Raw genomic sequence first — 140,594 nt, 5'->3', positions numbered from 1 at the left:
CTTTGAGGTCTCAGCCATGGCTGTTACCAAGCAGGCGCTATCGAGGGAGGTGTTGACGCAGTCACTTCCTCCAAGCCTCTTGTCCCCAGACTGGCTCTGTAGCTTGGGGACAGGCTGTTGTCCCCTGGGCAGGGCCGTGTGCCAGCCCAGGGTGAGCAGAGCCCCCTTTGCTTTGGCAGGGATGGTGGCAGTGACACTCCATCCTTGCTGTGATGCCAGCCTCGTCTCTGCTCTGCCCGGCTGGGGCTGCTCTGCTCCCAATCCCTTGGGAAGCTGCTCCATGGCCTGGATCAATAGCCATTACCTTGCCCATCCTCTCTGGAGCAGGGCCAGCAGCTCCATTACTGCAGCTGGCTGGGCTGAGAGGGAAGGTGGGGTGCAGGGATGGGCAAGCTCTGCTCACAGGGGTGCCATGGGTGGGCAGAGCTGGGCAGGGAGCAGAGCAGCAGCGAGGGGAAGCCTTGGGAATGCCGCAGGGATATAGGCTTTGACTGCTGGATTCCTGCTGGGGCAGCAGGGTCAGAGCTTGTGGGGTGTCCTGGGAGTCCTGGCTGTGCTGTGCTGGTCAGGGACATGCTGCCTCCCACCGGTGTGCTGGGACACAGCTGGTGTGGCCACGACAGGCCGTGTCCCCGCACAGGGAGCAGGATCAGTGGCTCTCTGTGCATGCTGAAGGCAGTGGGTGGCTCCTGGCTGTCACTGCTGCTGGGCTAGGACACTGTCTAGGGGACACTGGCAGTGCCCCACCGCTTCTGGAGGATGCAGATGGGAGCAGGCCATGCTCAGCCCATTCTTCCCCATCCCTCCTGCCCCTAACAGCAAATTCTGCCCCACAGCTGCAGCCAGCAAGCTGGAGATCTCCATGCCAGCCGTGGTGGAAGTGGAGATCGGGGGCACAGTCACTTCTACATCCCTGAAGACACTTCCTACACCTACATCGACTGGTTCAGGGTGAGTGCTGGCCTGGGAGAGCAGCTCTGGCTGGAGGGATGGGGTGGCAGCCAGCCCAGGGCTTCCTGCCGGGCTCCCCAGCCCAGCTCTGCAGGTGGACACAGCAACAAGCAGGTGAGGCTGAGCCTCATCACGGCCAGGGGGACAACACTGACTGCAAGGACCAGCTGTGGGGACAAGGCTGTGTCCATCAGCAAGGTGACAGTGCCAGGACCTTTGTGTGCCAGGCGTGGGCGAGAGCAGCCCCGAGCTCAGCGTCTGCAGTGAGTGCTGGGGCAGGAGGGCAGCACGGCTGGGCAGCTGCTCTGCAGGGCTGGCAGGGATCCCATCCTGTCCTTCCTAAAATCTGTGGGGTGGTTTCTGTTTCCAGGGGTCTCTGACACCCCTGAGGTTGAGATGTTTACCTCTAGCCCGGGGAGGGAGCTTGGCAGTGTTTCTCTCACTGCTCCTCTCCCTGCCAAGCCAGGAGGGAGGCAGAGGCTGTGTCCCCAGCAGTGAAAAGCTGCTTGCTTGTCCCCAGCAAGGCAGCTTCTTGCAGCCCAGACCCACCGGGCAAGGAAGCAGAGGGATGACTGGTGCCTTGCAGGAATTCCTGTTATCCACCCTCCTATGGCACATGGGGCAGAATTTCTGTGTTCCTACAGAAACTGCCCCAAAAGAGCATTTCTGTACTGAAATCTGAATCCTATAGGTGGCTGGGGAAGATTTTTTGGGAGAAGATGCCCTTTCCTAATACACAAGGGAAGATGGATGGGATCACAGTGGGCCAGGCATTAATTAATTAACAATTAAACTTTCTCTCTGTGTTGCGTTTAGATCAGAAGTCAACAGCAGAGAGCCAAGGGGTGATCACTGTGGCCATCATGGTGGAGGTTGTGCTGGGTGCTGTCATCTTCCTGCACAATAAAGGCAAGATTTCATAAATAAAGGCAGGAGAGAGCCCCTGCCTGGCTCTGCACATCTCACACCCCCTCCCCTCCCCTCAGGTGGGTGTCCCAGCTATCCCCCACCCCCCTGTGTGTGTCACTACCCCACCTGCAGCAGAGGACTGGCTTTGTGTTCATCCCTCACCTCTTGTTTTCCCTCTGTCTGTTTTGGCAGAACTGAAGAGCGAGAAATCCATCGCTCTGGAAACTTTCTGTGTGCCTGCTACCTTCAAACCCTTCCTGCTCTTGGATTTCCTCCTGCCAGCCCTGCTCCAGCCCCTCGGGTGTCACCTGGCCGTGTCTGAACCTCTCAGGTGCTGCCTGAGCAGCAAAGCTGGATCCATTCTCTGTTCTGGAGAAGCCACAGCAATATCAGGGAAAACGATCCCATTAATCCCTGCTCGTACAAGGACATGAAGCTTTTTCAGGTAATCTGTTCTGTACACGTGTGGGAAGGTTTGGATGTGTTTTTTTACCCTAAACTTGCTTAGAGAGTCTGGTAAAATTTGGTTTTTGGGGTTTCCCAGGCACTTCAGCTGTAGTGGAGTGCAGAAGGGTGGAAGGTGATAGAGAGGTGTCTGGGATAGGACACATTTATACCCCTGAGACAGCTAATAATACATTGCTAATTGCCAATATGAATAAATCTACTATTTATTCGAAGAAATAATCCTAGTTTTATGTTGCAATAGGTGATTATACTACTGGATCCTAAAAGGCAATATTGTAAATAGAATTTAATAGATCCCAACAGCAGAATTTATTGATGAGTGTATTAATAGCTAATACCAATACTGTAGATGCCAATGCTTACAGGAGATGATAATAAACACTAATAAAATGATAATAAACACGAATAAAAGAAAATAAAAGAATACTAATAATTAATTAAAATATTAATATTTTAAATATATTTATTTGATGAATTAATTACATTAATTTTAATTAGAAATAAAATATTAATTTTATTTTAAAATATTATTTAAATATTATTTAAAATATTTAATTTTATTAATTATATTTTTAACCCTAATAAAGCTAATGAAAATAAAGTACAAATTCAAAGCTGGGTGATGGAGTTTTCTCCCATAAACAGGAGGGTTTGTGTTACTCCTTGAAGCCTGGAGATTCGAGTCTGAGGTTATTTTTCTTACGTATTCTCTTTCTCTTTCTAGATCATTCCTTGTGCTGCCACTGCCTGTTAAAGGGATGGCACAGAGCAGAGTGAGCCTGCTCTGGGGGTGCAGAACCTGAGGACAAATCCCACCCAGGACTGTCTCAGTGGCTGCCAGCTCCATTCTCAGCAGCTTTTTTCCCATGGGATGCATCTGCTGGAGTGCAGAGAAAATAAAGATCCCCTGAAACTCCCCATTAAGTTGAATAATAAAACATTGGTTTATCCTATCAAGTAAAAAGACATCTTTTATCGTGGAAGAACTGGTTTGGAATTCTCCACAAAGTGGGGAAAGGAGGGACCTGGCTTCCCTTTGGCAGCTTAGAAAGGGAATTAATGTCAGAATTATTATCACACCTCCCCCAGCAGCAGCATTGGAATGAGATTTTATACACTGAACTCTTCATTATATTTTTCTGAGGTCACAGGGGTTACTTGAGGTCATTGGAGTATCTTAAAATTGATCCAGGGGTTACTTGAGGTCATTTCAGCCCCTGTTTGGGGTTACTTGAGGTCACAGGGGTAATTTGAGGTCATTTGAGGCCCTGATCGAGGTTACTTGAGGTCACAGGGGTCATTTGAGGTCACAGGGGTTACTTGAGGTCATTTGAGTCTTTAAAAATTGATTCAGGGGTTACTTGAGGTCATTTCAGCCCCTGTTTGGGGTTACTTGAGGTCATTTGAGACCCTGTTTGGGGTTACTTGAGGTCACAGGGGTCATTTGAGGTCATTTGAGACCCTGTTTGGGGTTACTTGAGGTCACAGGGGTCATTTGAGGTCATTTGAGACCCTGTTTGGGGTTACTTGAGGTCACAGGGGTCCTTTGAGGTCAACTGAGACCTTGTTCAGGTTTACTTGAGGTCATTGGAGTCTTTATTAATTGATCTGAAGGTTGCTTGAGGTGATTTGTGTCTCCATCCACTGCATGCAGGGTCAGCTGGGGACACAGGGGTTAATTCTTGTGAGCTGTGCCCAAAGAGGAAGGGACACTTCTGTGAAATGACTCAAACACTGCCAGCCCAGCCCAGGGGAGCCCAAGGCCCCAGGGTCACCCAGTGGTGTCACCCATCCTTTGTCCTCTCAGCACAGAGACAGGGACTGGTTCTTAGCTTTATTAATATCAATATTTATTTAATTGATTATTAATTTATTTTATTATTATTTTATTATTTTATTTTATTAGTGTTTATTATCATCTCCTGTAAGCATTGGCATCTACAGCATTGGTGTTAGCTATTAATACACTCATCAATAAATTCTGCTGTTGGGATTTATTAAGTTCTATTTACAGTATTTTCTTTTAGGATCCAGTAGTGTAATCACCTATTGCAACATAAAACTAGGATTATTTCTTCGAATAAATAATATATTTATTAGTATTGGTAATAATTAGTGTATTATTATCTGCCACAGGGGTATAGATGTGTCCTGTTGGAACCTCCATGGGATTATGGAATGCCCTTCACATCCTTCTCAACTCAACTTTGAACATGGACTTTATTTTCACACAGATTAAAAATAAAACCTTGCAAGTATCAGACCAAGAAAATCCCAACTCCTGGAACTGTTCACACCATCCCACAAAATATATCCAAGCCAAAGGTTTTGGTGGGACACCCCGTGTGTGTGGTGGTGTCCTTTGGGACAGGGCAGGCTGGGGACAGCACTGGGACACCCAGGGGTGAAGGACTGTGGCCAGCAGAGCTCCGAGGATGTGATTGATCCCTCTGGGATGAGGCAGGGGGTGGCTGGGATGGAAACTCAAGGCAGGTTCTTGCTCGTCTCCCCTCTCCACAGCCAGGCCAGAGGTGCCAGAGAGGAGAGAGGAGTTCGACCTGGGGCTGGCAATGGCTGAGCACAAAACCCCTGAGATGTCACCCACTGGATCTGTCCAATATTGATTTTAAATTGGTTGGGAGCAGAATCCCTAAAATAAACCCAGAGGGGAGAGGGGAGCCCTGCCCCTCACATCAGCACAGCTCCAAACCAGATCCAAATCCTAAAGGTTTTCAGTGAGAAGAGCAGCGTTGGCTCCCAAAATCATCCCAGGGAACAAGAAAACACATCCTGGCCTTCCCAGCTCCAGCATCTCCTCTTGTCCTCTCCTTGTTCCTTGACAGGAGAGACCATCCCCACCTGGCTCCAACCTCCTCTCAGGTGGGTGCAGAGTGAGAAATTCTCTAAATATCATCCCAGCTCTCCAGAAACTTCCCCCCAGGCTTCCAGAGCAGGCAGGGAGCCCCTGGTTTGCAGCCTGGAGCTGCACAGAGCCTGATGAACCAGCTCTCCCCAAGCCTGCACCTCAATATCAGCCAGCCAGCAAATCTTTAAGTTCTTTTCCAACCCAAACTGCTCTGGGATTCCTTTGCCAGCTGCATCAGTGGGATTTTCCCACGTTTCATCCCCAAAACAGGGGGGGCAGGAAGATCCAGCCCCAAAGCAGAGCCTGAGCCCAGCGAGGGGTGCAGCCCCGCATTGCAGATGCTGCTGCGGGCAAGGGCCAGCCCCAAATTCCCTGAAAGCTGCTGTCAACCCTCCCAGCAGGGCTCTAAATCCACCTGGACTTCCTCGGCTCCAGCTGCCTGAACAAGCTGGCAACAGCGGAAAGCGAGGCAAAGCCTCTCCTACTCGGGGAAAAAAAAAAAAAAGATCGGGAGAAGTGTCCATAAATCCTGAGCCAGTTACTGGTGGAGAGGACTCCCCTCCTCCTGCTCCACACTCTGCAGCACAAATTACAGCCCCAACTTCGCTGTTGTTCAGCGATGAACATCTGAAAAGGCTGTGACAGATGAGAGGAGGGATGATTTAACTGCCATAAATCCAGCCAGCTTAGAGGTGTTTTTACAACCAAACCCATCTTGAATCCCCTCTGTTATGAATACTTATCACTCCCAGACACCGCAACAATGGAAAGATTTTTAACAGCTTTAATAGAGAAGCGATAAAAGCCCCGGAGCCGGGCGAGCAGCCGTCCTTTGATCCCTCCCGAGGGAAGGGAGAGGGGCTGGAGCTGGAGCAGCCGCTGGGCTGAGCCGGGCTTTAATGGGTGGGTGGAATCACCCCAGAGCTGGATCAGCTTTCCTGAAGCTGGAACCAGCACCCGGCAGGGAAAGGGGACAGGCTGTGCCTGGGACATCCCGTACCTGCTCCAGGGGCTCCTCCCGCAGCTCCCACAGCACATACCCCACCTGCAGGGGCTTAAGGCAGAGCTGCTTCCAGCTGCACCAATGCAGCTGAATCCTGGGTGTGGTGACACCGCCTTTTAACCCGGTCATGGCTGAATTGGCTCAGTGACAGCCACACCACGAGAGGGACAGGGAAGCTGCTCCTTGGCACTTCCAGGAGCTCAGATCTCCTAGATCCAGGGTAATTGCTCATGGATCTCACTCCCTCCCAGGTTGGGATTAAGCAGCTCCAGATCTCATTCCCATTTCCCAAACTGTCCCTGCAGCCTCCCAGAACCATTCTAAGCACCCAGCCGGCAAAACCAGGAACAGGGAGGTGCTGCTGCAAAGGGCACCTGCAGCCAGGTGAATACCTCAGGAATAAACCCCTCCCTCCTTACACACACAAACTTATCACCACAGCCAGGTGATAAGGAATTCACCAGCTGGAGGGAACAAAATTGATCTCAGGCTCCTTGTTTTCCATAGCTGAGCAGCCCACATCCGGGGAAAGCACCAGGGAAAATATCCAAGCTTTGTGATGTGCTTCCCTCCTGCAGTGGGGGGTGATTAAATAAAAACAAGGAGCAGGGAAAGCTCCTTTCCAAGAGAAATGTGGCTACCGAGAGATGTTAGGCTACCAAGAGAGAAACCAGCCCTGCAGGACAAGGAACAGGCTCAGCTTGGCCACACAGAAACCTGAGGGGACGTGGACTCTGAATCCTGGCTGGAATATGACATTCCCAGCCTGTTAATCTAAGGGAACATCTCTTTTTTTAATAAGATAATACCGAGTAATTGATTTTTAAATACACTGAAATCAAATGTCCCCAGGCCAGAGCAGGATCCCAGCTCTGCTGTCAGCTCAGAGGCCACTGGCAGAGATGGAAAGCACAAGGGAAAAGAAAATAAAAATGAAATCTCCTTCATGTGCCTCTCTGGCTCCAGGGCAAATGAGAACATCTCTGTAAAAGGTGCAACAATTTTTCTCTATTAAAAAATAGATTATCAAAAGGGAGATGCTGGTGGAAGCACCAGGGACCACTGAGATCGAGCAGGCAGCGTGGAGAAAATCCATCTGCTTAAAACACACAACAACAATTGAGCAAAAAAAAATCATTTTTAAGATAATTTATTCCAATCTCTCTCTCTCTCACACCCCATCCTTCTCACAGTCCCGGTCGAGGAGGGTTTATGGCTATTTTTTATTAGATTTTAATTGTTTTTATAGAAAAATACACATGCAAATAATATATATACTTCAGCGCTGAACTTTTCATGTTGGAAAAAATAACAATAATAATAATAATAAAGAAATGAAGGAAGATTTGGGAAAGACCTGAGTGGAGACAGAGGGAAGGCCATGGGGATGGGATGCTCCAGGATGCTGAGCTGCTCGTGGTCCAGCACATTTTATCCAGCAGGAAGATGTTTATTGGGATGAGGGACCGACATCAGCCCCTCACCCCAGCAAAAATCCTTCTCCAGTAACTCTGCCCAGATTTGGAAATGGCCAAGGAAAAATTGGTGCTGGATTTGTCCTTCCTACAAGACCCAGCACGGATCCCATCCCCAGCAGCAAAGGAAGCCCAGCTTAGGTAAAAGCATCGTTTTGATGCTTGGAAATGACAGCAGAAGCCAAGAGCTACATGGAAAAAATATCCTTTTATGCTATTTCTTATGGGACACAGCTGGCAGCACAGGGAAAATGGATTGATTGAAACCTGGACTTGAGTTTCTGGATGATGCTTTTGGGGTGAGACTGTTGGGCCCTTGGCTGTGCAGGGCTGGGGGTTTCTGCCCTAGTGGGCTGCTCCTTGTAGAGGGGAGCAGCGATGTCCCCGTGTCCCCAGCGATGTCCCCACATCCCCAGTGATGTCCCCACATCCCCAGTGATGTCCCCACATCCCCAGCGATGTCCCCACGTCCCCAGCGATGTCCCCACATCCCCAGTGATGTCCCCACGTTCCCAGGGATGTCCCCACGTCCCCAGGGATGTCCCCACGTTCCCAGCGATGTCCCCACATCCCCAGCGATGTTCCCACGTCCCCAGCGATGTCCCCGTGCCCCCAGTGATGTTCCCACATCCCCAGCGATGTTCCCACGTCCCCAGCAATGTCCCCACGTTCCCAGGGATGTCCCCACGTTCCCAGCGATGTCCCCACGTTCCCAGGGATGTCCCCACGTCCCCAGGGATGTCCCCACGTTCCCAGCGATGTCCCCACGTTCCCAGGGATGTCCCCACGTCCCCAGCGATGTCCCCACGTTCCCAGCGATGTCCCCACGTTCCCAGGGATGTCCCCACGTTCCCAGCCTCTCTGCAAGCACCGTGCCAAGGTCCAAGGGATAAAACAGATCTGCTGCATGGTGGGAGCTGCCACCCCTGGAGCACAACAGGAGATGTCCTTTAGCCAGGGCTATTTCAGGTTTGATGGGTGAGCAGCTGGAGCGAAGAGCTGGCGAAGGAGAGGGCAGAGAGGAGCAGCCTGGGGAAGGAGGACAATTAATCTACTGCCACAGGACGCCAGGAGGCTTTGGGAAATGTCACAATCCAGCAGCATCCCGACACGGACAGGGCAGCAGGGAGAGGGATGAGGCTCTTTGTCATCTCCTCCCAAGCCAAGCAGAGCTCCTCTGCCTCCACTCCCGCCCAAGGCCATGGCTTTTTTCCTACTGATCCTGGCTGAAGCTATGGAGCAAACTGTTGTCTCTTTGCCCAGAGGTACAAACCCACACAGGCAGCACAGCAAAGCTTTCCCAAGGGAAGGGAGGCCAGCGAGGGCTTTGCCAGCCCCACCCTGCTCATGTCCCCAGCCAGTGGTGACACCTGGAGACACCACAGAACCTGAGTGGTGGCTGGGTGCAGCCCCAGCTCCTGGCTGTGGTCCCTGCCATCCCCTCCTGCACCCCTGGTGCAGCTCCAGCATCAGCGAGGGGATGCCAGCGGGGAAAGGCAGCCTTGGATACCTCTGGATTTACCACCAGAGACCTCACCAGCATTTCATGAGGGCCACAGCACCTGGAGACTGCAAAGCCACGCTCCTCCTGGTTTTCCCTTGTGTTTTGTTTTGCTTTTTAACCAACAAAATTCACTTTTGTGACTGGCTACTCAAAAAATCGAGGCGGGAGGGTCTGGCAAGGGTGGGGGCTGTTTGGCTCCTATGTCTACAGGCTGCTCTGGGGCAGCTCTAGAGTTTGGTGGACGATCATGCAGGTTTTGTTGCAGCTCGTGTGTGTGGTTTGGTTTGTAGGTAGCCCAGCTTCAGTCTCAGGTAGCCCCGGAGGTGGGATCCTCTCCCCTCCCCACCTGTCCGGCCGCTGTCTCTCTGCCGCCGCGTGCCGGCCAGGCGGCTACTCCGTGGCCATCTGCTCGATGTGGTCACTGAGCAGCTTGTATTGCTCTGGGAACGAGAGAGAAAAGGGCTCAGGGAGGCTGCTGAACCATCCCATCCACGCTCCATCCCTCCAGAACGCCAGAAAGGGGCTGCACATCCCCCGGGCTCTCCCCTACCTTCGTCCAAGTTGCCAATGGTCGCCTGCTTCTTCAGGAAGTCACTGCAGAGCTTCTTGTTGAGGCCAAACGCCAGCATGTTGTGGATGAAGGTGCTGAGGGAGGACAGAGATGCTCAGGGTGAGAGAATGGCCAGGCTGCCCCTTCTTCCCCCCACCGTCCTCTCCCTCTCTGCAGCTCCTTGTCCCGGGCACGGGGATGGTGCTCAGCTCAGTCCCTTTGGATATTCAACAGAAGGGGCAGGAACAGGTCCCAGGGAGAAGCATCGAAACCCTCTGTACCATAAGGGATGTCCCAGTGGGGGAACACCTGGGAGCTGTCCCCAGGGGGGTGGTCCCCGTGCCCTGCTCACCCCAGCTGCCCGAAGGTGATGTTCTCGTTGAAGCGCAGGCTGTCGTCGCGCTCCTCCTGCGTCATGTGGCACCACTTCTCCCTGCAAGGAACGAGCCAGTCTGGCACCACTCTGTCACCACTGTCACCTCAGGACCCCCTGTCCGCCTCCTCCCACCCTGGGCCACCTTGCTGGAGGAGAGGAAGGCAGGAGAGCCCCTGGGTGTGGTGCTGGCTGTTGGAGGAGCTCACAACAAGGATCCATCTGCAGAGCTCTTGCCCTGGAGCAAAGCAAGAGATGCTCCAGGAAAAACCTCATTCAACCTTGGCTTTGCCTGGAAAGGCCCGGATTAAGAGCTAAAAATAGCATCGATCCCTCCAGCACAGAGCTCACCTTCGGTGCCACCCTGGGCATGAGGAGGAAGCTGGGGATGGCCATTCCAGCAGGGCTCTGCTGACTCCCCCCAGCCTGGGAGGGGGACAGGGGGACACCAGGTGCCCGTCCCTCATCTGCAGCAAGGCTCCAACTCCCCAAATCCCGACCCCAAACATACCTCCCCCTCCCCACGGACCAAAATCCCAGCGGTGCCCTGAGGATGCCCCGGCTCCACTCCGGCTCCCTGCAACTGCAGCATCACCTTAAGGGATGGAGGGGTTTAAGCTCTGGGTGTTTGCTGGAAGCAGTGGCTGAGTCCCCACCCCGGGAATAAAGCCTGTGCCACAGGGGTGTCACCTGGGGTGGTGGCAGCAGGGCTCAGTGCATGCATGCCAGGGAAACTACAGCTCCACAGTGAAGCCAGCCCCTTCTCGAGAACCAGGTGAGGTTACAGCCAAGGATAAGAGGAGGAAAAGCGAGGAAAAACAGGGATAGGCAGAAGAAAAATGGAGGAGAAGGAAGAGGAGAACACCAGGAGAAGAACAGACACTCACAGCTCACCAGAATAGCAAGCAGGAGGGGGGAGCTGTGCCAGGTGGAAACGGGGATAGAGGGGGTTTCACCCTAAATTTGGTGAGGTTGGCTCAGCCTCAGTGGGGCTGGAACGGGAGGAGGATGGGTGCTGAGCCAGCCTGACCCCACACAGGGAACCAGCCTGACCCCACAGAACCAGCCTGACCCCACAGAACCAGCCTGACCCCACAGAACCAGCCTGACCCCACACAGGGAACCAGCCTGACCCCACAGAATCAGCCTGACCCCACAGAACCAGCCCCCACTCAACCACCCCAAGCCCAATGTGCAAAGCTGCTGAGCTGAGCCTCCAGCCACCAGCTCACTGTTTATAGGGCTCTGGAAATGTACACAATATGTTTCAGGGGATTTTTTTTTAAAGAAAAGAAGGTGTAATTTCTCTCAGATAAAGCTTAGGATAGCAAATAAAGCCCACAGCCAAATGTAGAGGCTGAAAGGAGAGGGGAAGAATTGAATTAAGGGGCTTTGAAATCTGGAAGCAAAACCTCACAGACCCCACTGGCACACTTACAGAAGAAGCATGTTTGTAACTCTTTTTCCTGCCTTTTTATGTTTTGGAGGGAGGAAGAAGGGAGAAAAAACATTATCAAAGTGCCCCAAAAAAAAACATTTGGCCATGTTTCTGGCTTATTACTGGAGAGTAACATGCCTGGGAAGGGAAAAAACCCACATGTGGCTCCACTCAAAGCCTTTGATCTTCACACTGGCCCAGCAGGACAGGCACAGGGGTGAGGAACCCCCTGGGCTGTATTTTGGGGTGTCCAGGGAAGCCTTGCTGTGCTTGGAAGTGCTGAGAATTCTGCATCAACCCCTTCCTCTTCCAGCAGCAGCAGCAGCAGCAGCAGCATTTCCCCTGTACAGCAAACCCCAGCAGTGATACCTACACCATCCCTTAGCCAGGACATCCCTCAGCCACACAGAAAATTTACTGTCAGCCTTCCAAAAATCCTCATCCCCTTGCTAATGCCATCACCTGGAGGGATTTGCTCCCAGATCCCACATTCCAAGAGAGCAGTGGCTGTTCCCCTGCCCCGATGCCATCCGTGGCCCCAAGGACACGCTCCCAATTGTGACATTCAGCCCCACATTTGCAATTTTAATTTTGTTAAGGGATGGCAGCAGCAAAGTGCATTAGAGATGGAAAAGGGCCAGCTTTTCCAGCTGGCAAAGGATCCCCAGCACCTCTAAGTGGCAGCAGAAGCCGGGAGCAAGCAGGAAGGACAGGAGAGGGGGATGCTTTCTACACAAAGAGACTCAGTTCATGTCCAAAACCTGCCCAGAGGGATGTTCTCAGCAAAACATCCCAGCTTGAAACCATTCAGGCTCCTTTTTAAAAACCACATGAAAGAGGAGCCAATCTAAACCCCTCAGGCCCTTTGGGAGGGTGATGCTCATGCTCAAACCTCCTGCAGCTGAAAGGAGAAAGGGCCTTGCAGAGCCCCCCAAAACACATCCCCCCCTCCCCAGGGCAGGATCTGGACCTGAAGTGAGCATCAGCCTGTGGACACTAAGGAAGGACAGGGACAGACACACCTCTTCTCCTCTTCCTCCCCAGTGTTCCCTCTGGAGCGGCGGCAGAAACGGGGCCGACAAAAGTGGTGCGAGAAAAGATCATGCAAGACAGAGGGATGGAGGGGAACGGAGAGAAGAAGAGATGGAAGAAGGTTGTTAGAGGCATAGAGAGAGGAAAGAGAGAGAAAAAGAGGAGTTTAGTTCTGATTCCTTCCCCACCCTCCCCTGCCCTCCCCACCCAGAGGAGGAAAAACCTCCCCAGGTCTCGCTGCAGCCCCAGGAGGACAAAGCCCGGCCACCCCAGAGATATCCTGGTCACCCCATCACAGAGGTGGCCTCAACCCCATCCCCACGGACCTTCTGGACATCTGCCATGGCCAGGGACCGACCTGGAATTCCAAACCCAGCCCCCACCAACCACGTCCTCCCTGCGGGGATTTCAATCCTCAGCCCAGCACGGAGCATCCCAGCTCACTGTAAGGATTCTGCATCCTCTGCTGAGGACTCGGGGGGCCACCACCACCTCCCAACCCCCCCGAGATGCTCAGGATACTCCAGGCTGCAGCTCCCAAAGCTCCTTTGTTAGTCAGGCTTGTTCCTGCAGCCCAGGCAGGCTCAGCCATCAGATTAATTGGGAAAGGCACTCGGAGCAGGGAGCAGCTGCCGGTGGCGTCTGTCCTTGTGAGGCATTTGCTGCTGCTAATTTGGGGCTTAATCAAAGCAAATGCAGTTATGGTTACATTGCTGCTCAATAGGCTCTTCCCGTGCTTGCTTGGGAGAAAAAAAGGATAGCAAGAAATGGGGAAAACAGGGATTGATCCGTGAGCCGAGCCTGGCACAGCATCCCAGGGTGTGAGCCAGGGCTGCTGCGGCTCAGCTGGGGATTTGGGGGGGACACAGAGCGGGGCTGGCTGCTCTAAAGGGCTGTCAGCGCTCCCAAAAGGAGTGGCTCGAATGCTCCGAGCCCGGCGGTTCCACCCCGAGAGCCCAGAGCCTCAGGGCACTGCACAGAGAGCCTCAGGGCCGGCTGGGAGTGGGAAACTGCTGTCAGGACAGGAGGGATGGCTGGAGCCCTCACACAGCTTCGGGGTGCAGCAAGAGATGGGCACAAACTTGGCCAGTGTCTCAGTCGTTTCTGCACCCCCCGACACGAGCAGCCCCTTCTCTGACAGGTTTAGCACCGTTTTTGGGGCTGGCAGTGCCACCATCCCCAGCTTCTCTCCTTGCTGGCTGCAGGTTGTCCCTCCTGGGGACAAGCTGGGACATCCCCTCCATTCACCACACCTCCCAGACCTGCTGGCACACTCAGCACCAGCAGCCTGAGCCCTGGCTGGGATTTCTGGGCACGTCTCTAGGGCTTAGCTCCTCCAAAAATGCTGCACAACAAGCAAGAAAAGCTTCCTGCTCTCCCAAACCCTGTCCAGGCTGCAGATCTCACCAGCCCACCCCACTGCCCAGTGCTCTCAGCAAGTTTCCAGTCGGGGATGGAAAGCAGAGCATTTCCCCAGGGTTGGACAAGCTCAGGGCTGTTGGGAGGAGCATCCTGGGGGGCTGGAGGGGACACAGAGCTTCCTGTTCCTGCAGGGACGTGTCCTACCTGGTGGTGGGGGACCTCTTCCTGCGCTCGCAGTGCACAGCGTCGAAGAAGGCGGCGTTCCAGAACCGGAGGTTGTGCCTGCAGGGAGGGAGGGAAATGCTGGAAATGGCTAATTGGGATTTTATAATTGGGACCCACAGGTTGCCCAGTGAAGCTGTGGCTGCCCCTGGATCCCTGGAAGTGTCCAAGGCCAGGTTGGACAGGGCTTGGAGCAGCCTGGGACAGCGGAAGGTCCATGACCTTCATCCCTGAATGGGATGAGCTTTAAGGTCCCTTCCAACCCAAACCATTCCAGGATTCCACAATCTCACCCAGCCTGTCCCCGAGTCCTCCCAAGGGTCAGGATGGGCCAAACAAACCTGGCAGATTTCTGGACCAGCCCTTTGGTGGCTGCAAACACACTCTCAGTAGCACAAGGGATGTGCCAAAGCCAAGGCCAGCTCTGTTAGGGATACTCGAGAACCCCTGGGGACAAGTGGCCAGCAGGACAAACCCCTCCCCAGGCAGGAGCCAGCTCTCCCCAGGGCTTTACCAGATTGGCTGCTGCTTGAGGTGCATGTACAGGTAGATCTTCTCCCCCTTCTTCTCCTCCTCTGGGCTCTGCAGGGACACTGTGGGGACACACAGTCACACGCCAGCGGCTGCTGGACTCCCGCCCTGCCACCCACGTGTGGATTTTGTGCCCCCTCCCGGTTTGGTGGCTGAGCAGCCGAGATGGTTTGCAAGCCAAACACATCCTCTACAAATCCACAGCAACGGGAAGAGGAGCTCTGAGAGCCCTTGGAGGGCAGGGATGTCCCAGGAGGATCCTGGAGGGACTGGACCACCGGTTTGGGAGCACACACTGGGGGAGACCGGTGCACTACCAAAGCTCAGAGGCAGTGTGTGCCTGAACCTTGTGACACTGAGGACAAGATCCTCGCAGGACGAGAGTTGTGATTGGAATTTCAAACCCAGCCCCGAGGAATTCCAGCATTTCCAGCCCTCTCTCCTTCCCCAGAGATGCCTTGGCCATGCCCATTTCACCAACTGGCTGCACTCACCCGTCTTCTTCAGCTTCTCCTTCGGTTTGTCTTCACCTTCGCTGTGGCACAGGAAATCAATGTCAGCTCCACAAATCCTGTTCCCACCACACCCCATGGCTCCCCTGGCAAAGGGAACCTCATTTGAAAGCCCCTCTGATCCCATGGCACCGTCCCCAGGGCCAGAAAGGTGACAAAGAGACAGTGACGTCCCTCCCCTCAGACCCAGCACAGAGAGGATGCAGAAGACCACGACCTTGAAACCCCATAACTCTGTGGCTGTGTCGGTTTTGAGACAAATTAGGAGGAATTAGGACAATTAGGACGAGGGAAACAGGACTTCCAGCCCGTGAGGTGACAGAGACTAAAGCGTGGCACCAGGCCAGAGATGACCTCTCACAGCCATGGCAGCCCCATGGTGGCCCTACAGCCCTGGCTTGCTCAGGGGATGGGTGCCTGCCCACCCCAGGGACTGGCACCCACTCGCTCTTTTTGCTGGCAGGACCCTTCAGTTTGGTCTCCAGGCCCCCAAAGAAGCCCTTGACGTTCTCTGTCTTGGCCGAGGTGTTTTTCAGCAGCCTCTCTGCGATGTCCTTTTTCTCGGCCAGCCAGGTGTTCGCTGACTTCAGGTACGAGTCGATGCTGCCCGTGGGCTTCTCCTTGGCCTCCAAGGGCAGGGCGTGAGGTTTCCCTGGGGAAAATGTGCCAGGAGCTCAGTGGGCCCACGACCCTGAGTGCTCCCAGCTCCTGGGGACCTGAATCCAGCTCCACCATGCACCACCAGGAGGTGGAAACACCCGAGATCCCATCCCGATTCCTGCAGGTTTTGATTTTTATCCTCCCCACTCCCATTTTGGATAGAAAGTCCAGCCCCCCGTGGAGGAGCAGCCACAGCACCAAACAACAAACCAAAAACAATAAACCAAGGTGCTTCTAGGGGCGTTCACATCCCACCCCCAGGGGCTGGGATCATCTGGGGGTCGTCACATACGAATATTCCTGGCTGGAAGCACGGACAAAGCAGCACCACCGCCCCAGCAAGGAGTTCTGCCAGGTTTGCATGGATTTTGGGCTCTTTCCCACCTGGGTCACCCCTCCCAGCACCTCTCCCATGCATGGGACACATTTCAAAGCAGCCCCCAGCACCAGCAGAGCCTCCACAGGGGTGCAGGTTCCCTTACCTATGTAGTAATAGGTGAAACACATGGTCATGAGGTTCTTGGCAGGGCTGAAATCGTCCATCTGGTGACACCTGGTGCAGAGTGGGGACTCAGTGAGGACACCCCGTGATGGGAACCCAACACAGCTCTGCCCTCAGGGCCTTTTGGGGGTTAGCACAAAGCCCCAGAGTGCCCCCAGGACTTACTCAAAGAGCACGAGGGCGAAGGACTGCATCAGGCGGTAGAAGGTCTGCTCTGAGACGCACTTGGAGTTGCAGCGCTGCAGGGACAGAGCCCAGGGCTCAGCACAGCCTGGAACAGCCTCAGCCCCCCAGGACCACCCACTATGGGCAGGGGAAAAAGAGCACTCATGGCTGGGTCTCCCCCTCAGAGGCAGCGTTGTGCCTGTCTGGGATTTTTTGTTGTTTTTTTTCGGAGAACAGGATGTGTCTGAGTGCTGCTGGGGTTTAATTTTAAATAAAATTACTGAAATCTCTCCCACGTTGCACCCAGGGTGTATTTAACTGCTCAAAATGTATTTATTCACTCCTGTATCTCCCTCTGCTGTGGTTCCTCACTTTCCTTGAGTTCCTGCCTTCCAAAAATATTTCTTTGGGATATAAATAAATCCCCCTGGCCTGAGGCTGTTCCAAGACCCATGCAGGATCCCTGCTGCCTCCCCACCACTCCCCTTACCTGGGCGCTCACATATCTGGCAAACCACTCCCTGCCCTTCCCGTTCTCGCTGCTGCAGAGCTCCCCAAACCTGGCCTTCTCCTCTTGGTCCAAATCCTCTCTGAAACGGGGAAAAATTAAAAAAATCATCATTAAAGCCAAGGATGTGACCTGCACCCCCCAGCATCCCTCTTGGCACCAGCATCCTGGTGCTGGATGAAGGCAGAGGAAGAGGAGGAGAGGAGCATCCATTTTGTCATCCCTTGCCTCACGCTGCTCTTTTCTTCCTCCCTGGCAGGAGGGAAACCAAAGGCAGAGGGAGAAGGGAAGAGCCAAGGACAGTGTGAGCAGAAACTGAGCTCCAGAGACAGGCACGGAGCCCCAGAGCAAAAACAAGCCCTGTTGCTGCTCCTCACGCTCCATTTGCTCCATCCAGCCCGACACGGAGCGGTGGAGTTACGGAGACCACGGGGCTGGGAGCACAGCCCGGGGCTGCCACGGGGTCCCTGGGCACGTGTGAGCCACTGGCATTTCCGTGAGCACCAGTGGGGAGAGGAGATGGGCACAGTGAGCCCCTGGCATGGGAATGGGGAGAGAGAAGAAAGGGAAGCCGGGGGTGGAAGATGAGCTGGGATGTGGCCAGGAAAGGCAAAAGCCACATTCCCGTCTGCACCGACGCCGTGGAAGGGAAGGACACAAACTGCTGTTCCCGGAGCGGGAAAGCAGCCAGATCCAATCCCATCCCGTGGGGTGTCCCTGGCACCGCCGGCCCTGCTCACTCACCCCCCCGTGAAGATCTTCTCCACGTAACTCCGCATGAATTCCCGGCGCTCGGCCGTGGCCTCGTCCTGCGCCGACTCCGTGCTCTGGCTGGAGGAGAAGGACTCGTTGGAGGAGGAGCGGCGGTAGCCACGCCAGTGCCGGGGAGAGTCCCCCATGTCATTCTCGCTGTCCGCAGACTCGGTGGCATCGCTCTCCTCCGCGTCCCCTGCGTCCCCCGGGTGGCTGCTGTCGCCGGGAGTGGCGGGAGGAGCGGGCTCAGGGGGGTCACGGGAGGGTGTTTCGCTGTCAAAGTCAATGAGGTTCCCCACGGGCACATCCACAGGGGCCTCCATGGCTCTCCCGGGGGCGTGGCGGTGTTGGGGACACTCGCTCCTCGTGCCTTTGGCCCTCACTGGGGCGTGGAGGCCATGGCTGGCAGGATGCTGGCTAAGGCAGGCAGGACCTCCTGGGGGGACACAGGCTACCACAGGACATCTGAAAGGCACAAGGAGGACAAAAGTGAGGACAGGACCCTGGGGAACCACCACCGTGGACCTTGGGCAAGGCCCAACGATGTCCCCAGGATGTCCCTCAGCAGCGGAGGGACAGACAGAGCTGGCTCCTCTCCACCAGCCACCTGAATCTGCAATCCCATGGGAATGCTCACGTGCTTTCGGCACCGCTCGAGAGGGTTTTCCATCCTTTAGCCCAGAAAAGGGACAGTGGGAGCCTCAGCTCCATATTGTCACATTTGGGATGTGACATCTCATGGCCTGATGGGCAAAACTGGGCTGGCAGGAGCCAGCAGCTGGCAAGACACTCCAGGGCAGCCCTGACATCCTTCTGTCCCTGCCCTCTCTCCGCTCACGGCTCTGTCTGACCCCGTTTGGGATCGTCTCCGGGGTGCAGCATCCTGGAGTTTAACACACATTGATTTAGCTGGGAACAGCAGAAACTGGAATGGGATGAGGAGCTCTGGACTGCAATTAAGGGGTTTTGGCATCCCCAGATTGCAAAGGTCCTGCAGAGGAGGTCCAGAGACATCAGGGATGGGGAGGGACTGGGATGCTCTGGCACATGCCCATCCTGGACAGCGCTGCAGCAAGAGGCAAAGAAAGGGCCACCCCTGTGCCAGGGGGTCACTGATGTTGTCAGTGAGGCTGTTTCTGCCCCAGGAGGTGGCAAATTACAGTGTTGGAAACCCAGCACACACTGCAGCATCCGGGCACAGGGCGGGACAGGAGCAGGGCCAGCAGTGCAGGTGACAGTAACAGTAACAAACCCAGGGCAGCACTGACACAGCCCCGCTGCCCCCCAGGGAACCCATCCCAGGACACAGGAAACCACCCCCAGAGCAAAAATCCCCCAAAGGAGCGATGTCCAGTTCATCAGACAAACAGGAGTTCAAACTGAAACCCAATCTGACGTGTTTCACCAAGCACAGCACAGTGAGAAAACAACCCCTGGGCTGCAGGAGCAGCCACTCTTCCAGCAGCATCCCCCTCCTCCTCCTCCTCCTGTCCTCCAGGGACCCTTTGGGGCACGGGACAGCAAGAGAAACACAACTCCTTGAGTGGCTGGGGAAAGCCCCTGTCCCCCAGCAACAGCAGGGACAGAAAAGTCACCTCAGGTGGCAGAACTCATGCAGCCACCTCTGCTGGCAGCCTGCTGTCCCAGCCTCCCTCACAGCCCCCCCAGGAGCTGCAGGGACACTGCTGAGTTCCAGCAGCTGTGGAGAGTTTGGCTCCTGGGAGAGGAGCAGCCCAAGGCTGCGGCACAGCAGGGACTGGCAGTGTTCCCATGGGGATCCAGCCAGCTGCAGCCTGGCTCCGTGTCCCTGGCAGTGTGAGCCATCCCAAACCACCCCTCCATCCCTCCCTCCATCCATCCATCCATCCATCCCTCATCCGTCATCCATCCATCATCCATCCATCCATCCATCCCTCCCTCCATCCATCCCTCATCCGTCATCCATCCATCATCCATCCATCCATCCATCATCCATCATCCATCCCTCCATCCATCCACCATCCATCCCTCCATCCATCCACCATCCATCCATCCATCCATCCATCATCCATCCATCCATCCACCATCCATCATCCATCCATCATCCATCATCCATCCATCCATCCATCATCCATCCATCCATCCATCCATCCATCCATCCATCCATCCATCCATCCATCATCCATCCATCCATCCATCCATCATCCATCCATCCATCCATCCATCATCCATCATCCATTCATCCATCATCCATTCATCCATCCATCCATCATCCATCCATCCATCCATCCATCCATCATCCATCCATCCATCCATCCATCATCCATCCATCCATCCGTCCATCCATCATCCATCCATCCATCATCCATTCATCATCCACCCATCATCCATCCATCCATCCATCCGTCCATCCATCCATCCATCCATCCATCCATCCATCATCCATCCATCATCCATCCATCCCTCCACCCCCTCTGCCCCCAGCCCTTCCCACTCCCACAGCAGCTGTAAAATCCCTTTTGGCACTGATGGACAGAAGGTTCCAGGGAGACCTGGAACTTTCCAGGGGCTCCAAGAGAGCTGGAGAGGGACTTTGGATAAAGGCATGGAGTGACAGGACACAGGGAATGGCTTCCCACTGCCAGAGGACAGGGCTGGATGGGATATCGGGAGGGAATTCTTCCCCATGAGGGTGGTGAGGCCCTGGCACAGATGCCCATGACCCTCTGGGAGAGAGGATTTGGGGTTCAGCCCAGGAGCCCCAGGGCTCACGGAGGGATGGAAAAGATTCAATCCCTCACTGACCAGCTCATGGTAAAGCCCTGTCCTTGAGTGAAGGCCACCAAAGGTGTTCCAAGGTGTTGGAAGCTGCTGGGGGTGCCCAGGCTTCCCAGGCACCACCAAAGGGGTTGGGTTCTCAGCACAGAGCCCAGGAGAGCTTCAACATCAAAACCAGCTGCAAAACCAGCCCTGTCCCCACTCCACAACCTGCTCATTGCTCTGGCAGAACAAATCCAGGGAAGGAATAGCCAAAATATCAAACCAGAACCTCAGGTCCCATAATTGGCACCATCCACTCATGGACATCAGCACAGCTGCACATCCCACCACTGCCCAGGGGGGTCCCGTTCCTGGCTGGGTCAAGTTTGAGAGTAAATGAGGGTTCTGGAATAAAAACGGACTTTTAGGCTGCTTGGGAGCCTTGATAGAACATCGTGAGCTTCAGCATCACCCTGAAACTCAGCGGTTCCTGGGCTGACTTTGACTATGAAGCTCAACCAGACAGGTGGAGACACCAGCCCAGGAATATCATCCGTGAATGTGCTGAAGCCACGCAAGGGAACATCACAGGAAATCCATGGCGCCCTGAGACTTTGGAAAATGCCTGTTTTTACTAAAAGGAAACTCTGGGGTAGATGTGAATGATTCACCTAAAGCTGCATATGTGTGCAAGCAGCTTTTATCCATGACCTGCCCTTGAATCCAGCATTCCTGGCTGGATCTCCCAGCATCCCTAATCCTGCACAGAGTTTCCCCTCGGGGCTTTGTCCAGGTGTGTCGGGTACTGAGGTCAGGTTTGTTGTGGGGCCTCAGCAATTCACAGCTGGGAATCCAATCCCAGTTTGCAATGGAAATCCCAGGATTTGTCCCACCTGTGTCCCAGCTCTCCAACCACAGTGCCCCAATGCTCCTGTCCCCAGAGCTGGGTGACAAACTGAGGTAGTTCCTGTTGTCATCTCGGGTGTGGGTGACATCCCACATGGCGGCAGCGCTCACACCCACACTCACTGCATCCCGCACGGAGCCGCTGCTCCAGCCTGGAGCTGTCAGGGATGACTAAAAACTGTAATTAAAGCAAAGAAACCTCTGGCTGTCTCCTCGCAGCCTCCGACACGGAGTGCAGGAGCCCTGAGAGCCCCTGGGAACCTCCGGCTCCGGGAGAGGGGAAAAGCCACAATCGATGTTCTTGCAGGACTCGGCAGCCCAGAGGGGACAACTCTGCTCCTTTGGACACAGCCACGGGCTCTGCAGAGAGCTCTGGCACCGCTCCCGTGCCAAGGGCTGCGGGTGCCGGGGGCTGCCTGCATCCTGCGGGGGCGTGGGATGCTGGCGTGGGCAGCGCCTGAGCCCGGCCAGGGCAGGGTTTGTGCCCTGTGCTGCAGCACCGGAGCTTTCAGCACATCCCACCTCTCTCTCGCAGCTGTGCCCGGGGACGGGCGCTGGGCAGCCTGCGGGGAAGGGTCAGAGGCAGCCCCGGAGCGGGGGACGCGCACAGGGAGGGACACGCTGGGAGGGACCGGCGAGGCGCTCAGTGCTGGCATTTCTCCACGCTGCGGCCTTCCGTGGAAATCCTCCCTCCAAACCAGGGGTTTGCAGTGCCCCGGCACGGGAATGGCAGCAGCTCCGGGTGCTGGCAGTGCCCGGGGACACCTCGCTGCCACCCCACCTGCACTGCATCCACGGCCCGGGCACGGAGCCAGCCCGGCCCGGCTCTGCAAGGGCACCCCGGGCACGGCTGAGCGCCTGCCAAGGAAAACTCCGCGTGCCGTGAGGGAACAGCGTGTTTCCTCCCGGGGAACTGGTCAGTCTTGTTCCCCCGTGTCCCTCCCCCGGCAGCAGGGTGACGGCTCCGGGGTGCGGAGCCATCGGGTCCCCAAACGGGCCCGAAATGCAGAGGTACCGCTCTTACCCCCCGTCCCAAGCACCCCACTGAATTCAAGCGCACAAACCTCCTTGTTTAAACACACCCTGGCGGTTTGGAGAGCAGAAATTCCTCCTCGCCCGTCCCCGCCGCAGATCCGCTCCGCTCCCGGTGCCGGGACACGCTCCCACTTTATCAGGGAGGCTCAAGCTGTGCCCTGGCCAAGGCGCAGCCGTGCTGCAGCACTGCCCACAGCTCTGCAACTTCGGAAAACAATTCCCTGCGTGCCAGGGGGACACCTGAGAGAGCTGCTCGGCTGGGCTGGCACAGGTGCGTGCCACAGCCAGCTCCCAGCTCATCCTGAGCCGGCACCGGGACCCCGGTCCCTGGTGAGGGAGGATTTTGGGTGTTCGATGTGTGTAGGTCTAGAGAATCTTCTCAGCATCATCTCCTCTCTCGGCTCCGGTGCTGGGGCGCTGCTGCCTTCCAGGTGGATCCTCCCCCTTCCCAAACCCGGTTTTAGCTCACACGGGGCACTGACAAAACCATCACTCAGCCCTTAAACCGGAGCCATTTCCAGGGAATCTGAAGCCCGGCGGGCTCCCGGCTTGCCCCGCTTCCCAGAGAGCCTTTTCCTTTCCCCCCCGCTGCCATCAGACACCAGATGGCAGCTCCCCATTCGCCTGGACTCGCGAGGAGAATTAAATGTCTCTTGAATAGACCTGAGCTGCGTAAGCCGGGCTTTTGTGCCGAGCAGCGGTTTCTCCTTTCACACTTCCCAGCGGCACAGCTCCCACACACCCCCCTCCGCCACGGCCCCATCCCCAGGGACCCCCAGAATGGGGGAATGGGGCTACTCATTCTGCAATTCCCGTTTTTACCCGGCAAAAATTCCTCCCGCGGGCCATACCAGGCTGTATTTTGGAAAAAAACACCCGCGGGGGGGGTTCCCTGCCCCCGACCACCCTCAGCCCCCATTCCCGAGGGAAATGCTGCTTGCAGCCCCTGCGGGCTGATGGAGCCTGGGGACCCCCCCACCCTTCCCGGGGAGCAGGGATGCATCCCCCTGGATGCTCCGAGCTCAGAGACAGCTGGAAAATAGCGGAGGTGTCACCTCCCGGCGTGAGAGGACGGATTAAAGCCCAGGCCTGTCCCCAGGCGCGCCATCCTCATCCTCCCTCCTCACCGCCTCCCTCGGCTTTTACCTGCAGCCGGGAGCCTCGCGGCAGGTTCGGCAGCCCGGGGCTGGCCGGGGAGAGAGCGATGGAGGCCGGGGAGCTCCCTCCGTGCCTCGGTCCCTCCCTCCGTGCGGAGCTCCGGAGCATCGCGGGCCCCACGCGCGGCTGCGCGCACAGCGCCGGCTCCCGGGAACGGGAAAAAGCGGAAAAAGCTCCTTGTGGCAGCCGGCCACGCTTTGCACGGCTCCCCAGAGCCTTTCCTGACCAGCAGAGCCAGCCTCGGCAGGGATTCCCTCACCCCATCCAAACAGCCCCCCGTGAGCCCCGGGTGTGATAACCGGGAAATATCCAAAATATCGACCTAAGTGATGCGGGGTCCCCATCAAAAGGGGGACAAGATGGTTTTAAGTCCGTGCACATGCAGATATCCAAAATATCCAGCAAAATAAGGTGAAGTCCCCATCAAAGAAGGATTCTCCAGCCTGAAACAGCCCATCCAAGCCCCCTGTGCACCCCGACATCATTGAAGCAAAATAAAGCAGGATTCACATCAAAGAGGAATTCTCCAGCCCAAATCAGCCTGGCACATGCAGATATCCCAAATATTAACTAAAACAAGGTGGGGTTCCCATCAAAAGGGGATTCTCCAGCCCAAAACTCCTTGTCCAAGCCCCTCTGCACCCTGATATCTGGAGTATTAAAGAAAATTAAATAGGATCCCCATCAAAGGGGGATTCTTCAGCCCATTTCCTCACCTTGAGCTGGTTTTTAGGCCTCCCCACCACTCAGCCCCCTGAGGATTGTGAATTATCTGCTCTGCTCTTCCCCAGGTGAGCCACTCCGGGGGGGAAAAAAAGTGTCAGGTGAGATCAGAGGGGGGAAAGCTCCAGTGGGGAGGAGGAACTGGGTGGGAGCAGCGACAGGACAAGGGCAAAGCTCGGGGGAATTGCTGCCCACTCAGAGGGCAGTGCTGGGATGTGGAGTGGAGAAAAACTCCAGATGGGGAACAGGGCAAGGCTGAGCCCCCTGGGGGGATGTTACATGGCTGGGGGGCAGTTTTGGGGTGTTCTCAACAGCCGGGGGGGTCTCTGACACAAAGAGAAGCAAAGGAGTTTGGAGAGGAGGCCACCAAACCCTCCAGCTCTGCCCTTGCCAGCCTGTGCCAGGGCACCTCAGCCCTCCCAAAGGGGCCCTGGCACTGCCTGCACTAACCCAGAGGGCTCTCGCTGAGGATTTGAGGGAGGAACAGCCCCTGCTGGAGAGAGGAGGCTGGAAACCCCCACAGCAGCACAGAATCCCGGGTCCTGCTTATCCTCCCTGCCCCAGCATCACCCCAACCCTGAGCAGAGCCCTGTTCTGTGCCTCAGAGCATCCCCAGGGACAGGGAGGCAGGAACTGCTGACCCAGCACCCCAGGGCCTGCAGTCCTGCTCTGATCCCCCAGAAGAGCAAACACCAGTAAGAACCACATCCTCCCCCTCTGGAGATGCCAAACTGTGTGATCCCAGGGAAATACCGCTGGGGTGGGAAATGCAGCATCCCTGGCACAGCCTGCCCACACCTGAGCGCTGATGCTCAAGGGCACCCCTGGAAAAGAGTCCAAAGCCTCAGCTGAGTGGTTTTCAGTGCTCTGGAGCCAGGCAGGACTGAGGGAGATGGGTGAGTCACTCCTGCCACTGAGCATCCTCATCAGGAGAGCTCAAACGATGCTAATTAGTGTGAAAGTGCTCATTGTCCCCTCTGTCCCCACACGGAGGGAACAAAGTGCCTGTGACACAGCGCTTGAGCTCAGCAGAAACCCAGGAGCATCCCTAATTTACTGTGTACCCAGGGTGATTATTATAATTAAGCCAGACTTCAGGAATTGCAAGTGACATGGAAGAAACAGCTCCCAGCTCCCCGGTTTTGACAAGACACCACGGGGAGGGTTTTGGTGCCTCCCCCTCACCGGTTCTCCTTGGCTGGGACTTCTCATGGCGGCCTGGTCTTTATCTGTTTGTGTTTATCCTGCTGTGGACCCAGGGTTTGGAGCATGGGAGGTGGAAAGCCTGGGAGCACACACCTTCCTGGCACCTGGAGATGTTCCAGGCCAGGGTGGACAGGATGAAGCAGCCTGGGGTAGTGGAAGGTGTTCCTGCCCATGCCAGGGGGTGGAACTGGATGAGCTTTAAAGTCCCTTCCGACCTAAACCTAAAATTCCATGGTTCTGTGAAGTTTTGTCCCCCCTCCACCTCAGCTGACAGTCCTGCCTGGGAATTCTTCACCTTGACAAGGAGAGGAGATGCCCCAGGCTGCTCTCCAGGAGCTGGGAGAGCATCCACCCCATGACTGCCATGGCTGGAAGCAGCCAAGGAGCAGAACCCAGGGTCAGGTTGGCTTATTTTACCCTCCAACACCCGTGGGAGACATCCAAGACTTCCCAAGCAGAAATGTCTGCATGGTGGTGCCCCCAAAAACACCCTCCTGGGACAGGGACCCCTCTCCCAGCTCCATCCTCAGCCCAGAACCACCTCCAGGGCACTCTGCTCCCTCCTTGCAGCGTTCCAGGGCTGCCCTGGCAGCGGGGCTGCAGCTGCAGAGCTGGCACAGGCAGAGCTGCCTGCGACCTGCTCGTCCCTCCCCGTGTTCCCATTCTGCACACAAAGGCTCCGGGGGTGGCTGTGGCTGTCACACACCACCAGTGCCCTATTTTCCCTTCTCCATCCCATCCAGCAGTGGAGCCAGGCTGACAGCTGCCAGGGGTGGGTGCCACCAGCAGCAGGAGGGAGGTGATGCCTTAAGTTTTAGCTTTCATATTTTTCATATTTTGATATTTTATTTTTTCATATTTTCATATTTTATTTTTCATATTTCATGTTTCACATTTTAATATTTTCATAGTTTATTTTTTAATATTTTTCTTTTTTATTTTTCATATTTTCATATTTTTCATACTTTTCATTTTTCATATTTTTCATCTTTTCATATTTTTCATCTTTTTCATTTTTCATATTTTCCATTTTTCATATTCTGCCCTGCCCAGATGTGTGGTTCAGAGCTTCATATTCAGTGTCAGTGAGCTCTCTTCACAGAGCAGCCAGACAAAACAATTCCTTTTCCAGCTTGGTACCAAGGACAATCGTTACAAGTTTCAGGCCCAAGAGCAGAAACAAGGCTGGGCAGAAGAGAGAGAACAGGATGGGACTGCAGAACCTGGAGCTGTAATTGGACAATTAACCCCAATATGCAGATGGACCAAAACTTATAAAAACGTGAGGCCTCATGAGCAGTTTTCCATTTCATGACCATTTTTAGGTCTATCCTGGGTGCAGGCCTGGCCAGGCTCTTGTAGTGCCCAAGGTGTGTCCTTTAGGGCCTTTCACTAAATCCCTGCTTTATCCTGAGCTCTGTGCAGCCTCTGCTCCAGCTCAGCCCTCTCCAGGCACCAGAGGTACACAGCAGGGTGAGTGCTGAGCCACCCCCTTCAACTCAGGGGAAGCAAATTTTGTGGAAGTTACTGAAATATTGGGTAATTTTTTGCTTCACACCCCTGAGCAGCAGGAACAGGCACAAGGGAGGAGCTGGCAGATCCAGGAAGGAGCCAGGGGTTTGGTGGCAGGAGGATCCCAGAACCACAGAACGTCCTGGGTTGGAAATGACCCACAGGGATCATCCAGTCCCCTGTCTGACCCTGCCCAGACACCCCAACAATCCCACCCTGTGCCTGGAGTGTCCTGGGAGCTCCTGCAGCTCTGGCAGCCTCGGGGCTGTGCCCATTCCCTGGGGGAAGAACCTTGCCCTGAGATCCACCCTCAGCCTGCCCCAGCTCCGTGTCATTTCAGGTGCTGTCCCTGGGCAGTGCCAGCACTGCCACTGCACTTCCCACAGGGATGTAAAATCCTGCTGGGGGGAAACGAGATGACAGCTGTGATAAAAACCCCAAAACCCAGGAGCTGTAACAGCACAGGGCCAGGCTGACCCCGTGCCCAGCTCCTCTGGGCAGGGACAGGAGCAACGAGAGGCTCCAACATCCCCGAGCCACTCGCACAAGGATGAATTCATCCACCCCCAGCAGGAAACCACCCAGAGGATACTCACCCTGAACCATCCCACGCACTCAAAGATTCTGTTCAGCCTCCCAGGACGAGGAAGATGCCGGGTTCCTGGTGCTGATCTGTGTTCCAGAGCCCCCTCCCAGCCCAGGAGCTCCTGGCTGCTCCCTGGGCCCTCAAGCCCAACAGCAGCACAACGCAACCGAGTGTTGCCACACCACGGATGGTTGTGACACAGCTGCTAAAAACCTAAATAAGCTGCTCTTCCAGACTGACCCTCTGCAAATCCCTCCTAATCCAATCTTGTTTATGGCATTAAGTTGGACCCTCCCATACTGAACGCCCCTGTTTGCTCAACACTTGGGAAAATCCTCGTCTTTTCTCGGTCCTGGTTGAAGCTCTGATGCAGAAGTCACCAGAGCTTCCTTCTCCTCGTGTGTGGAGGTGTTTGGGGACAGGGCTACACCTGCACTCCCAGCTCCACATCCCACTGGCACATCCCCACACCGCCACTCTGGCCATGGAAAACCTCCCTCAGTGACACTGCCAGGATTTCTCCTTTGCTGGGATTCATGTGGTTTAAAACACAGTTTTCTCCACCTTTTCCAAACACAGAGAAAATAAACCCTGCTCTGACCTCCAGCTTCCCCCATAAATCCCAGCTGGGATCCAGGTTAGGAGACAAACCCCAAACCACGTTAGTTTGGTGTGTTAATCCCACAGAAGATGCCAGAGCCACATTCCCCACCACAGCCCGGGGTTGGGAACGCTCTGCCCTCCCTGAGGCCATCTCACAGATGGATCCCACGTCAGGAGGACACAAAGCTGTGGGTTTGCCACAGGCTGCCACAGCCACACGCCTCTGGGATTCCTGCAGGGAGGGGAAAAGCCCTGCCCGTGTGTCCTGGGGGTCCTCTCGGTTTGCAAACATCTGCCACCACACGTGTGGCAGAGCAGCTCAGGCAGGCAGCAGGATGAAAGTGTTATCCTTACCCTCAGTCTCCCTGGAATCTGCAGGAAAGTCGTGCCATGGAAAAGGAAACCTGTTTTATCTTTCCTGAAAGGAAAGCCAAGCCTGTTTATAAAGGGAGACACAGGCTGGCACAGGCTGGAGCAGCAGGAACGGGGCTCCTTTCCCTCTGCTTCCCTTCCAGATAAGCCTGGATCTTGTTTGGATCCATCAAACTCAGCACAGGAGCATCCACAGGGATCTGTACCCACCAAGCAAGTCCCCATCCTGGGGAAGAGCTCCAGAGGGATTCAATCCAGCCCTTGGAGCATGGAAAAGCACAGCAGCAGAGCTGGAGCTGGCAGGAAGGAGGTTGGTTTTCCTCCCTCCCACCCATTCCAGGCAGTGGGAAGGACAAGGAGCAGCCGTGGGGCTGCTGGGAGGGCAAAAGTGACAGTTCCGTGTTCTGTTGTCACCGTGTCACGGGGCTGGGGTGTGGCAGGGACCTGACCAGCACATGGTGGCTCCTGGAGCAGCAGCAGGAGCCTTGGGACAGCAGAACAATGGGATTCACAGGGTAACACAGCCTCTGAGCACCCCACAGCTCCCCAGAAGCCTCCCCCAAACGAGCTCCAGCACAGCTCTGGTCTCCCAAGTCCCCTCTCCTGCCCCAGCTCAGTTGTCACAAGCCAGGGATGAGCATCACCTCCATTTTTCCTGGGAAGAGCGTGGTCCTCACACGGGGAGAGGAGCTGGTGGGAGCCCTGCAGCCCCCAGAGCATTCGGACACAAGCACAGGACGAGGGCAGGGGGTGCTCAGGACACACCGGTGGCCACAGCAGAGAAGGGAAGGTCACCAGAGAAGGGAATAGAGCCCAGGAATGGGGAGGTTAAGGCACGATCAGGGCAGAGGATCAATGCCCTTTTCCTGCTTTTATTCCCAAATCCTGATGAAGACTGGATCCCTGAGCAGGCCACCTCACCCAGCCTCTCCTGAGCATCCTGCTGAGGTGTCACCAGCAATCCCTGAGGATTCAGCATCCACCATCCTGGTCAGCAGCAAGGGACAGGGACAGGGACAGGAAGGATGAAAGAACCACTGCACTTCCAGACAGGGAATCGCTCCATCCCCAGGGAATCCCATCCCTAATTGGTTTGCACAAAGATCTTCCAAATTCATCAGCAAATAACCAAGAATAACAAGAGCGACTGAATTAACTCTGGGCATGGAAGGCAACTTCAGCTCACGGTGCTGCAGCTCCCTGTGATGGGATGTGCTCCTTCCTGTGGGATCAGATGGGATGGGATGGGGCAGGTTGGGATGCAATGGGATGAGAGGTCAGTACCTCTCACCCTTAAGTGACTGGTTTTTAACACACACCAAATCTACCCAAACCAAGCTCATTTGGAGCTGGGGGGTGGAACAAGAGGCTTTTTGAGGTCCCTTCTAACCCAAATCATTCAGTGATTCTCTGATTTTACCTTCCCAAGCCACTTTCCTGGCCAGGCTTTGGGCTCTCTGGAAGTGCTCTGTGTGTTGTTATTTCCCCTCCAGCCCCAGCAGTGACTCCTGGATCTCTGTTTGTGTGGAGCTGCACCACAGGCCGGGTAACAGCACAACAAGGAATTCACAAAAATCATCTTTGGGGGCAGCAATTGTCACTGCAGCCACCTGTCAGACCAAGAGCCAGGCAGGGAGGGGACAGTACAGGCCATGGATGTGTCACAGCAGTGCCACGGATGAGCCCCTGGGGGGGATCAGCAGAGATTCCACAATTTGGGATCTCGTGGGAGCCACACTTTGGTTGCTGCCCCCCTTTTCACCACCCAAAAAACCACCAAAAATTTCCAAACTACAGCAAATTCTCCACCTTCTGCCATTCCACAGGCCAGCTCCCGATATCCCCTCGCAGCAGCTCGGTGGGATCAGCACCCACCCACCCTCCAGCCCCATCCTGCTCCCAGGGAACCCCAAAATTACCTTCTGGCCCTGGCTGCTCCTTGCAGAGGGGATGTCCAGCCCCGGGCAGGCACAGCCTGGCGTGGCAGTGCCGCTTCCTGCAGCATTTCCAGCTGCCCAATGATTAATCCAGGCTCCGGGTGACAGAGTCAAAGCCAAACAAGGTGAGGCAGGGATGCAGCCGCTGCTTTTCCGTGTCCCCGGGTGCCGGTGGCGGCTCCGGCAGGACTGGACGGACCTGTCGGGGCTGCTGCCGGAGCCAGCAGGGCACGGCACACAGCAGAGGTGTGGCAGAGGCCAGCAGGGCTCTCCTGTCTCCTGTCACCGCCCCTCGGGCTGTCACCCACACCCTGTGCCCGGCCAAAGGGCTTGGGACGCGTTAGTGCCGGCCGGATCATCCCGAGTCCCAAAGAGGGATCCCAAATTTATTTCACCCCCCTGTGAGGCTGTGCCCGCCCAGGGAATGAACCCATCTGATCTGTCCTTGAGTCAGGCTGGGCCTGGAGGCTCTGAGCTGTGGCTGGGACCCTCAAATGCTGGAGGAGTAACCCCAGTAATCCCCCACCCCAAACCCAGAGCAGCCGGGATGCCCTGAGGCAGCTGCTCCCAGTCCCACTGCAGCACAAAGCGCCTGCAAGCAGCGCAGCCTGGGGCAGAAAACGGGAAAAAAGCAGGGAAAATGCAGCTTTACTTCTCCCTGACATTTAATAACCTTTATTGTCCTCTTAGCAGCAGTTTCCCATTATGAGAGCCGATCTTCCTCCAGGCCGGGGAATGCTTTGGGGCCTGGCAGCAGCCCCATCCCCTCACCCTGCACCAGGAACCCCAAAAGGTTCCACACCAGGAGACGCCGTGGGATGCAGGGATTGGGGCGGCCCTGGAATCCCTGCCACATCCTGCAGCTCCAGGATTCTCCCCACAGCATTCCCAGGCTGCTGGGGGAGTTCTTTCAGCACTGAGGTTGTACAAAAAATCCCAGGGACACAGCAGAGCGTCCGAGCCGGCGGATGAGGCACTCACCAGGCACGGGGGAGAGGCACTGACAACTCGCAGGAGGCAAAAGGAGGAATTAATGGTGCTGCAATTCCCACTGCCTCCATCGTTAGGGAAGGAAAACGCACCCCAGCAGCCTCACTCGAGCGCACAACGTAATTTGTTTTGGATTTAATGTCATCCTGCTTCCTGGAGATGGGCTGGAGCTGGGAAAAGCCTCTGCTTGTATCCACCATGCCCCAGGGAAGGTGGGAGCAAAGGAGGGGATGAGAGGAGTTTTATGGAGCTGGGAAAAGCTCAGCTGAACCTGGGCAGCGCTGCTGCTGCAAGAGGCTGTGACCACTGAGCTGAGACATCACCCCCAGGAGCTGCTGGCTAAAAACCACCTCAGATCAGCCTCACATGGAACAGCAATCTCCTGTGAGGGGTCTCAGCAAGGTTTCCTCCTGCCCACCAAATGCAGCACCGCCATGCCCTGCACGGGGCAGTGCTATCCCCTCACCCGAAATCAGGAGTTTGGGGGCAGGACAGCAGAGGGAGGGGGGAACCCCAGTTTTCTCTGGGGTTTAATCCTCTCTTGGAGCCCTGAGCTTTGCAGGAGGAGGTCAGGATTTTCCCCAGCCTGATGTGTTTCCTCCTCGGGGCCTCTTGTTCGTGCAGGAGGCTGGGAGCGTTTCCTCCTCCCGGAAAAGCTCCGGGTGGGCACTCACATCCCCGACTTCCCCAGCCTCCAAAACACCGCTGATTCAGGAATCAGATCCACCCCCCTGAAACCTGCAGAGCTCCCCTGCACCTCCTGCTTCTGGCTTTTAATCCAAGAGCGGGGCCCTGAGCCCTGCCAGGGCTGGGAATTCCAGCCAAATCCCCAGGTGCTGCTGGAAGAGAGAAACAATCAAATACAGACCTGGGGAGGGTCCCACCGCAGCAAAATCGCTGGGTTTTTCCTGCAGGGCTGGAACAAGGAAGAGATAAACCAGGTTTGCTCCAGGGCACGGGCAAACAACTGCTTATCACCACGTTGGCAGCCTCAAGGCTATTGCAGGGTGTCAGGAAAGGTATTATTCCTCTCCTCTCCCGGGAAAGGTTCTATTTTTGGCCCCTCCGTCACAGGGAGCTGCTGCCTGCACCCGCTGGGGGCTGGGAGAGCAGCCAGCCCTGCAGAGCCCCTTCCCCCCCCTGCCAAACTCACCGGGGAACACACGGAATTTGGGGGAAACAGAGGCAGTTTGGGTTCAAATTGCATAATCCACCCTGCCCTGGCTGGCAGAGAAAGCTGCAGGAGAAATTAGAGCTTCTTCCAGGGCCTGGAGGGGCTCCAGGAGAGCTGGAGAGGGACTGGGGACAAGGGATGGAGGGACAGGACACAGGGAATGGCTCCCACTGCCAGAGGGCAGGGATGGATGGGATATTGGGAAGGAATTGTTCCCTGTGAGGGTGGGCAGGGCCTGGCTGTGGCTGCCCCATCCCTGGAAGTGTCTCCTGGACAGGGCTTGGAGAAATCTGGGACAGTGGAAGGTTCCCTGCCCATGGCAGGGGCTGGAATGGGATGAGCTTTAAGGTTCCTCCCAACCCAAAGCCCAGCTGCAGAGGGGCAGAGCCAGACTTTCTGCTGGATTTTCCAATTTTTTAGGGGTCACTGGTCATTTCCAGCCACTGGCCTGACCCAGTGCTGGTGACAGCTCTGTGTGGTGGTGAGAGACCACCGGGTCCTTCTGCCAGAACATTTGTGACACTCCCTGCACCACAATTCCCTCGGCCAAAGAGGACAGATCCATCCAGTTCTCCCTCTGTCCCTGGCTCCATTTCCCAGCTCTCAGCAGCTCACCTCGCTGAGCTCCACCGCACCCCTGCCATGCCCAAACCCAAACAGTCAGCACATGGAAAAAACCCATTTTTGATGATTCCCTTCTGTCCAAGTGTGAGATCGGTAATTGAGGGTAAAATTCCATCCAGGGTCCTGAAAATAGCCCAATAAATGAGCTCAGCTCTTTGCCGGTTGACTCAGCTAATCCTTCAGCTGCCGCCAGACAGCTTTGATTGTATCTTCTCTCCTTGGGCTCCCTTTAATGCCAAGGCCGAGCCGTGGCAGCTGCAGCAGCTCTGTGCAATTCATAATCTGCCTTTATTCCTGGCTGCACCACTGAACAGAGGTCGGCTCCCGCTCCTGGCTTGATTTATGAATATGGATTTTGTTGGTTAAGCCATTAGGAGCGGTGATGGAGCAATTCCTCGTACATCCTGCACCGCGGAGCGCCTCATTTGCAGCCCGCTCCGCAGAACGCTCCCCCTGCAAGGCTCCTCATGCAGGGAAGATTATATTGAGGCTTTGTCTGTAATGCTGTAATTCCAGCTCGCCTCCCTGAGCCCTCTCCAATGGGAAACAACCCCGCCGCAGGGAGGGAAGCGCTGGGGAAAGGAGGGAGCTGATATCCCGCCCCAAAAGCTTGAAGGGAAGTGTTAAATCCTCTGCGAGCCCAGCGGGGACCTCAGGCTGCTGCTGCCTCCATCCATCCATCCCAAGGGATGCTCCAGCTGGAATAGCCGCGGTGGGGAGGGGGCTCATCCTTCTCTGCTCCCCTGGAGCAGCGCAGCCCCGCAGGGCAGAGTCACCACCGCTCCCGAATTTGGAACTTGATGACATTAAATCCAAAACAAATTACAAACGGAGCATCGCTCCCCTGGGAAGCCCAAAGCGCTTGGATCCCTGTCCCGAGGTCGCACTCCCATTCCCGGGTCAGCACGTCCCATTCCGCAGCGTGAGGAGGAAGAAACAGGCTGTGCCCGGAGGCCTGGCTGCGCAATTAGAGAAAACAAAGAGGGAGAAGGGAATTGTGTGCGGGGGCCTGGATACAGCTCCTGCTTCCTGGCTCCCAGCCCTGGCTTTTCCCATCGCTGCCGCTCGTTTTTGGAGAGGATGTTTCCCCTCCGGCTGCCCCCGTGTCAGGCACAGCCCAGCAATGGGACAATTTGGAACCTTCTCCCTAAAAAAACAGCACTGGTCGAGATGTGGTCAGGGATGAAACAAGAATTCCGTGTGGGAATCTTTGGGAATGGTCCAGAGCAAAGCCAAGTTTCCCCTTCACAACAAAAACGCTTGGAAAGGTGCACGAGTAATATCCAAGGCCTCTCTAAATTAAATTTCCATGTTATTTTTCCAAGAACTCCTAAATGGAGCGGATCCATCCAGCTCATCACTCACAGCTTCTCCCGGTTTGTTTTTAATTAGCAGGAACACACAACCGAGCCAGGCAGGAGCTCGGGGGATCAGGAAAACCACCCCGACAGGCTGGGAGCAGGGCTGGGATGAAGGCACCGGAGCAGGGAACTCGCTCAGAGGGCTCAGGGGTGATGGAAACCGGGATTGAGGGACAGAGACCACACGAGGCTCCGTGGGAAGAGCCGGGACTGCAGCTCTGGGGGGGCGGCGTGTCCCAGGGCAGGAATAATTTGGGTTCCCGGAGGAGAGGAGCGGGATGGTGACAGAAAGTCCCAGGGAGAAGCCAGCCATGAAGGAAAACACTTCCAAGAGAGAGGGGAATTTGGGGTAGTGGAGATGGGATGGAGGGAATTGGTTCGCTTGGGATCAGCTGGAGAGGGGTGGGAGGTGCCACAGTGGATTGGTGTGGGAGCAGGGAAGGGGGGGCCGAGTGCCACCGGTGCCCTCATGTCCCACCTGGGGGATGCTCCAAGTCCCGCAGGAACCGATTTCAGGGATCCAGGGGCCCCAGTTTCAGCGGGTGGCCCAGCCCAAGAGCCTCAGGGTGTGACATTTCACATGTCCGTGTGGCTGCCAGTCCCACGAGTGTCCATGTGGAGCCTGATCCCATGAGTGTCCGTGTCCCTATGGATCCTGGTCCCATGAGTGTCCGTGTCCCTATGGATCCTGGTCCCATGAGTGTCCGTGTCCCTATGGATCCTGATCCCATGAGTGTCCGTGTCCCCATGGATCCTGATCCCATAAATGTCAGTGGCCATTTGATCCTGATCTCACGAGTGTCCGTGTGAATTCGTGTTTGACACGTGGTCATATCCATGTGGATCCCAATCCCACGAGTGTCCGTGTCCATATCCATATCCATATCCATATCCATATCCATATCCATATCCATATCCATATCCATATCCACGTGGATCCCGATCCCACGAGTGTCCGTGTCCGGTCTCCAGGCGCCCCCTGGCGGACACGGCGCGGCCCAGCCTGGCCCGGCAGCGGCTGCTCGGGGAGAATCCCACGGGATTTAATCCCACGGGACGGAATCCCACGGAATTTAATCCCACGGGATTTAATCCCACGGGATTTAATCCCACGGGGGCTCTGAAGGGACGAGGTGACATTAAACCAGGAGCCGAGCCCATCACGCTCTGTTAAGGACAGCCGGATCACGGCAGTGGGCAAAGAAAGGAGTGACAGCTCCACTACAGAACAGCTCAGGAGGCTTTAATTAGCCGTTAATTAACCTTCCCCACTGGGAGGAGGAAGAAGGAAATTCCTGCTGGGAACTGGGATGAGTGGAACACACACCAGTTTGCTGCAGGGGCTGCACTGGGATGATGCAGAGAGGGGAGGGCAGAGCCCGACATTCCTCCTGTTTCGGTGCACCCCAAAGCCTTGGAAGCCTGGAAGAGCTCTTGGATCACAGAGCAGGGTGGGTAGAAAGGCAGAGGGAAGAGCCTGGAGCTGTCACAGCCCATCCTTTCCCCAGGGAAAGGCTCCAGCTGCTGCCAGGGCTTGGGCTCTCACTGGGAAGTGATTTCAGGATCGTGTTTGTGGCTTTAAGAATGGAGAACCACCTTCCTTCCTGTCTGCAGGCAAAAGCCTTGTGGGTTTCAGGGACAAGGCAGGTAGGAAGAGGCAGGAATGCTGTGCAGGAATGCTGGGGACTTTTTGGTGACATCCTGAGACATCCCTGAGAGCAGAGACCAAGACCCAGTGCAGACAAGGTTCCCAAACCAGTGTGGGATGTGCCTGTTCTGTCAGGGAATAATTCACCCCTGCACCGCCTCAGCTCCTGAGCCAACAGCTCTGGGAACAACCCTGTTCCACTGTGAGCAGCCCAGAACAGCTGTGACAGACCCACAGCAGATGGAAAATCAGTTTATCCATCACTGAGCTGGCAGGAGGAACCCACCTGGCCAGGAACATCTCTGCCAGGTCTCAGGGAGCTCCTCACTCCTTGGCCAGGGGTTGTAGCGAAGGAGCTCAGCCCTGCACAGATCCCACACCTCCAGCTTCCTTGGAAGGAGAGGGAGGCTCCCAGTCCAGCTCCTGGGAGGTGGCTGTGGCTGGGATTCAGCGGTGCTACCACTTGAGAAAGCACACTGTGCTCCTCCAAGGCCAAACACATGGCAGGAGTTACTAAACTTGTGTTTTACTCTTGCCTTGCTGAGGATTGAACACTCAGAGGGGCCTGCAGCAGCACAAAACCACGGCATGGGATGAGGGAAAGGCATTGGTGTTATAAAAAACACAGAAATTATATAAAAAAGGGGAAATGGAGGATGCCAGACATTCAGAGGATGGTGCTGGGAGCTGTAACAGAACACTCCAGCCTGGATTAACCACCAGCACTGAAGCAGAGCCATTTCCAGATTAGGAGTTCATGCCTGGATTGGAGGAGTTCAGTGCTCCACAGCCAGGGTTTTTCTCCAAAAGAAGAACTCACCAGCAGAACTGGGCTGCAGAACTGGAAGCACAACATTCCCTCCAGGAAAGGCAGGACAGGGAACACGGGGCTGGCACAGGACCTGCAGCAGGAGGAGGAAAAGCTCCTTGGTGGCAGCTGAGCCACAAATTCTCCCATTTCCACAGCATCACTTGGAAAAGCAGAGCTGGAGTGGGTGGGAATTTGAAGTGTAGGAAACACAGACAACTCTGAGTCTGATCCACAGAGAAGGGGGCTGACACCATCACGCTGCCTCCTCCTCCTCATGCTGGTTTGGTGCCAGCTGATCCCTTTCAGACCAAGTGGAAGGAAGAAAGGGGGAAAAAAATAATCTAGGATTACCTGAGGCTTCCTTTCAGAGAAAGCTGGGCCTGGGAAGGCAGGGAGGCTTTGTCAGGGCTCGGGGTGTCAGTTCTGCCATCCCAAATCTGCTGGGGGATGGAGCCAGGGAGCACGGGCAGCCCAGGGGAGATCAGGAGGAGAGAACAGAAAATGGGGATAAGGGAAGAATTGGGATTTCACAGCACGAGGTGTGGGATGTGAGTCTCACTTCTTCAGGAAACCAGAACTGCTCACCAAGTACCCAAAGAAGGGAAAATGATTTCTCAGCCACGGTGGAGGACAGGCAGCTGCACACCAGGAGGGTGGAAATGGCCCAACATTTTCCTTTGGGACAAGGTCAGGTGGGGGGAAAAAAAAACCAACAGAACTAAGTTCATAAAATTTTGCTTTTTATTATTTGAAATTGGAAAAGGCTCCTTGGGTAACAATGATCAGGTGTAAAAGTAACACAACAGGGCTTGCTCAGCTTTCCAAAACCTGGGGTGAAGTCGGCCAGGTGCTGATTTCATACATCCCATTCCTCTCAAAGCCACCAAGGAAAGGACAGGCAAACCCCCAGCCCTTGGGCAGGTGAGGTGGTTAAAGTACAACTTCTCATGTTCCACATGGATATTCGTGGTGGTGGATGTGCAATGGTTTCCTCCCACTGCGCTCTGTACAAAGCAGGGATTTATATTTCTCCTTCATTTTTAATACTTTTGTAGAGACTTATCCACACTCAGAACCTCCAGGCAATGCCCAGATTAATCTATCAGTGTCATGTTAAAGTGGTGAGTGCAAAATACACATGGGAACAGGGAAGGGGGAGTAATCAATGACAAAACAAAAGTGCAGATTGCTTTAATTAAGCTAATGAACACGGTCAAGCCAAGTGCTCTTTGCCTCCAAAGTTCCAAAGATTGCAATCCAAACAAAAACCAGAACCACACACTTGAATTCAGCACACAAAGCACCCAAAGGTCAGTGGCACTCACAGTTTGGTACCTCCCTCTCCTACCCCACATCCCAAATAATTCAGTGTCCCACTGGGAAGGGCAGCACGAGCCTTTGGCAGCTGAACACCACAGAGGATTATCGGCCACGAGAGCAGCCAGCTACAAGACAGAGTTAACACATTATCATTCCCTAAACTAGCAAGTTGAGCCTAAACAACCCATTTCCACACAACACCCAACACTCCCATCGAGTTCCACTAGGTTTGAATCAATAAAAAGCAAGAAAAAGTCATCCTTGTTGAAAAGTAAATTCTGAGCCAGCTGCGGTTTGGGCTTTTCCTGGGAGCTGACACCTCCAGGCATGTTTGCACAGAATTCCCTTTCTCCCCAGCACACATTTCCTAAGGAACTGCCCTCCCACTGCTGCTGTCCCATTCCAGGGCAGCACTGCTGTTCACTCCACAGCAGAGCTGACACCCAAATTTACAAACAATTCCATCCTTTTCCCGTCTCCTCAGTAAAATGCAGCCTGACACATGCCTGTGGAGGGCAGCCACCACGCCTGAGCACAGCACATTCACAGCTCTCAAATCAGGCCCAAGGCAAACAAACTGGAGCTTTGATGTTCCTGTTTTCCAGCTGGCCAAATCCATGTGTTTTGACAACACAGGATGGAGGAGCAGAACCCATCCCCAGCACATGAACCAGACACTTCTTGTCCCCGAGCCAGAATTCAGCTCCAGGTCTTGCAGTGGCCACTGGGGCTCTGCAACCTCCCTGCAAAGGCTTTGTTTAATCCAAAAGGCTCCTGCCAGGAGTATTCCTACCCCTGACAAGTTGTTTTCCATCCTCGCCAGCACTTTCCACCCATCTGGGATGAAGCAATCCAGCCAACTGTCCCCGAGATTTCCTGCAGAGCCAAAAGGACGAGGAGACGTCGGCAGCAGAGATTGATCACCATCTGCAGGGCCCCAGCACACATTATCCCTGTCAACAGCTCACACAAGGATCCCAAGGGGCTGGAAAGCTGGGATTTGGGAAAGGAGTGGGGAATGCAGTGTTGTGCAGGGGGTGGTACAGCCTGCACCGAAGTGTCCTGTCAGCACAGCCTCCCAGGAGGAAAGGCAGGACTGGGAAAGCAGGAGCATCCCCCTCGGCCAGGGGGGATCAGATCCAAACTGCCTGCTCCTAAATCTGTCTCTCCCCTCTCCCAAAGATTCCAGAGCTGGGAGTGTTAACTCCACGTTATCCTGCTTTGCTCTGGAAGCACTGACAGAGCCACACACAAAGGAACATCCAGCACAGGAGCATCCCCAGCATTCCCAAATCCATCTTCACAGCTTTCCTCACCCTCAGCCAAACCAGAGGGAATTTTCCTCTGAAATGCCACAAAAGCCTGCCAGGCTTGGAGCAGCACAAGGTGAGAAAAGGCATCAGAGGAGGATTATTAATACAAAACTTGCTATTTCCTTTGCTCCAGACAGAATGAAGCCAGGGGGTACCAGCAGTTCTGCCTTTAATCAGGAATTATCCTGACATTTTGAGGCCAGCCAGGTGAGTTATAAATAAAAAGATGCCACTACAGGGTCAAGGCAGAGCTGGGAAAATTCCCCCAAGGCATCAGCCTCCACTAAAATCATTCTCTCCAGCCAGCCAAGCAGGTCTGGCCTTCAGGAGATCCTTGGCACTGCCACGGGAAATTCAGAAGGGAAAAGAAGCCGGGAGAAAAGCGGATGCACAACCTGTGCCAACAGCAAACAGGTGACCCCTGGCCCAGGTGACAAAGGACAGAGACTACAGACAGGTCAGTACCTGAGAGAGTGACTCAAGCCTCAGGTACTTGCAGGACAATCAGTGCAGTCTGGATTTTAATCTCCATTTTAAAAAAATTAATCGTAATTTAAAAGCTAAAAGCCAAAATTATCAAGTCAGTTGTGTGAAAGTTTAGGATTATTTTTTTTTTTTTGGTAGGGATATTGAAGTGGGGAGAAATCTGCACTCAGAGCTGCAGGTCCAGCTGAAGAAGAGCTGGTTTTAGGGACAGGCAATGGGAACAGCTGCCCCAGGGGACATCTCCCACCCCTTTGGGCTGTTAGGGAGAACACACAGCAGAACTGCAGCAGCCTAACAGCAAATCCCAAGATAAACAAGCCACTGAAATATCAAATAAAGTCCTAATCATAGGCTCATTAAGGTTGGAAAAGACCTCTGAGATCGAGTCCAACCATTAACCCAGCACTGAACATCTTCAGCTGTCCCAGAAAGCTGCACCAAACTGGAAACCTCTGTCTGCAAACCAGGCACGAGCTGAGCACGAGGCTGAGATAGCCAAGCTCAGCTCCAGGTCACCTCTCTGCCCACTCACCAGGGCACAGAGAGCAGCCACTCCCTCTCTGCAGCCCTGGGAGATCCAAACTGGCAGGAAAACCTCTACAGCCTGCTCACACCCACCCTGCAACATTTTCCCAGCTTTTTCAGCAGGCCTGTAACAGCTCCTCACCCCTGACACTGAGGCAGGACTGCCACTCCTCACAGAGCTGCAGGAAACAAAGCAAAAAGTGCCCTAAATCACCTTGAAATTCCCAGAGGTTTGGAAAGCTCCATCCAGAGAGACAGGAATTAATCCTGTGAGTGACATGAGCTGCTGCTCGTTGTCTCTGCTGGAGCCTGGGTTCTCACACAGCTGAGGGAACACATGAGAGGCAGAAATGGCAAAAAGCCCTTGTGAGAGTGAGAATAAAAGCTGTTCACAGGCACTGGAACCAGGCAGGGACTGAAACTTCTCCCCAGAGGGAGCCTGAAACCTCCCAGCACAGGTACAGACACATTTACAGACCTAAAACTGCAGAGATGGAACGACAGGGTTTTGTTAGACACTGATCTGGGGAGAAGAGAAGGGACCTGGAGTTTGTCATCACAGCCAGAGGGCAGCTGCAACAAAGGCTTGTGTTAGTGCTGATGGTCTCCAGCACAATTCACAGCCTGGAGATGAGCACTGGCCAGGATTTTCCTGCACAGCACAGTCCAAAGGGAATCTGCTCCCTTGCCTTGCAGCACACAATTCCCAGTGGAGCTCAGATCTGCCACAAAATCATTCTGGGATGAAAGAAGTGCAACTGCAAAGGGAAAGAAGGGTTCTGTAAGGGGAGCAGCAGCAGCCACTGCTCCAGGAGTCAGAACAAGCCACACAATACAAGGACTCTGAAGGGCAGCCTGAACAGGAATGGCACCCCTGGGGCCACACAGGACCAGGGGGACATGTGGCACCTTGTGCTGCCCACCTGGAGCCTTCTGGGCTCATCTCACAGCTGGGTTTCTTTTGGCTCCTTCCTGTGCCCCTTCAGAGCCACTTGACAAGATCTGAGAAAACCTTTCAGGTACAAACCAGTCTGAACATAAGAGCTTTTGCAGTTTTACACCCATCTTCAGTCCCACACCCAGCTCCTGCAAGGAGAAAAAAAAAAATCATCTCTGGTCTCAGGGACAGCACATCCATCAAGTTCCACAGGACAATGCTGCACACGCTCATCTGCAGTGGGGATCCTGCCCTGGCTGAGGCAATTCTGCAGAGGAAACCACACACTCCAATTAGCAAGCCAAGGATGCAGGGATCGTACCAGCCTCTCCTGGCAACGCTGCACCCACAGAAAGGTTTCTGGAGAGGAGGATGTGCTTTGTCACTGCCTGTTCCTCTGACCAGAAGTCGGTTTTGTCCCAATACATTCTTTTTTTTCGCACTAAGGGAGGTCTGTTCCCTCCCCTGCAGGATCCCTTCAGCTCTCCAAAGCACAGACTGGGAAACAAGGACTGCTGGGAGGCAGCGTGGAGTGGCACAGAGGAAAGAGCAGTCACGGATGTCTGAACTGGGATGTGTGGACATTTGGGGTAAAAAGGCTTTATTCAAAGTGCATGCTTCTATCCAGAGGTACCGAGAGCGAGGGCTCCCCTCCGCAGCCCCGGCTGGGGAGCGCAGCAGCCTTTGCCACCCCTGTCCGTCACCAACCACTCATCAAGTAGCCAGGGACTGAATGTTCTTGAGCATCTCATCGAAGGCCTCCCGGGAAGGCGCTTGGGCGTTCTGGAAGGAGACCTTGATGCGGCTGTAGAGGCTGAAGGATTTGAGCTCCAGCCAGATGAAGCCGAAGCGGTCGTCGTCGAACAGGACGAACACCCCCGGTGTCCTCTCGGGGCTGGTGAAACCGTGGCCAGCGATGAGCCCTGTCCCATAAAAACTGCCAGGGGAAGAAGACAGAACAGGTGTGACAACAGCCAGGATCAGCCAGTATTTAGTTTAAAAATCAGCACAAAACTCTGATGAAGCCACTGTGACAGAACAGTGAGTTTTGCACTCGGTTTTTCTATTAAGACAAGGAACTGCCCCCGTTGCTATCTGCAGGTTCCTGCTCTGGGTTATCCTAATTAGCACCTGCACCCCAAATCTGGGTTTTTTGGTAGTTCAAACCCATCTGAGATTAACCTGTCCAACTCAAGGATCAGCACAGGCTCAATCCTCCCAGGAAAGCTAAGGTTTGTTGAGAGCATGAACCAGAGAGGCAAAACCTAAGGGAAGAGAAAGAAAAATCTAAAAAGCAAAAAAAATCTGCCAGGACCTGAGGAGGAATAAAGGTCATTCAAAGCTCTGAGCAAGCAGCAGGTGGAGCAGGGTTTTATCCAAATACAACTGAGCTGTGACAGCAGGAGCCTTCTGGGATTAACCAGCTCTGGGTAGGTTTTTCCATGAGCACAGATGTTTGGCTGAAGGTCACCTGCCTAAGCCTCAGCTTTTGGGCACTTTTTCCACACCTCATTTAGTGTGCTGCTTCACCAACTCCAGCTCCCACTCAGCACAGCTCTCTGCATACCTGCACCTCCTGCTTGGGGTGCTCAGCACCTGCCAGGGCTGCCACAGGGCACCAGAGGCCAGGGAAAGGTGGGAGAGAAGGAACATGAATGACACACATGGGAATGGGAAGCAGCTTCACCAGCTCTAAATATATGAGCTGGGCAGCTCTGAGACATAAAACACACAAAAAAAGAAAAAAAAAAAAGGAGGGGTGTGTGGAATTCAGGAGAGGTGCCAGCTTCTGAAGTAAATCTAGCAAGGAAGTGGGATGGCAGATGACAGCATGGTGAGAGAGGGAACAAACCAAAGTGTGGGAAATTGGGCAGCAGAGGCAGGAACCAGAGATTGTGGATTCCACATCCCTGGAAATGTTCATGGCCAGGCTGGACAGGGCTTGGAGCAACCCAGTCTCGTGGAAGATGTCCCTGCCCATTGCAGGGCTGGAACAAGATGGGATTTTAGGTCCCTTTCAACCCAAACTATTCTGGGATTCTGTGAGATCTGAGCCCAAGGGGCTGGGAGATCCACAGGCAGGTAAAGGACACACAAATACAGGACACACCTCAAAGACTCCCCTTTCCCTTTCAAGAATGCATCAGCCATAAAAGCACCGGTTACCAGATGCGGCAGGTCCGGGGATAATCCTCATTCCTCGATATCACTCCCATGGGCAGCACGAAGGGCTGGGAAGCTGGGGCCTTGTCCTGGGTCTTCCCCTCTGCCCCAGCTGCAGTCTCTTCCCCCTCAGCACCTTCTCCTCCCAGGGGACTGGCAGGCTGCTGGGAATGCTCCTCTTCCTCCTGCCGCTGCTCCCGCTCCTGCTCCTCCCGCCGGATCTGCTCCTGCACCTCCAGCACAATGCGAGAGAGCTCGCTGAAGTCTCGCAGGTTCTCGATGTCAGGCAGCTGCAGAGGATGGGCCAGGTCTATCTCCACAGTCTGCTGTCCAGCTGGGATGTTGGGATCTCCCTAGGGACAGGAAGGAACAGCACAGCTGCAGACACCAGGTGCTACAGAGCCATCACCTGGACTTCTTAATAGTTCACCCTATTCTATAATCACCAAGCTGGCAATAAAAAAAACCCTGCTTGGACCTTGTTTGCTGTTCTTTGACATCTCTGCTTTCCCCTTCCCAGAACCAGAGCTTTAAACCAAAAGCTCTACTTGCCAGGGTGAAAGAAAGTCAAAGCTGCAGCTGCATTTCCCCAGAATCCCTCCCTGCAGGGAGGACGGAGCTCCCCTGCCTGACTTCAGTGAAGAGCTGCCAACATTTGGTACCTGCTCCTCACACACACACAGGGGATCTCCAGAGACCTGCTACCAGCTGCTCACAGAAAGCAGCTGCAAGGGAGAGGAAAGGAAGGGGAATCCAGGAGAAACTTGAGGAGCAGGTTGTAGTTACACCAATCCGCACAGGGTTTGGGCTGCCAGCTCCCAGACAGAAATCTCTCCTGTGCATCCACAGCGTTTAGAAACAAAAGCCATAAATACCTTCACAAGAACCTGAGAGAAAGGAAAACACACTCACAGTGATCTTGGTGCCCTTGGCTTTGTTCCCATGAAAGCTCAGCATGACAATCTCCAGCCCGTGGCTCCCGTAGGTGCCTTTGAAGAGCCCTGGCTGGATGAGGTCGTTGGGGCTGCTGGGGGGGAGGTAGATGCGCCGGTACGTCAGGCAGTTACTGAGCGAGAGAAAAACGTCAGAGAAGTCAGGAAAAAACCCCTCCCCAGCAGCAATGTGTTTGCATTCTGCTCCTCCAGCAGCTTGGGGATGTCGTCAAGACAGGCAGGATCTGTGCTTTCAGCAAGCTGAGGATTTGCTCTAGAGCTCTGCAAGCATTTCCTCCTTCCCTCTGCTTCTCTCCCCAGCATCCTCATGAGCACACCAGGAGATTCCTGCAGCAAGGAAACTTCCTCAGCCCTTGAGATTCCCAGAGAACCTGAGAGTGAAGCATGTTTAAACATCTGCTACAGTGAGGTGGCTGCTAATAGAAGCTTGGAGAGATGGTTAAGACCCCCAGTTTCTCAGGGACTCTCTAATTCCTGCACTACAGAGCACACTAATATGGATAATAACCAGACACTCCTTGGGATCACAGGCATTTGCTCTGTCATCAAATTAAACAGAGTTAAATGACTCAAAAGCACCTCACTGTGCACAGTTCTTGTGTAGAACTTGGAATCCTATTCCAACTGCTGTCATTCCACCTCATCTCCCTGTACAGCTGGGAAGCACTGCAGAGACACAACATTCCTCTGGCTGTGAAAGCCCATGGAAAACCCCACCTCGGGGAAAAATGCTCCAGTGTGCTTGTGAAGATGCAGCAGCCCTTACTCATATTGGCTGGTGTAGATGAACTTCATCAGGATGAGCTCCTGCATGTGCTCGTGGAAAATGTCTTCCAGAGTCCGACCCCACTCCTCCCTCAGCCATGTCCGGAATTCCTGCAGCAGGAGGAGAAAAGGGGGAGGATGAGGTCATTTCAGTCATGTGTCCCAAGGTGATTTCACTGTGGGGCTCTGTGACAGCACATTTCACTGGCAGAGCCACAGGCAGGGCACATCCTCTGCCAAAGGCAGGGAAACGTGGCTGGATTTGGGAACAAGCACGTGTTGGCTTGGAAATGTGCTTAACAAATAGTGATTATGGTAACTGCCAGTGATCACACAATAAACAGGCTTCCCTTCAAATAAATCCCACGTAGGAGCATAAACCTCCTCAGAATAAAGGCATGAGCATGGCCTGTTACTGCAAAGTAGCTCATCTGCTCTTTCTCTCACAGTAACTCATTTGTGTGCCCACAAGCTGACTCCTGTGCCCTGTCCTGACACGTTCAACAGAAAAGAAAAAAGCTTTTGAAAAGCACGGAGGGTTTAGGAGGTTAAATCCTGCTGATTTAATACTGATGCATCTAAATCCAAAGGGTGCTTTGAAAGCATCTCCTGAAGTACCCCAACTGCAGCTCTGACAAGTTAATACCCTGCCATGAGCTGGTGTGATAACAGCTTACACTGAGATAGCAGCCTGCCAAGTGATATTCCAAACCTGCCTCCTTTATCTTCCCAAGCCAGATCCTCCAATTTCCATAATGCCACGCACACTTAACGTGGTGCTTTGAAAGTATTAAAGCATTTCTCATTTTCTCCAGCACCAGAAAACACTTAACTAAACCTTTCACCCAGCTGTTTCCCATTAGCAGAGAGACATTTCACAGCGTTCCTCAGAAGCAGCTGAAATAGCAGATTTGTCACGTGGAACCAGCTGGAAGCAAACAGCAGTACCTGGCACAGGTACTCATCCTGACATTTATACCTGCATTTAAACACAGGTATTTCAGTCAGGAATCTGCCTTGCTGGGTAGAGCTGACAGATTCTCCTGTTCTCAGACACAGGAGAAACAACCAAATGAAGCTTTTAATCCCTCGAGCAAGGCAAGCAGTGGGAAGGTGCCTCGCTGACCAGCAGGTATCCAAATGCAGCTGGTGCTCACTGTGTTTGAAAGATCTTAATTATACAGACAGCAATGGCACTGAGATCAGTGCCTGGAGTGTTGGTGATGTCCAAGATGTGCTGCTGACCCTCTCTGCAACCAAAACAGGAGGAAGGTGCTGGGGCTCAAAGAGCACCTCGACACAGAAAGCTGCCTAAACCAGGGAATCAGCCAAAAGCTCCCAGCCTGGGGGTTCACACCTGCCCAATCTCACAGAAATCAGAAGGGCACCTCCCACACCCCAAGAGCTGATCTCAGGAAGGGGAACACAAAGAGGATCAGTGCAGAGCACTCACCTCCTGCCTGCCCCCTGACATCCGGTGGTGATCTGTCTGGTTGCACTTGGTGGAGAACTCGTCCTTCTTCACAATCTGTAATTACCAGGGAGGAGAATTGAACAGGTTACACACCTGTTTAGAGATGCTTTGGATGGTGTAGCTAAGACTGCTCACAGTAAATGATTTACAAAACAAACATTACTGGATTTGCTGCAACAGAGAAATCATTCACTGCTACCGAGTGCAACAGCTACAGAACAGAGAAACAAAAGCAATAAAACCTCAATGCACTCTAATGAAAATAATCATTTTAAGCTACTTCTCTATTTCAGCTTCCTCCTTTAAAGAAAAACAACCTGTCAGGAAGCTTTTCAAAGCATCCAGTGGATGCTGCATCACCTTCTCGAGGGCCCACCATGGAGGGAGCTGCAGAACAGGTCTGTGTCAGCCTGGGCACACTCATCAGCTGCCCAAGGCAAGTTTACACATCCTTTCCCCAGCCTGTGCACATCCTGGTGCTCCCAAGCCCAAGAGAAAACAGCACAACAGCCTGGCTGTGGCATTGCCAGGGAACAAATTCAGAGCAGGGAACAGCCCACACAACTTGTCAGACACATAATGAGTGCAAAGCTGGTGCCCACACACACAGCAGGGTGGTGAAAGCCTTATCTCTGAAATAAAATCCTCCCAGCTTCCTGATGAATCCATTTCCAGTGCACACACAGTGCAGGGAGAGGCAGAGGAGCTCACCTGGATGTGGCCATTATGAGGTCCCTTGTGGCCATACATGCACTCCACCGTGGCACATTTCCTCTCCATGAGGTGGATCCTGAAGAGGGGTTTGAATCTCATGGGATCATCCACGTGAGGGTCATGAGGGGGCAGGTACATCCAGCCAATGATGAACAAACCATCCACCTGCAGAGGGACAGGACACAGAGCACACAGGATCAGCTTTGCAAAATTCCTTAGGAGGCTGCAGCAAACTCCGAGGCCTCTCGTGGCGCAGGGCAGGAGCTGCAGAACAGTTTGCTGCATTCCCAAACAGCTTTCCAGCCATTAGCCCAGACCATATGCACTCCCAGCACTCCCTGGATGAAGAGGGTTTCTTTACAAGGCTTTCTGAACCACTGGAAAAAGCTCAGGCCTTTATTGCCTGGAGTGCAGGATCCAGAGGGAAGGACCACACAGCAAGTCAGACTCTAATTGGTTTGAGAGCTCCTGCTGGCAGATATTCCAGCAGATGAATTCAGTCTCCCATGACTATCCCTGCTTTTTGGACGAGGAATTATTTGGCTTTATTACTCAGAGAACACAGGAAGCAACACTCTCCTCCACTGAGAGGCACAAGTGCCGGCCCCCTCCCTGCACACCTAACAGAATCCTTTCCCTCAGGGCCCGCAATTCCAGAGGCAGGATATTCTCCAAACACAGAGATCTGAGACCGAGGCAGCACCACAAAGTCTTTATAAGGTCACAGGGGAAGTATTGATAGTTGGATGCCCTCTTACACCGGTTCATGCAACAGAACCTTGCAAAACCCAAAGGCCTCATGATTTGTTCTGCTTCAACCTGGCGGTTGTTGAACCTTGGTGCAGAGAACAAGGGCTCCAGGCAAACTCCTGGCTCAGCTCTCAGCAGTTCAGAGTCAGATGTTGTTCATTAACTGCTCTGCCAGCAGCACCAGAGCTGCCAGGCTCCACAGATCTTGCACCAGTGTCACTCTACATCAGAGCTTTAGGGCTGCTGTTAAGGTTTGCCAATCACACAAGTGCAAAAGGTTCAGCTGCAGGCAAAGAAAATGAAGTAGATGAACAGATTCCTGTGCCAGCCACTGGAATATCAGTGTCAAACTCTAAATCAAGCCTTCCTCTCAAACATGGATCATGTTTTCTACCTGCTCCTGGGGCTGTTTGGCATGGAGCTGAAACATAAAAGAACTGCCTGGAGAAAGGTGGTGATGATGAGAAGAACCTCAGGACCATTCAGGCTGGAAAAGAGCTCCAAGACCATCGAGTCCAACCTGTGAGCAATCCCCAGCCACAGCAACGAGTGTCACATCCACTCCAGGGATGGGGATTCCAGCACCCCCCTGAGCAACCCACTCCTGTGTTTAACAACCTTTCCTGTGAAGAAATTCCCACCTAAGAGAAACCAAGAAAGAACCAAGGAACACCCTCTGGGTCCAAATCACTCACTTGAGGGCTGAGTGTTCAGACTTTTTAGTGCTCTGGGAATGGCTGCCAGGTGTGGAAAGTGTAGAAAACCACTTGGGAGCCCCTAGAAGCCCCGGGATGAGGCACTCACCACCACGTTCAGCAGTCCCCCGTAGGGCCCGATGTCCGGCTGCCACAATCCCAGGATGTGCCGGTAGCGGTGCAGCACTGGGAAACAGGGAGACACTCAAGTGAGCACATCCAGCCAAGAAATTGGGATTTTGGGAATGAAAACCCCGCTACCAGGCTGCACACAGCGCTGACCAATAGCACCCACAACTGCATTTACTCAGGAAAAATGACTGTGTCCAAGCTGAGCCTTCCCCCAAGCTCACACACATTTATATTCTTTATTCCTGGCCCTGTGGAAGGGCAGAACCACCTACCTCAGCAGGAATTCCCAAAAAACTGTTGCAACACAGTCCCATTAATGCAAATCACACGATATAACCAGAGCTAAAACAAATAAAAGCGTCTGCTGCCTCCAGTTACCAAAAATGCACTCGATGCTTCACACTGCAAAGCAACAGAAAATAGGGAAGGGCAGACATGTGGGAAGGAACAGGGAAATTTGAGTATTTTGAAAGCATTTCACTGCCTTGTGTAGACAAACTTGGCTCCAGAGTTAAGCATCCCTAGGAGCAGCCACTGGGAGCACGGGCAAAGCACATGGATCACTCCAGCTTGGGAATCTGGTGGTGTGGCCACATCAGTGACGGCCTTAAAAATTCTACAGCAGCAGCTACACCTCAGCAGGGCCCAAAAACTGCTCCCAAAACCCACTAAAAATCTGCTCTAGCAGTTAAGGCTTCCCTGTTTCTCGTTTCAGAGCCAGCAGTCCCTCCAATCCCACCTAAATAGAGGAATATTTTCAGTAAGCAGGAATAAAAAGGGTTTTTACAGAATGATCTTAAAGCTCCTGTTGTGAGGAAAGCTTAGAGATGGGACCTGCCTCCAGTCCTTAAACAGCCATTCCACTTGTCCATCTGATTTCCTTTTGTCCATCTGGTTTCCTCACAGGATCAGTAATCCTCCACAAGAAGGCATTACACAGTCTGGCATTTTGGGCAGGAACAGCAGCATGCACATCACTCCCATGAAGATGGCAAGAAGATATTTCACTGATATTTCACATGCCCATGGCCAACTCAGAAGGCCACAATAAATCACTTTAACCTCCAGGACTGGCTTGAATAATAGGGTTGGGTTTGCATTAATTTCAAAGAAGAACTGTGTTTCAGGCCAGCTGTTCCAGCAGCTCTGTTTCATTAATTACTTCAGACAGCAAGAACTACAGGAGTGGTTTTATTCCACCAAAGCAAGAACTTCCACAGAAGTTCAGGGTAACAGGGAGGGATGTCCAGAGCTGCTGCCAACGGCCTGGAGGAGCCTTTTCCCTTGGCTTTCAGACTGATGGCCTGGTTTCACCCAGTGCAGCACAAAACACTAAGGCAAGCAGGCCAACCCCATTCCCAGCTCAGTAATTACACATTAATTAACGGGATGAGCTGCTCCACCCACCACACTCTGCCCTCTACCCTGGCTGCCACAGAGCTTTTGTCATGTATTATTATTTTTTAGGACAGAAAACTAAGCTATCCAAGGGGGATGGGGATGTGCCTCCCAGCCCAGCTCCTGTTAGGAGCAATTTCAGGAAACAGAGCTGAGTTCTGGACACAGGAGGCCTAAAAAAAAAATAAAATAAATCTCATTCACTTCCAGAACTTACTGGGGAAAATGCTGGTGCTTGGCCAAAGGCCCAAACAAGTCTCAAAACGCAGCTCAATTTTCAAGCCTGGGCTGCTTCTGAGCTCCAGCAAAACAGCAGCTAATACTAATTGCAGGGAAAACCTGATGAATTCCAGCCCTGGCTCTTCCTGCTAGGAGACAGGATGGATCTGGCAGTTGCTTCCCTTCCTGCTTCTCGAAAGAAAACAGCACTTGGGTCTTTCTCCAAGGTTTTCCACTGCCTGTGCTCACTCCTGGAGAAGCCTCTTGCCTATCCAAACTTCTGAGTCCACATCCTGCCAAACAGAGCAAAACCACATCCACTGGATGCTCCAGGACAACCTTCATCCAGCCTGGATATTCCCCACAGTCCATAAGTAGCTCTGCACACCTTTCAGATGGGAAGAGGGTTTCAATCCAGCCAGGAATGGGCTTGGAAAAGCAGGGAATGCCAAGCTCCCACTGGCAAAAGGCTGTCCTGACCAGGAAAGTCTCAATCCACTGCAATTCTCCTGGATTCCTGGGATGCAGGAAGGTCTCTAAAAGCGAAATGAGCTGGAACAACGTGAGCAGTGCCCTGACCTGCACGTGGGAAGAGCTCAGAGTAATCCAGGTGAGCTTAAACCCCTGGGGAAAGTGATCTGAGCTCACCTGGCTGACACTGCATGAACAGGAATTAGGGAAGACTTCCATGGGCCATTAAACCACACGAGCTCAGAACCACAGAATCATTTTGGATGGAAAAGACCTCTAAGATCATCAAGTCCAACCATCCAAGTTTTTCCCTAAGTGAAACAACACAGCCCAAGAGAAAAGGGACACATCAGAAGTTTGGGGTTGCAGCTCAAGAAACAACTGAGGGAACAGCATTAAATGCCATTTAAGTTTGGAATAAACACCCAATCTCCAAAGGAATCCATCCTGCAGTTTGGATTTGCTTCTCCTTCCCATCCAGCCCCAGAACACAGACGGTGTTGACAGGCACCCCAGGTTGCCAAATCCAAAACTTTGTCCAAATTTCTGCTGTAGCCCTGCTGCTGGTGTGTCCTGACTCCCATTAAAGTCACCACCTCCCCTGCATGGCCCCTGCTCTGCTGCTTCTCTCAGCACAGGGAATTCTGCAGCATCCACTCATTAATGGGTGTGAAAAACTCCATTCCCAAGCAGCAGTGAGTTAGTAACTGGAGTCTGCCAAACTCTGCAGACCCAAAGGAGCATCAGAGACAGCTCAACACCCCCTCCAAATAAACACCAAATAGTCCTGGCTTCCTTAATTGATGTAAACTAATCAGTCCTTCCCCCTCATTTCCTGCTGAACACTAAACTCCAAGGGTTTAGCTACTCCTCCCTCAACACAACACAAGGAGGGAAAAAAAGGTTATCCAAAGTGAGGAAGGCAAATCACAACCTTTAAAACATTAGCAGAACGTTTCCTAGAGACAGAGATGGTGCTTAAAAAGATTCAGTGTGCAGGGAGGGAATTGTTATGGGAGCACTCAGCATTTTTCTCTGGAAAGGGCTGTGGATCTCTGTGGCTCACTTGAATCACGACAAAGCTCTCTTCCAGTCCAGAGTTGCTTTGGGGAGGCCTCACCAGGGTGAATCTGAATTCATTCCTCAATCAAAGGAGCAATTCCCCACGAGCAGACTGAGTGCTCCTGTTCTGTGCAAAGAGCTCCTCAAAGAAGCACCTCCAAAAAAAAGCCCCCGAAGCCTCAGTGCCCGCCCTGCTCGCGCTGTCACCCCGCAGGGTCCCAGCGCTCCTCTAACACGCACCAGCCACCACTGGTGACACCTCCCTGCTGTCCCCAGGTCACCCCCAGTGCTTTGCTCCAAGCCAGGGCACACTCCATGCAGCAGCGGCAGCGGGGTACGTACGGCAGGTGTAAACATCTCTGTACTCCATGTGCTCGTAGTCGGGCAGGATTTTCATAAAACGCCCCGACTTCACCCGTGGGTTTATACCTGAACAGACAGAGCAGGGTGAGTGCCAGCAAACTCTGCTCCACTGGGACCAGCAAACACCTCCACGGATCTGGAGCAACCACGCAGGGAAGTCCAGCTCTCTCCTGACTTTGCTTCCAGTTGTTTCTGTCACCCTCAGTCCCGCGTGAGCAGGGTTTGTTCCACATTCCCACAGACATTGTTTACAAATGGCACCCGGTGAATTCCAAGTGGAATCAAAGTCCTTCTTCCTCAAACTCTGCACTGCTGCCTCAAGAAGACCAAGTCACTCCATGGACAGCAGCCCAGGTCTGGGATTAGTTCTGCTTGCAGCCACTTGAGCTCAGTTCCTATTTTCCCACACCATTTCCCACAGAAGCACACTCAGTGAATGGAAAAGTCCACGCAGTAATCCCAAATTAACTCCTGCAGTAATCCCAAACTAACTCCTCTGCAACTACAGAGGTTTATGGGACAGGAGAGAAAATGGGGTGACACCACCAGGAAACTGCTCCTGGCACAGAGCAAAGTGCAGAATCTGAGCAGAGGAGCTGAGATGCTGAATCCTGAAAGCCAGGAACGGCTGGCAAACATTCCCACTTTGGAGAAACCACCACTGCTCGGGATTTCTGGGTGGATACAATCACTGACCTTACACAGAAGTGCAGGAAGACCATCACAGGGGTGGATCTCACACACCAAGTGTGACCCTTTGCTAATGGATGCCATGGATTTGAAAAGTACTCACAGACACTTATGTGTGAGACAGATTGATTGCAGGTTATAAATAAACTGATTAAACTCTGGAAACGGTGGGAATGTTTAGGAAAATATCCCACAGGCTTGCTCTCTCCTCAGCCTCCCTGCCCACAGCCACTGGGCTGGAGAGTCACCACTGTCCTGAGCCAGTAAGGCCATTTTTACCCACAACTCGTGCATAAAAAGCACTAAATATCACTTTAGGACCTCTGAACCATGGAAGTTATGTAGTGAAAAGGACTACAGGTCACAAAGAGATGTTGTCCCACCTAAAAATGGCAATGGAGAGCTGAGATCTGACCTAGTATGTGCTGTGTGGCTGTCACCACAGCAGTGCCACACAAAGATATGGGATTAAATGGGAATTAAGGGAGGCCTCGAGGGTTAATGGGACTTCTCTGGGGACATCTGTGTGCTGGCTCAGCAGCACTCAGCCCTCCCAGCCAGGAAAATGAGGCAGTTCCATCCCTAGTGCAGAGTATCATAGGGAAGGAGAGACAGTAGGGGATGAAGTCATTTTCCTGTGGATGCTCAGCAGGTCTGTTAAAGATGGGATTAAACCCCTTCTATCTGTTCTTCTTCCCAGCTTTAAGATCAATACTTGAAGTCATTGCTACTTCAAGGTTCTGAAGGGTCCCACACACACAGACATTCCCAAAACACACCGACACCTCCAGCCAGGCTCTCTTCCCTCAGGGAATGCTCATCCCTTTCCCACTCTCCTACAGCCATTTCCTTTCACTGTGATTAAAGCTTAGAAAAAATATCTGTTAATTCCTCAGTGAGATCTGAAAATAGCAAAACAGGATGAAAATCCCTCAATACACTTCATTAAAAAATGAAATTCCGTGCTCTTTTCCCACCAAAGGACTGGGAGGCACAGAAATCCCAGCTCTTGGTATTAAATAAAACTCCAAACGTGCCAGCTTCCCAATGGAACCCCTGCAAGTCAGTCTGAACAACTTCTGCCATGGAAGTTTAATAAATATTCAACATTTCTGTGCTCTCAAAATTGGTATTAAGCAAGATTTGGATTGGTTTTATCACTTACGTTTGGCGTAAACGTCTCGACAGGACACTCCTGTGATCTCCAACTTCCTCAGGTTTTCACACACCCCATATTCTGCAACAACACAGGAAAAAAGGGTCAACCCTGGCACAAAAAGGTTTGGAGCCAAAGTCTTGACATCAGCTACTGAGATCTGATTTGTGTTTTCTTGAAGCTGCCAAAGTAGACCAAGAATCCGATTTTTGCTTTAAAAACTGGATGCGATTTCATTGCAGATTCCAAGACATTTCATAAGCAATGCCTGCAACAAACACACCATAAGGCACAAACACACACAGCAAAGTCACAGCTGCTCCCACCTCAGCCAGGAAGAGTGTGAAATGTGGGAGACATCCCCATTCCAGCTGGGATTGTGTGCCTGTTTCCATCAAATCACCGCTGTGCGCAGCAATTATCTGCTCTCACTGAGGTACCCGACAGGGAAAACTGCTTATTAGGATCCTAAAGGAAAGGTCACAGACTTGAAAAAGAATGAAATAGAGACATAAAACAGGCCCCAGCATGTACAAATATGGTTACACTTAAAGCAGATCAGATTGAGACAGGGCTGTTGTACAGTCAGATGCCTTTGATTCCTTCCAGAACCCCCCGAAAACAAAGGGAGCCGGAGATCTCGGAGCAGCTTTGAAGCAGAAAATGAGATTCTCTCCTTTCATTTTCAGGAAGTCAATGTCAAACTTCTAAGAAACTTAAAATAAAATAAAATAAAAGCAAGTACTAATGTCTCGATGCCAGAAATTCTCAGAGGAGCAGAGGGAGGAAACGAGAGGAGGGAGATCCCAAAAAATCAGCAGTGACAATGCCACCCTGCTGCAGTGACCCCGACAGATCTCAGAACAGAAAAGAGCCCTCCTTGACATCAAAGACATCAACAGCACAGATCAAACAGCAGCTTTCCTCAGCAGCACAAACACCTGCCAGATATTTGACACAAAACTGTATCTCTGCAGACCCTCATCAAGCCATTAAATATGAAATTTATCCTCAGCTGAGCATCCTTGAATTAACAACTGTGGCTGTGAAGCACCACCTAATGCTGGAAACCTGCTGCAGGAGAGAATTCAGGATGCAGAGACGAGAAAAGCAGGAGTTTCCCTGAATTAATTCAGCCTCCTCCTGTCTATAAATACAAGATGAGAGAGCACACCCAGGGTTTACTGGCAGCCTGTCTCCAGGGAACACACGTCCTGCACACTCTGGCTCAAGCAAGGGCAGCGAAGGTGAGGGGGGCACAGGGCACAACAAACACGATGCCCTTCACCAAAAACTGCCAAGGGCTGTGGCAGAATTCCTGCTGACTCCTGCAATGCCAGAGGAAGCTCTGAGGGTTCTCAAGCCCAAGGTGGGCTGAGGAAGCACAATTAGCAGAGCCCAGCCGAGCTCAGCTCGCAGGATGAGCAGCCCAGCACAAACAAAGCATTTAGTGCTGGGGCTCTGCCAGCTGAGCCAGGAAAGCACAGCTCCACGGGAGGATAAACACATCCAGGGGATGCAGGGAACAGCGTGGAACGTTCCCCAGCTGATTGGAAAATCCTTGGAAAAGGGCAGGAATGGAACAGGCAACTCTTGTGCACGGAAACAAAACTCACCTGACACAGGACAGGTGAGATGAGCCCTGTCCACTGCAGGCAGGGAAGGGATTTATACTGCATGGGAAAGGGAGGAGACACATGGAGAATCCTTCCCAAATGGAATCTCTAGCAGCACCGAGAGTGACACTCCCTCTTCCCACAGATTTTTCCCAAAGCCTTCTCCCTAATCCATAAATCACTCAAGTGAGTGCCATGAGAGATAAACCACCAGCAGTTACCTCCAAATAACAGGGTGGGAAGGGATTTGATGTTAAAGCTTCATGCAAGGGCCCCTGATAATCTGCAGTGAAATTTTATGAAAGCCAAACTGTTATTAAAATAGTTGTAATTCCAATCTTACCGGGAAAAATTCAAATAACAAATTCACTTAAATAACACAAAAATTTAGGATTTCTATATTGCTACACGTTATTTGTCATTAGATATCCTAGAAAGTATTATCAAGGAGAAAAAAATCATTTCATCCTAACGTGCTTTAACACTCATTTTAGAACTAATTCTTATCCTGTTTTGGCCAGCAAACAGCTACAGAGTGTGAAAATGCCACAGTGATGGCTGAGCTCCATAAGTGCATTACTGCAGCTCTTGTGACCCAGCTGCTCACACCAGCATGGCCATTTTATGAGAAAAATCAATCTTTTGGCTCACAGTGCCTAAAAAAAAAAACCCACTAAATATCATAAGCAAGAAAGGCCATCTCTTTTTAACCCAGAAAGCCAGAGGGACATAAATTAACAGCAAGTAGAGCTTCAAGATGATGAGAGAAAAATAAAACTGGTAAGGTTTTCATTACAGAGAACAGAAATCCCTTTCCAAGAAACATCTGAAGGGCCTGAGCTTCCTGGAAAATTCCACTTCGGTGCAATTAAATCTATTTTAAGGAAATGTATCTCAGTGCAATAGCTCACTGAGTAAAGTATTTTTATTTTAAGGAGTTAATAGTCACCGAAATTCACACCCTTGGAAAATGGCTACTTAATCCTGCTTCCAAAGCAAGGATGGAAATTGGTTTTCCAGTGACCTGCTGGAAAAGCTGCTGGTTTATAAGGAGTGCTGATTTCCCAAACACAGGGACACGCTGCTGTTTCCATAGCCACATGCACGGGAATTTAAAGGACTTGGAAAAGCAGTCTCCATTTGGTATGAGCTGCACTGATACTTCTGCAAGTGGCATTTATTCCCTGCCCTGCTCCCAGCATTTCCAAGCCTCACATTCCCTGCTCCTCCCCCAAAGAAGCTGTGTCACCTTCACCCTGCACAGACTAATCTGGAGTTTAAAAACAGGCAAGGCTCCTCCATCCCAGGTTGGGAAGAACCCCTGTGCTCACATCAAAGCCCAAATTCCTGCTTTTCTGCTGCCTTTCCCAGCATGGCAATGCCAGGGAGCTGCTGGAAGCTGTGTGTGCACATCCACAGTTTTGAGGAAACGAGGATGTCTGGCAGAGCTGGATCCCCTTCACCAGTACTGAACTTCCACTGTGTCCTGGTTAATCAAACCTTCAATTATCCCTGGATGAACGCAGGTTCACAGGGCTGGACACAGAACAGAGAGGGTAAAAAACTCACTGGATTATTCCACATACCACAAAAATGGGAGATTCTCAGGTTAGCAGCTCTGAAATACCAGGTGGACAAATCTGGAATTGGTTTCTTGTTTCCAAAGGCTGAGCAATCAGATCAAAACACACTCAGTCCCCTCCAAACATTTCTTCCAAGGGAAGGCTTGGGGTTACCATCGAGAAATGCAAACATCTGTGGAAACCCCAAAGCAGAAGATGGGCAGCTTCAGATGTGCAGCTTGCAGCCAGGTCTGAGACTCTCTGAAGGGTGGATGAGAGTGCTGAGCACCTGCCTGAGCAGTGAGGAACCCAACCACTGCCAAGCTAGAGTTTAAAAGCCAGGAAAGGTCATCAGAGATGAAGAAAAGCCAGAGACTAACACACTACACAGTGTTTTCACCCCACACAAACGCAGGCTGGAGCCTTGTCACTTATGAAAGCCACCTTCACCAGGGCACAGCACTGCAAGAAATGGTTCCTGTTGTGGCAGCATCACACTCCTGCATGGATTCCTTGAGTCTTTTAAGAGCTGAACCCCACCCAAAAGTCTCCTCACCGAGTGTACAAACCACATTTCCCACCCTTCTTTCCCTCCTCTTTCCACACAACCTGAAAGTCACAAACTTCAGCACCTTGGCTGACATTTTCCAGCAGGCCCAGAAGCTGCTGGAGGTTGTTTTCACAAACAAAAGCCTTTTCTTCCAAGCTCTAGAACTGGTTACTCTGCATTACTGGTCTGTTTTCAGGTGTTCTGCTGCACTTGCCTTGTTCTGGTTAAAGATGAAAGAAATTAAAGATTAAAAATGGACTATAAGGTGCTAATCAAGGTAGGTCAGGCCACCAGCCAGGGTGCCACGAGCTTTAATTCTGCTCCTGCTGCAGAGATCAGCAATCTATTTATAGAAAACATGGAAGTGACTGCAACACTCTCCTTGCCAAGGAAGCAATCCAGAGACATTGTTTACCCCAAACAGTTGCAATGATAAAAGGACAACAGCTCTGACAGTCGTGTCAGTGTCACACAATTCCCCCTGCTTCATCCCAGTTCTCCACCAGCAGCAAAAGCCACTCCACTTTCAGGCAGACAAGTCCTCTGGACACTTGGAACAATCACAGCATGTTTTCAGACTAATCCACAGCTGGGTTGGCCCAGAGCAGGGCAAGACATCAACACTGCATGTACCGAGGGCCCCATCCAACTTGGGGCAGAGCCAGGCTGCTCCTCACACCCAGCGCTGCTCCTGTCCAAGGAGAAGGGAAAAAACAGCCACAACAAAGCAGCAACAGCTTCTCCCAGAGAAGCTTCTCTCTGTTCTGATCATTTCAGGATTCCTTCCTGCTTCTGCACTGCTGTGCATTCCTGAAAACAGAAGTGGTTTTGCACACGCAGCTGACACCGAGCTGAAGTTTCCCAGTTCCTCCTGGAACATCACGCTGGGTTCGGGTGATCCTTGTGGATCCCTTCCAACTCGGGATATTCTGTGATTCCATCATCATCAGTAGGTTTCAGAGAAATAAACCAGCAAGACACACGTGCTCTTGTTCTGTTTTTAGGACATGCAGCCTCACAACAAGACTCAGGAAGACATAAACACACACTTAAACACTGACCTCAGATGGGAAGCGGTTTGGTTTGGAAAGGATTACAGAAAGTGATGACATTTTACACTAGACTGTCACACAGTCACCTGAAAACACAGCACAGAATATTCTGAGTTGTAAATGTTTATTTATTTACCAACACCTGATGTTTACCTATCGAATAATGCCCAATTTTATACTCATGTGATCAACCATTCAAAGTTACAGTCCTGCCTCAGCAGAGCAATGCCAAGCACCACAACCAGCCTGAGAAATCCACCTGAGGAATTGTTTGTAAAACCAGAGCTGGTTAAAAGATTCAGGGTCATTTTCACCATGGTAGGAAGATTTTGGCCAGGAACTGCCCCTTATCTTTGTTTGTGCTGTTTGGCACAGCTTGGGCACCTGCCTTTGGTACAGGATCCTCCTCAGCCACACCAGCAGCCACCAAAGCACTCTCTGACACTGCTTGGAATGGATGTGTCAGGAAACTGGAGAAATTACACACAAAAAGAATCAAAATTTGGATTATACACCTCTCACCTGGCAGTTAGCTAAGGGCCACAGAAAAAAGTGTTGCCTTGACACCTTACCTTATTGTCCAGCTTAGTTTTAGCCATACAAATTCACTGTTTCCTTCATTTCCTTAAATTTCAGCTGAGCTTTTGAACATTGCTTTATCCATTGGAAAGAAAATCCAAGGAGCAGACACAAATTTGATAAATAAATGTAAATCCCCATCAGGCCTAATTCAGTGGATCTTTTACAAGCCAACCTAGCCTAGAGTTAAAAGTGACATAGATTTTTATATACACATTTTTCCAGGATCATAACTTATTAAAATAATTAATCAGTGAAGTTTTGCAAACCATTCATCAAACACACAAACATCCATGAGGGCTCCTTGTCACTGGAGAAGTGTAAGGAAAGAATTAGCACTATTTCATTAGCTTGTCTCCTTAAACCAATGTTAAATTACTGGGACAATGCTGAATTATGAAATAATGTTTTGGTTTACATTTTCCAGGAGCAGCCTTTGTGTTGTCCAAAGGTTCTTGGGCAGTGCTGATAAGGCACAAATTCATTTCTGCAAGGTTTCAGGCATTCCACCAGATCCCACTGCAGGCAGACATTCCCAGATCTTTCATCCCCGTGCCCTCACTGGTATTAAGAACAGAAAGCAAACAGGAAAATACACATGACTTCATGTGCTGGCAGCAGGAGCACCTGGCAGGGTGGCAGCGTTTGGAGAGAGGATGAGCACAGCAAGGCTGACCTTGGGAGGTGGGACAGGACTGAAATAACAAACGGAGGACAGAAAGCCACAGCGGTGGGAGGAAGAGGATGAGGAGTAACGATGGAGAACTGCAGCCTCGCAGAGCAGTGCTGAGGGAAAAACACCTCCCAGGCCTTCACATTGCTGCAGCACAGCATCCTTGCACCAGAGGATTCCTGGAAAACGCACACACGAACCTGGAAGCTCTCCACACTGGCTCTGTACTTCCCCTTCCCTCGCCTGGCCTCCTCCAGACCCAGCGGGCTCTCTGCTCCCGGTGTATCCCCCGCATCTCCACGGCTCCAGGAATCCCAAGGTCCCCCCTTTTCTTCCCTGCAGGGGCTGAGCATTCCCTGTCCTCAGGATTCCCCCAAGGACACGCTCCATGGAGACATCATCTCCCAGGGCCTGCTCCCATCCCATTCCTCCGGGGGACAACCCCAGCTCGATGTCCTTTGCCACAACTCAAGTGTCACCACCACGAGCCCGTGTCCCAAGGGACCCGAGATGTGCCCGTTCTCCCCCCAGCACACGTGGAGCCCTGCGAGCCACAGCAGCACCCCGAAATCTTATTTCTGTCCTGCACCCCCATCCCCAGCCCTTCAGGACGCCCAGTCCATCCCCTCTCGCACTCTCCGTGTCCTCCTGCACGCTCGAGGCCGCCCCGGTGCCCCCGGAGCCCCCTCCCGCTGCACCCCCGCACCCCCTCGGGCGGGCGGTACCTTCGCGGCAGCGCCGCCGCCAGATCGTGTCGGTGCGGAGGATGCGGCGGAAGGTGGTGCAGACTCGGGCCAGGCTGGGCAGGTCGGTACCGGGCAGAGAGCCGAATATCTGCACCAGGAGCTCCGGAGGCAGCTCCAACAGGGACAGCGGGGCCCGCCCGGCCGGGCCGGCCTCGACAGAAGGCGGCAGGGGCCGCCCGCCCTCAATGCGTTCCGCGGCCTCATCGTCCTCCGTGACGCCGCCACCTCCCGCTTCCTCCGGGTCCGTATCGGTGTCGGGCTCGCTGTCGGCGGCGCCGCGGCGCTGCTCCCTGGCCGCGCCGCCCCGGCGCCAGCCGCGGGTCGGCCCCACGCCGCACAGCCGTGCGCACACCGCCATGGCCACCGCCGCTCTGACCGCGGCTCCGGGGCGCGCCACCGTGCCCGGCCCCGGCCCCGCCCACCGCAAAACCCGCCAATCAGCGCAGCTCATCTCGCCGCTGGGCCACGCCTACCGCGCGTCTCCTCCAATCAGCGCCAGCTCATCTAGGTGCGCCACGCCCCAGCCGGTACCGGACGCTGCGCGGACGCTGTTCCCTAACCGGAGCAACCGGCGTGCGCGCCCCGTAGTGGGCGGGCGGAACGCGTGCATGGCGGAGCCGGTGCCCGGTAACGGGGAGCGCTGCGGGCCCGCTGCAGGGCTGGGGGCGGGTTCGCCGCGTCCCGTCCCGCTTCCTGCTCCAATGGCATGAAAAAAAACCAGATAGTCCCTTCCCTCGGGAAAATCTGACTGCGGGAGAGGGGAGGAAAAAATAAAAAAGGAGGAAACCATCTTTGCCCCGTGTGAGGATCGAACTCACGACCTTCAGATTATGAGACTGACGCGCTACCTACTGCGCTAACGAGGCTCCTCGAGAAACGCTGTCCCGCGCACGGCTCTTGTCCCTGTGCCTCCGCCTCCCGGTGTGCGTGTCCTCACCGCCATTCCCGAGCCGCTACCTGAGAAACCTCTTTCCCTGCAAAAATCTCCTTCTCTGCATTTCTCTGTTTTGATTGTGTCAATGTTTTCTCCCCCATTCGTTCTTTTCCCTGCTTTTCTGCCAGCCAGACCTCACATTTTTTGCAAACGGCTCCTCTTTGCCACAGTGTTCCACAAGGAACATCTTGGGGTTTGTCTTTTTTTGTCTTTTTAATTTTTTTTTTTATTTTAGAAATGGCTCTTTTTTATTCCATGATCTGCAAAACAGCTGCAGAACCTTTTGGGGCTCCTAAGCATCCTCATTCTGCTGGCCAGGAATAGACCATGAGGGCTGTGCTGACAACAGGCTCGTGAGGAAATGAAGTTGCATCCACATAATTAAGAAAAATTCGAGCCAGCCTCGTTTGCTGTGAAGAGACCCTGTTCAACTGGGATTTCTGCTGTGGAATGAGCTCCCTGCTCTCAGAGAGCGCTTAGCACAAGAGGGTCCCCAGTGATGCTGGCTGAAGTGCTGCCCTGAATCCTAATGGAGCGGCCTCACCCTCAGCGAGGGTCCCCCGGCTGCAGTCGCCATGACAATCGAGCAACAAATCCCCAAACTGGCAGAAGATGGGAAAAGAGGGATTTAATTGATGCAGAAAGTCTGAGAGCATCGCCCACGAGAATCGCTGCAGGGAGGCTGCTCTGCAGAGCAAGGAGCTGGCAGAGGATGGAGGAGGAACAGCCCTATGGACACTGTAGAATCTCACAGTGGTTTGGGTTGGAAGTGACTTAAAAATCATCCCATTCCACCCCCTGCCATGGCAGGGACACCTTCCACTACCTCAGGCTACTCCAAACCCCATCCAGCCTGGTCTTGGGCATTTCCAGGGATCCAGGGACAGCCACAGCTGCACTGGGCACCTGTGCCAGGGCCTGCCCACCCTCACAGGGAACAATTCCTGCCCAGTATCCCATCTAAATCCACTCTCTGGCAGTGGGAGCCATTCCCTGTGTCCTGTCCCTCCATCCCTTGTCTCCAGTCCCTCTCCAGCTCTCCTGGAGCCCCTTTAGGCCCTGGAGGGGGCTCTGAGCTCTCCCTGGATCCTTCTCTTCCCCAAGTGAACACCTCCAGCTCTCCCAGCCTGGCTCCAGCTTTTGGAGCATTTCCCTGGCTCTTCTGGACTCTCTCCAGCAGCTCCACATCCTTCTCATGCTGGGGGCTCCAGGGCTGGACACAGCTCCAGTGAGGTTTCATGAGAGCAGAGAAGAAGGGAAAATCACCTCCCTTGTCCCAGTGCTCATTCTCCTTTTGAGTCTCACCAGACCAGATGAGATGCTCCAGTTAACCAAGGATTTTGCCAAGGATCTGATGGGCAGCTGTGGATGTCAGGGCCAGGAAACCCTGATTCCCAAAGATCTGGATGGCCCTGGGTAGGGATGATGATGAGTCCAGGCTGCCTGGCTCGTGGTGCAAACGGAGAGAAATGGAGACATTGCTCCAACCCTGGGATGAGTAAATGCTCGGCTTCTCCCAGGCTGAACGGCTGCATTCCGCCCTCCGACTCTGCCCACATGCAGGATGAAATGTCATTTTTAGTGCTGTGCTAATCCTCTGGGCCTTTGATGATGGACAAATTTAGTGCCCACAGTTCTGATTACATTACAAAAAGCTGCTCCGAGCATCTAAACCAAGGCACATGGGCAGTGAGTCACATCAACCAAACATCAAACCTTTGCAAATATGGCCAGAGCTGTTTCCCACCTGGAGAGAATCACATGGCTTTTCCCACATGTTACATTATGCTCAGGTGGTACTTAAAGGTTCTGACGCAGCTTTCTAAGGCCTTGTCATGTCTGTTTGTTTAGGAAGTGATGGATTCATGGAGGGGACAAGGGAAAGTACTGATGGCAAGGATTTTCGTGTGAATGAAACAAAAGATGTCCTGGGTGACATTGCCTGGAGCAGAACCATGGCAGTCTACAGCACACACATGCTTTCCCCCTCTTTTGCCTTTATATTTTATCTGATTTTTATTTTATTCTTTTTCCTTTTCCACTGAATGCTCCTGCTGCCTAATCACCCTACAACCTTCTCTCCTTTTCCTCACCCACCTGACCCCTATAACCTGACCCCACAGTCCTGGCTCCATGGGTGCTGAGCCACATTTCTCATCCATCAGACTTTTCCCTGGCCCACTGACCCCCTTTCCAGTCCAAGCCAGCAGAAGGCAGGACTGGAAAGGGCTGTGATGGACAGCCCAGCACAAATCCATGCCAATTCCCACAGAGCTCCATTGCCCAGTGCTGATTTTCTCCAGATGAAGAAGGGCAAAGGGCAAAGTCTGTCAGGCAGTGCCCACCTCCATCCCACACTGATGTCACCCAGAGCCCAGCAAAGCCTGAGGCAAAGCTCCCAGTGCTCTGAGTGACCACATTCCTTCTTCTGAGAGAACAGAGTGAGGGAATCCCAGCCCTTCATCACATCAGACAGGAGAAACAATTGCTGTCTCCAGTTTCCAGTGTTGTTGCGGAGCAACACAGTTTTGGAGTCTGGACACATCCAACGTCCTTGAGGTGGAGACCTGGTGCACAACAGGGTGGTTATAACTGAGTATCACCTTCAACTTCAGTCATCAAAGTCTCAAATTGCTGCTTTCTCCCCTGTCTTACCAAATCCATTATCTGAATCAGCCAGCTTTGTTTGTGACAGTAGGGAAAACAGGAAAAGTGCGTTATCATCATCTCCCATCCTCTGTGGCACTGTCTGAGCACCTTCCTTGGAAAACATTCCCAGAGTAATGGCTCGGAGCTTTCCCGTGCTGCTGTCTCAGGCAGGCAGCTCACAGCCCTTACCACAGGGCTCTCGAAAAAGGATGGAGCAACAGGGGAAATGTTATTGTTTCATTTCCCCCCAGCAATTAAGGAGCTGATGCAGCTCTCGCTGCAGTCAATTAGTCTTCACGCTCACTAAAGGGCTTTGGATGGCTCCCAAAGTTAGTGTCCTCATTTTCTGTAATCCTGGAAGTGTTTATGCCTTCCCAGGCTCTGAGTGGGGATGAGCCAGCTGATGGCATATCCAGCCAATTATAACCAGAACAGCGAGCTGAGAATGATTTATTTTCCATTTGGCAAGAGGGACAGAAAAGTATGGCAAGGCAGGCCGAGACAGATGAACAAACCCTCTCTGCGAGCCCTGTTTGCCACAGACAGTATTTACAGCATGTTTTTTTGGCATGGGCCTGCACTGAGATTTCTGCTTTGTAATAAAAAAAACAAAGACTCCTCCTGCCTCCTAAAAAACTGCTCCCATCCTTGGAGGGAGGACACATCAAAGAGCGAACATCCCAATAGAAATGCCAAGGAGGTTTGCTTTGCTTTTTGTAATGTGCATATTTGAAGCTGGAAAACAGCTCATCTTGTCCTGAGTCTATGATTTCCCACTTCCTTGCTTTCTCTGTGGACATTGATCTCAGCAGATTTTGTAGGATAAACACCACTGGGCAGGCTGGGCTCTTCAGGGAAAACCCAGAGTGCTGCAGAAAAGCTGCTGATGGCTGGGGAAGTGGTTACATCCTTCTGCTTTAGAGCAGAGCTCAGTGCCCTCTCTTTAATTGGCTCCCCACTGCCGGAGGGCAGGGATAGATGGGATATTGGGAAAGAATTCTTCCCTGGGAGGGTGGTGAGGCCCTGGAACAGGTTCCCAGAGAAGCTGTGGCTGCCTCATGCCTGGAAGTGCCCCCTGGATAGGACTTGGAGCCAGCTGGGATAGCGGAAAGCATCCCTGCCCATGGGAGTGGGTGGCACTGGATGGGCTTTAAGATGCCTTCCAACCCAAACCTTTAAGATCACTTCCAACCCCAGACATCCCATGATTCTGTGATTTATGGAAGAGGGTATGATCTTTCTTCAACGTGCTGTCCTTGCCATGAGGAATCAGTCGATCTAACGGCCTGCAGTCACCCAAGCCGTCACAGTTCTTGTCCCTCCAGCTTTTCCCCCAGTCCAGCCTAAACAATTTAGTTCCATTCAACACCTGAAGCAGCTCAGTTGGCAGGAGGATTCTCCTGCTCTGGAGGGATGCTGGGGGTGCTGTTCCTGATCCGTGCTTGTGCAATCCCAGGCAGCTCACAGAACCTCTCAGTGTCAGCCAGGAGAGTGTTTTCTGAACTACAGACGACGTAGTGCTCAGCTAATATTTGAACACGTGGGGGATTGCTTCAATGCTAGGAGTACCAAAAATCAGGGGAAGACCTTGTTACACGCTGTGTTGTTCCACGATTTCCCCGCTCTGCCTCCCGCGCTCGCACTGCTATTGATGCTTGCCAAGATATTATGGATTTTCTGAGTGAAAAGCAGTACACAAACACAACTCACTGCTGCTTACAACAACTAATTTACCCTGTTCCGTCGTGAGAGCAACATCTCCCATTTAAAACTAGATCCTGGAGCCAAGAGCTGTTTGCTGGAACAGCAGGAACAGCAGGAACTGATGTCAGTTATGGTAGCCAGCAATGATGTCTTGGGCAATCCTTCGTGCAGGGGGAGTGCAGTGAGTTTTTAGCCAAACATTCGATGCAAATGATGGTTTTGTGATGATATTGCATGTATCTGTGTGTTAGCTTGGATTTGCCACCCAAAAAGCATGTCTAATAGTCTAGAACATGTGATATTCCAAAAGACAGTGTTGTGCTCCCACTGAGGGATGGGCTCAGCTGTTGTTAGACCCCAGAGAAAACCCACCCAGTCAAAGTGTGGGTTTTCTCTCTAGCTTCACTTCTCTCAAATTACACTTTTCTACTCTCAAAACAGATATTTTGCCATTCTCACCACTTCTTCCTAAAGTTCTCCTAACTCAGAAGGTGAAATTTGAAGTGTGGGAATTTGTTCTTAAGGGTTGCCACCATCTTGAGGCAAATTTAAGATGAAAACTTCCCAGAAGAGTTATTTTAAGGCACTGCAAACAATTCTCTACAGTTGGATTCTGCCTGAAAATCTCCAATAGCAGCTGGGTAATGGCTGCACGCTTATAAAAAAACCAAACCCACATTAATCTTGAGCTGAGCTGAATCGATAAGAACAATTTGTGAGAAAAGAACTGAGGGGAGGTATTTTAACTCAGGTTGAAATGCTAGTTATTATCAGCACAGTGTCCTTCCTTTTATTTTATGGGGCTTTTCTCTCTGTGTTCCTGGTGAATTTAATACTGCTGACAGCTGCTGAGCTCCCAGCCCCACACAGTGAGTGCTGTCTTCCAGGAAGAGTGCAGCACTGCAGAGGAACAGCTTTGTCTGCTCCTTGGGGAAAAAAAAAGCACCTTTTCAGTCCCATTGTACCAGAAAAATGAGAGGATGATTTATTATTCTGAATGTGAAATATACTCGTTTTATTGTGAGGCAGCTCATGTGGGAAAAAAATAGGAAAAGTGGGAGTTTTTCCCAAGGGAAATGCTGTGATTATCAACCATGGTTTGGAGTCACTGTTCATACTGGATTTTTAACAAAAATACACCAACCCAACCTTGTGGAAGATAGAACAGTTGGAAAAACCTGTTTTGCTTTTTTTTTTTCTTAGTATTTAATCTGGTATATTAGGTGCACACAGGAGGATCTGAGCTGGAATCCAAACCCAGCCTGTGCTCTAACCTGCTTTGTAAATTTGGGAAATCACATTTCCTTTGCCTCATGCAAAACTAGGGCTGACAGGGATTGTAGGGGATTATTTACCCCATTTTCTCCCTGAGATCAGAATGATTCTCCCTGGACTCTTCAGAGCAGATCTTTTACTGATATCTCTTAGATATTATTCAGATTCATTAGATACCAATATCTAATATTAAATAAAAACATCCAAAGGTGATTATTCCATTTCTTTCCTAGGGAATTTCTTCTGGTGCTCAACAATTCTTAACCTTAGCCCAGTTCCCAATTTCTATGGCCTTTTCCAAGCTGTAAACTCATTATTTCTCATCCTGGTCCGATGCAGGCAAGAGCTAATTCCCTCCTGCTCTGCAGAAGCCTTTTGCATATTTGAAGACAATGTAACATCCCCTTTGGGTTAAGTCTCCTCTTCCTCAGCCCAAATGCTTTCCAAAGCGTTCTAAGGCCAGGATAAAAATGCTCTGCAGCTCCATTTTTGAAAGGCTCTGTTCCAGCGCTGTCGCCGAGCCTGAAGCCAAAGCGTTTTCCAAAGCAGCGTTTTCTCACCAGGGATGGGGAGCTGTGCTGAGGCAGAGCTGATCCCAAAGGCTATGTCCATGCTGTCATTCCAACTGCTCCTAACACCTTCCTCAAATCCAGACTCGCCAACTGTCTGTGCTGTCGACACGCAGACACGGGCGAAGGCTGAGCTGAGGAGAGAGAGGTCAGGCGAGTCTCGGTGTGGATCTAAGTTTCCTTCTCACAGTCTCTGCGGATTATTTATGAGAGGAACATGTGATAGCCCAGCCTGTCAGCAGATACTCTGATTGTGGCTCTCCCCAAGCACCATATGGATGCTTTCAGCCGGAGCTGCAGCCCTGCTAACAGTCGGCTTGTGGATGCAAAGCACACGGCACACAGAGCCCGGAATTGTCAGCCCTGACACCAAGACGCACCTGTACACCCCAAAAATAACATTATGTGGTTTCACTGGGGCTCACCCTCCTGCCTTCAGCCCTCAGACACAATTCTCAGAGCATGGTGGAATTTCCTCATCTTGGAAAATGTTTTTTTTTAAAAGGCAGGCATTTAAATTTAGAAGAGTTCTGTTGACACAGAAATTTGGTATTGCTGGCTTAAGTTGCAGATGTATCAGTGTTCTGCCAGTCATCCATGTCTCACCTGCTATCCCTGGACAGTGATGTGATGGACAGAGCAATCATACACCTTAGGGCTGTATTTCCTTGTTAGTCACACCTTTAATGGCCTCATAATGACAGGCCACCGGAACTGTGTGACCCTGAATCACAAAACTCAGTAATGAGCCCTCATTCCTTTGTGGGAGTGCAGATTCACTCCAAATTCAATGCATTGCTCCACCCCAAAAAATGCAAAAACACTGATAATCTCTAAAATGGTTAGAAAACTCTCCTTCTCCCTCTACTCCTAAGGGCAATCCTGGCCACAGCTCCCTGTCCTTTGGATTGTACAGCACGATCGTGTGGCCCTATTGCTGCAAAATCATCCTTAAATTTCAAAACGCGGTGCTGGTATGTGAGAGAAAGAGAGATGCAGCTGAAAGGCTCCAGCCAACAGCTTGTGTCAGAAAGCTGCTAAGCAGGAAACAGTTGGGCAGTTTTACTCACAACGTGGTATCTGTGACTGAAGTTGTGATTTAATCAACTCCTCACAAACCGCGTGAGACCGGGGGGTGGCTTCCAAGAGAACTGGAGCACCTGCTCCTAAAATGTCGTTCTTCAAATGTAAACTCTACCACATATCCACATCAATGTGAAGGCAAACTGGTGACAGATCATTCAACTTGCACTTCTGCAAGGAGAAAAGTGCTCACATTGAAGGGGACGTTGTAGGCCACAAGGCTGCGAGTTCATGGAATCACAGAATAATTGAATACCAGCTTGGAGGGGACCTCCAGGATCATCTGGCCCAACCTGTCTTGGCAAAAGCGCCATCTGCACTAGATGGCTGAATCTTAAAAGTGCTCAACATTGGGCAATCCACCACGTTCCTGGGGACATTGTTCTTTTTTGTTGCTGAAGGGGAACATGGCAGGGCACCGAGATGGCCATGGCCATGTGTCACTGAGGAGAACATAGCCTGGCACCAAGGTGGCGATGGCCGTGTCACTGAGGAGAACACAGCAGGGCACCAAGGTGACCATGGCTGTGTCACAAAAGACAACATGTCCTGGCACCGAGGTGGTCGTGGCTGTGTGACAAAGGAGAACACAGCCTGGCACCGAGGTGGCCATGGCCGTGTCACTGAGGAGAACCCAGCCCAGCACCGGGACGGCCATGGCTGCGTGCCACAGAGCGGGAGCACGGACCAGGCACCGTGACAGTCACACAGCCCGATGTCCGTGTGTCACCGAGCGGGGCCCGCGGCCATGCCGGCGCTGTCCCGGTGCCACACTCAAGATGCCGGCGGGCTGAGGCGGAGCCGGCGCTGACGCGGGGTCAGCTGACGGCCGAGCGGCCGTGGCGGCGCGGGGGGCGGGCGCCGTCACTCGGAGGTGCCCGCTGCCGCCGCGCAGACCCGCCGCCGGGCCCGGGCCGAGCGAACGCCGCCATGCCCTCGGAGAAGAGCTTCAAGCAGCGCCGCACCTTCGGTGAGCGCCGCGGGGAGGGACGCGGCGGGGTGCGGCCTGCCCGTGCTCCCGGCCCCGGCGGGCTGCGGGGGGGAGATGGCCGCGGAGGGAAGGGAAGGGAGGGGAGGGGGCCGATGGCGGTGGGAGCGGCGAAGATCCCCGGGCGGCTCCTGCTGACAGCGCCGCGGGCGGAGCGGGCCCGGGGCTGCCCCGCTGTCCCGGCCTGCTCGGGGCTGCGGCGGAGTGAAAACCCGGCCCGGTGTGCGGGCTTGTTTACCCCGGCGGTTCGGGACAGGGGGGTTTTGTGGTGTCGCGAAGTGTGGGGTGGCAGCTGGGCTGTGCCCGCCTGAGCTCTGCGCTGGGAGAGGGGCTTGGGGTGGGGACATCTCTTCATGGCATCATCCATTATCGACTGCAAAACTCCCAGGAGCCTGGAAACATCCTCGGCGTGTGTGCCAGGAGCTGGGCCTGCCCTTCCCTCCGGTGTCTGCTCAGTGTCCGGCGGCCTCTGCGCCAGTGGCAGCGGAATTAAAGCTCCGCTGGCAGCCGGAGCCTGGCGCGGCGAGAGGAATTCTCCACCCGGGCAGCCTCGGCTGGACTGGGGCGTGTGGCTCCCGTCTCTGTTTGGCTGTTGAAAACTAGCAGGGCATGGAAAAGAGCTGTGTAATGATGGCTGGCAAAATGAGATTAGACCTTTTCGAGAAGGAACAGCCTCGATAGAGCCGTGCCACGCTTCTCTGTGTGTGCTCAGGATGGGACCGGAGCAATCAAAGGGCTCGGGATCCGCTCATGTGTGTCAGTGAGGGAGGCTGAAGCGCTGCGAGGGTAACACGAACTGGCAGCGTAACCTATTTCTGCATGAACTATAAAATCCCGTACGTGAGATGGAATTGGTGGAAGTAATTGATCCAGATTTTCCTTTCTTCCTGCCTTTGGGTTAAAGTCAAGCTGCTTAAGAGAGCTTTGTGATGTGCCCACCCTTGCCTTTGCTGTTGTGGTAAATGTAAGCCGTTCCCTGCAGTGAAGCGGGGACAACGTTGAGCTGACAGAAGTCTGTGTTTATGCTGCCCCTTTTCTCGGAGCCTTCCAAAACTGTTGTTGACCCCATCGCCTGTCAGCAGCCTCTGTTGCAGGTATTAAGTTCAGCTAGGATGGCAGCCAAGCAGTTGCCACTGCAACTACTGTCGTCAGAGAACAGTGTTTATCTGTGGCTGACTGGGGCCTGATTTTGAACACGCCACACACAATAATCTCCATGATTTTCCCGGTTTATGTTCCTTCTACTCCAGGGAGTTGTGCTGAATAACACTGCTGTGAACAAACCTGTTCCAGCTGAAAAGTTAGTGCTTGCCAGGTGGATGGTTGGTCTGCCTCTCTACACGTATCTTTTGTGTTTCTGGTTAATCTTAAAAAGTATTTTAACGAGGTGGAACTCTCTGCCCTTGAAGCGCTCCTGCTGGGCTGTGGGAATGTGGCTTGGGACGTGGGGTGGCTTTCAGGTGAAGGCTTCGCGTGCTCCTTGCCTGAGTTCTGCTTGATTCACCTGCAGCTTCAAACGGTGATTCACAGGAGCTGCATTCCTTGCCAGGCTCGTGAGGAGGATGTATTTATTCCATGGGCACAAACACGGACTGAGGAGACTGAGGGATGTTATTGCTGAGTGTCCTGCCATTAGCATTCCAACGGGGAGCTGGCCTAAGTGCTTCTCTCCTTAGGCAGGTGTGCGTTCAAGCCATGATGCAACACTAAATCATCTCTCTCGGAGCTGTTTGGAACGTGAAAACAGCCTGGAAAGCCCCGTCCTGCTGAAAACCAGAGGGGTTAAAATTGAGTTCACTGAATCTGAGAGCAGGCAGGGGACGCACGGATGAGCGGCCCCTGAAAGCAGCCGGGCTGTTTACTCTGCCTCGTGTACTTCAGCCCGGTGCATGATAGCTGTTCTATTAATATTTCTGTCTGAGGAGAGGTGAACTTTATCCTGAAAACTGGCACAGAGAGTGGCAAAATGTGGAGGTCTGGCAGAGCCAGCTCCCGCAACAATGGGTGCGGCTGAGTCAAAATAAAACCTGGAATTCGGTAACAGGAGAGCGCACAAGGAAAGCTGATGCAGGCTTGGGCCAGTCCCGGGGCTCAAATAATTGTTGACCATTTCCTCTTCTGAGACCTGACAGAAATAGCACAGGGTATTTAGTTGTTAACTTGGGTGGTGTAATTTGAGGCCTTAACTGTGTGAGGTTAAATGTGGGCTTCAGTTGGGCAGAAAGTGAGGGGGTGTGGGGAGGAAAGGATCTCCTTTAACACTTTCTAGAAGTGCCAGGCAGGTGTACACAGCGCTTGTCACCTTGGGTTAAGGAGCAGGGAATCAGTTGACACAGGAAACGTTGTACTCCTGATAGTGCTGGCCCATTTAGAAATTGCTTTGCCTGAATTTCCTCTTCTGGCTTTTCCAGACACATGGTCCCTCTCTTCAGCAGTGGAGAAATAAGGAAATAACAGCATTAACTGTGAATGTCTGAACAGATTTTTTTTTAAATCCCTTGCAGAACAAAGAGTGGAAGATGTACGACTGATTCGGGATCAGCATCCCACTAAAATACCAGTAAGTCCAGTTCTTTTTACTTCAGTTTCCAGTCTCATGTTCTTTTTAGCGGTTAGAAACCTGTGGAAGAGCTGTCCCGAGGAGACCAAATGAAAATGTGCCTGTTCAGGGTGGCTAAGCCTGGATTTCAGGCGCATTCTCAAGAAGTAATCCTCAGGGTTGGTGTGGTGGAGCAAGGTGCTCACAGGGGCTGGAGGAAGTGGCGTTTCCGGAGTTTTGCAGCTGTGTGTTGTAACTTGGAAGAAAACCACACCCCAGCTGAGCTCTGAGATCCTCCAGAGCGCTCAGCTCTTCTCTCTGTGGTTTTCTTTTCCGAATTAAGAGTCTTCAGAGGCTCACCAAGAAGAGTAGACAGGAGTGTAGAGGCAGACAAGGATTTGCTCATCAGCCTGTGCTGAGAAGGACAGAAATGCTTTTCTCCTGGGAATGGGCTCGTGCTTAGGTCTCCAGGAATGCTGCTGGGCTGTCCAGCTCTCACTGCATATCACTCCTCACCTCGTCACTCTTTGGCTGCTCAGCTCCAAATGCTGCCTGAGTTTGTGTTTTATTTTACTTACGGCATCCTCAAAGTTCAAATTGCAGAGAATAGCCTACAAGCAAAAGGCATGGATTGTGTTCTGTCACTGATGAGTTCTGCAGCAGAGGGAACTGAACTTTGGCTCTGTGATGAGATTGGGTGACCCCAATGTGTGGAAATTCTGCTGTGAACCAGCTGCTGCACACTGTCCCCTAAACAAACTCACTGATGGAAGCTGCTGTAGAAACAGAAACAAAAAGCTTTTCCTTGGGCTTTGAACTCCTTCACCTTGGAGCTACCACTGCTCCTTCCCTGTGCACCTGGCTAGAGGAACAAGGAATACTTCACAGCATGGATTTTTTGGAATGTTTCATTTTTCCAAAAGGTGCTTTCCTTGCAAATCTGTTTCCTGACAAATACTGCTTTTTCACTCACCTTTCAGAGACCACTTAGCCATAGTCCCCAAGCTCTGTGACCACAGATTGAAAGCCAGGGATTTATGGCAAAACTCTCACTTTAAGTCAGCCATGGATAGGTTCCAACCAAAAGTTCAGAGGTACCTAAGGAACTTGCTGGAGATGTGGTGATTCAAACTCCCAGCTATCCCTGCTGGGATCCCTGGAGTCTTGCTGGGCCACTCACTGCCTCGTTGTTGTCATCAGCAGTTCTGGATGAGATAAGGTGGCAATGTCACACTAGATAATAAATCCCTCCTGTGCTGCCAACATCCTCCATTCTGCTGTTAGAAATATCTACTGTTTGTGGCCTGACTGCTTAAAAATAGTGGGGCTTTGTTACCCAGAATGAGCCAGCATTTATTTCAACTGATGTAAGGCTCTTTCTCTGGTAGAATTCAATCAGCATCTCTTCACCTGTGCAGCTTTTTAAGCTCAACACAGCCAGACCCCGTGAGCATGGAAAGGATCCAAGGGACTGGTGTCACGTAGCTCCTGTTGACTGAAAATCAACAAACCCCACATGGCCGTGGAAACGGGAGCACACGAGCTCTGAGATCACTTCTTAAAAGCAGGAACTACCCTCAGTTGCTGGGCAGGGTGTTCCTTAGATTGGGAAATCTGTAGTTTCTCTGTGAATTAACTGGTTATTACACTAATCCTGGCAGAGTGACTGATTCCTGGGCATCCTTGAGGAAATTTTGGTCCTTAATTTGGAAACTGGAGGGTTTATATCCTTCCAAAGTAGCTTTTTCTCATGTATTAGAGGAACCATGGGAGGTGAATGGAACAGCAGAGTCATCTGGAGCATGGCAGTTGTTAAAGACATGGCCTGAAACTGGAGAAATTCCAGTGAAAACTGCTTGATCTGGCAGATTTCTATAGCAGCACAAACCCCTGGTCAGCCACTGCAGTGTGTTAGAGGGAAGTGGGCTTGATCTTTCCTTGGATTTCTTTGTTGCTGGGTAAATTCAGTGTTGGGTTAAATGATTGCAGCAAAGGAACTCTCTTAAAATTGCTGAAGTTGTGGATGTGTGCTTGTAAAATCCCTGTGTGTTACCCCTCTGTGCAGTGACTCTTGCCAACAGAACAGAGGAGCATGTGAAGATAATTAATTCTCATGGAAACACAGAATTGTTTGGGTTGGAAAAGACCTTTAAGATAATTGAGCCCAACCATGAATTGGAGATTCATTTTCAGATTGGAGATGCTGCATTCACAGATGAAGGGAAATGGAGCTGGGAGTGGGGAGATGAGGGCACCAGACACTTTCCTGCCTTTCACATCTCCTGCTTTTTGTGTGTCTTCTCAGGTGATCATTGAAAGGTACAAGGGAGAGAAGCAGCTTCCAGTTTTGGATAAGACCAAGTTCCTGGTGCCAGATCATGTCAACATGAGCGAGCTAATCAAAATTATCAGGTAGTATTGCTGGGATTCCAGTGTGAACTGATCAACCTTGGACTGTGATGCTTTGTTAATTCCCTCCCCCGGTGCACTTGGGAGGTCTAAATGGAAAATTCATCTAATGAGCACTAGGACAAATCCAGGAGAAGGTGCTTTCCGTTTTGCTTTGCTGGAAAAACCCCACTCTGAAGAGAGCTGGGTTGGTAGTCTGCTTCCAAGAGAAGTAACATTCCCAGAGCTGTAGGAGGGAGTCTGGGGCTGTGAATCCCTGTCTGACATGGGTCCTTCTGCCCAGGGCTCCAGCATTTCCTGCCTGGCTATTTTGGGATGCCTCTTTTCTTCTGCCAGGGAGTCCCCCTCGGGAGTGGCTGCCTCTTCCCACCCACTGGGGAGTTTGGGCTTGGAGCCAGAGCTCTGTGCTGCTGCTTGGGGATGCTGGTGGCATCCTTTGGGAGTTGAAGTTTCCCTCAGTGACAGCCCTGAGGCCTGGGAAACACCAACTCAAGCCAGAGTGAGTGAGCTGAGTCCTGCCCTGGCTGCTTGCTCAGCTTACAGGAAAGGCAGAGGGAAACAGCCTGGAAATTGTGTGGTTGAAAAGTGTGGTCAGAAATTCTGCTGGCAGTGCATCTCTGCTGGCTCAGCAGCAGTGTTTGGTTAGGAAGGGTTCTCCAGTGGTAACTGGGAAGTGAGCAGCAAACCAGAGCTTGTTTTGTGACGGTCACACTGCAGCAGGAGCTGGTTCGTGGAGGCCACGGGCTGTGGGAGTTGTCCAGGGTGTCCAAACAAAAACTGTCACAGGCAAATCCCAGCTCCTACAGGAGGAAGAAAGGTAGATAGGGCTTTGGAGAATGGAACCAGGTTGGTCAAGTTTTCCAGAGTTTCTCAGGAATGTGAAAGGCCCTGGGCAAAGAGGTTAACTGCAGGCTGAAGGATTTTCCCACCTCTTTTCTCTGGTTTTACTGTTAATAACTAACTTGGTACCAGCCAGACTTGTGCCTCAGTCAGCTCCAGTGTGGCACAGCAAAGCCCATCCTTCCCAAACCTCGGAGAGCTGCTGCCTTCCCTCAGCCTGCTGTCTCTGGAGTGATTAGGGTCTGGCTTTGGAAGGGTCCCTGTCCAGGGCTGTGGTTGGGAGCTAAATAAATCCTTGTTTCCAGCTGCTGCTGCCCCTCAGCAGCGAGTGGAAGCAGCAGGAAGCTCTTCTGATCTATTCTTTCCTTGCTTTGGTGACAGCTCCACACTCCTGAGTTGCTGTTACTCATTTGTGTTTATCGAGTGGGAAGAGAGTTGCTCTCTGCAGACCTGCTCTGCAGGAGGCAGTCTAGCAGAAACACCCATTTCCCTTGAGCTGGAATGATCAGGGGAAATCCAGAAATCAGCTGTTTGCTGTGCCAGGCAGTTTGTGCAGCCTGTGGCTCCCTGCCCTTCCCACCGTGCTTCTCCTGGGAGGGAGGGATTGAGGGAGGAGAAGGGAGCAAGATGCTCCAAGGTTAAACCCAGGCCGGTACAGAGCTGGTGACAAAGTGAGTTTAAATGTTGCCCAGGTTTTGCGAGCTCTGCCCGTCTTTCCCAGTCTTCCTAATGATCTCTGGGTTCTCTTTTCAGTAAGCTGCAAGCCAGAGGTCCCTGCTTGTGCCAGGGGTGCTTCTTCCCAGTCCCTCCAGTTTAATGCCCTTCTGGAATGCAGCTTTTCCCCTCAGTGAGGGCTCTGCCTGGATTTAGTGGAGAAATCCAGTCCGGTTTTGAGGGATGAGGCTGGGTGGGGACACGCAAGGAAAGGTGCCCATGACCGAGGTCAGAACGAGATGAGTTTTATTTAAATCCATCTCAAACCATTCCCTGATTCTCTATGACCTTGCTGCCGTCAGTGTTGAGGACTGTCCCTTGCCATCTGTCCTTTGTCCCCCTTTCCCTCACCCCTTCCCAGGCGACGCCTGCAGCTGAACTCCAACCAGGCCTTCTTCCTGCTGGTGAACGGGCACAGCATGGTGAGCGTGTCCACACCCATCTCCGAGGTGTACGAGAGCGAGAAGGACGAGGATGGATTCCTCTACATGGTCTACGCCTCCCAGGAGACCTTTGGAGCGCCAGCTTCCGCCTAGGACACGCCAGCAGCCCTAGCCTAGGATTTGGGTTGACCCTTGGCCATCACCCCCACTCTACCCCACACACCCCCCAGGGAAAGAACCGGATGTCACCTACGCTCTCAGTCCTTAGCATAGTCTCGCTTTAGCAGGTGTCTCATCTCACCTTGCCTTGTTTGTGACTATTAAACAGTACAGACGAGCACCTCCAGCTTTGAAACCTGCCCTAATAATATTCCACACAGGCACATTTACAGGTCTGGACCTGATGAAAGGAGCCCAAATTGTGCATGTGACACTTGCAGAGAAAGGGATTTACTTTTAACAAGCAAACAGGCACCAGGGAGGAACTTGAGTGTTTCCTGGAATTTGCTGGAAAATCTCCCTACGATTCCTCAAATTTTTTTGGTTTTAAATGGGAAGGTTTCTCATGAGGGCAAATGCATTTTAATGTTCCAAAGGGGAGCTTTTTCTTCTGCAGCTCCATCGGACTCGTGTCAGCGCTGCAGGGAGTTAAGGCAAGTGCTTGGGGTGAGCTGGGGAAGGACAACTCTTTGTGTCTCCGGTTTTTGGGCACCGCACGCTCCGGCGGTGCCGGTTTCTGGAATACTCATACCAAACACCACAGCTTTATCGTAGTTTTAGGAAGTGTCTAACTGTAAAATACACACCCAAACAGGTAACACTGAAATAAACTCCAGTCTGTTATGAATTCCCAATCCCTGTGTGTTCATCTGAGCTGGCTTCCAGCGATCCATAGGATCATGCCCCTAGCCCGGAGGCCGGCCGTTCCCGTGGGAATCGGGAGAAGCAGCTCAGGGCCGGGAGTTGACGAACAAATGATTTGTGGCACGGCTGGAGGCTCCTGTGTCCCGGGCTTGAAGCGGGCTGTGCAGAGGCGAGCTCTCCCGTGGGACAAACCTGTGTTTCTCTAGTGCTGTCGAGCGAGGCGTGGCGGGATCCCCGCGGTGTCCGTGTGTCACCGGTGTCACCGGCAGCTCTGGCGGGGACAGAAGCAATACTCCAGCGCCTGGCACTGCGCGGGGTGCACGCGTTGCACCTCCTCCACCTCGTACCTCCTCCACTCTTTGCATGCATCTCCTTCCCGGGGCCCTCTGCCCGTTTTTTATTGTCCTTTGTGTTTTTACTCCGACGTGAACTTTTCGATGCGGCTTGTTCTGTTTAGTTCTGTTCGTGTAAGAACTCGTTTAACTCATAACTGACAACTGTACTTGTAATTACGACGTGATCGACTGATATTCCTGTACAAATGTTGCTTTTTTAAAATTAATACAGTGCTGATATGGATGGATTACATCCCGACTTAATTCTGGCTCGCGTGGTTATTCCTAGGCGTTTTCACAGCAAAATAATTAAAGGAATTAAAAATAATTCCCTGCTACTGCCAAGCTGGAGAAGCCCCCACACAGCTGAATCCCTTTAAAATGAAAGCCAATACCAAGGGATTCTGTTTAACTCTTTATTTTCCATACATTAAATTTACTCAGATAAAAACATTCTAAAAATGTACAATTTAACTTTTAACAAAGTATAATAAAACATAAAAATCCCAATACCAGAATACTTGACATTTACAATTCAAAATCAAATTAGCTGAATATTAAATATTTACAAAACTATTTAAAATATTTATAAAGTTACATGCAGAATTTGTAATACTAGAAGTGATCGAAGTAAAAGAAATGGCTCAAATGGAGCAGGAATTTCCTTCATTCCTAATGGAAAGTTATGTCCAAGAGAAGCTGTTAATCTGCACTTGAAAACACACAGGATTTGCTTTCTGCTTCAGTACCAACACAGTTCTTGTGTGTACATCAAGAAAATTTCAGGGAACAAATGGGTAATTCCAAGGGTTTATTACAAGAGCTGTGGGGCCTCAACCAGCCAAAGTGATTCCTACTCTCACAAACGCTCCAATATGTGGATTTTTATCCAGATTTGCCCATATTCATCCCATTTACAGGTGTCCAGACTAGCCTGAATCCAGTGCTCCGAGGCTCCCTCTGGCACAGCTCTGCTCCCCTGCAGGATTTTGGGAGGAGCGCTGCTCTGCCCCAGCCTGGCTCATCCCGGGATATCTCTGCCCAGAGAGGAAATGGGATCTGGGGGAATGGCCAAGGCCTGGTGCTGGACTGTTAATTTGGGAAGTCTGGTGCTTAATCTGCCAAGATTTAATGACCATGGTATGAAAAGGTTTCACAAAAGGCTGAGTGTGTCAGAGCTGGTTTGAATAAAAACCAGTTTTGATAAACTTTAATAACGGTTCAAATGTAGCTTTCAATAAAGTTGGGTGGAACCTTCTGATCAATATCTCGGTTCCCACTCCTCCCTCTCTGCTCTCCCCATTAGGATTGAGCCCAGAATATTTATTAATGCTTAATTTGCAGAGTGAGGAGGAGTTTGCTGGAAATTCCATCCTATTTTGAGTCTTTCCATCATCAAATGGAAAATGCAGCTGGAACTGCACCACCCGCTGCTCCCTCCCCTGGGAAAGGCTCCTCGCTGATCCTCCGTGGAGATGACTGGGGATTCCCTTCCCTCTTACACTGAAAAATCATTCCCATTCCACAGTGAAATCCATCTGGAGAATTCATTCTTTTTATACTTGCAGGACCAAGATAGGGCTAAATAACATTCTTTGAAATCTCCATCTTTCAATGTACAAAAATAGGGTTTAAGAACTGCTTCCTTCAGGCAGGGCAGCTGGAGCTCTACTATTCCAACCCAAGCTGCCTTGCTTTTTTTAGGGGTAAAAAGGTGGATTTGTGCCTTTTAAGAACAGATTAAGGATAATTTCATGGAATTAAGGTGCTCTGTTTGGACTTACCAACTTTGGTTGTTCTGGGTACAGAGTGGAGGGTGTTCACTGGCAGGTCTGAAGCCCCAACTCACTGGGATTTGGGGAAGGCTCTGAAGTTGCTGCTGGCTCACCAGATTTTCCTTTCGGACACTTGCGTTGCCTCCAGGTCCTTCTGGATTAGATCTGACTCCAAACCCAGACCCAACCGTTCCAAAGCGTCACCCAAATGCAGCCATGAGCCACTTGGAGAAACATCAGCCTTAACTTGACACAAAGGAAACAATCCCAAAGAAAGGAATGAAACAGTTTGCTGGAAACATCAGCCTTAACTCTACACACAGGAAAGGATCCTAAAGAAAGCTCTGGAGAAAGGAATGAAACAATTTGCTGCACAGAAGTTCAGTTTTACAGTCCTTTTGATATGATTTTTTCTGTGATGAAGATCAGACACAACTGTGCCCAGCCTTGGGCAGTAAAACAAAACACAACTGGTAAAGAAATTACCTTTTTTTTTTTTTTCTTTTTTTTTTTTTTTGCTGCTGCCTTTTTTTGCTGTTTCAAGAGGGTTTTGAACACTCACATGTGTGTTGAAATACAGTTTCTTTAAATACAATTTTAAAATGCTGTTTAAAAAAAGTGAAAAAAAATAACAATAATAATAACAGTAACACTAAGTTTGGCTTTCAGCACGTGTTCCAGGCCACTGGAGAGACCCTCAAAGCTGCAAATAGTAAACATGGAACTGCACGTTTTCCTTGGGCATGATGCAGTGGGACAGACTGTTCCTACCATTGTCTCGAGCTCATTAAGGCAAAGTAAATTGCATTGTCAGTTTTCATCCCTTTAGTGTTGTAGGTCTGAAGGTTGTTCATGGGAACACAGGGAACGTCCTCAAACGCAGGCAGAACCAACAGGGAGCGGGAGCTGGGCTGGGGATACACAAATCTGGGGGTTCTTATTGCATAGCAATAAAAAGTATCTTTGTTTGTTTGTTCGTTTAAACCAACCGTTCTGCAAATTCTGATTTTGGATCCTTCCCTGGGCCGAGTTTGGTTCTGCCCACCCGCGTTCCCGAGGCTCTCCCGATGCTCATGATCCCGCGGGGCTGAGACTGCCCTTGGAGAGACAGGGACACAGGGATGGCCCAGAATGTTCCTTTCCTATGAGCACGGCCCAGGAAGGGCTGAGCTCCCATCTCCTGGGGACAGCCCTGCACAGCTCCAAACCCTCCTGCTCCCAGAGGACTTCCCAACTCACTGCTCCACTACAAATCCTATGGATTCATCCTGCTGTAAGGAATACCTCCGAGTGTAAACGAGGCTTCAGACTTTAAAGGTGTCTCCCAAATTACAGGATGCAAATATCTCTCTGTCAGACACTTCTACAGAGGAGGCCTCACCCATTTAATGCCGTCAAATTCCCGGGGGGAGCTGGGGGGGGAGCCATGAGGATTAGGATCTTCTTTCAACCAGACAGGACCAAAGTGTTTCAAATTAGCAGTTCGAGATGGGTTTGGCTTCCTCTCGAGTCCTAATTTAGATTTGTCACCCACAAATGATGGACTAAGTAGTTAACACCAAAGCTACTCATCTACAACCTACTGCAACGAAGGAGGCCGACAAGAAATCCTTCCAAGTCTTGATAATAATGAAGTTTTTACTACCTTTTACATGTTTGACTTTCACCACTCCTGAATCCTGGGGTAGGAGCCAAAGGGTATTTTATATAAAGTAAAGCAAAAGCTTATCGACTCTGCTGCCAGAGTTCTTAGTTTAATTTTTTTCTTTTTTTTTTCTTTTTTTTTTAGGATGGTTTAAAATTCATTTACAAAAGCAGAATAATAAGGTTTCTGTGAAAGAGACCTATATACAGTAACAGGACGTAAAGGTTTTGTGTATTACAGGAAAATATCCTTGAAGCCTTTATGACTCTGGAGTCTCTGGGACTTGGACCCTTGGAAACTAAGTTTATTCCAGTGCTGGGAAGCCAGCACTAGCTAGTAATAGGTGAGACAATGAAGCACGAGTTTGTTTCCAGAAGGAAGTGAAACTGCCGTGTGTGTTCTTTTGGAAGGGAAAAGAGAGACTTTTTAGGATTTTTATTGTGGAATTAAGTCCCGTAAGCCTGCTGGTGCCAATTTGTAAAGGTTGGAACTTCTTTGCCTCTTGCACTGGTCTCAGAGTGACACTGTCTGCTAAAAGTGCAGAAAGCTTGAAGAGTTTTACATTCTTCTGTAGTGCAATCCTTAAAAATCCCAGAGATTAGTGCCTGATCACTTTTGAAAAAAAGTAGACATTTTACCTAGCCCAGGGGTGCCAAAGTCCTTCAGGCCACTCCTACCTTCCACCTCAGAACAGAGCTGCCCTGGAGTCAGGCCTTTCACCTTAGAAAAGTCCCATTGTGGCAACGTTCTCCAGCCAGAAAAGTCCAGGGGATGTTGTACTTCCAGCAGGAACTGCAGCTGGCCAGCTCCACCATCCATCCATCCATCCATCCATCCGTCCGGGGACACAGAGTCAGGAGTTCCAACAACAAAGCTTGAATTTGGCAATCAAAACTGGGTTGGCTGCACCCCTAAGCTAGATTTTCTACCTAGTCTAATAAAGTAAAGCACCTTTGGATTAAAAAATACATTAAGCTTAACAGCAACTGGACGTCTCAGTTTTGTGGTTCGATCTCCGTCGCTCTCCATGGCTTTACAGCATCGTGGTGTCAGTGGGGAAACCTCAGTCTGTGGAGTCCAGACTTTCGGAGGGAGGGGCGTACTTCAGCCTGAACGTACCTGGGACAGGGACAGGGACACAGGGGTTACACATCAGTCACCTCCCACAGCTTCCCAAACCAACCTGCTGCTTCTTACTCATGGAATGCACCATTGGAGCTTGGGTGGAGATTTAGGGCTGGCACGACTTTGTTTCATGGAATCAGAATCCCACAATGGTTTGGGTGGGAAAAGACCTTAAAGATCATCCAGTTCCAATCCCAACACCTTCCATCATCCCAGGTTGCTCCAAGGCCTGTCCAGCCTGGCCTTGGACACTTCCAGGGATCCAGGAGCAGCTACAGCTGCTCTGGGCACCTGTGCCAGGGCCTCCCCACCCTCACAGGGAAGGATTTATTCCCAATATCCCATCTAACCCTGCCCTCCTTCAGCTTAAGGCCATTTCCTCTTGTCCTGTCAGCCCATGCCCTTGTGAAAAATTTGGCAGATTTTAAATGAGAATTTAATTAATGAAATTAAATCCAACATAAAAGGCATTAGACTGCTGCATTTCTGAAGTTCTCCCACTCAGGACTGATGAGGCAGCAGCTCTGCTTCCCCCTGGCCACTACCAAAACATTTACCACTGGAATTCCACTCAGTATTTACCTTTTTCCTGCTGTAAATTGCTGTCCAACACCTGACACTTGTTAATTTATGGTGTTCAAACTGTTGAGACCACACAAAAATGAATCCAGGTAAAGACTACAGACAATGCACGATGTCAAATGCAACTTCAGTGCTCTTCACTCAGAGTTTGTATTTCATTTTTTAACCCACACCACTCTCAGATTATCTCAACATAAGATAACAAAAATAAAAAAGAAAAATGGGACTAAAAAGTACTCTTGGTAAAGTAGCATTTCTCTTTTAACTGTTTCCCTCCTGGAATTAAGGATTCAGCTCTCTCCTGGAGAAGCCTGTGCTGTAAGTGTGTAAGCAACATACCCTATAAAATAATTACAGCAGCAAACAGGACCTTCAGGAGGGTTTGAACAACAATTCTTCATTTATGTTATTGTGTTGGACAGGAAGGGAAGAGGAACAGAGATTTCAGTTTGTAAAATTCTGGGGGAAATTGAAATAATGACCAAAGCTGACCTGGCTGACAAGGCAGAAGCAGCAACAGCAGTTCTGCTGCAACCTGTCCACAGCAGCTCCCTCCCTTCCTTGATGTTTCTTCCCTCCCTAAAAACCACTTCCTACTAAAAAACAGTGCCAACCACACAGAGCACACCCGAGGCCTCGCCTGGGTCCTCCCGCTGGGGCTGCCTAAAATTTGCCAGTATGTCAGACCACCAACTTCTAATAACAAAATATTTGTACAAGCCAGAGATTCCAAGATGCCAGCAGACCCCACGGGCAGGGCTCAAGGCCGCGCTCTGTGTCCCCCCCAACCTTTACCTTGCCGATTGAAATCCATGGGTGGCTGTTTGCAGTCCTGAGCTCTGTGCCCGCTGGCCCCGCAGTTGTAACAGGAGAGGTTCCCGTTTTTTTTGTGACTTGACCCGTTGCCGTTGCCCATCATTCCCTGTGCCTGGTACACCCCGGCCGTGCCCGCCATAAAGTTCTGCATGGGGGGCACGGCGAAGGTGGACTGTCCTGCCATGACGGAGTCGGGGGCCAGGCCGCTGTTGTAGGCCGTGTGCACCACGGGGAACGTGGTGCTGCTGTTGTATTGCTGCGTGTTGATGTAGCCGTTGCTACACAGGGGGTTGAAGGGCAGGAAAGGGAAAGTAAACATAGAAGGTCCCGAAAAGGGGTGCTGGAAATAGTTGGCGTAGCTGACGGTCATGCCGCTGGAGCCGCAGTTGCCGCTGCAGCCGCAGGAGCTGCACACCATGCAGCCGGGCGGCTGCGGCGGCGGGTGCTGGTGGGGGTGGTGGTGGTGGTTCTGGTTGGGGACGGGGACGCTCCCGGCCGAGCCGCCGCCACCGCCGCTGCTGCTGCTACTGCTGCTGCTGCTGCTGCTGTAGAAGTTGTTGTCGGCGCTGGAGGAGAGCGTGGGGCTGGAGCTGGGCGCGGGGCAGCTGGGCAGGTTGGCCATGGTGGTGAAGGATGGGGACGGGTGGCTGCTGGAGGAGGCCGCGTTGCTGTTGGCGCAGAAGCTGCCCTGCATGGGCGCCACGGGCACGCTGCTCATGGCAGAAAAGGCAACTTTGGTGTTGGCTGTGTACAGAGCAGTCCGGGGGTTGATTATTGCAGGGGACACCGTTATTTGCATATTACTGGAGCAGGAAGTCTGTCCGGCCATGGCGGAGTCGGTGGGAAGAGACGAGGACACCAGGAGTTTGATGGGCGGACGAGCCACGTGGAAGACTGTGCTGGACGTCACCGTGGCAGCAGTGCTCGTCTCCACTATGAGTCCTGGCTGCTGGGCTGGTTTGATCACTCTGTCCAGAGTGGAAGCGTGGACGACTTTGGTGCGAGGCCCAAAGCTCATGGTGGACGTGGGGGAGCTGCTCTCGGCACCCCCCGGCAGCACCTGCAAGGGCTGGTGAGGAGAGGACGAGGACATGACATCCACCACGGCGTTCCCAAAGCCCTTTTCCATCTTGATGCTGCCCCTCGAGCCGGGAGACACTTTATTCCTTTCCTCCAAAGACAAGAGGGAGTGCACAGAGGACGAGAGCAGCTTCATGTCTGTGGAGCCGCGCTCCGGTTTGTGCACGGAGCCGAGCATGCGGATGGGGGTGATGTGTGAGGGGGCTGGGGACAGCATCTGCATGGGCAGCGCGTGGTGGCCGGCGGGGCCCGAGCCGGTGTCGTTCTGCACGGGCAGCACCTGAGCCGTGGGCCGGGCAGAGCTCGAGGGGAAATGGTTCAGCAGCATCACTGGCTTCTCCTTGTCCGAGGCGTCCAGGTGGAGCTCCAGGCCTGGGGAGAGAGGAGCCGTGAGGACAGCCCTGGGCACGGCAGGGGGCACGGCTGGGGGGCTCTGCTTACGTCTCTCGTTCTCCTCGGCGCTGTCCGAGCTCTCCTCCCGCGTCTGGATGCCCATGGGGCTGGAGCTGGAGCTGGAGTACTCGGAGGAGCTGCCCTCCCGGGGCAGGGGGTGGGCTGGCTGATCCACGTCCACTCGCAGCTCTGCAGGGACAGGGGACACGGGGGTGACACTGACAGCACCTCAGAAGAACACAGCCGTGCTCAGGGATACATCAGAGGTGGAACAGCCCAGCCAAAGCAGCTGCCCATTCCCGCCAGAGCCATGGGAAAAGTCACTTTTTATTTCCCCCAATAATCACCGAAATCAGACTTTTTGTTTGCTCCCTATTAAGCAATAATTGGGAAAGCTTTTGGAAGATAAAGCTTGGGGAAGAAGCAGCAGCACAGGAATGACCTGAGCCTTGTGCAGGCACAGCTGAGCACAGCAGTGTCCCCTGCTCCCCTTACCTGCAGCGTGGTTGCCCCGGATACTCTGGATAGGCCCCACGTGGGAAGTGGGGGGAACCCTGGCCACCCCACTGCTGCTCACTGAGGAAGGTGTGGAGGGGTTTAGGCACCGTTTCTCTGATTTCTCCCTACAGGGTGATGGAGAGAAGCATGAAACTTAAAAAACACAACCACAAAGAAATCCTTTTCTGAATGAACCCAAAGCAGACAAAGCCCATTGAACAATCCACTGATGCCGTGCTCATTTCAAATGGAAACACTTGGAAATCACATCAGTGCTGACCATAACTGCCAGCAGTTAGGGTTGGACTATTTGCCATCTGATTACAACACTACACTCTTATTTGTCTGGGTAAAACATCACCAAACCCTGACTGAACTCTAAAATTCTGTCATGTATTATGTCAGCACATCCCAAACCCAGCCCTGCACACCAAACCCAAAGAAAAAACAAACACAGTCCCAAGTTTTCCGTTTCCAAACAAACTCTGGAAAAACTAAGACTGCTGAAAAAAGCTGCCAAGGCAGCTCTGATAAATGGGCACAGATTTGGATTTCTAATTGCTTTTTAAGGAGCAGCAGTAGCTGCAGAATAAACATTTCCCTGTAAGTGGAGATGGAAAAACCAGGACAATCTGTTGCATCAGGGCTGTCACAGCTCCCTGGTGTCACCGTGGGACACTGAGGCAGCTCCCAAAGCAGCATCCACATGGATTGGAGCCAAAAAATTGTCACTTCCTAGGAAAAAAAGGCCTGACTTTGGGAGTACATCCCCTGGGCTTGCAAATCAAACAGCTCCCATCAATGTCAAGTGGGTGGGAAGCCCAAAATCTTTGCAATAACTGTGACACAAGTTTAAAAAAAAACCTAAACACAATATGTATATTTTGTAGATTTAAAAATTTGGTATACTTATAACAATCCTGACCAGGCAGCAGTAAACCAGAAAGCACTAAATACTGTTTAGTAATGGAGCTCATAATCACCCATATCTCCAGGTGGGAATCATGGTAGCAAAAACCACTGTAAAATTTGCATTTTTTGACCTTAAAAAAAGTTCCCCCAGCCCTCACTTACTTCTCCAGCTCTAGTTGGGTTTTGAGCTTCTTCTTTGCTCCCATGGTGAGAGACTCAAACTTATTCAGATCTTCCTCAGTAAGACTCAGAAACTTGGAAAGTAAAAATATGTTTAGTTTTATAAGCTGGAATATTCTTATTCCCATTTTCAGTGAAAAGCATTTCCAAAAGCCAACTTTAAAACCATTTTTAAATTCAAAGAAACTCTCTACTCCAGTTTTCAATTATAGTGTAAAAGGAAAGTGTGAGGGACTGGCATGAAAGAAACACCTGCAGATTTAATTTAATTAAGAATGTGCTTGTATTAACCAGTCACAATAAAGATGAAATTACTTGTGTACATATTAAAATAGAATTAAATTAAAATAGAAATCATTCCAGTTTTCCCAGTAAAATTTGCCTGAGAAGTGCAGTGGAAAATATACACCAATAGTAAATTTAATGATAAAATATAGAGATAGATACAGACATTTATATTATAATGTAATTAAAATGAAAGCCAGTGAAGTATGCATAATAATATTTGCTTTGTTAAAATATACTGGAATATAGAGTTTTACTACTTTATTAAAGGAAAAAAAAAACCCAGTATATTTCCTTTCTATAATGAAGAAAATTAAATCAGAAGACTCTGGTAAGAGATTGAAATTAAATCCATAAAATATTCCATAAGCAGCACCAAGCTCAGCCCAAGCCCTCCCTCCACTGGAGGGCGTTCCAGGGCAAAAGACAGAGGACAAGGAATCTCCCAATGGACTTGGGGGGAAAAAAAGCTCTAAAACCTTGTTTTGATAAAATCCAGCACACACAGGTGTTATCTGGGACTCTTACAATGCAAACAAACCTCACTCACTCATGTTCATATCCATGCCACGAGTCTCTGAAAATCTGTTTCTTAAAATGAGGATAACCAAATATTTTGGGAGAAAAATCAACCAAGAAGCAGAAATCAAGAGAAATCAGCATATTTAGGTATCTCCAGCACACAAAGGGATGACCAGGGAGCCAAGCAGAGCTCCTAAAGCAGCATCCAAGGCGGATCTCCAAGCATTCCCTGAGGAAGCCTGGGAGAAGCAGCAGCTGTTGAACAGCCCAGGACACAACCCAGAGTGAAAACAGCAAGGTTTTCATCAGTTCATTATTGCTTTCAGAAAGTGAAAACCTCCCCAGCACGTGCCAGAAACTCGTGTGATCCTCAGTGCAGATGTTCCCAGCCTGGAGAACATGGGGATAATTTAAAAGCTGGCTGCTTCCCCCCATTTCCTGCCCTACCTTTTCCATGGTGAGCTGTTTGAAGACAGGGTAATATTTGTGCAAGCGCAGCTTCCTGAGCCAGTCCAGGATCCCATTTTGCTCCTGTGTCTGAGGGGTCTGAGGGCTGGAAGACATCAGCATGGCTGGGGAGGAGGTTTCCATCTGGGAGCGATAGCCCAGCGAGGAGCCGGCGCCTCCGGAGTGGGAGCAGTGGGGCAGAGACACGGGAGCAGCAGCCGAGTGCTGGACGTGGTTCTGGGAAGACTGAATTCCAGCCACCCCACATATAGGTCTGGAAAATAGGAACAGGGTTGGGTTTAGCATGTTGGATAAGCTGTGTCACCCAAAGTTCAGCTGCTGTGGTCACAGAAATTGGGATTCTGGGAAAAACCGCCCCGTTGGAGCCAAGGTGTGGATTTGTAACTGCCCTGTTCCACAGCTCAGTAAAACAGGGCAGTTCTGGCAAAGGGTGAAGCTGATCTTCACCTTACAGAATTTTCCTTCAATCATTTCCTTCAATAATCACAGATATTAAATATTCTGCTGCCTCTCTGCGATTTAAAAAAGCTTCTGACAGAACGGCCTGTGCATTATTAAAAAGAAGTAAAGACACCCAAATATAATCCTATGGAAATTTCTGGTCTTTCCATATGGAAGTGGCAGAAGAAGCTGCAATATTGGCTCCTTGAAGGGGGTCTGGGTTTTGTTGAAGGACATGAAAATTGCCTCTTAAGAGAATGAGTTGTAAACAAGATAAATATTTCACCTTCCAGATGTTCCCAGCGTAGTTCCTACTTTATACAGGGAGGGGTTGCCAGGATCTGGAAACAAGGAACAGAGTCACAAATGGCATCAGTTTATGAAATGCAGTACAAAAAAAATATTGTTTTAACTTTATTTCAACTCACTTGAGCTCTGAAGTTGTTGTGAGGGAGATGAAGTGCTGAAGAACTTCCTGACGTGGTCGTTTTTCACCACATGGGAAGGGAGCGGGGCCAGGTACCTGCAGCAAACAAAGCCCCTGCTCTGTTAGAGCCTCTCAAATCCATCAGGATTGCACTCTGGATAACACACTTGGAAATGAGATTGGAAATTTAAAAGCTGAAAAACACCATGCAATTCTGAATTCTGGAAATTTATGGGTATTCTTATTCTTAATAATCCCTGTTACCCCTGGGTTGTTTTCACTCTGGTGAGTGTTTCAGCAAAGATGCCTCATTTAGGAACCCTGAACACTTCTAAGGCAGAAAATGTTCAAATGTAAACTTGAAAATTGCTTTTCAAATGCAGGAACCTGATGAATATAAAATAGAGATGGATCTGTTATTGAATTTCCTCCTCTTAGAGATAAACAGCAGATGCAGAGTCTGGCAGTTTAGGGAAAAACTTCTGTCACGTTTTCCCTGTGCCTCTTTGAAGGGAAAAGAGCCCTTACAGCAGCAATCCAGTGCCTTGAGGGGCTTGTGGGAGGCTGGAGAGGGACCTGGGACAAGGGATGGAGTGACAGGACAAGGAGGGACAGCTTTGAGCTGGAAGAGGGTGGATTTAGATAGAATATTTGGGATAAATCCTTCCCTGGGAGGATGGGGAGGCCCTGGCAGAGAAGCTCTGGCTGTCCCTGGATCCCTGGAAGTGCCCAAGGCCAGTTTTGATGGGGCTTGGAAGCAGCCTGGGATGGTGGAAGGTGTCCCTGCCCACCCAAACCATTCTGAGATTCCACAAAAAAATGCCAATCTCACAAAACTTTGCACCTCCACACACCCAGAGGTGCTTCCCAGCTGGAAACCCCAGAGTTCACTGCTGAATTTCACAGCTGAGCAGCACCTTGGAGCAGCTTCTTCCCTGCTCCAGAGCTGCAGCTGAGCTCTGACAGTGCAGTTGCTGCTCCATTAACCCAGATTTGGAGAGGCTGTTGTTCCCAAACAGCAGCCACACACATTCCCTGCAGCCTCCCAAATCCTCCTTGGAGCACAGCAAGGGAATGGGAATGTTGCTTGCCATGAAAAATAATCCAGGCATGCACCTGCTGGCTGCTGCCCATGGAAAACCAATATCCACCCTGGCTTAGGGAAAAAAAAGTATAAAGGAGAAGCTCTAATAAAGTTAATTAATATTTTAAAGTGTCATTTAATTTTATAATGGTATCGTATCAGGATCAGAATAATACTAATATTACAATAATCTCATTTTGTGTAGATAAAGACAGTAGCAGCTGAAAAGAATTTAAGTCTCTCCTTCTCCTAGGAAAATCATATTAGAAATATTTAGAAAGAGAAACCTGATGTGATCTGCCACAGATTATGATATTTAAAATGCTGGTTTATATTAAATAATGGCCAGATGATTTGTGATAATTTGAGGAGGTACAAGCCAAGGCTTCAAAAATTTCTTAGCTGTTAAAGGCTTCCAAAAATGTCATCATTTAATAATATCGAAATACATACTTAAGTTTTTAAAACTGAAATAAAATAAACACTACGACAACCTAAAACAAGTGAGAAAAAAACTCTGTGAAAGGAGGAAAAAAAATCCCCACAACCCATTCCTCAATACAGATGGGTGAATATTCAGGCTTCTGTTTTCTCCTGAGTTTTGAGCAGTTGTTTAAAGCAATTCTGATTATTTTTGAGTCCAAAATAAACTTTTGCAAAGCCAGTGATCCTCTATTTGTTCTTCACAAGGAATGAGGAAATATCAGTTCTCCAGGAAGCTTAATACAGAATATTATTACCATCTGTATTTCTGAAGAAAGAATTCCTGAAAAATTGTTATGCACTGGAATTAATGGAACATCAAGGAAAAAAGCTTAGGATCAGGCTCTAATTTCTTTCAAGTAATTTAGAATATGGAGATAATATTTCTATTTCCTGGTTTTTTCTTTTTCTTGGTGAAAAAAGCCAAGTGTCAAAATAAAAACCCCCATAAAATCCCAGCATACCTCAGGTCTGATTCCAGGTCCATGTGGTTCCGTTCCAGGTAAAATGAATCTGGACCAGCTAAGCAGGGAATGAATTTCTCCAAATTTTCTTCTGGATACAGCTGAGATAGCTAAAGGGGGAGGACATAACAAATTAAAAGTGAAAAGAAGTCTTGTTGTTTCTATGAGATTCAATCCACCGCCAGTTATAAACCAAATATTTTAAGAAATTCAATCTGAATTATCTTGGCACTTTTTGAAAAGTGTCATTGAACAAAATTAGAGAGAGGGACAAAACTTTTTTTTTTCACTTTCAAAGTATTTTTCTTATTGTCTTTACCTTTGAAATAAATTCAGTCACTTCAGCAGAAGATTTGGTTACCAACGTCACTGAAGAATCAGACCACAGGACCTTGGGGAGGAGCAAGAAGGATTTGCTTTAGTAATTAATTTAATTTGGTTCCTCAAAATTCAGTAATTAGTTAATAACTGTCCCTTCCAGATGTTGTGATGAGTGACATCAATAAAACACTTTTTTTTTTGTGCACAAGGACAAAACTGCTGCCCAATTCTTGCTGGTTTTACATTTAACAACTCCTCTGGATGCTTGGAAAAGCCCCTCAGAGTTTACACAGCCCTTACACACTGCACATATCCAGAGTTAAGCAAACAACCACGGAGTAATGGAATTTTTTCTCCTCATTATTGTTAAAGAAAACAGCTGGTTTGTAGGATCTGCTTTTCCAACAGAACGGCTCCCCTCGCTGAAGGCTGCCATTGCTAATTAATCAACTCCATATGCCACAAGAAATTGGGAAAGGCAGCAAAAAACCAAGCAAAACCTTCCCAATGAAACCTGCAGCTCCTGCTCCAGACTCCATCTTGTCCATGCCCTAAAAAAAGGGAATATTCAGCATCTCTTCCCACGCAAACAAGTCACAACATCCCTGGATATTGAAGCATTTATCACTTGGGAGATGAAGTTTAACCAAGACAAAAATCAGGATTTCTTGGCTTGAGGAAAATCACCATGAGACAGGCCAGGGATGAATCCCTATGGATCCAAAACATCCATTGGAGGAGCCTGGGAGGCATCTGGATCCATAGGGGAAGGAGCTGGGTGGATGTTTCGGGATCACAGAGCAGACTCTCACATGACATTAGTTTCAATGACAACTCCAAACATACACAAAGTTTTTCCAGCCATCCAAAAGCTGCCAAAAAGAGTGGGGAGAGGAGAGGATTTCAAAATATATTACATAAGGGAGGAATTTCCTCTCAGCAGAGCTGTTAAGACAAAAAAAAAAGGAGGGAGGGAAAAGAAAAGAAGACAGAAAAACTTGAGTGGTTTTACCAAGTTTATGGGTTTTTTTCTTTTTCTTTTTAAGTTTGTGGTAAATAACTGTTTCTTAAATTCACAAGGAATTTCAGAAAGTACAGGAAATATTCTCTTTTTTTCTAGTTCTATAAAAACCCAACAATTGTCATGACTTCTGTTTTAACTTGAATTTTCAATACTTATAAAACAATAATGTGAACTGTAAATGGGGGGAACAATAGCGTTGCAAACACTAAACTGCTCCATCCATTGACCTGCTATTGCCAAGCTCCTGAACAGAACAAAAACATTCCATAATTGGGTTTTTAAAGCAGCAAACAGCAATTTATCAGCTCTGCTGAAGTCTCTGCTCTTGCATCAGTTCAAGCTGTTGAGGCAAACACTGGGTACAGTAATTTCTGTTATTTATAGAAAAATTTGTAATAGGAAAAGAAGTTTCACGAGTTCTTAATTGGAGTGGAGACAACTGCAGGCTTCATACAGAGTTTGAAAAGCCCTTGGAAAAATCTTGCCTGTGATCGATGACATTTGGAACAATTGGGGATTGAGGAAATTTGGGACATTCTCCATGAATCCAATCCTGCAGAGGTTAATGCTGCCAACATCCCAACAGATGCTGAGCTGATGCTCTGCCCTGGCTGGGAGTTTTAAGGAATAACTTGGTGAAAGTTGCGGATAATTGAGATTCTCCCGCCTGGTTTTCCTTTTGGGTTCTCCTTTTCTCACCCCCCGCTTTGGCTCATTAAACAAACCAAAGATGTCTTCCGGGCTGTGCATCCCAAATTTTGGGATACTTCATTCCAGCTGGGAGAAAAGCAGTTTGTCAGCTCCTCAGCAGCACCCAGATCCGTCCCAAGGTTCCGTGGGATGAACTCATCCCTCCACCAGAACTGGGAGCAGAACCCAAGCTCCAGAGGCCGCGTCAGTGCCGGGGGAAGCCGCTGCTCCCGGTGCTGTGTGGTGAACCACACTCATTCCTCAGCACTGCTCTCACTTCCACTCGGATCACGCTGCCTCCAGCTCCTGCTCTGCCCTTCCTGCTGGATTAACATCCCTCTTCTGGGAAGGATTTTTATTCCCTTTGGAAACGCTTTTAGATCATTGTGAAAGTTCCTTTCCAGTCAACTCCCCCAGCTCTCGCTCCACAGAGTTTTCCTCAAGCCCTGAAAAATTTCCAAAGCTTTTCTGTACTCTCCAACCTTTTGGACCCATATCCCACAGGCTCCCTCCCTGCCTCTTTCCAGCAGCTGTGCTCTCAGAGCCCACATTGTTCTTTGTCCAGATTAAGACTTAAATTCTCTCTGGCTTCTGCATTCCAGCAGAAGAATGGACATTGGATATAGATATGGATAACCATGCTGGAAGTGTGGCATCGTATTTCCCCCAAATGAATGCTGCCAAAACTTCCTGCATTAAAACGATTTTTTTTTTCTTTTTTTGCCAAACCCTACCTACCAACCTCTACATCACCCACAGCCATTTATAACTTTCAAACCATTGATTAAAAACTATCAGTCCCAAAAGAGCTCCGCTTCCACAAAGGATTTCTGGGATCCAACAATAAAGTTTGAAAATTTCCTTAACTCCTCTTTAAGCATTATCCTCCCAAACTTACCTCAAAGGAATAGTCAACATTTCTTTCATTCTTCTTGTGTGCCAGCCCCTTTAATTCCACTTTTTCAACACTCACTATGGAAAAACAAAGAGAGAAGAAGAATGAGGAGGATATTCCTAAATACAGGCAGAAGTGATGACTTCTGGGAATTGCAGGCCTTGCTTTGAGAGCATCCCATGACCTCTGGAGGTGTTCCAGGTGCCCAGTTCTAACTTCCTCCCTCAGGAATGTTGGTACCATCACTTCATCCTATTTGCATTTCCAGCCTTGGGAAAGTTTCATTCCAAGCAGTTTTAATTCAGTCCAAACAAAGTTCTTATCACCCCACTCATCACTGTAATAACACACTACACACACATGGAATTATCTTAATAACATCAAGGAATAAACACCATCCCTCCCAGGGAAACTGGGATGAGGAAGAAGTCTCCATGTTTTCAGGGCCTGGTTTTACAAGTTCAGTGTGATTTCATGGCTCTGTTGACATCCTGACTCCTCCCTTCCTGCAGTTTCACAGAAAATTTCAGCCTCCACTGGAATAAGGTGTAAGTAAAAACAGGATTTGAGTGTGGAAAGGATGGAATGCCAGTACAGGTCACTGCCTTTAAAGACACCATCTTACACATCCGATATTTGATGTGCTGAATTCTTGGAGACTCCCACTTCCCAAGACACCCAGATCAGGAATTCACCATGAAAATCCTTTATTTCATCAACTTTCTATTCTCTTATAAATTCCTCCTGCACTCACGGGGATACACACATGGATTTTTTCTTACAAAAAGCCAATTTACATTGGCTTAAAACTACAAAAGCAGAATTATCCCAACCCAGATCACTAAAATTTTACCTGTGAGTGACAGGTGCCTGCAGGGACACATGCTATGCATGGTGTGTTTTCACTGAGGAGTCCTAACAACGGATTCTGTCACTTTATTTACAAAGAATCACCATTTACAAGCTCTTTATCTGTTTTCAGGACTATTTATTATGAACTTTTTGTTATTGGTAAGACTCAAACCAATGTTTATCACATGGAACTTCCTCCTAAGTGCCCAATGAAACATGGCAGTGAAGTCACAGCAGCACCATTGCAACAGGGACCTGGCTTGTGTCACCTCCTTTGTCCCTGTCCCCAGTGAGGCTTCACCCAAAGCCCATCTGGAGCTTGATTTCCCTCTGTTTCCCAACAGTTGTGGCTAAAGGTTTCATTGTGGCCTTTTAAATGTTTTATTGTGTCCTCAGAGAATCAGAATGGTTTGGGTTGGAAAGGACCTTAAAACCCATCCAGTTTCAACCCTGACACCTTCTACTGTCCCAGGCTGCTCCAAGCCCTGTCCAGCCTGGCCTTGGGCATTTCCAGGGATCCAGGGACAGCCACAGCTGCACTGGGCACCTGTGCCAGGGCCTGCCCACCCTCACAGGGAACAATTCCTGCCCAGTATCCCATCTAAATCCACTCTCTGGCAGTGGAAACCATTCCCTGTGTCCTGTCCCTCCATCCCTTGTCCCCTGCCCCTCTCCAGCTCTCCTGGAGCCCCTTTAGGCCCTGGAAGGGGCTCTGAGCTCTCCCTGGATCCTTCTCTTCTCCAAGGGAGCTCTCCCAGCCCTTGGAGCAGCTCCATGGCCTCCTCTGGACTCATATTGGGAATCCTGGATGCAGCTCTGCGGGTCTCAGGGGAGCAGAGCAGGTCCTGCTCCTTTACAAATGTTGCCACCTGGGTCACAGCTGCTTAAAAATCTCTTCTTTGAGTCTTATTTGCAGTGAAAATTTTGAGAGCCTCCAAATTCAGCTCTACAGATGTTTGTGCCTGTCTTTACAAGGAGAAAAAGAACATTCCTGTTCTGATCCTCACAACTGTTCCTCCTCCATGTAATTCCCAATTACAATTGCATCAATCCCTGGGCTTATGAATAATTGTCAATTCATTTCTTACTGCTTTCTCCTGTACATTCTGCTTTTTGGAGAGGTTTGTTCCTTTCAAAAGATTTCATTGGTCTTCTCTCACGCTTCTGAAATGATTTTGTGCCCCATGCTGAGCACCACAGGGGTAAATCTGCTCACCAGACCTTGCTGAGCCATCCAGACAATATTTAGAGGAATGAAGGTTTGAACATGAAGATCTGAACATGCAGAAGGTTAATTATAAAAAAAAAACCTACCTCGGTACCTTTATTTAAGAGCATTCAGGGCCCTCTGAGTTGTGATTACAGCTAAAATACACTGAATATTGATTGGAATTGTGAGTACTACAGGATTATAATGAGAAGGAATGTGTAAAATGGGTATTGAGAGGGGGAATGTGGTGAAGCAGCTGAAGGATGAGCAAATAACTTGCAGAAATCCTGGTGTCAACTGCTGCAACATCTGGTTTTGAAAAACACAGCCAGCATTACGCAACATTTGTTGTTTATAGCAAACCCAGTATCACTTTTCTGCAACTGTTCTTATTGTTTGGCATTTCTAAAGGATTCAAATCCCTTCTCTTCCACTCATTCATTTTTCAACACCAGCAATTCCAGCAGAATTGGATTATCCACAGATATAAAATCAAGCTATTCCTGTTTTACTCTGTGGGGTTAATAAGAAACCTTAAATCACCCCTGGATTTCGTGGTGCTGACAGTGCCACCACCTTTTCCTGCTCAACCTCTGCCCAGTGAGTAAAATCCACTGCACTGAATTCACCCATGGAAAAAGATAGCAATTAGATAAATGGACCTTTAGATAAAGCTTTTTGCACTGATCTAGTAAGATTAGGTCTGTTCTAGAGCAGGAAATGCAGTTCAGTGTCCTGCAGGATCGGTTTTAGGGACAACCAATTGGGTAATTCCCAGTATTACACAAAGAGCTCCAGGAATTTTCTCCCAGCCAGCTAGAACACCATGAAAAATACCACCTGCCTAAAGAAATCTTGTTTAATTTATCAAGTTGTATGTTTGTATTCTGTGGCCTCTCACCTACTCTGTGTGTTGTTTAATTTCTGGCTGGTTTTATTAAAACAACCTTCCTAAACCTCCCCTGAAGCTTAACTTTATTCAATCAGTGAGACAGAACTCCAGAAGAAAAGGTGTCATCCACCAAGTACAAAGTGGGGAAAAAAAAAGGGATTTTATTTACTGCTTTTACTCTCAAAAGGTCAAAGAGCTGACTCTACTCAGTATCCTAATATTATTTCAAGTCCAGGAGCAGAAAAACCTTTGTACAGAATTAAGGACACAAGATACTGATGTCTTTTCAGGATGCTGAATTCAACAAAACTCCAACTTCCCGACCCAGGGGATACAAAAAGTTAAAGTTTCTAATTCAGGAGATTCCCAGAGTATATTTGCACTGGCAAAGGGGCACACAAGGCTTTTTGTCATGACGATTTATCCATAAATATCTGGGAAATTCCAGCAGGTAAATGGAACAGCTGAATGAGATCCCCAGGAAAGGGGGAGAGGAAAATAAAGGGGGGATGGAGAAGCTCAGGGCTGTAGGAGAAGCTCCAGCAAGGCCGTGGCACCCTTGGTGCTCCCAGTATCTTCTTGCATCGTCCCTTAATGTTTTTTTTAATTTATTATTATTAACTGCTTTCTTTAAACATAAGAGAAGCATTTTCCATGTAGTTTTGAAGTACATTTCATTGTATCCAGCATGGAAGCCTGAGTGTGGAATACTCCAGCACTGAGGCACAGCCAGGAATCACAGCCAGCACAGGAGCGACGTCATCTCATCTCCTTTTCCAACACTGCCTCCCACCCCTTGCCCCAACATCCAGGGAAAACACATCCAGGGAGCTTGAAGACATTTTATTCAGGTCTGTTTTCCTATTCCAGCTGGGTATTTTCACCCTTTTGGCCGATATTGGAGCATTTCTCATCTGCTCAGTTCAGTGCTTCAGTGAAGGGACACACAATTCCCTCCCTCTGCTCATGACCAGGTGTTAAATCCTCTGGATTTATGGCCTCCCCCTCCAAAAAAGCAGGAGCTTGGACCTCCTCCTCTTCTCAAAATATCAGCAGCTACGCAAAGCAAAAGGCCAATTCCAGCTCTTCAGGATTTGCCATTCCTGGCTGGTGAAGGTCAGGATAAAACCTGCACTGGATGTGAGAAGCCACCTCAATATCCCATTGGATATCTTTACAACTCTGGATCCATCCTAATAAAAGGATTAGATACATCAGTGCCTCAATCCAAACAGAATTTTGTGCTCCTCCTAAAAAAGTAAAGTAATTCAAGATAAATCAGGAGTGTTGATTGTGGCTCAGTCCTTTGCCATAAAATCCAGTATTTCACTACTCCATACCTAGTGGATTTCCTCTGATTAAATCCCTAGATGCAGGATCAGTTTGTGTGGGATGCAGCATGGAAATGCCACTCTCCAGGTGGCAAAATCTGAGTCTTCTGAAACTGGGTTGAACATCTTGGTTTGTGGTACTTGACCAAAAACAGCAGAAAGGCTGCAAGTTATTTTTAAGCTGGGAAAAAGCCCTTAAGTAAAATCCTTTCTATAGGAGGCCATAATCATAAACAGTGCCTCTGGACTAGAAGATTTATTAAATTTTCATTCATGGAAAGAGGCATCAAGCACCATGACAAGCAATTGAGTTTGTGCTGAAAAAGTGGAACAAAAGGGAACTCATAAAATCCTTTCCACATCCCTGTTTACACAGAATTGGGAAGAAATGCAGCAGCACCACTTTCACATGGCATCTCCTCTTTGTGCTCAAGAAATGCTTCCAAAGCAGCATTACCCAATTCCTGCTGCCCATTAGATGCCAAAAGCTGGGAACAAAATCCCACAGAGGCTCCCCACAAACCCACCGGGATTTATATTCCCATATCTACAGGTGGGAGGGAAGGAAAACAGAGAAAAGAATTTATTTGCTACATGCAAAGCACATTCATGGCAACAAACCACCAGAAACTAAAGGGGTTTGTGGGGTTTTGTTTGGGTTTTTTGACTGCTTGTAAGTATCAGCTTAAGAGGGTGGGTTCTTTGTTTTGCTTTCACATTTTAAATATTTTTAAAGCTTTTTAATCTATATATATATATAGATAATTAGGCTATTATAGGGAATGAAAAAATTCAGGATACCCTCTTGTTCCCAGCACACACACTGATCATCTTCTGCACAAACACACAAGGACTAAGTTTCCTCATTACTACATTTGATTTCCCTGTCTCCCAGTTCTCAAAACTTAAATTACTCTTTTAATGAAATAATGGAGGCCCGAGGAAAACCTGGAGAATCAAATATTAGGGTTTGAGTCTGTAGGATGAGAACTGAGATCTAAATATGATCAGCATCTTTAGGGTGCTAAGAACTTGGTGGTGGTGCTATCCCAGGATCATTTTGGTTGGAAAAAAGCTCCAAGGTCACCAAATCCAACCTGTGATGGATCCCCACCTTGTCAGCAGCCCAGAGTGCCACATCCAGTTATTCCCTGGACACTTCCAGGGATGGGGACTGTCCCAGGAGCTCAGATCAGATCAGATTTGTGTTTATTTACTAAACCTCCTTTAACAAACCACAGAGTAATATTATCTTCTAATAGCTCTGTCACTAAAGCCAAGAAAGAGCTGGCACTGCTGAGCTGTCCCTGAGTTGATTTCAGAGGAAGATTTACCTGGAAAAGCATCCCAAAGCCTCACTTCAAACTTCCTTGAACCCAGCAGCCTCTGGAAACCTCAAAATCTGGAGAGGGTGGCACTGAAACCATTCAATTTGAACTCTGCTCTATTCCACAAGCAGCAAAAACACACCTTGGCGTGTTCCATGACACATTAACTCCTGCACAAACCATTCCTCCCCAGAGATATCTAATCTGCATCAGCTGATGGGCCAGAGTCCAAGTGCAGGAGAACAGGAGGAGCTCTCTGCTGTGGGAGGGCTGCAGGTACAGAAACTGCTGATGGGGAGGCAAAAACCATCCAATACACCCTTAAATGTAACTGCAGCAAACAATTAAAATGCATAATTAGCTTAATTGATGAACCATGAGCTTGTCTATGGAGATACCAGAGGGGAAATTGCTCCCACTCAACAACACCCAAAAGTGTTTCAAATATTCCCTTAAAAGGGAGGGATAACAGGCAAAGAAACAAATGTTTCTTTTTGAGTATCATCTAGTTTTGCTCCTTCTAGAAAAGTCAAATGTAGGAAGAGAGGAAGAAATTCTCTCTGCAGTTCATTGCATTGAGTTGTCACGTGAAAATGACCTTTTGTTATTATATTGGTGAGAAGTTATATCTCAGATATCTCTAGAACGGTAATTTATAAAGATACCTGTTTTCACATCCTGCATTGGTTACAGATGGAGAAAACACTGTGAGAAGAGGCCTAATTGGGACACTGAAGTTATCCCAAATACTTTCTACAAATATAAAGCTTCTGTTTGCTACGAAATACTTAAATTGAATGTTTAGTTTGAAAAATAAAAAATTAAATACTTAAATTTAAAATTATTGAAGTTCTACAGAGAAGGAAGATACAATTCGAGTTGGACTCATTTGGATCCTGCTCAGCCTCATAACAGCATCCACCATCCAGTTTTCTGCTGGTATCCCTGAAAACTAGAAGTGGATCAGCTGACAACAGTTTTTCCATGGAAAAGGAAGGCACAGCTTGGAAAAAACTTGTAAGCAAACAGAGCAGTTTTACTAGTTAGCAAGAAAGTCTTCTGGCTGGCTGCTCCTCAACGGGAAAACCCTGGAAATTAAAGTTTCATGGACATAATGAAAAATTTCTGTCAGCAGAGGAAAGGCTCTCAGATCTGGCATTTTCCTGTGTGAAAAAGGAGGGCTCTTCCAACACACAGAATATTTAAGATCCAAACCAACACATCCCTCCACCGTGAGTTCAGGTGACAAATCAATCCTGCTTTAATTGATGAGCAAGGCTGGAGCCTATGAAGTGCAATATTCCACAGGAAATAATTACACAGCTTTTTAAAAAACCAAGGCCAGGAGCTGAGTTTTGGCAGCCCAGAGGAAGCAATAACACGCTGGGATTGTGTCACTCACCCCAATCAAAGGAGGAGTTTTCATGTCCCTGCTATTTCCTCACTTTGGCTGATTTTAGCTGCCAACAAAGCGACCTTCTTATGTTTCTCCAAAATAGATATTTTAAAAAAAAAAAAGCCTGCATATCTCAGCTTTTAACTGAATTCACACATTTTTGGAGTAATCCTGAATGATCCTGTCAGCACTTCAGCCAACCACAAAAGTCAATCAACCTAAAGATGGTTTGTGCAACTTCCCTGGATTCAAAAGCTTCCCTAAACCCCAAAGTGCCTGTGCTGGAGGCTGGAGAAAACTCCCATCTGAACAGGAAAATGTAAAATCCTGAAGAAACACTCAGCTGCTCTGAAAAATATTGAGACATGGCTTCAAACACTGTTTTGAAAGGTTTTCTTCCCAAATCCTCAAGGCCAGGAGCACTTTGCATCCCTGCTCCCTCCTGCCATGGCCACTGAGCACACACAACTGCCTGATGAGTTGCTTTTTTTTTTCTTTTTTGATGCCAGAAAAAGCTTCTGTAGAATAAAGTACCCAGAAAGGGCTGCTGGATTGGTTGGATTAGTGAAACAGCTCCTAAATTCACCAACACACGGCACTGGGCAGGTGCTGGGCCTGGGAATATCCACCAGGATCTGCTGCTGAAACGTGGAATGGTGCTCTGGGTGGAAAAAGTTGTGGTAAGGCTTCAAGAGTTTGACATCAGGGACAAGCCAGCAATATATTCCTTAATTCCAACAGCTCTAACCAAGCATAGATGCAGCTCTTTGGGATGTCAGGCAGAATGCAGGGAAGAAGGAATCCTGAAGGATGGGCTTTGCTACCACAGCATTTTCAAGCACAATTTTAGGTAAATATGTGCAGCACTGAAGATTTAAAGGTATCCTGCAACAAATTCAGATAATAGTCATGGTGATGTTCAACCCCAGCTCAGATTTTGTGCCTTGTGGGCTGCATTTTAAAAGGACTCCAGGAATTTAATTTTCACACTGTATTTACTGCCTAATTCCCCTTGGAACTGCAGCTAATCAACTATTTGCATGCAAGTGAGAAGTGTAAGTTTTGAATGCAGCTCTAGACCTCATTTCTTCAGTGACTCATTTTCCTTCTCCTTCCTAACTCAGAAACATGGAAAAGAATTCCTGCAAAAGTGACCAAACCCTCCAAACTCTGGGGTGAAGGGCAGCTTCAAGTAACCATTAACATTCAGCCTTGTACAGGCAATTTAAATAAGCAGGCTGCCTGTGTTGAATTTATCTAACAAAAACATCTCTGAAATCAAGAGAAACGTTCAACTTTAGATATAAATAATTTTACTTTCTGGGTAAGCATGATGTAGTTGTATATTTAGTCTGGTTTTATCTGATGGAGTGCTTATTTTATTTACTATTCTTAGAGCACTTTTAAACAAAGTGTTGGCTTTGTTTCTCATTCTTAAGAGGAGCTTTGCTCATCATAGAGAAATCTGCTTTTCCCCAGAAAGGATTTTTTCTGGCACATAATATTCCCTGAGCCCCTTCAAACCCAAGGTGAGCCTCATGATTAATTCTGATCTGAAAGTTGTACTCACCTACAAAATTACACATTCAAAGCATAATTTTCCATGTTTTCCATGGAAAACTTAAGGCTTTTTTGCTAAAGTGCAGCAAAGCCCAGAAATCCAGACATCCCTAAATCCCATATATCACTGAGGAACCAACCCAGTTCAGCTGAAGGCTTTGAAGTTTGAGGTCTGCACGGAGCAACCGCTTACCCTGAGCTCAGAGAGGGGATTTAAACCTCAGAAAGGAAACCAGAACAAGGAAAAAGTGACACATTCAGGTAGTCACCACAGCTGGGGACCTGAGCTGGGGTTTGCTTTCAAGTTTGGAGCAGTGTCCTAAATCCCAATGGACAAACTGAGCCTCACAGCATCACCCAGTGAAATAAATTACGCACCAAAGCACCCTTGGGTGCAGCTTGAATTAACAACAAACCACCTTTGCTGGAGGTGAGGAAAATGGGAACTGAGCTAAAGCTGTTACTACTCATTAATTTTCCTTCATCACCCAAGATTTTATTCACTTAATGACTGAATAAAGATTTTAAAACCACTTAGCTAATCATAATCCACTGCTGCTCTATTAAAACACCCTCACTGCACAAACCCAATTCCAGCTGCGTCCGATGAGGATTTGCCCGGCACGATTTAAACTGCGGAGTCCCCAAGGCAGGAGCTGAGTGCTCCATATATAAATATACATTTCTCCCAGCACGGGGGGGGGGTTTGTTTTGCAGCCTGAGGGTGCAGTTTGTAACCATATATCGGCATGGCTGCAGCCCAGAGGGAGGGGAGGAGGCTGCAGCTGCTCAGCCAACGTGCCCTGGCTCGAAGGGCATCTGGTGCTAAAACACCACAGCCCCAGGATCAGATGGCTCCAAGGATTCCTGCCCCTACCCAAAGGAGTTAAGAGATTCCAACTGCAGAGAAAATGCAGCATTTTGGTCTCCGAGGCAGATGAAGTGAGCAGCTTGCCTGGTTTGGAAGGGCTGCTCCAGGCCAGCAGGGTTTAATGCTCCTGTAAATAAGCACGTGCTGTTTGCTGCATTTTTGAGATCAGGCTCAGCACTGGAAACTCATGACTAAGGCTGCAATAACAAGCAGGAGCAGCAAGGACAAAGTCATTTTATAGCATCTTCAATTTTTATTTTCTAAGGAATTATAGCCTTGTTAACAACAACAAAAAATTCTCTTAGCATGCTATGTAAAAACACCAGACTAAGGGACTCATGTGGAATAGAAAAATCCTTGAGTACAGACAGTCTTGCCAAGAGCCACAAACGCATTCAAGTACTCAGTTCAGTGAGGAACAAATATCCCTGCACAGCCACTTGTGTGAGGTTCCCCTTTTGTGGCAATTTTCGTGTCTCTGTTCTCAGGCTTTAATACTCTTGTGCTCCCTTTTCTGCTTCTGTACAACTCATTTCTCCTTTTCTCTGGATCCCAGACAAGATTTGACTAGTGAGTCAAAGAAACAGAAGGAAAGTTCTAATTCAGCAGATAAACTGATTTGGAGACTCTACACAACTATTGGACAACTGTAACACATCTATGAAGCAAATACAGGAGGGAAAAGCCCAAAGTAGATTTTATGAATATTTGCCAGGGCAATGAGAATGCCAAGAAACTGAGCTAAAAAGAATGGAAGAAACACCAGACCCATCCACTAAAAATCTCCAAGCTCTGAATCTCCAGACTCCCCAGTAGATCCTTTAGCAGAGCCTACAGGATGAAACAAACCCCACTTCTAGCAAAAATTAAATGTTTAAAGCTCTAGGTCCCTACCTTCTTTTGCAATAGTTGGATAGCCAGCAAATCCCTGAACTCTTTCATACCAGGGACAGGAAGCAATACAAACTAGGAGCTCTCCAAGCCACTAAGATCAGTTTCATATTGCTGGTTTTGCAGACAAATTCACCTACTGCACTTTTCCTCGGGCCTGTTCACAAGGGGCTGACTGTAAACAACTGCTGGAATGATACACCTGGAACAATTCACCCCTAGGAGTGGAAAACCCAATAGGGAGAAACTCCAAGGGCCCTGTTGTGTTTTCTGCCATTTCCTTTCAGCTGGGGATATTAGTGATGTAATTTTAGCAGGGCTGCCCCTCTGAGTGATGGTTAAAAATAGCACCCACACCCTCCACTGATGAAATGCATCCACTCCAGGCAGGGAAGTCGTGCAGCACAGCAAATCCTCTCCTTCTTTTTTCCAAGAGAGAGATAAAAGAGCAAGCCAGAAAACAAATAAAACATTAACCTTTTAGCTTAGCATTTCTGTGCACCCAAGAAAGAAAATTTACTTTAATCAAAAGCATTGTCTTGCATAATTACAGCTATGACTCCCCAGCTTAAAAGAACAAGTGAAAATGAAATTAGAAATGAAAATTCAAAGCCCCTAAACAGTGCCAAAGTTGACTATTTGTCTCCTCTACTTGTGTGGCACAAAGGAACAGATCAACCATATGGATGAGAGCCACAATTCCATGGAATGCTGTAGGGAAGTACAAGGGACCACGTTCATACGGGTTTGGGGCAGTATTACCCCTCAAACTTCTCCCAGTTTTCACTGTCTGCAATCCACAAATGAGATTTCAATCTCAATTTACTTCCTAAAATCAATCCAAGAGCGGCTCCAGATGCTTCCCTTCCCCAACAGCTTTCCAATCTCTTCATCCAGGTCCCAGGATCATGATGGTTCTGCTCTGGCATTTTCTAACATATGCCATTTATCAAAACTGCATTAAGCTGTCACTAAACACAAGAACACAACTTCCTTTAAACAACCCTAAAAAAATCTGAACTAACAGACGGAATCCCACTGCTTGGACTCTTCTCAAATTTCTTCTTTCATATCATGGAATCATGGAATGGTTTGGGTGGGAAAGGACCTTAACATCCAGTACCACCCCTGCCATGGGCAGGGACAGCTCCCACTGCTCCAAGCCGTGTCCAGCCTGGCCTTGGGCACTTCCAGGGATCCAGGGGCAAGCACAGCTTCTCTGGGCACCTGTGCCAGGGCCTGCCCACCCTCAGAGCCAACAATTCCTTCCTAACATCCATTCCAAACCATCTCTCCTTCGGTTTGAAGCCGTTCCCCCTTGTCCTGTCACTCCAGCTCCCGATGAAGAGTCCCTCTCCAGCTTCATTGCAGCCTCAATTTCATTTATTTATTATTTCCAATTCCCAACATCACCCATTTCTCCAGTCCTCCAGTACTTGGTATCTTTTCCCTGCTGCAGTCTGATTCCTTTCAAAATCACAGCCTCCCATGTCTGTAGAGAAAAGCCCCCAGAGAGAATTCTGATGCTGACATCAAAGGCAAGCAAGAAACCTCAGATTTATTTTAAATACTCAGAAATTTCCAGGTCTGGACCCAAAAATCTTTGACAGATGACACCATTTTTAACTTGTATATTAAGATACCTCTAAAAACTCCAGCTACCTATTGAGAAAATTATTGTACTTTAAGCCTATTACCCTCAGCTTTTGGAGGCAAGAATTCATCTAAATGGCAAGGTAGATGGAAATGAAAAATGTGCTTTGGAAAATGGGAGGATTTAGGAATAAACTGTTAAGGGAAGGAACATTTACCAGCTAACAACTAACCAGCTGTAAAAGCTTCCTGAGCATGACATGCACCAGAAAATTGCCATTTAGTCATTAGTACAGTGGTGACAGTACGTAAAGTGGGCAGGGATGTGCAGGATTTCTAGGAATACGTGTGAATCACTTCTATTTTCTTCTTTAAAATGCCAATTTTTATCCAAATTTGTTTAAGGGCTATGTGGGCCTAGATAGGATCAGCAAGCCATTTCTTTTAAATTCTTTCCTAAATTCTTGCATGCCCCTGTTTAGGATGGCAGCAAAATGGGCTATTTCAGAAATTCCCAGATGTTGCAGGGTGCTGCATTCTGAAGGCACAAGGAACAGCTGAGCATTGCTGAGCATTTCTGAACATTTCTCACATCCCTCTCTCAATCTGCAGGCAGCAGACACAGAATGTCCAGTCCCACTGAGCCATTTTCACTCTTGAATTACATATTTGATATCCTTTAGTAATTTCTTAAATTTCAGATTTCATCTCCTGCCTTTAATTAAGGATTTTCAGTAAAAATGCAGGTTGAAGCATTAGTTCCACCACAGGAAAAGCTCTCCCAACACCTTTTTTCTGCCTCAGAAGATGGGCTGTATGAAGCCATTACCATTAAGATCTGAGAAAAACTGTTTTTCACCATTTAATGCGATTTTAATTAAAAGCTGAAGTTGCTTTGTTGTTTCCATTACGGGAAGAAGGTCATGCTGCTGCTTCCAGAGCTGTTGAGGTAATGACCATTAATTTCACCTTCATTAACAACTCCTGTACCACTGAAGGCACCTCTAAGACTCCAAAGACATGGAAGTGGGAAAATCCTTCTAGGAATGCACATCCTATGTGTGGCCTCCCGAGAGAGCCATAGAAAAAGGCAAATAATATTAAATATGAGTTTATAATCTCACAGTAGATATTGATGACTACACTGTCCTTATCCAAGGCCAGGAATGTACCTGAGGATTGTATTACAGACTGGTAAAATCCTTGGCACAGGTGGATTTACCAGCATCCTATTCTTAGAATTTGAATTTTTCCGAGTAGCTTGATTAAATTAATTATAAACGAAAGTATCATCCAACTCCCACTGAAGCCAAACTGAATGGACTACTCCAAATTAAGTGTTCTTTGTCAAATCCTATTGTAGCAGAAAACTGCTCATTTCCTAATGTTTAATAAGGAAATTGCATTGCCCAGCACACAAGTCTTTATTTAACACAAGGATAAATAAAAGCAAGATGAATGATGGGGCTCTGAGCGACCTGGGCTAGTGGAAAGTGGCAGGGATAGAATGAGATGAGCTTTAAGGTCTCCTCCAACACAAATTCTGGGATTTTATGGGTTACCAAGGGAGCAAAACAAAGCCTTATTTCCCACAGATCCAGGCTGTACCTCAGCCATTCTCACTTCTCCTAGAGGAAGCATGAATGAGTCTCTTCTATGCACACACCACTGTAAATAAAATCTCTAAATAGCTTTGTCAGATTTGAATGAATTTAATCAACAGGCTCAGCAGTTAATTAGGTAGGGACCAACAGCTGCCCAAGCAGAGTGATTCCACCTCCTTAGTGAGGAAAAACAGGCAGGAAGTCCAAACAAGTCCAAAGTTAAGAGAATCACTCAGCAGCTTCAGGATAAGGCCCTCAGGTTAAATGCTTGATATCCATTATTTTAGAGGAATATGGGATCAAGGCAGATGGTGTAGGCACAACTAAAACTGCTCAGAGGAAATTAAAGAATGCTCTGATATGAACTCAAGAAGAGCCACTGGTGAACACATAGAGCATCACTTTCCACTGCAGCTCTTGGCCAAGGGGTGACCCAGGAGTCCTCCCTGGGGAGCACAAAGGGAAGGAATGGGGGCCATGGATCCCAAAGCTCAGCCAGGAGCACTTTGAGATTTGCACAAAAGGTTGTGACAGCTGTTGCATGAGCAGGCAGCCAGGAGCCACCTTCCCTCCAGCCAGAGCAGCGGCTGTGCTCCCTCCTCTCCCTTTCTATCCTACCCCAGCAATCCCAGATCTCTCCTGACAAGACTCATTACAGGGAAAAGGAGGCAATGAGGGTGGCAAAGAAATACTAATTCCAACCTCGAGAGAGGATAAAAGTTAACTTATTAACAGCTGACAGCATCAATTTGCCAGAGTCCAAATGCAGCCCCAGCAGCAAAGAACTTCACTCCTGGCTGTACAACATCCCTGGCTTTGGGACATAAAATGGGCTTCTGTAAACAGAGGACAACTGAACTATCAATAAAAACTTGAGGTGAAATGCAGCGTTTCTGATGTTTTTTTAAACCCTGAATTTGAGTATTGTCTTTATTGCAAAATCAAACCTCCAGCCTGAACTGAACTCCCAGCTCCAGATTGAGCAACGTGATTTATGCATCATGAAAAAATTACTTAACATACAATAATCTTCTAGCATGGGGGAAAATATGCAACATCAAAACATGTTTTTTTGGAGCACGCTAATCCTTGGGTTTGACTTCCAGAATTCACTCTAAATACTTGATACTCCTCAAACAACTCGTGTGGCAGAGACAGAAGGTCAGGAACGTGGCGCCTGGTGTGTGATCTCAACCTACATTGCTCAAGTTTAGAAGCAGAGCTCTCCCTTCAGAGGGAAAATGAACAAGGACATACACAAACAGCTGAAAAATTATATACAGTTGGGAGAGGGAGATTTTTCCTGAAGGATTATCATAGCCTAAATATTTAAGCCCTACCCTACCAGTAGTTGACCCAATATTGTTGGAGATTATGCAGTTACTTAAAAATAGAATAATCCAGTCCACAACTGATGCAGAACAAGGCAGCCTCAAGTCTGGTCCTGAACAAAATAGATTTCAGAGCTTTTCCTTCCTCTCCCTGTATATTCTGCCTGCCTTCAGCAGAGCGGTGTCAAACATTTCAAGAGGAAAAGGTTGTTGATCGCCATTCAACTGGGAGAGCTCCTGCAGCCTGGTTTCTTATGGAAAAAGAATGAGTCAAGGAAGTGGGAGAGAAAAAAAAGGTGCAAGACCGTACAAACACATTTTGCCAAGGAAAACAGAGCGGCAAAAATAGTGGCGAGAAGTTCTGGGAGGCTGACATCACACATTTCTGCTAACTATTGTCATGAAATAATTCAGATACCAACGTTTGCTGCATGTGACAACCACCACAAGCCACCTCCAACTCATCCCACCTGGGCTCACCGGGAATACTCCAACAGGGATAGATTTACATCCTAATATTGACTGAAAACTAAATCAGTATATTCCCCGAGATGCATTTAGAGATTGTTTTCCTTCAAGTCCATAGACTTTTATCTAGTCAGCCATGTGCTATTCCATGTATTTATCCAAGATGGGACACATCAAGGCTTTGCAGGAACTTGTGTGTGGACTCAGAGTATCCCTTCAATTAAGTCCTGTGCTCAGCAGAGCTAAATGGAGAGGAGATTGTAGAATAAAGCCTCCTGCCCCCATTTTCCATCTCAAAGCTTTACTCCTCACTCTCCAGAAGCAGTTTGTGCCTATCCTTAGATCCTGTGTTGCAAGAATTATGATTCAGCTTCACTCTGAAAGGATCAGATTTCAACAGTTGCCTCATTTGAAATCAGGCTGGCGTGGAGACAATTTGGAGGGTTTTGTGTGGCAACAGCGGAAAGGCAAGATAAATATACAGGAAACACAAAAATAGGAGAGTTTCTGTCACTTTGCAGAAAATGAGACTTTCCTCAGTTGAGCAAATCATTGTCCAGGCTGCTCTGGGGAGGGACATGGGAAGTGCCACCTGCAGAAGGTCAGAGCAGGGATGAGCAACTTCTAAACCTCCAGTGCAGGAAACTTCACCCAGAGCTGTGACAAATCAGGATTTTACTCAGCACTGAGAGCAGTGGCAGGATGAGGCCTGCATAGTCTCTGTCCTGGGATGTTTGTAACTTATGTTTTCTTTATTATAAAGATGCTTTTGTTCTGCACTTCAACATCTGGTCTAGTGCACTTCATTCTTCTGTGCTTTTGGAAAATATGCTGTGGTCACTGAGCATGTTTAATACATTGCTAAAATATGTCACATGTGGAGAGAGCAGGGCTTGCCTCCACTGCTATCCACCTAATGGCCAAATCCTTGGAATCTTACAGTAAAAGAGCAATTAACAACAGCTCTGGAGCATGGAAAATTCCTGTTATTTTTTTTTGACAAATAAAAATAAGCTGATGTTTTCAGTCAGCTGTGATAACCAGTAACTACTCTCTTTTGGGAATTACCCTAACTCTACATCCACGGGCTTGTTAAAAATTAGCTCTGTGCACAGAGCTTCCCATGGGTCACATAGCTCCTCCTGAACTTTGGAATAAAAATGGAATTTCCCGAATTTCCCTTTGCTACCAGTAGAGGATTGCTTGCAAAACAAAATAGTGAAAAGCAATTTTAACTTGTGACTTTTTTTAACCACCTTGCTACTGGGAAAGGCTCAGCAGACAAAACATGCCCAACCTTTATTTGAATTTTTTTTTTGTTCAAATGGTGTTAAAACCATTATTAAAACCTGACTACACTCAAGGAACAGTGGGAAGAGGGACAGAAAGCAACACATCCCTCTTGGAATTTTAATTATATGTAACCCAAGAATCTCTGTGTTTATCTCTGTTCTGCTTGACCAGTGAGATCTGTCAGTGCCTTGATACCTGTGAACAAGCCTGACTGCAGCTTCCAGCACAACAGCAGCCTGAGAACAGGGAAAGCCTCCACTTCCCAAACTTACCTCCAGTTAAAACAATTCCACATCTGTGGAAACGGCTTTGAACAGCCCTAAATCACTGGTCAAAATAGGAATAAAAAGCACAATTCACAAAGCACATTATAGTTGCTGGATTTCAAAACAGCTCCACATCCTTCTGTCATAACCCATCTTTGTTTTTTTCTCAACTTGCACAGGGCAAATTTTCAAACTTCATTTTATAAAAGAAAAGCCCAGATAGAGCACAGATCTCCACAATATTTATGTCAGCAGGTACAGAACTTCCCAGGGCTTCAAGCTTTCATTTTGAAGCAATGGCCACCTGGTTTAACCCATTTTACCACTGATACATACACAGAAACAAAGAGGTTTAGCCAGGAGAAAGGGCAGGAAAAAAAAAAGAGGAATTTTGATGAAAAACTAAGAGTTTGCTGGTCACTTGGGTATTGCAGTATGGATCCAGCACCTGGGCTAGTGGAAGGTGTCCCCGCCCACGGAATTAGACAATCTTTAGGGTCCTTTCCAACCCAAATCATTCCATAATTTATGATTTAATGCCTGACAGTGCTGCCCCAGCAAGCTGGGCCTCTGAGGTAAAAGCAAAGGTTTGTGCACCTCTCAAGGCTGACACTCCTGTTATAAATTCATTTCCTGAGGCAGCACAATTCTGGTGGAATTATTCCCAGGTATCTGACAAGTCTCTGCACGAAGCTGTACGAACATTCCCAGCTAGCACTTCCAAGAGTACACGCACTGCCACTGAGAGGATCCAGCAAAATGCTCCTCTCTTCCCACCTCCTTCCCATGCAGAACCTCAAATATTTGATGCCAAAAGTGGAGGATTAAGGAAAACACAGTCACTGAGAGCTTTCAGGTCCAAGCTACTACAACCCCAGTCACTGTTCAGCTGGGGAGAGTAAATTAAATTACTGACACTTCTCCAAATCGGGATTAAAACATTCCCTGGGTTAATACAAACTGTCTCTAATCCAGCTAAGCACAACAAACATTGCACCTTTCATTTTTCTTTTCTTTCTCATGTTTCAGTTCCAGCCTTTTTAACTGAGACACTTCCAGCTCCAGGGCTTTGCCAGGAGTAGAATGCTGACCTTGGGCAGCTCATTACTTCTGGGGAGAAATCCTGTCCTGTCAAGCTGTCTGAAACCAGGCTCACTAAAAAACAACAGGAAAATCAAGCATCCCATGCTTTCATGGCAATTTCATGTGCTCCAGGTTAAAAAGTTGGTGGGTCTTGCTAAATTAAGAGCTGTGTTTGCCATGAAAATGAGGAATGTAAGTCAGGAACAGTGGATTTAGGTGGCAAATAATCCTAAATTGCCCTCCAAGCTGAAGAAACAGACTCCCAAGACATCAAGGAGAATTGAACACTGCTGGTGAAGCAGAAAGCAGAATATCAGTATTTGTTCCACACCCCTTTTTCCCAACCATCACTGAGGCAGTCTGTAAATTAAACTGAACATGAGGCAGGTATTCTATAAGAGAAAAACAGATCAGAGCAAAACCTAATTAATTTTCACAGCGTACCATGACTAATCTTAGCATATATGGTACTGGAATAGCAATCACTGAGTACAAATGAAAACAGTGTTGAACCCTGTCCTATTTTTAATCAGATGAAAGCCACAAACCCAGCCATGCTTCTGCTTAGTGCTGCGTTTTCTTCTACCCTGATGGTTTTTACAGCTGGAGAAATGGCTACTTCCAGCATTACTGTGCTGTAAAAAATGACTGCTCCTTATACTTCTGGGATTACAGTGGAGTGTGTCACTGAAAAGGAGGTGGTGGAGGCAAGGCAACATTTCTTGGGACATTTAACCCTTCCTGAGCTGTATCAGATCCTCCGAGTGAAGACGCGCTTTGAAATTCTTGAATTTCCGCAGTATCAAACTGTATTTGCAGAGTTCTGTAGGAAGCCAGTGGCAGAGAAGAAAACAGAACAAATTCCAAATTCAAAAATTTAAATGGTGCCAGACAATATTCTTAATGCTATTTGAAGGCAACATATGAGGGCAGATACTTCCCCTGATTAATTCTGCCCTACAGGGCTCACAAAAGCTGTTCTGCACAAAGAGCAGCTCCCAGTTCAAAGACTTTCCTCATTTACCAGCGATTTTTTTTTTAATGCATTAAATAAAAACACTGTTAGCCACATTTTAGCCTGGACATTTTCATATTTGCAATGAGAGCCTGGAGTGTGGAAATGGAATAATTAACCCTGATTTGCTAAGCCCAGTTTTTAGCTAGGTCAGCATGCAATACAGCATTACAAAACCCAGATTTATTTTGTAACAGAGAAAGGTGCAAGATCTCTCTGCTATCTTCCACTTCACTCAGTTTCCCACCTGGAAAAGCAAGAGAAAGGTGGAAGTGGCAGTCAAACTGTTTAAATGCCTTTTCCCTTTGACAAACACTCAACACCACATGCTTTATCTAAGAAATAACCTGCTGAGAGGGGGAATGTCCAAGAGACCCCCTCTTGGAGAATATTTCGTGAAAGCAAAGCTGGTATTTCAAAAGGAGGCATCTCAAAGCACCTTCTTGCTTATTTCCCAATGGAAAAATCAGGATACTCCTCTGTTGCTGGCCATTTCTCCCTGACACACTCACACTGCCTACAAACCCTTCTGTGACTTCCTTTGGCCAAGCCAATCCAGCAGAATTCCAGCCTCCAATCCCAATGAAAATAAAGCACCACCAAGGGTCTGAGTTGGTTCCCCACTGGAAGCAGGCATGAGGAAAAGGACCCACCTTTGGAGTGTTTCCCCGAAGGCCTCTTGGGTATTGACTCCTCCATGGAATGTGTGGATGTGTGGAGCACATTTTCCAAACTGTTACTGACGCTACTGATGGGGGTCTCCGACCTTGGAGTGACCTGGAACAAAAAGTACAAAACCCATAAAAATAAACACAGGGAACACACAAAGATCACACCTTCTCTGGAGTGAGGGATCCCCTGGGAAGGCACTCAGGAGAAGCTGGTTTCTCTTAAAACTGAGGGTGTTATTCCTGATATTCCCCAAGTAACAGTTCATGGAAGTGGTTTCAGTCAGCAGCTATTCACAAACTGAGATTATCTTGGCTAATCTAAAAAGCTACTTACAGCATAATTCTTTTTTAAACAATAGTCACCCAGCAGTCAATTGGAGAGAGATTGCAAGACCTTTAACCTCTGCACACCACATTTTAACTTTTCCACAAGAAAACTGGGGAAAAGGGCTCTTGGAAAATGTCATTTTTATGTTATGTCACTGTGCTGCTTTTGGGTGAGGTAATTTTCTTCATAGTAGCTGGTGTGAGGCTGGTTTAGATTTGTGCTGGAAGCTGTGGATAACTCAGGGATGTTTTGGTTGCTGCTGAACAGGGCTGACACAGCTGAGGCCATTTTGGGTCCTCACCTCAGCACAGAGGCTGCAGGAACACCAGGATTTGGGAGGGGACACCAGGATTTGGGAGGGGACACCAGGATTTGGGAGGGGACACCAGGATTTGGGAGGGGACACCAGGATTTGGGAGGGGACACCAGGATTTGGGAGGGGACACCAGGATTTGGGAGGGGACACCAGGATTTGGGAGGGGACGCAGGCAGCTGAGCACAGCTGATCCAAGGGCTATTCCAGGGCTGTGGGGTCATGCTCAGTGTGAAAAGCTGGGGGAAGAAGGAAGCAGGGGACATTCAGTGACCCAAATATTCTTCCCCAGTCACCATGTCCCATGAGGTTCCCTGGGATGGCCAAACCCTGCCCATCAATGGGAAATGGGGAATTGATTCCTTTGCTCTGCTTGCATGTGTGGCTTTTGTTTTCCCTGTTAAATTGATCTTGATCTTAAGCTGGGAGTTCTCTGTGTTTCACTCTTCCCATTCTCTCCCAATCCCAATGCCAGGGGAGCAGGGGGTGGCTCCATGGGGCTCCATTACCTCTCCAGGGATGAGACTTATGGCATTCCCAAGCATTTCCACAACAGATTGCAATGAAAAATTCTTATCAAAACCCTGATTTTCTTGTCTTTGCCATTTAATAACCTGTCCTGATCACATTTCAATGGAAACTTCTATACTAACAATGCCCAAGCAGAAGGTTGAAATATCAAAACAAACAAAGGGTTTAAGAACCTTGAAGAGGAAAAAGATGTTTTAAAAAGGGAGTTCAGACCAATAAAAACGCTCCCAGTAACTACTCAGAGTAACTGTGTGACTTGAAATACAATTGTTACATCTGGAATCAACCTGAACTGCTGGTAGGGAGAGCTGTAATTAGAATTCCACATGGATTTTAGCCTGGCACAAATCGCAGGAGAAAATGCGCATCTTGCCATAACAAAATTAGTTCTCCTTCACTCAGGGTAACTCAAAACCAGCAGCTCCAGGTCCCTGTAAGGGAAAAGGCTCCCTCAGACCCTGCTAACTTGACACAGTGCCCTGAGCTGGGACAATTTCTGCTGAAAACAATACTTTGCACACCCTCCCATTCCATGTTGCCGTCAGTCAGCACACACAATGCAAGTCAGAAATAGCACAGCCCCACTCCATACAATTACCTATTGTAAGCTCCATTTTAAGACTGACATTTATAGATTTATACACACTTTAAGGCAGTAGAACAAGTGAAAGGCTCTGTATACTTGACATCCATTAAAAAGCTTCTATGTGTAAAGAAATCAATCCAGAATGGCAGATGGATGTCAGGAAAAAAGAGGGTTACAGGTAGCTGCTTTCCTTTTCAGCACTACTTCTTGACAAAGAAAATAAAGTTTATTTAACAGTCATAAATGCAAAAGTATTATATTTATCTAATTATACACTATTTCTTCAGCACAGCTTCCCACCAATAACAAAACTTAACACCAAGCTTTCCCTTAGAGCAACCACTAAACTCTCAGCTCGGCGGGAGGGTGGGGAAGAGTTTAAATTTCCTTTGCCAAAGTCAGTCTTTAGCTGAGCTTATCTCACACAGCCTCTCTCCTGGAGCTCATTAAACTCTCCCTCCAGCCCAGGGCTGCTGGGAGGAAGTTCCAGAGGGCTGAGCACCGTCCTCCTGGCAAAGGGACAGCGCAGAGGAGCAAGCTGGGAAAGGAGCTCCGGCGGGGCTGCGTTATCCTGGCCAACCAGGTTCCAAATATTCCGAATAATGAGAAATATAAACACTCAGAATGATTGAAGCTGAGTAAAAGCAGCCACACAGCTCCAGAAAATCTCTGAACAAGCAGTTTGTTACAATTTATTGCCTCTTATCTTGTATTCCCTCCTCTCCACTCTCCTTACAACAAGCATCGCGTGCAGCTTATAATTTGCATTTTGTTTATACATAACCTCCATTTTTTTTCCATAAAGATTTAATTTTCCTAGACTTGCTAAGGATTAATTTAGCCCATATGTCTTGTCTGCCTGAGCTCATACTATCTGATCCCGTCGCACATCAAAGCAGTTCCAAATTGGCCTAGAAAAATCACAAAGCTCTGATTAGTTCCAAATGGAGCACTTTGTTAGGGAGCTGAATGGTGTTAGAACCACTGAATCCCACTGCTTAAAGCTTCCATTCCAAATTTTGAAATAATTTTTTCCACTGACTTAAACATCATGATACTGCAACAGTTTGGATTTGTTTAGGGAAAGTGAAATAATGAGAAGTGGTTTGTAAATCAAAGTTTTCATTCCAAAAGAGAAACAGCTTTTTTTTTTTTTTTTAATCCTTCATTTTTTTTTTTTTTATTTTTTAAACTTGAAGCCAAGCCAAAGAGAGGAACAATAACCCATCAGCTCAGAACTGCAAGAGATACTGTACTTGGAGGGGTGGGAGAAACACTGGGAAAAGCTTTACAGGAAGGACCTGTCCAAAATCAGCATCAAGTAAATTTAGGAAGGAGAGATCTCCATATCTGAACACTCCTGAAATCCCTGCTTTGGACTCAGCACAAGCAGCTACCCAGGAGAAACTGGATTTGGAATAAAGAACAAGGCATTCCAGGGAGATAAAGGTTTGGAGAAGCAGGGAGCAAATTGCTTTGGACCTTTTAGGAGCCGTAACATCTCTGAGAAAGCCATGGTGCCATTAAGGAATAAACATCTGCAGCTTCAGAACTGTTCAAGGCTTGTTTTCTGAGGCAGTAACAGGCCACAGTGAAGATGGACAAGTTGGCATCAGAGGAACCAGGAATGTTCAGGCCATACATCATAACAAACCACAGCAGTGACATTTTATAAATGCAGGAAAAAAACACATGAATCATTCACGGTCTAAGTATAAACAGCAATAGACCTTTGAATAAAAGACTGGCTTTTTCTACAGAAATGACTTGAGAACATCAGCAGGAACAGTCCATAAGGAGAAATCAAAACTAGCAGCAAGGCCAGAGTTAAACATTTTGCCTGATTTTACCCCCAGCACAGCATTTCCTGGAGGGCCAGGGAGAAGGAAAACCCTCTGATGCACCTCTCCATAGTTTCACTGCAGTGTTCAGGAATTCCTTCCACATCACAGTGGCCTGAAGGCTCCTTCAATGCCTCCAAAAGCTGCAAGTGGGTGCAGAAAAGATCCTTCAAACTATTTTTACTCCACTCTACTGTTGCATCTTTGGTTAGAGCAATCTGGTCTAGAGGAAGGTGCTCCTGCCCAGGGCAGGGGGTTGGAATGAGATGAGCTTTAAGGTCTCTCCCAGCCTTGGTGATCCTGGATCCTTTGATCTGCTCCCTCCACAGCAAAGCATCTGGCTCACAGATGGACTTTTGATTTTCCAGATGCAAACCCTGCAGTCTCCTGCATTTCAAGTTAAAGCCAGAATTGAAAATAACAAAGAAAATTGATCACTGCTTAGTGACTGAGGCTCAGAGTGAATTCTTTTCTGCCTCATTCTCTATTGTAATGATGACAGCATCAAAACTGGTATCAGCTACTGAAAAGTGGATCCTTCCCAACACAGAATATTCAGAAGGATCACTAAATGCTGCCCTCCAGTCCTCCAGCCCCAGGAGTTACCAGGAAGAGAAACAATTGCTTTGACCCAGGGGTTGATGACAAACGTGCCAAGGGAACTGAATTTGTTGCTAGAATTTTGCCATCATCACATTTTTCCCATTTTCACCTGTCATCATCCAAACCCAACCTTTTTTCCCCCAGAATGCAGTGATAGGTTGGCCCTGATGATCTCAAAACTCTTTTCCAACCTAGTTAATTCTGTGATTTCCTTCCCAGCACCAGAGAGGTCCTGACAGGCTCAGATCTTCTTGGGACAGTAAAAGCAGCTCTAGAAAACTCTCCTAAGCTCTCAATTCATTAAAAAGCACACAGGAAAATAAACCCAGGTACTTCCCACAGGTGGTGCTGCTCTTTCAGCCACTGCTGCCTGAAGTGGCTCTGTCCCAGCCAGTGGGAGTCACTATGGAAAATGGGAAATCTGGGAAGCTGGGTAACTGTTAGCTTTGCTAGCACTGAATACAGCAAAGTCTTTCATAAAAATAACAGGACTGATAGGAGTCAAACTTAATGTGGTCAGAGTTTTACCAAAACAGCAATCATCTGTTCCTTTGGAAAATAAACAGCACAGAAAATACATGGTTTAATAGCAAAGTATTTGCTGACTTAGTTTGAAGTGGAGCCAAAAACACTAAAAAAAAATAAATAAACCAAAAATCAACACAGCCATTACCCAAAGCACCACAGACACATGGAACAATGATACAGGATCCAAGAGAACAAAATATGAATTTCTATACCTGGTTAGGTAAGAAGTTTAGGTCATGTATTACACAGGAAAAGCAAACAATATACAGGAGCAATGAGTGAGTTAAGTGATGTCCTGGAGCTCCCTGCCACACAAACACATTCTCCCATTGATCAGATAGGAAAGCTTTTCCATGTTTGCAACAATGGCCAGTGATAAATTGAGAGTCCCACAGAGAAATGCTTCTGTCCATACTGGCTTTTGAATTCTCCTTTTAAAAAGGATTTTTTTAGCCATAAAGTGCCCTCCAGGAGCAGGTAACATGTGTGAGTGAGCTCAGGAATTGGAACAGTGATTCCAGGGGGTTAAAACCACTCAGCTCCTGTCCTGCCAGGTTCATATTACTGAGTATTAACAGCAGCTTATTTGAGGTTAACACCAAGGTCTTTAACATGGTGCAATCCCACTGGCAACAATGCTCCAGGAGAAGTTTGATGGCAAGGACACGCCCCTGCGAGCTCAGGCCGATTCCCACCAAAGGGGCAAACTCAGGTTTTTAAATAATTTGAATAAAAGCATATTGCTAACACTCAGTCTGACACCACATGATTGTTCATCAGGCTAAATCTAAGTCAGAGACAAAAGTAACTAATGTGGGGATGTGGAATTCCAAATCCACTGAGACAAGCCCAGGAGGAGCAGGACTGAGCAAACACCTTCCTCTAGGTAGTAACAAGTCAGTCTTGTGAAACCACTGCCTCAGGCACCAGTCCTGCATTTACTCACATATCCAAACACCTGACTCTTCTACCAGAAGAAGAAAATTCCAACCTCCTTTGGAAGATTCAGGCTCTTCCATGAGGATGTTTAAGAAGTGCTCACAAACAACCCTCACTTCCCACATAGCCAGTGAAGTGCTCACCACTTAAATTTACACATATTTAGTTGTTTTGTTGGACTGGGACGTGGATGCAGCTGGAAGTGTTTGGTTTGTGTTAAAATTCAAGCAGTTCCAACAGTCAAAATAAGCTGTAAGAGCCAGGTGCCTCCATGTTTCAACAGCTACAAAATACACCTTTTCTCCTAGAGGAGGAACAAAGGGTGAAGAGGCAATTCACAGGGAAATGGGATAATGGATAATAGATCAGATGGTTTTGTCCTGGGAGACCCTCTGGAATGAAATGAGGCATGTGGTACTTAAATACTACGGGACAATCACGCACCTGCTCCGAGGCTCCTTATGAATTCAGGAGAACAGATGGACCAAAATAAGTCTGGGCTGGATTTTACAGACTAATTTCCACTAAAACCCATTTGCTTAAAGAATTGTGAGCACTGTTAATAACAGGAACATAAATCTACCATAGAGGTACTGGACTCATCAAATCTGAATTTTACAAACCAATCATTCAAACCACCTCTAAATCAAAACAAATCCCTGCTTCTAAGCAGACCTTGGAACAGACACTGCTGCTCAACACCCCAGCACTGATGTATAAATGTGACCCTGATTCTTCAGCTGATGCCACCAAAAGCCAAGCACCCCTATCTCTTTCTGTGACAACCCACAAGAAATATGACAGGTCACAAATCCACCAAATTCTGTTTCTCCCTCTTTCTCCCCCTCAATATTCACTTAAGTAATGGATTGAGTGTAATAAAACTATTCAGAATCATGGAAGCACAGAGTCATTAAGGTTGGAAAGGACCTCGAAACACCAAATCCAGCCATGATCATCGCTAAGTCATATCCCCAGGTGCCACATTCATGTGCTTTTTGAGCACTTCCTCGGATGGTGAATCCACCACTCCCTGGGCAGCCCATTCCAATACCTGAACGCTCTTTCAGTGAATTTTTTCTAATATCCAGCCTAAACCTCCCCTGGCCCAGCCTGAGGCTGTTCCCTCTCCTCCTGTCCCTGTTCCCCCAGGCTGTCCCCTCCTGTCAGGGAGCCGTGCAGAGCCAGAAATTCCCCCTGAGCCTCCTTTTCTCCAGGCTGAGCTCCTTTTCCAGCTCCCTCAGCCCCTCCTGGACCTCCAGCCCCCTCCAGCCTCTCAATGTCCCTCTTTCTTCCACTTACAGTAATAAAAAAAAAAAAAAAATACATTGGAGAAGAACTCAATACACATGAAAAGTGTTCACTTTCACTATTTATCATCAGGACTTGGCAGGTCTGTAATTAAAATTAAGATCTTGCTCTTAAGTAACTGATCTGATTATTTCTGGATCACTTCAGCTATTCACAAAACCCCTGAAAATCTGCACTAGCCTGAACACCTGTTAAAAGGTTTATCCCTTCCAATGCTGATTATTGGATAATTATCCCAATGGAATCAATGGAAAAATTCTGGTTCAGCATGAGGCAAGAGCGAGGAATTTAGAAGTTTGCACGGGGTTTGTAATGAGCAAAGAAACACAGATCTGAACCATATCAACATCCATTTGCTTGAATTAATACCCACTTCAAACCTCAGGAGGGAACAGCTTCAATTCAACTGGCTTCAAGACTGAAGTCAAATTTGAGTGGAAGTGTGACAATGGTTCTTGTTCCACAGACGAATTAGATCCAGCATTTCTATAATAGATTCTGTGGGCTCTGAGAAATCTTATCTATATTCTTGGGACTAGATTTCCTTTTTCAGGGATAAAAAGCACTCTGGAGCAAGTAAATGGAGAGTGGAGTGTTTGAATATTAAAGATGATAGAAGAAGCCCAGCTCTGCCCTGCCAGGAAGGGGCAGGGTTGTACCTACTGTCATTGAAGGTGACAGGACTTCAGTTTTAGCAACTCAAACATTTATAAACCCACTAAACCAAATGGTTAAACACTTCCAAACAAGGCTGCTGTTCAGCACCTTTGAAGTCAGCCCCTGGAATGCCTGTGAGGTGTGGTTAACTACTGCTGGCTCCACACAGGATCTGCTGCAGGATCTCCTCCAGCTCATGCACTGATTCCACTAAAACAGTCTGGAGCTGGTACAGTCCAAAACATCCAACACCTTTCAACAGGAATCATTATCCCACAAGAACGAGGCTCACTTCAGTGTTGCTTCACCGACAACTAACAGTTACGAGGCAATTAGTAGAAAAAAAGAGTAAATTAAAAAAGTGAAGTGGAATGCACTTAAAACAAAAACTTCATTCGGGTCGTGCAAAAATAAATGGGAAAAGTTTATGGAAAAAAACATCATCATTATTACCCCAACACACATTTTTCTGGCTGCTCTGTTCCTGATGTTGCACGGTGCATTTCCCAAGCAAACTCCCTTAGGTTCCTAAATTCAAGTTCATCATGTAACATATGATTAGGCAAAGTGAATTTGGTGCTAATTAATATTGTTACTACCCAAGACCATTGTCTCCCAAGGATTCCTTTATATGCTGCTCTGGTTTGAAAGACAGGTGTTTGCTAAGGAAGGCAGGAGCCTCCTTTGAAATGGAAAATGTAAACCCCCTCCCTTTGAATTATTATAATTTTGAAATTAAGGGGCTCTCAAGCAAGATATGGGAATAGGAATAACAGTTCTTTACTAGGAAAATTAAAATAAAAATGCAGTAGTATGAAAAAACCACTGAGAGAATCAGAATACAAGCTGACACTGTTGGTCAGGGTGTTGGTAGCAGTCTGATTAAATGGTGGCTGCAGTGCTCCTGCAGTGACAGATGTGGTTCTGTTGAAGCAATGATCCCATAGAAGGATGTAGTTTTCCTCTGAAGCTCCAGTGATGTAGATGGGTCCTGTTTTCCTCTGGGAATCCAGTGGGGAAAGGCTGCCTGTGGTGTTCCAAGTCTCGGATTATATCCAGGTAGGAATGCTTGGCTCCTCCCCCTGGGTGGAGCATCTCCCAGTGGGATAATGGAATTTTGTCAGTCATGCAGTGAGGCCCAATGGCCCACTAACAGAAGATTTCCCTCTGGAAGGAGGATGGGTGGAAGAGATAAAGAACACTGCCACAGCTGGTTTTAACAGCTGGTAATAGAATACATCCTTTTTTACATCTTGCACTGCAACCAAAGACATGTACAGCTCATTTCTGAAAATATTGAAGGTTTGAGATTGAACCATTTTATCACATTTCAATTGAAACCATGAGTAAGAAAAGAGCCAGAAGGGGAAGCCTCACATTTTTAAAGTGGAATATCAAGAGGTGTGTGCAATCCCCGTTGCCTAGAGTACCCAAAAATTCTCAAAACCCAAAAATTCTCAAAGGATGTGCAAAAGACACGCAGGGCTTGGCAATGTCATCAGCTGGAAGCTACGAGACCCATCCCTACAGCTCCTGAGGTTGGATTCATGTGGTTTGGAAAGTGAGATCATTCTGGGATAGCAACTCCTGATACCAGTGACTAAACACCTCTAATCCCAGCCAGCAATTGCTCTCAACATGGTCATCTGCTGAATCCATGAAATACCCTCAAAGAGACTAAAAATTAAGTTTGCCATGATTTATCCCTACAAAGCTAAAAAAAAAGCCATAAAAAGCTGACATAGATCACTTAAGAGCTACACTGCTGTCTCTGTGCGGGTGACTCAGTTTCAGCCCATCAAGTAAGTGATGGTTTTTTATAACTCATCACTCCATTGGTGAAATAAAAGTATCAGAATATTTCTCAATGGAGTTATGTCCATTCATGCTCCTAAGGCAAACAGTGCAGGCAGGTGAAGATGCTTGAAATGGATCCCTCAGAGCAACTCCATAGCTCCCAATACACAGCCTTGAGTTCTTTGGAAGTTTTAGAGGAGTCTATGGAATTAGCATGAGTGAAAAATAGTGCCTTATGCTATAAACTTGAAATAGCCATTGGTGCAGTATTTGGAAGCTGACTGGACAAGAGCCCTCCTTCCCATTCACAAGATACCAGCCCAAAACAGCCACATAACCACGGGGTCACTGCCCCTCATTTCCCTTCAGCTGCAAACAAACTGCACTCAGGGTGGCTATTTCTGACCCTGGCTCTGCAGCTGAACCCGCAACCAGATCAGAATCATCATCACAGAATCATGGAATGGTTTGGGTGGGAAGGGACCTTAAAGCTCATCTCATTCCAGCCTCTGCCATGGCTGCTCCAAGCTCTGTCCAACCTGGACTTGGACACTTCCAGAATCCAGGGGCAGCCACAGCTTCTATGGGCACCTGTGCCAGGGCCTGCCCACCCTCACAGGGAAGAATTCCTTCCCAATATCTGATCTAAACCTACAGCTCATCACCCTGACTGCACTGAAGAGCTCTTGTCACAGCAGAGCAGGTGCTGAGTACCCAAAGCATTCTCATTATTTCCCTGGTTTCACAGCACGATCTCAATGTGGAGATGAAACAACTCCAGGAAACCGAGTGACAGATTCATGAATAACTTCCCTAGCTCTGAAGTTCTGTCCTTAGAGTTACTGACAGTGGAGCTCTTGAGAGGGGAAGTCCATGCAGAGATTCATATGATGTCCAGCATCCATGTAGGTCACAGAATCCAAATTCAGATTTGTGCTTCCATCCGCCATCCACTCCAACAGAGAATCACTGAGGCTGGAAAAGACTTCCAAGGTCATAAAATCCAGCCTGTGACCAATCTCCACCTTGCCCTCAGCCCAGAGCACTGAGTGCATCCAGGCCTTCCTTGGACACCCTCCCTGGGCACTTCCAATTCCCGATCCCCCTTTCCATGGGGAAATTCCTGCTGCTGTCCACCCTGAGCCTCCCCTGGCCCAGCCTGAGGCCGTTCCCTCTCCTCCTGTCCCTGTTCCCCCCCGGCTGTCCTGGGCAGGACCAGGAGCTGGACTCAATGATCTTTGTGGGTCCCTTCCAACTCAGGATATTCTGTAATTCCATCCTCACACCGTCCAAGGCAATGTAGAGAGGGCAGCATTTTCCCTCCTGTTCATCAAACGTTCATTTTATACCATCAGGTAAAAACCATCAATCTAATAATTACTGACCTACTTAAAGCCAGCCACAGCCACCTTTTCCTGCAAAGTTAAGATTCAGGTAAGAAAAGAAGCATCTGAAAAAGCACAGAAAAACATATGGACAGCTGTTTTAAGCCTCCTCCACAGCTGGCAACTGCAGGCAGTAAAAGGAAACAGCAAAAAGCAGTTTGCATCACTGACCATCTTCAGCTGTGTTCACTTATCCCAAAGCAACTTGAGGGATCACAAAATATTTACAGCAAATTTGTATCAACTATTCAGTCTCTTCACTGTTAAACACGATTTGATTTTGAGATATTTCACTGTTAAATGTGAAAGAGGAGATGGAAAAAGGATTACAAGGTCCAATCCTCTGGAAAAAGTTATAGCTAATATCAGGTTGGGGCATATTTTAATAGGGCTGGCTAAGCAGAAGCAGCACATTCCCATTTGTTTCTGCAAGGAGAATAAAGAGCACTGCTCAGATTTCTGTTGTATCTCCCTGACTAAACAAGTTAACCATAAATCAGAAATTGTAACAGCAGGGCAGGTACAGTTACACAAGAGTTACACCCTATTCCCACTCTCCCAAGGGGAAAGCTAGAGGATAACTCAGCCAGTTCACAAACAGCTCTCTGTTTGCCTCTCACATCCACGCCATCCCAGCTTCCTGAAGTTTTTCAGGACCTCAAATGGTGAGCATTTCTCCAGTTCCTTAAGGATGAGCTCAGAGAGGAGCAGAATTCCCCCGTTTAACACCCAGCTTCCAGCCCCAGCTCAGCATGGCTTACACTGGAGTAAAGCAACAGGAGCCATGAGAAAGTGCTGGCACCAGGGAGGGAATTCTCCAATTCCAAGGAGGAAGAGCAGCAGCCCAGGGTACTCACTTGCTCTCCACATCCACACTGGCTGTTTTTTTCTAGGTGATGGTTACAGCACAAGGATTGTCACAGCATCACTTGGTAACACCACAAGGACTCAGAATTTATTTGTGCATAATTAAACAGGGCTGAATGGAGAAAGACATTGTTTTTTCCACTTGCTTCATCCAACTCCTGCTTTAAGCCAACTGCTTACTCTAAAAGTAGCAGAATCACCCAGTTAAGAACAACAAAAAAAATAATCTTAAGGGAATCTGCATCACTTCAAACAAAATGCACATTCAGAGACTGTGAAGGCAAAGTCACCTTTGTGTTCCCTCTCACTACTCTGTACTTAGCAACCAAGATTCTTCAACACAGATTTCTATAAAAATGTGCTTTTTAAAGAGACAACCCTTCAGTGAGCTCAGAAGAAAAGAAAAAAATCAAACGATCCTGGCTGCCTTATTCCTGGCAGGAAAAATGGCAGGATGGATTCTCCGTCCATCTTAGATTGACATAAATAGTGCCGGAGTTTTTCAGTTCCATAAATCCTGCGGCTCAGAAAGAAGACTCTCAAAAACCTTCTTACCTGCCTGATTTTATTTTTTTTATTTTTTTTTTTAATTTTTTTTTTTTGCTTGTCTTATTTTGGGGAAACTTGGATATGATTTACAGCCTTTCCTTTCTAACCCAGGGTCGCTGCATCATTTGAATAAGGAAAGCTGCAAGTAGTTAAGTATCTGAAAAGAAGCTTTTTTCTGGTTTTAATTATACCCTTCTACATCCTGTGTGAAATATTCTTTCCAGCTGTATTTTATCCACATGGAGGTTTCACCTGAATGAAGAGGCTCTCCCATGCCTTGCTCTTTCCCCTTATTACAGCAGGTTAGAAACAGGCACAAACAGGAAGGGAAGAGTAATACCTCAATTTTACAAATCAGAGGCGCTTAAAGAAACATGAAATTGGAAGGGAATTTGTATTCAGGGGAAGATTTCTGTCTCAGTCTGGAATTGAGCGCTCAACTTAGTGAAATCTCTACTCAGCCCTCAGAAACAGCTTTATTTAGGATATTACTCCAATACAGGGCTTTTGACAGCTTTAAGGTATTCCCCAAGGTTACCCAAGAGCAGGGTAACGCATCATCCACTCATCCTCAAAGGTGCAGCCCGTTAACTTCTCACAAGCACCCTCTAAGCTGGCGCTTAGATTGAACTTTCAAGCGGGTTAAAACGGGGCAGACACTCTGACTCCCCAATTTGTAGCGGGCTGACAGCAATTAAGCAGTCACATATCTAATGACTTACAGCACATCTTAAAACGTTCCTGTTTGGCCTAACTGTTGGCAACTGAATGAAAGAACAGCAAGTTAATGACGGTGAACCCCGACACCAGGATCAGTGCCCGAAGGACGCAGAGTGACAGAAAACGACAACGTTTCTTTTAGCTTAACACCAGCAACTCCAAATGTTTGCCATCGCATCCGTCCAAACAAAACCCAGTCTCACCAAGATGCTTTGCCACTGGACAGCAACTCCTCCTTTCCAACTTTTTCCAGAGGGAACTTTCAAACAGATGCTTTTATCTAGAGATGCATTTATTTCTCTTCCTAGAGCTGATTTTCCATGTACTGGCAGGACTGTTCCCCCAGCAGATGCTTTGAGAAGCAATCAGGGAAGGCTTATATTGCTGCTGCTGATCTGCTTCTGAACCCCTTCTCATTTAAATGTCACAAGCTCGCAAAAACTCCATCCATCCTCTGCCTGTGCCCTCAGCTGACCATCCCCATCATCAACCGACTGCCAGCCTCTGAAGCTGCCATTTACACCGTGCTAGAGCACCGTTTAAAATGAGAGCTGAAGACACAGCCCGGTGCCATTCCAGCGTGCAAAAAGCAGGATACCCACCTTATGGCAGCCAGGATAGGTTGCCATGGTGTTGAGGGTAGAGGTGCTGGGATTTTTGCTGGTGCTGGCCATGAGACTCTGGATCTGGGTGAGCTCCTGCCTCAGCACCTGCTTCTGGTGGAAGCTGAACGCCGGGTGGTTGGATGCCATGGTGAAGAGCAACAGGAACTCATCCCCCGTGCGGCCCTCGTTGAGCTGCAGCCCGTAGTTGTTGATGACCGAGTCGATGTGGGTGAGGGTGCGGAACAGGACCCCGGCGGCCTCCCGGTGGGCAGAGCCGAGCAGGGCCAGGGACACCAGGAGTTTGCTGCGCACCACCTCGTCCGTCAGGTTGGTGAGGCTGCCCAGGTCGGCGGGGTTGTTGGCCTTGATCTCGGAGTCGCGCAGGGAGTGATAATCCTTGCGGGCCAGGTCCTCCAGGCAGGCGCCCAGGAAGCGCAGCTCCAGCGGGATGCACAGGTCCAGGAGGCCGCACAGGAACTCCACGCGCTGCGGGGAGGGCAGCTCGGAGAACCAGCGGTACACGCCGTCCCGCTGCAGCCGCGGGCACCGCTTCTCCACCATGGTGCCCCGCGCCGAGCACGCCCCGACCGGGGCTCGCACACCCGGCCTGGGGCAGCCCCGGGCGGGCAGGGCCGGGCCGGGCCCCGCTGAGGGCGGCGCAGGCCCGAGCGCTGAGGCGCGGCCTGGCCGCGGGGTCCCCGCCCGCCGGCGGCCCCGTGGAGGCCGCTGCGCTCCCGTTCCTCCCTTACGGGGCGGCTCCTCCGGCCCTCCGGCGGGCGCCCGGTGCCTCCATCCCCCGGCCCCGCCGGGGCCGCCCCGCCGCCGCGACCGCGGGAAATAATCCCTCCCGGGCGGAGGGGCACGGAGCGGCGCGCACACCCCGCCGGCCGCTGCGCGCAGGCGGAGGGATCCCGCGGTGAGGAGGCTCGGCCGCGAGCGGAGCGGGAGGAACAGGGAGCGACGGGCGCCTTCGCTCCCGGCCTGACCCCGCGGCGGGACACGCCCCCCGCGCCCCTGATTGGCCGAGCCTCCCGCTTGCCCATGGTGATTGGCTGCGACCTCGCTTCTCCCCGCCCCCTCCGCGCTCTCGGGAGAGGGGTCTCGGGGGCTTGTCAATCCTCCCGGTTTAGCCCCGCCCCTGGCGCTGATTGGTCGAGGAGTCGTTAAATAGGAGAGGGGCGGGAACGGGTGCCTTTTGTGTGTGGCCGCCCGCGGGTGCAGAGGGGCCGCGGCCGCAGCTGCCGCTGCCCCGGGGGTCTCTGAGGGGCGATGACCCCGCTCAGGGCACAGCTGTGCCTTGCCCTGCTCCCGCTGACCCCGCAGAGATGGAGGGTTTGGGCCTGGGGCTCCTGTTTTCCCCGCACGGTTATGCCTGTGGGATGCAGAGGAGCCTCGGGATGAATCCTGACATTCCAAATCGTATGTGGGCACCTTCCTTCTGTCCTTCATTGCCGCTGCATTTCAAGTCTGTCCCCCCGCTCCGAGCGCTGTCCGTGCTCTTTGCTGCTTCCACTGTGGGCAGGTGGTGCCTTTTCCCTGCCTTTTCAGTCAAAACACCTCATTCCAGCCACGAGGAGCCTATGGAGCAGGAGAGGGAATGGCTGCGATGCTCTCCTTCCTCAGCCGTTGTTTTAGGATGACAAAGAGCCTCAGGGATGCAGCCTGGGCTGCTGCTGGGTGCTGATGCCAAAACCCCGATGAAGCTTTTGGCATCGGCGCTTGCCTGAGCCGCCACCAACCCAACCCGCAGCCAGTTTGGCACCTGACTCCGGACTGTCTTTAAATACAGTGTGGAAACAAAAGAGACACCAAAGACCTCTCAACATGATCATTTTTTCGCCCCCCACATTCCCACTCTCCATTCTAAACCGTGGTTCTGGCTGACAGCGATGTAGCAATGCACATTTTCTAGCAGGGTTGTCAGCTGCAGATTTGCACGGGCGGCCAAGGGGCGGACACGATTTCTGTTTTTCGTGGTGTTTTTCCATGGCACTCGGCTGTTTGACTGTGGTAGCCCAGTAGCCAGACTGTGCATCAGCTGGATAAATGACATGGGTGAAGATCTTTAACTGGGACAAGCCAGGAATAACATTTTTAAATGCAACCTCAGGCAGGCAGCAAATTAATCCAGGCTTGGATTTATATGATGGTAATCTTGGAAGATGGACCGTGTGTTTTATTTTCACGAGTGCAACGTTGCTGCACCACAGATAAATGAAAGAGCCACCATTGGTGTTTTTAAAGGCAAAATTGCATTTTGTCTCGAGTTGATCTTTATGGGATGTGCAGATGCCCAAATGTGGGCTCTCACATGAATTGTGTGACCACTTGTGCTGGTATCACAGAAGAGAAAAAGTCGCATTCCTCTGGGTGATGGCTTATTGGAAATCTCATTATACACCTTGCCAAGACAAACTGCTGCACCACAAACATTCCAAATGCTGGTAGTTTATCCTTTTTTATTTCCCTGTGGAATATCTCAGGCCATCGACTGCATTTATTGGAGTCCCACTGAAATGCAGGAATCAGCAGGAAGAGGACACTGACTGGGGCTGCATAATGTCGTATATTGTAAAGAGACACAACCCTGCTTCTGTTCTCCTGCTGTGAGAGGGTCCTTGACAGCCCCACAGCCTCTCTGTGTCCTTTCCTTGCAGAGAGCCTTCATGGAGTGCAAACCATATGTGCTTCCTTTTCCTGCCATGCCCGGCATTGTCCATGGGAGGAAGGGATGTGTGGAAAACAGAGGAAGTGCTCTCAGTCCCTTAGGAAAGGTCTGCATTGAGTTCTAGCCCGGGTCAGGCTGTTGGCATGGGCATGATGAGTTCTTTAGTGGCCTTTCTGCTTATATTGATGTCTTTATCCATGCTGAAAGCACGTCCTTTATCCGCTAATCCATCCTGAAAGCTTCACACTGTGCTCAAAGTCAGGTTTCTGCAGCAAGGTGAAGAAGGTTGAAACTTTCTGCTGGGGAATCAGGCTTAAGACTGAGTCTAAATAAATGTTTGAATGAGAATTTTGTTGCAAAGGAGTGATTCTGTGGTTTACAGCCAGAATTTTTTTGTCTTTGATGCCAGACAGCAAGACAAACCCTAACCTGAAGTGTAATAAGTGAACTGGGAGCCTTTTCTCTGATTAGAAATGGCTTTGGGTGAAGCCTGAGGAAACCAAAAGAGGCGTGACATAATTCTGTCCCCAAGAATTCCTGGCTGTCCAGGGGCAGAGCCAGGAGCTGCTTTCAGGGAGGTAAATCAGCTGAGGAGGAGCTCGTGTTACCACTTGTCCAGGCAGTGGGTTGGGAGTGAAGGTCGTTCTGGGGTGCCTGTGCAGCCTTGTTCCTCTTACAAGCACAGGACACCAAACTGGCTCCTCATTTCACCCCCAGATCATCCCATTTCCTGCCTGTTCTCCCTGAAAATTCTCTTTGTGCATGCTTGACACAACTGGGGAAGATTCCTTGCTAGAATAATCAGTAAGCAATAACTAATTTTTCTCTTTTTGTATTTTCAAAGCATGCCAAGGCTGTTGTTGGATATTGCAATGAGCTGAGGACTGAGAGAGGATCCAGCCCTTCAACACCTCAGTTTTACTTGCTGTTGTAAGGGTCTGAATTCTCCTGTCTGGATTTCCTCAGTCCTGTTAAACCAAGGAGCTTGGCTGAAGTGCTTCTTTCCCTTCAGAAGCAGCACCTCAGAGCCATTGTAGCCAAATCCTTAATCATGGGATTATCATATCCTAATTATCACAGATAAATTCATTCCAGTGAGTTTGTGCAACAAGGAATGAGCAAAAGCCAGTAAAAATTAACTGAAATAATTCAGTGTGAGGTGGGTGACTGAGTCCAGTGTGAAAGGAGATTATTCACTTCTGTGTCCATCTAAAAAGACACTGGAAATGAGAATCTCTTCCATTGAAAAGGAGGAGATTTATTTGGGAGGCTGCTGGATAAAAGACCAGTTGAGTTACCCAGATCTATCAAGTGCCCAGTACTCCCAGCCCACAGAACTTCTCCACAGGGACCTTCTCAGAGCTTTTCCCCACCACATTTAGGAGCCTTCAGGAGGCTGTTCAACACTTGCAAAATCTTCTGCCCATTTAATGACAGGTTTGACATTTTAAACCTCCTAAATGTGGCTTAAATCTTAGCACTTCTGCCAGAAATCCAGCCTGGAAATCCAAACCTTCTACCAAAATGACTTGCAAAGCCAGAGATGAACCCACTGCTCTTTTTTTGGTTTGAGTCAGCTGTGATGGGCAGCCTCCCCTGGGGTGGGTTCCGTGCCAAAACAGCTTTCCCTTTTTTTTGGGATTGAGTGCTTTCCCAGGATGATCCAATCTGAAAGCCCATGGATGAACATAAAACCTGACAGACCAACTGGGTGCTTAAAGTGGATCTCAGTGCCTTTCACCCCAGAGCTGCCAGCTCCTTTGGAGATACTCCTTGCACCTCTCCCAAATTTCCCCGTGCTGATCATCTCCCTGCCTCTTCCCTCATCCCTTCCTGGCTGCCTCTTTCCAAACCTTCCTCCTCATTGCCGTTCTGCCCTGGCTGGCTCCCAGCTCTCCCAATCCACCCCGAAATGCTGTGATCCTGCGGCTCCACCCTGTCCTTTCCTGCCGGGATGCGGTGAGTGGCAGGAGCCTTGCGTGTCTCCACTCCCATCCACGGAAGGGGAAGATAAATATTGCCCTTGCATGTTCTCTCAACTGCTTGTGAGCCACACGGGTTATTTCCTGTCGGCTTCCACGCAGATGCTGGAATTGGAGCTTTCGGGCTTGAAAAAACAAACAAACCCCAGCTTTGAAGCGCAGAGAAAAATATCACGTGGGCTTTGGGAAGAGGAGGGGGGAGAAAAAAAAAAAACAAACCAAAAAGCGGCCAGATGTGGGGTCTGCAGCATCCCTTGGAGTTTGATTTTCAAGGATGAAGCCGGGTTTGGTTTGGGCAGGCTGGGGAAGGTGTCCTTGCTGTGATAGGAGCGGGATGGAGTGAAGGCTGCCAGGGATGAGCAGTGCCCGCGAGTGTCACTGCCCTCTGCCGATAGACTCCGGCACGCACACGAGTGTCTGTAAATACGGATTTTCCAGGGTTTTTTTTCCAGCTGGAGGCATAAGAGAGAGGCCCGCCTCTCCCTCAGTGAAGATCCCCCTCAATCACGCTCTGTTTCATCTGTCACCTTGCAAAATTCAAAGCCTGAGCAGCCCTGAACATCCCTTGCCCCTTTATCCCCTGTGTCCCTTCCAGCAGTGCTGGCACGTCCCTCCTCGGCCCCAGAAGCCAGGATGCCCTTCTGGCTTTGTGAGGTTCCCTTTGGGACTTCCTTCAGAGTGAAAATCCACAGTCCCCTGCTGCCAAGAGCACTGCCCAGCTCCCTTCCCTTGCTCCTTGCCTCTGTCTCGGGAATTGCTGCACAAGAAGCGCTCCTGGGTTTCCCTGTCTGCCCCTGCCTGTCCCTGCCTCTCCTGGCTGCAAGGACAGCGATTTCCTTTGCATTCCTGTTTGGAACATTCCCTTACTTCAATCTTACCCCACCAAAATCACGATTTGGGTGACTTTACCAAATTAGGGGTGTGCAGCAGCCCAGCACAGAGCTGTCCTCTGTGATCCACAGGCTGATTCCAGCCCCCATCCATTACACAATGTTAATTTAGTCCTTCCTAAAGCCAAAACACTTCAGAGCTGGAAAGGAAAATCTGGAAGTATTTACTAGATTATTCCAGCGACATTCCTTGGGGTGTTTTCACATCATATCCCTTCCCTCACTGCCTTGGGTCAGTATTCTAGTAACCAGCCAGATCTGTTTAAAGTGCTGGAGGAGAAAGGACCAGGAAGAAAAGGAAAGTGCCCAAGTATGTGCTGAATGTGGGTATAAAGTTCAGTGTTTCTTTGCAACATTTGAAATTTTTGCTGCAGTTTGTTACAGAAAATCAGCTTGGGCAAAACCAAAACAACTACTTGAGTTGGAAAGGACCTTAAAATTCATTCCATTTCACCTCTGCCATGGGCAGGGACACCTTTCACCAGCCCAGGGTGCTCCAGCCTGGCCTTGGGCACTTCCAGGGATCCAAGGACAGCCACAGCTTCTCTGGACACCTGTGCCAGGGTCTCCCCACCCTCACAGGGAACAATTCCTTCCCAATATCCCACCTAACCCTGCCCTCTGGCAGTGGGAGCCATTCCCTCATTCCATGTCCCTGTCCAAAGTTCCTCCTGGAGCCCCTTTAGGCACTGGAAGGAGCTCTGAGATCTCCCTGGATCCTTCTCTCCAGGCTGAGCAGCCCCAGCTGAACCAGCCCACCTTTAGAGAGCTGATGTCACCTGTCCCACCTGCAGGTCCCACCCTTAAACACTTCTGTGCAAATTCCCAATATTTACATGTCGGGATGTGCGCTGGAATCACACACTGGGGATGATTTCCTGAAGAAACCCACAAATAGCTTCTGAACGATGACCAAAATTGGGATTGGTTCATGGGCAAGTCATGAATAGAAAAAGAGATGAAATTAGCTGAATGAACTGTTCATTATGCATTATTCAACCAGCTGTACTAATTAGTGCCTTAAGGACTGTTCCTGTTCCCACTGCAGCCAACTCTAAAACTCCTTTTGATTTCAGTGGGAGCAGGACAGAGCCCTCAGAGAATGGGCCTGGTGCCTGCTCCCTCTGCAATGCCTCATGTTTTCTTTTCCTTTTACTATTTCTTACTGATTCCAATCTTTTGTGTCTTCTATTAAAAAAGCTTCTGAAATATCCTGCGTGGTGATCAGTTAATCACAGGGACAGAAATGTTCCATCAGGCCCATGGCGTGTCTTGTGCCTGATGTGTTCTCTGAAGGGAAAGGCTTTTCATGTCTCCTCTTGCTTTGCTTTTATCCAGAGGAGGAGAGAGGCTTGAAAACCTTTTAGAAAACACAATCCATCCAGAAATGTCACTGGGGCAGGAGGTGCTGAATTAAATGTTTGCACTCTGAGCTCAGAAATTGCAGTTGGGCATTTAATTTTTTTTTTTTTCCTTTTTCTTATTTTTTTTCTCTGTATATGGATTATGTTTGTGCTGGTTCTTTCCCATCAAAAATTCCTACAGCTCTGAGTGGGGCAATGTCAGAAAAAGACACCAAACTGGTGCTTGTGTCATATCAGCAGCAGATCTCCACCAGACCACTTGTTGGGGGCCAGAATAACATGGTTTATATCTCACTTTTCTCCCCACGGACAAAACAACACCTTCAGGAGAAACAAACCCTGAGTTTGGTGTGGCTCATGGGAGACTCCAACGTTGTTCTGCTCCCTGCTTTATCCTGAGTTGTAAAACCGATTCCTTTGGGGAGGCACCACTGCAGGTCATCACCAACAGGATTTTTCCAGTGGTGGTGAGCCCAGAGAGGACCTCGATGGATGCTCAGATCCCTGGACTCGAAGGGATCACATTTAAATGAATTATTCCCCTCTTGCTGCAGAGTCCTCTGTCCCCCAGCCCAAAGTGTCTCCACTCAGCGCTGTGCAGGGAATGTCTGGCTAGAGAACACCTCCCCATTTCCATGTTTTGCTGGATTTTGCCTATCCACATTGTAGCAGGCACTTTTCCCTCGCAGCTCCCTGGGTGCCCTGGGAAGGAGCAGCAGCAGTGCAGCCTCACGGTGCTGCTGCTGCTGCTGGGTTCCTGCCCCAGCCTGCCCCGAGCTGCAGCTGCTGTGGGATTCCTTCCCAGCAATTCACTCAAATTCCCTCCTGGAGACGGAGCAGAGGATGTACCAGCAGCTCAGCCTGGAGGAATCTCCACAACCCCACTCTTTGGGCTCCTCTCCACAGACTGCCTAAAATGGGTATAAAGGAGCCTCGGCGTGGAATTTATTTTCTCCCTAAGACCATCCTTAAAATAACAAACACCAGCAAACTGGTGACATGCAGTGCATCTGTTTGAATAACACGGACCTTCTGCTTGGAAGAGAGGAAACTCCAAATAACTCTTTGATTTGTGTTTCCTTTCTTCTCCTTCCTCATCTCCTCCTCCTCACTACTGTATACAAATCTGTTCTGCCAGCTCCAAGCCACCAGTCCCCCCCCCCCTCCCCTGATGAGCTGGTTTTTATGCCATGTGATGGTTATTTAATTTCCTCTTTTGCTTCCAACACGGCCAATATTTATCTTCCCCCATGGGATTGTGCCTTTGTTTACAGGCTGATGTCAAGGGGGGAGGCCAGCACTTCTCTGGGGCCAGCAGACTGGATTCCTGCCCTCTGACTGCATCCCGAGGAATAGCAGCTTCCCTCCCGGATCAGAGGAGCAATTAGGATTAAAAGATGTGTTTAAAGTTAGCACATGGAGACATCCTTTTCCCAAAGAGGGATGGAGTGGCTGCTGTGGCAGGCAGGGGTCGGGCTGTGCTAGAACCTGGCTCAGTGTTACCTTTTAATTGCTTTCCCACAATGAGCAAGGCTGGGAAAACAACACCTAATTGCCATTTTTTCCTTCTTTTCTGAAGACAGCACAGCGTTTCAACAGAGGTAAAAGGGAGATTGCAAAGCACCACTCCCAAAAATCCGACTGAAATCAATCTGACTTTCAGAAAAGGCAGGGTCTTACCAGGAGCAGCTTTCCTTTGTTCAAAGCTATGCTCTAAACCGAGTTAGGAACCATCTTTTCCTCATTAAATTTGTTTCCTTTCAGAGCTGAGCCTTTCCCTTCATTACCACATGCAATTTTTTAAAATTTTTTTTTAAAGCCCTCATAGCTAATATCACAACTATAGATCTTGGGGTTATTTATAGCCCTAAACTCCGCAGAGAGCTGTGTGTCTTGTTGCTGTGGAAACTGGGATTCTAAAAGTAAAAGGGTTTTGAAGGGATTTGAGAAGAGACCTGCTAAATTTTGGGACTGGCTTTCACTTCTAGCGGTCTGTGTTCAACTGTGCCTCAAACTTACAGGTAAAATTCACCTGAGGGGCTCAGGGAAGCCTCAGGGGATACTGGGGAATACTGGTCCTCTGTTTTTTATGGTCTGGCACATCACAGCCTGGTTTTTGCTCTCTGTTGTAAGACAAAGGAATCACAGGTGACCATGGGAGTGTCAAAATCTCGGTGTCACCAATGGCACATTTGCCAGGCTCTGGGCTGTTTGCTTTTTCTTTAGCTTTTGTTGTTTTTTGGCAGCCTTTTCCCAAGGGAAATGCCACCTGATGTGCTGGAACCTCCTGTTTGGGTTGGAAAGGATCTTAAAGCCCATCCCATCCCACCCCTGCCATGGGCAGGGACACCTTTCACTGGCCCAGGGTGCTCCAAGCTGGCCTTGGACACTTCCAGGGATCCAGGGGCAGCCACAGCTTCTCCAGGAAACTGTGCCAGGGTCTCAGCGTCCTCACAGGGAGGAATTCCTTCCCAATATCCCATCCAACCCTGATCTTTTTCAGTTTGAAGCCATTCCCTGTGTCCTGATGAAGAGCCCCTCTCCGAGGACTCCAAGCTCCTCTCCACAGCTTTGAGGCTGGCAGGGAGCAGCATTTGCTGGAAATTGGATTTTCCTGTATTAAACAGTTATTTAAATGATTTTATTTGTCCCTGGGTGTAGAGTGTGTAAAGGACAAGGGAGAGATTGATGGGCTGGGTCCTACTTCCTACCCCGCTCCTCCTCTGGCAGCTCAGCAAGGGGCTGACTCACAATTGGCAGAAATTCCACGTTTTAGCTGGGCAGGGATCTCACTGAGCCACTTGGAAAAGCCAATTCTTTCCCCTGATCCATCCTGGGATCCCCAGACTGGATCCCAGCTCCTGACTAGAAGCCAAAAGCCACCGTGTCCTGCCCCCTTCTCCTGGCCATGGGACACTTGGGGCTGACAGGAGCCCTGTGCTCGTCACCACCCCGGCTTTTTCTGTGCCTCTAAATGTCAGGAGTCCCCCCCTAGCTGGGGACAAATCCTTGGAGTGTCCTTGGCTATGGGTGTCATTTTCTAGCTTTAAAAATACCTTATAATTCAAGCAGGAATTCTGTTTACAAAGAGCTCCAGAGCCAAGTCCGACCTGAGATTCGAGCTACTTCCAGGACACCAAACTTGGAAAAACATCCTGAGAAAATTCCACCCTATGGATGCGGCCGAGGGAGAGGAGGGGGAAAGGGAAGGACAGGCAATGTGACACGATTAACCCCCGAGCATGTGCCTTAAATTCACAAACAAGGCCCAGATGTCAGCGCTGATGAGCTCTTCCCTTGCACTTCCATAAGTAAAGCAGCGATCCCTGGGCGTGTTGGGTTCCCAGCGGTGGGGGTGAGCACCAGGCAGCCTCTCCTTCCCCAAGAGCAGCCCTGACATTTGTTCAGCACATTCTCCAGGTCCTTCCTGGCACGCCGTGTATCGTGCCTGGCTCAGAGTTATTCCTGTGATATTGGATTAAAAATAGAAAGGCAGGAGCCGAGACGGTGATTCAGTGACGGAGCTTTTCCATTAGAGGGTGCCAGGAACCTACTGTTGCTACAGAGCCCAGGAATCGTGGAAAACACAACTTTGTGCCGTGCATTTCAGGACTGGGCAGATCCATACCCATTTTTGGACCCAGTTCTTGCCCTGCCCGTTCTCAAGTAGAACCATGGAATGACAGAATGCTCTGAGTTGGGAGGGACACAAAAGGATCATCAAGTCCAACCCTTTGGATTTGCACAGGGCATTTCCAAGAACCCCACCATGTGCCTGAAAGCGTTGTCCAAGCTGCACTGGGGGTATTTTGCAGGCAGAGATGTGTTTTGAAGAAGGGGATGCAGAGAGCAGGAGATCTCAACATTCCCAGGGGGCTCCGGGCACTGTTTGGATGTGAATAGGAAATCCTCAATAAAAATAAACAAAACAAGTATTATCCACAAAAAAAAAGTGGTAGTTCTGGTGGAAAACAACCGTTTGCATGGCTGTCACTCCTTGTGCTCGAGGTGTAGTGGTGAGGACAGACAGTAAAGGATGGGCCCCATCTTCAACTCTGCCAAAAATCACCCAACATCAGGTAACAGCCCAGTTATGGAATGGATTTTCTTCTCCATCCCAGAGAAGCCCCTTTGGAGGAGCAGAACACCCTCAGGGCTGGGCTGCTTGCAGCAGGCACAGCAGATTTAAAAGTGTCTTGCTTTGTTTTGAAGCTTTGGACAAAACAAAGTTCTGTAATTTTGTGGGAGGGTTGGTGAAACTGTGTGGATCAGTCATAGAATCACAGGAATGGTTTGGGGTGGAAGAGACCTCAAAGCTCATCCCTGCAAGAGTAAGGACACCTTCCACTATCCCAGGTTAATCCAAACCCCATCCAACCTGGCCTTGGGCACTCCCAGGGATCCAGGGGCAGCCACAGCTTCTCTGGCCACCCTGTGCCAGGGCCTCACCTCCCTCACAGGGAGGAATTCCTTCCCAAAATCCCACCTAACCCTGCCCTCTGGCAGTGGGAATCCATTCCCTGTGTCCTGGCACCCCCAGCGGTGTGGAGACTGGTTTCTCTGTGGTGCAGCTGCAGCTGACACGTGGAAAAAAATAAGATGAATCCTTGGATCACGAGATATCTTTGTTCCTGCCCTGCCTCTGTGGATCCTGGGAACATCCATCCCTGTGCATCACCTTCCCCACCTGCCTGTCCAGCATGGGAACTTTTGGGGCACGTGGATTTCTGGTTAATGAGGGGATAGAAACCTTCCTGGGATGAGTGTCTGGATAGCTACAGGTGACAGCAGTGAGGGAGGGGAAGGGGAACGTGGCTACATCCCAAAGCCTGGTGCTGCCTGACTCTGCAGCACATCCTGACAGCTTTTCCTGTGGATTTCAGCCAAGGTGGCTCGGGTTTGGAGCCGTCTGCTCCTGTCCCAGGTCCCAGTGGGTGATCCAGAGCAGATGGGATGAAGGGCTGACCCTGAGCCACACCAGCAGGACTGATCCTCGCTCTCCTGACTGGGAATTCAGGACAAAGCAGGAGCAGCAGTGTCCTGAGCAGGTGGGTGAGGGCTGTGTCAGCAGCCAGCACACAGCCCCCTCTTTCCCAAGTTTTAGGAAAAATTTGGTACTTCTGAACCCAAAAGTCAGGATCATGCACTGGCAATTATTTCTGGCTGACAGACAGAAAACCAGGGATGGTAAAGGAGAAAGAAACTCATCTGAGGGAAGTTTTCCAATAAAACCATGCTTGGCTGAGGGCTGGTGTTGTCTGTGGCCACCCTTTTGGTCCTGGTGGCTTCCCTGGTGTCACGAGGATGGATTTAGTGGATCACACGTGGAGCTTGGACAGACCATGGGCTGCCCATCCCCAGCTGTTTCCAGCTGTGGCCAAGGGACAAGAAGAAACCCTGTCCCCAAGTCTGTGGTCCCTGATCCCTGCGAGCAGCCCAATTTCCTGGGATGGGAATAGCAGAATCCAGGGCTGCAGCCACATCCTCATGGAGGAGCCACCCACTGGTGGTCTCATCTTCCATTGCTGGAGAGTCTTTCTTCCCAG

The 140,594-nt window shown here is 49.5% G+C and overlaps 4 protein-coding genes, 1 long non-coding RNA gene and 1 other non-coding gene across 13 annotated transcripts in view; 2 read left to right on the top strand and 4 right to left on the bottom strand.

Moving 5' to 3' along the window:
* The window catches only part of LOC148183119 (uncharacterized), a 4,740-nt gene extending 1,216 nt beyond the window's left edge, over nucleotides 1-3,524 (top strand). The window contains exons 2-5 of the long non-coding RNA XR_015773797.1: nucleotides 837-951; nucleotides 1,768-1,937; nucleotides 2,053-2,305; nucleotides 3,053-3,524. This is a non-coding gene — a long non-coding RNA (uncharacterized LOC148183119). The remainder of the gene's footprint in view (nucleotides 1-836; nucleotides 952-1,767; nucleotides 1,938-2,052; nucleotides 2,306-3,052) is intronic.
* A 3,807-nt stretch (nucleotides 3,525-7,331) lies between these two features.
* On the bottom strand, nucleotides 7,332-32,573 carry KIAA0513 (KIAA0513 ortholog). 7 transcript variants are annotated; one of them, XM_088062355.1, is made up of 13 exons: nucleotides 32,420-32,573; nucleotides 17,776-18,249; nucleotides 17,014-17,113; nucleotides 16,524-16,597; nucleotides 16,339-16,409; nucleotides 15,641-15,848; nucleotides 15,179-15,219; nucleotides 14,668-14,746; nucleotides 14,136-14,213; nucleotides 12,560-12,589; nucleotides 10,079-10,159; nucleotides 9,727-9,821; nucleotides 7,332-9,616 (listed from the first exon to the last, which is right to left on the bottom strand). In XM_088062355.1, the coding sequence occupies exons 2-13, from the start codon at nucleotides 18,105-18,107 to the stop codon at nucleotides 9,567-9,569; spliced, it is 1,239 nt and encodes a 412-aa protein (XP_087918481.1). In that variant the 5' UTR covers nucleotides 18,108-18,249; nucleotides 32,420-32,573; the 3' UTR covers nucleotides 7,332-9,566. The 7 variants fall into 7 exon arrangements, with proteins under 7 accessions (XP_087918481.1, XP_087918478.1, XP_087918482.1 ...); XM_088062352.1 differs by lacking the exon at nucleotides 32,420-32,573 and adding an exon at nucleotides 30,544-30,749; XM_088062356.1 differs by lacking the exon at nucleotides 32,420-32,573 and adding an exon at nucleotides 27,660-27,765.
* Nucleotides 32,574-37,892: 5,319 nt separating this feature from the next.
* On the bottom strand, nucleotides 37,893-61,891 carry FBXO31 (F-box protein 31). 2 transcript variants are annotated; one of them, XM_014257128.2, is made up of 10 exons: nucleotides 61,513-61,891; nucleotides 54,765-54,836; nucleotides 52,889-52,975; nucleotides 49,374-49,450; nucleotides 47,817-47,984; nucleotides 47,085-47,159; nucleotides 45,633-45,742; nucleotides 44,826-44,979; nucleotides 43,917-44,266; nucleotides 37,893-42,687 (listed from the first exon to the last, which is right to left on the bottom strand). In XM_014257128.2, the coding sequence occupies exons 1-10, from the start codon at nucleotides 61,889-61,891 to the stop codon at nucleotides 42,465-42,467; spliced, it is 1,695 nt and encodes a 564-aa protein (XP_014112603.2). In that variant the 3' UTR covers nucleotides 37,893-42,464. The 2 variants fall into 2 exon arrangements, with proteins under 2 accessions (XP_014112603.2, XP_005528278.2); XM_005528221.3 differs by lacking the exon at nucleotides 52,889-52,975.
* A 435-nt stretch (nucleotides 61,892-62,326) lies between these two features.
* Nucleotides 62,327-62,399, bottom strand: TRNAM-CAU (transfer RNA methionine (anticodon CAU)). Its single transcript has one exon. It is a non-coding gene; the product is annotated as a tRNA-Met (tRNA).
* An 8,187-nt stretch (nucleotides 62,400-70,586) lies between these two features.
* MAP1LC3B (microtubule associated protein 1 light chain 3 beta) lies at nucleotides 70,587-79,083 on the top strand. Its single transcript, XM_005528153.2, has 4 exons — nucleotides 70,587-70,717; nucleotides 73,240-73,295; nucleotides 75,580-75,686; nucleotides 77,599-79,083. Exons 1-4 carry the CDS (start codon nucleotides 70,678-70,680, stop codon nucleotides 77,771-77,773), a joined length of 378 nt encoding a protein of 125 aa, XP_005528210.1. The 5' UTR covers nucleotides 70,587-70,677; the 3' UTR covers nucleotides 77,774-79,083.
* A 135-nt stretch (nucleotides 79,084-79,218) lies between these two features.
* ZCCHC14 (zinc finger CCHC-type containing 14) lies at nucleotides 79,219-128,789 on the bottom strand. Its single transcript, XM_005528152.3, has 13 exons — nucleotides 128,142-128,789; nucleotides 114,567-114,690; nucleotides 94,933-95,006; nucleotides 92,319-92,390; nucleotides 92,000-92,109; nucleotides 89,970-90,064; nucleotides 89,828-89,882; nucleotides 89,080-89,353; nucleotides 87,808-87,899; nucleotides 86,731-86,858; nucleotides 86,284-86,424; nucleotides 84,742-86,214; nucleotides 79,219-83,358 (listed from the first exon to the last, which is right to left on the bottom strand). The coding sequence occupies exons 1-13, from the start codon at nucleotides 128,703-128,705 to the stop codon at nucleotides 83,303-83,305; spliced, it is 3,258 nt and encodes a 1,085-aa protein (XP_005528209.2). The 5' UTR covers nucleotides 128,706-128,789; the 3' UTR covers nucleotides 79,219-83,302.
* Between the last annotated feature and the right edge of the window lie 11,805 nt (nucleotides 128,790-140,594).

Source organism: Pseudopodoces humilis, chromosome 14 (genome assembly GCF_049639895.1).
Source record: "Pseudopodoces humilis isolate 2021_Gansu_Grassland_sample_001 chromosome 14, ASM4963989v1, whole genome shotgun sequence".
Lineage (NCBI taxonomy): Eukaryota > Metazoa > Chordata > Aves > Passeriformes > Paridae > Pseudopodoces > Pseudopodoces humilis.
This window is presented reverse-complemented; position numbering and strand designations above follow the sequence as displayed.

Coding starts and splice junctions, on each gene's coding strand:
- KIAA0513 (XM_088062352.1), bottom strand. CDS start 30,629: ATGCTGCAGGAAGCGGCACTGCCACGCCAGGCTGTGCCTGCCCGGGGC. Junction 16,598..17,013: donor CCAGATATGTGAGCGCCCAG/GTAAGGGGAGTG, acceptor CTGTCCCTGCAG/CGCTGCAACTCCAAGTGCGT. Junction 14,214..14,667: donor CTCAAGCAGCAGCCAATCTG/GTAAAGCCCTGG, acceptor CCCTCCCTGCAG/GCACAACCTCCGGTTCTGGA.
- ZCCHC14 (XM_005528152.3), bottom strand. CDS start 128,705: ATGGTGGAGAAGCGGTGCCCGCGGCTGCAGCGGGACGGCGTGTACCGC. Junction 89,354..89,827: donor ACGCTGGGAACATCTGGAAG/GTGAAATATTTA, acceptor CCTATTTTCCAG/ACCTATATGTGGGGTGGCTG. Junction 86,215..86,283: donor CGCCGAGGAGAACGAGAGAC/GTAAGCAGAGCC, acceptor CTCTCTCCCCAG/GCCTGGAGCTCCACCTGGAC.
- MAP1LC3B (XM_005528153.2), top strand. CDS start 70,678: ATGCCCTCGGAGAAGAGCTTCAAGCAGCGCCGCACCTTCG. Junction 73,296..75,579: donor AGCATCCCACTAAAATACCA/GTAAGTCCAGTT, acceptor GTGTCTTCTCAG/GTGATCATTGAAAGGTACAA. Junction 75,687..77,598: donor GAGCTAATCAAAATTATCAG/GTAGTATTGCTG, acceptor ACCCCTTCCCAG/GCGACGCCTGCAGCTGAACT.
- FBXO31 (XM_014257128.2), bottom strand. CDS start 61,891: ATGGCGGTGTGCGCACGGCTGTGCGGCGTGGGGCCGACCCGCGGCTGG. Junction 47,160..47,816: donor CTCATAATGGCCACATCCAG/GTGAGCTCCTCT, acceptor TGGTAATTACAG/ATTGTGAAGAAGGACGAGTT. Junction 44,267..44,825: donor CCAAGGGCACCAAGATCACT/GTGAGTGTGTTT, acceptor TCCTGTCCCTAG/GGAGATCCCAACATCCCAGC.